This window comes from Cheilinus undulatus, linkage group 11 (genome assembly GCF_018320785.1).
Source record: "Cheilinus undulatus linkage group 11, ASM1832078v1, whole genome shotgun sequence".
NCBI lineage: Eukaryota > Metazoa > Chordata > Actinopteri > Labriformes > Labridae > Cheilinus > Cheilinus undulatus.
Window position 1 is genome coordinate 24,834,359 of NC_054875.1, and position 135,974 is coordinate 24,970,332.

Genomic DNA, 135,974 nt, shown 5'->3' on the forward strand with positions numbered 1-135,974 from the left:
TGTAGGATATTTCACACACCAGTGTTAGAAGAAATTACAATACTTTAATCAATTCACTAAATATTAATGAGGCAAAGAAAAAGAAATAAGTAGAATTAATTGACAGCAATTCAGAAAGTTTTAGAACATACTGTGGAGTTAAGTCAAAGAGTCTTCTGGTTTTTACCTGAGCAATAAATCATCCCACTTCAGAGACATGAAAGCCACAATGATGTACGAATAAACAGAGCAGATGAGAAAGAAGAAGCTCATAAAACAAGTAAAGAACACTCTTAACTCAAACCGACTCATCCATCTAGATCTCCCTACTTTTCCCTCTCTTCTTTTTTGAAGATCAAGCTATGGCAAAAAGTTGAATAATTCTGCCTCTTTGATCTGCACACACAAGTGAGAGTTCATTTCCATTTTTGATTTTTTTTTCTCCCTTCCTTTCTGTAAGAGTGCCAGCATCAAGATTTACCTTGGTGTGCAAATGTGCTGGAATAGGTTAAAAGGAAATCTCGCTGCTCTCTCAAAGCACAAGTGCAGATGTTGTGAAGTTAATTAAAAATTTAGCAATTCGTTTCTCCCGTCCCAATTTAGGCAGCATCAAATGAAAGAAAACAGACGGAAAAAAAATGACTTATGAGAGAAGTCCGCACAGGCTGTCTTTTTACATGTATGGCATCGTCAACAAGGAGGAAGACTTCTGTGATGTAAAATTCAGGATCATACACCTTTTGAAGGCTTATCATTGACATATATGTCTTCCTGTAAATATGTACTTCTATTTAAGCACACCTTACGAAACTTAAAATAAATATGCCGCCTTATTTGATTCCTTTATTTCTACTTTGCCAAATTTATAAGCTTAGCCTTTCATGTAAGCGTAAGATTAGATTAATCGATCTGAATATCATCTGTTTACAGTGCAGCCTGCCTCATTCTGTAGACAACAGTGATAAACAAAATTTAAATCCCCCCACCCCTTGCCCACCCCTGCCCCAATCCACCAATCTTCCCTACAAGTAACCTGACTTTATCCGTGTTTACTAAAATTGCATCAGTATGTTGACACAGGCCTCGCATCTTCTACCAACTCTTCGATCTCCTCCCAAATAATTGTGCCATCCACAGAAAGGATGTCAAGTCTCAAGGTGCTGCCCACCCCTCTCCACTCCCCCCTGTGTGGAAGATGCTCCAGGAGGGTAGTTGCGAGAGAGTAAGGGGGGGTTCTGTGCAGGTGTTGCAGCTGCATTCGCGTCTCTGTGCTGCCTCCCCCCGGTGGGACCCCCCTCCTCCACTGAGTGATATTACAAGCGGCAGCCGTGCGCCTCTGATCTACATGCGCTGGGCTCCCTCCTGGTCCTGGGTGAATAGCGCTTGACTTGTTCAATTTGTTTAGAAGGCGCGTTCGACGCTTTGAAGCCACACATTTTAGCATAAATCATAACCTGTCTCCTTGCTCACAACAGCTTTGAAATTCAACATCTGCTCTTGAATCCCCTGCTTTACAATTAGTTAGGCAACATCAATAGATTGACTCCCTATAATTTTTCTTGATAATGAACGGCTTTGTACACGTGCAGGGGCATTAGTGGAGAGCCATTTGATTTTTTTTTCCTCCAAGGCCAAGGTCCTGAGACGGATCAATCTCTGTCAGTCTCTGTGAACTTCCTGAAGTTCTCAACATGTTTGACTCCAATCAAACACACGTGCTAAATTGGGTTACCCTCCACTGTAACCTACTTAGGAAGTGTCATGGTTGTGGGGCATGTTACTGGGCCATGTTGTTTACTCTTTCATCACACTCTTCAGGTTGGTTTGTTTTGCAAAGCACAGCCTTCTGTCGAGCTGTGGGAAAAGTGCGGAATCAAAGTCCCGGAGAGCAGCCTGACGTTGACACTGATAAGCTGGGCCTGTCACTATCCGTTTGTCTGAATGACGTTGATGCTCAGGTTGGATCTCTAGAGGAACTCAGAGCCCAGGTGTGTATGCTGCTCTGTGCAGAAGACAGAAAAGTCTGCTCTATCAAGTTTTAAAGTTAATCCTCTGAAATAAAAGTCAAAAGCACAATATTATCAAGACTTTTCTAGTTTATTGAAGCAAAGTTTAAGCCCTCAGAATCTGATCCATCAGTGAGAAACCTCTCATCAGGTACATTAAGAATTCTTTTTGCAGGTTCAAGGGGGAAAATAACAATCCCAAAGATTTTTATTTTCAAAGGCAAGCATTTGATCAGTAGTCATCAATTAAACTTACTGAGGTGCAAATTACACCACAAGGATTAGATGAAAGAGCCTCTGTGTCATTTTTCCCCCCTCCCTCCTCCTCCTCCTCCTCCTCAAAGCTTGGCTCGGTTCGCGGTACACACAAACAGCGAGCTGATCCCTGGCATGGTGGTGACAGGGTGACACTTCCCCTCACATTACGCGGGCTGAGCTGACGGTGGAGCTTAACAGAGAGTGGCGTTGCAGGCGTACATTTACAAATAAATCTACTGCTCTGGCTGTGCGGCACTCCTCTGCACATGTAGCCCTTGTATCTCAGCTCCTGCTTTGCATTTCTGATTTCAGCTGGAGGCCTGCCATAAGATGTGGTTACCAAACAGATGCAGGTCCCTCTTACCAGATGGTATTTGGGCTTCCTGGGTGATATTTATGAATTAGGATCAATGACATTTTAGCATTTCTTAATGCTACTCTAGACAGTTTTCTGCAGAGAATTTCCTCTGTGTGCTTAAACAAGCCAAACATGATTATTATAGCTTCAGAAAATAAGTGTTTCCTGATGGATTCAGTCCCCTCTGAGTACAGCAGTTCACATCAGACCCCAATATCACCGTGACAGGTGCTCACATCTCCCACAGCCACTGAACACATCTATACATTGATGCCTGTAAATGAAATTGTCAAGTGTTACAGCTAATTATTTACCTTTGTTCGTCTTTGTCACACTGTGTTTGGAGATGCTTTATGATTGATAATCCCATTGTTTCTCTTTTTCCTTTTGTCTCTGCGTTGGCTTTTGTATTATTCATTCTATGTGCCATTGTACAGACAGGCAATTGTGGGGATTTCATCTTTTTAGGGAATTTACAAAGCAAATCCCTATGAATAAACAATACATTTTACCGGTATATTAGTCATCATTAATTTTAAATGTTGTTCAGGGGATATGGATTAACATGGATGTATTGTGCTCAGAAAGGATGCTACAGTGAGCAACAACAGGATATTGACAGAGGATGTGAGACGGCTGACAGACAATCTGTCATCATCTCTCAGTAAGAATTAACATAATCAACTTTATTGGGTGAGTACAGTGACACATAAATACAAGGATATGGCGACAAACATGGAGGTATGTGCAGGCATATTATACATAAACGGAGACTAGACAAACAGAAATAAACTGAAAAATAATTAATTGTAACGATAATGTTTAGAAGCAAATAAAAAGTTTCAAAAAATCTAGGTTCGTTTTGGTGGATGTAAGTGGTTAATTTTTTCGTTAAAAATGTTGATTGTCTTTGCATTTAATGTGAAGCTGTAGTTAGCTACAGGTCAGCTTAGCTTAAGACTGCCACCCATGTAAAGATTTTTAAAATCTCCAACTCTTTAGTGTTAGAGACCCCAAACACGCAGAGTCTCAGCCTGGTCTCGACTCTCAAAATGTCAAACCTCTAAAGTTGCGGTTAAACGCACCTTGAGAGTGAAAAGCAAATATGGCTAGCTTTTAGCTGCCTACCTGCTAAGTCCACATCAATTTCTCTCAAGTTCCCTCCCTTGTCAGTTCATCTGTGGTATATATAGTACACATTGTTAAACTCTTGTATTATTGCAACAAGTTAACAAGTTGCTAGTCCATTCCTCACTAGCGTAACCTAACTGCGAGGGCATATGCACCCATGCTCTTCCTTTTCTGGCATCCATCTAACTTCAGTGTTAATGTTTACTATCGTTGCCATGGCCGTGTTTTTGTTTTGCTGCTCGGCTGTCCTGGGGGGCGGGGGGGTGGGGGTCACTTTTAACACTGCGCACACCACGCGATAATCTGGCAAGATAATCTTAAAAAACATTCAATAATTGAATCAGGCTAACAATCACCACAATTAAGTGTGGCCTGTTTTAAACGAGGAGTACACTGTACAAATTTCATCCAATTCAAACATGACTTCTGAGTGTCCTAAACTCACTTGGAAGTTGTGCAGACTTGGTCGCTTGGTCATTTGTTGTGTGTTGTCCAGAAGGACACGACAGCCACCCAGGGACCCATCTATGGGCGACCAGCAGCTCCCGACTGATAGGATGGATTTCCAACATGTTTAATATTTTGATCATACATTTCCAGACACTTCCGACAATGACAGCAGAATCCTCAACTTTGGGGATATTTTTCCCCCTTATAAACAGTCAGATAACATCTTAAATTACCCTGTCAACAACAGGAATACCTTTCAAACTTGTTAAAACACTCATATTACTAAGAACAAATACATTCACTTTAATCACTATATGTTGCCCATGTATTATTTAGGTTCCAACTATGAAACATAAAAGATAAAAGCCAAATTTTGTACTTTCAGCCACAGAGATATTCAATTGAAAAGATGTGCTCTCAGTCTACCTCTCCAATTTGGCGCACTGTTGTGACTTACAAGCTTGAGCAAATAACCATACCAAACCAATAAGTATTTGAAGGACTGTCGGGATGGATGGACCCACTGGTTTCTTTTTTCTTTTTCAAGGAGTGTAAGAGCCACAGAATCATCTGTACTGCCTTTTTTTCTTTGCAAAATGAGAGCTTTTTGCCTCAAACTGTCAATTTTTGCAATAAAAAGAAAAAAATATTCATCAGATTCAATGTTCAAGGTCTGAGTGCATTACATTTTTAAAAAAAAACCAGATTACAGATCCAGAAAGATGTATCTGAAAATAATGGACATAGTGTGCAGAGACCTTAACTTAAACTAAATTGATTGGGTTTAAACAGGAAGCTCCGTGTCTTACATATTGATGTTGCTTCTCTGTTATTACTCCTTTACACTTTAATGATCTTGGATCAGATCTTACCACCAGCATCCTATCATGTACTGATCACATCCATCAGGGAAACCTGTCATCTAATCACAGCCCCCCCTACATGTATCAGATAAACCTACAGCATCAAAAGCACTGAAATGAGCTTGGTTCATGGATGATGTTGTTGGTTTCTGATGCACATATGTGGATAAACAGGCAAAAAGAAAAGCCTTTTCAGCTACACCAAGCACTAGAAAGCAAAGAAGACTTGTCATGTGTCAGTCAGAGGGGAATTAAAAAGACTTATGCACTTTACACTGCTAGGAATATTCAATAAGCCACAGAGGTGGCATGACCTTGCACAGTGTAGTGGCAGAGATATACATGAAGGCCATAGGAGAAAAGGAGACATGCAATATCAGTGCATATTTTGTGACAAAAGACTGCTCAAGGACAGTAAGAATTATAATTGAAAAAGTGAACTAGATGAGTTATGCCTCTCTTTTGATTTTTATTTTTATTTATTTATTTTAAGGCTTTAACCTATGATTTTTATGGAGGGGTAATGGAGTCCAGAGTGTGAAAGGTCAACAAAAGGTTGCAATGGTAACTAATAGTTATATTTTATGTTCTATATAATAACTTTATCCTAAAGAAACACAATGACAGAATATAAAACTTTGATCATGGTTTCATTCACATTCTGTAATACAAAGATCTTGAATTCTTGTCATAAGGGATCTATTGTATAACTTGTCAGTCTAGGGTCCTTTCTGGGAAGATTTATGTTTGTTAATAGGTATTTACCGAATAACACAAATTTTGTAAAACTACAGATCAAATAGGCTTTACATTTCTTGCTTATACACCACATCACAATATTCTGTCCCTTATTTGGTACGAAAAGTTTGGCAACCCTTATTTCTCATGACTGGCTTGTTAACTCTTGCTTATGTAGAGTTGAAGCAATATGTGTAAGAGAACAGAGGCAGAGAGCGTGCCCTAAGTTAGTATATGTTTGCGTGATAAGCTATAAAATTGCTTCAGACAGTCCAAACAAAGACATGGAGTTGTAACAAGAATTTTAACAAATTTAACAAAATACTGCCTCTAAAATAAATTCCCAAACCTGGCTCTAATTAACAGTGAAGGATTTAACTTAAGTCCCTGTTACAGTGGGAAGTAAACCATACATAAGGCTCTATTAGTAATGGTGTCACTATTATGCCTTCATTGACTACAGGTTTTTACATGCAACTTTGCCACAAGTCTCTTTTCTGATCAAACGCCGTACTTTACAGGCCGAGACCTTCAAAGTATGTCATATTCAGCGGAGATGATGAAATGATTATGAAGCACCATGAAAGTGACATTTGGCAGATGGACTGTCTTCATCTTTATCACTGCAGAGTTCCTGTACTACTTCCCTTTGATAAAACATGAAACACATCCTCTCCTCAGATTTCACTCTGTGACAAGGTTCTTAGCTTCACTACTGAAAGAGAAGGGAGGATATCAAGAAACCTGGGCTCATCAAACTTAAGGTTAGTGTCGATTTTATGCGTAGTTTTTCCTTTTTTAAAATAATCAATCAATCATGTTAAGTAGATGGCAAAAGACAGAAGCCTACAGCAGAACCAGACTCATTGGTGAACAGTCATCTTCTTTATGAGCTATAAAAGTGGGACAGACAGCAAGGCAGAAAGAAACACATCAATAGAGACTTAGCAGAAACATCTGCAATGAGAGATGTACAGGTGCAAAAAACTTTGGTTCCTCAAGTGTCCACTTGAGGGTGGCAACAAGAGATGCAGAAGTCTCATTAACACCCATGCTAGCATTCCCATATTAACAGCCGAAATTAAAAATGTCTACAGCCTGGTATAAAAGGAGTTTTAGTCCAACTGGCACCCAGAAAATCCAGCAAGATGGAACCTGAGATATGATATATAATAAACATGATAAAATGTAGACTAAACACATGCTGGAGCTGTTTACAGAGCATCAATCTCTTTGCAGATACTGCTGACTGCAGTGTTGTTCACACACTCCCTAGTAAACTGAGTTACATTACAGCAGATGATTATGTGAAGTTTTGCTGTGCACAACTGTCCTCTCACCCTCTCTTTGTCCCCAGCAGTATTACTGTGTGCTCAGAGTGGACCAGGCTGCACTGCCATTTTTAAGAGCTTTTCTCCTTCATGTCAAAAGCATGTATAGAGAAACCTATGACATGATTGTGAAGGGGCTGATTTTGTTTTGTTCGATTTTATTGCAGGTTTATTGTTTAATTGAGTTTTACCGTGTATTTTATCATTACATATTGATTGCTTTTGAGAGACTGTGCATGCAAAATCCAACTGCCCCTTAAGAACAGGTAATCAACAGTTACGACAACAGGTGCGGGCCACTGCAGGAAGGAAAGAAAAGGCAAGAGGAAATGCACAGAAGGAAGCACTGCAAAGAAGAGACAGAAGTCATCCCGCTACCAAGAGCACGATACAGCAACACACCGTGGGAAGACACAAGCTGAGAATACTCCAGCCATGGTGAAAGTTACGGGCCAGGAAAACCACAAGCATCCTTGTGTTTAAATACGGACAAGTGAGGGCAAGCTGTGGAGAAGTATGGAGGCTTGGTGGAGACTTTTAAAAATGTTGTGGTAACCCACCAGTTACTCAGCAGTTTAAAATGGTTAACTGACTTCATCAGCTATAACAATAAAGTGCTGGCTACACGTATGCATCAGTTTTTGCAAAGTGATACGAAATTTTACTTTTGTATGAGCTATTTTGCAATATTGGAAATCTAAAGTGTAAGGGAACCCCCAGCTCAAAGCTAACTCCGCCCACTTCAAGATTTAAAAAAATGCACAGAAAGTTAGCAGTTTTATACTTAGAGGAGGGAGGGGAAAAGGGAGTTTTTTTTTTTAAAGGACAGTGTTTTCAAGATGAAGGAGTGACAGTGACTCCCCTTGCAGAAAGTGACACAGAGTCCTGCAGCACTGCTGCCACAAAGCAATCTTTTGCCATAAGACATCTGAAATACATTTAAACAAGACTAGGTAAAAACCTAGTATATGGCTGACTGCAACTATCTGGGATGCCTGTTGATTTGCCTGACTGGCATAGTGATTTTGTCATTATTGTTATTTTTTTAGCCAAATTTATTGTGGCAACTGAAATGTATAGCTACATGCTGTCTTCTCTCTCTGTGTGTCTCTCCTCTTAATAAAGCTCTTCTCTGTGTACATATGAAACACTACAGAGACATGTCAGACTTCACTGACAGAGACAGACACTGAGTCACTGGAGATTAAATGTTTTTTATCAGATTTAAGTCTTTTATGCTAGCAATTTTATACTAACAATAAAACACTGTTAATGAACGGTTTATTTTAAAATTTAAAAAAAACTGCAGCAGGTTTCATGAACATTTCTAATTCTCCTCAGACATGTGTAAGGGTCTTTATATGTGTAAAATTAAGCTGAATTTCTACTTCAGTGTTCCTATTGTTTTTTTTATCTGTTAATTATCTATAAACAGCACATTTATCATATTCCATGCAAATGGAGACGTGCTAAACGTTTAAGTAGCATTCTCTTAACAATGCAAATTCAGAGATTTTAACATTTATATGTTCCCCATAAACATACAGTATTAAGGGAATATTTACCAAATATTTTTAACATAGCACACACTTCTGGCTCACGTGGGTGACACAGAAATACACAGCTGGAGCGCACACACACACAGCACTGGCGCGCTGGTCCTTCATGGTCAGAGAGGAGCTTTAAGATGAGAAAGTTCAGGTGTTTATCCTCCAGTATTCTGGAAATTTTGCCCTCAACAGATGGAAGCCTGAGGTCTACACTACCAACATGTTAGCGTGCATTTCAGTGTAGGTGTGTGCGTCAGCATCACGTTTGTGTGTGTCACTATTATGCAGCATGAAAGCAGAAGAGGATGAGAGGAGAGCAGCCAACGCTGCTGCATAAAAGATGCACAAACGGTCAAAGAGAAAGGGATGATAGGAGAAAGTATGCCAGGGACAGGAGCTCATAATGGAAAAATTAAAAACCTAAGACGAGTTTCAAATCATGAAATATATTCGCTGCACAAGACAAGCTGTCAGTGCAGCTCTGTGCTCTGGTTTTAAGAAGACCTGTGGTCCAGTTCGGAGTAAACTGCAGCAGTCTTACAGCGATGTCCAAGTGAACAGCTAATGGCGGACAATATGGGACAAGCCCACCACCATGATCAGAAAGTCATGGCGAAACAGACAGGGAGTAGAGTGAGAGTCAGTGTGAGTGCAATAATTCCGTGCTTTGGCGATGCCCACTTCGCGGCCCTGGCACTGAAGGACAAGGTGGGCCGAGGCATGTCATGGATGCAAATGAAGGAGCACAAAGGCGGGAATGTGACATAACATGAAGTAAAAACAAGCAGGCCCGCTTCAAAGCTTAGAGAGCACACCAGGCAGCACCTGCATGCAAGAGACAGCAGGATTTTTTTTCTAGAAAGATAGATCTAGTGTCATGGTTTGGGTTTAGTTGTGTTAATTTTTTAGTTACTTGGGTTTCTGGTGCTCCTTATGTTTGTTTTTCTACCTCCTGTGTTCCCTTGTCTTTAGTTTCAAGTTGTGTCAGTTTCCCTCCACGTGTTCCACATGCTCCTGTTCGGTGTTTCCTGTTTTATTTTGTAGTTTTCTTCTCCTCATGTGTGTCCTCTGGCTTTCTTCCTGCCCTTGTGTTTTTTTCTCCACCCTGATTGCCTTCACCTGTGTCTTGTTCTCCCTCACCTGTGTCATTGGCCTCACCTGTCTCCCAGTGTCTAATCACCCCCTGTCTATTTAGTTTCTGGGTCTCCCTGTGTCTGTGTCAGTTCGTCTGCATATCCTGCCTGTGACTCCCCTGCATGTAACCTCTTGTGATTTTCAACCAGTGTTCCCTCGTGTTCTTTTGGTGATCTTTAGGTTTAGTATTTAGGCCTTTTTGTGCATTTTGATTTTGTTAGCACCTTTGTTGTAGTTTTTGCATTTTTAGTTAATTAAAGAGTTTTTTTGTGCCTTTGCAATTGAGTCCTTCCCTTTTGAGTTTTTACCAATCCTGACATCTAGATATTTTGTCTCACTGTATTTCAACAAGTTACAAAGATTTTATCAGAGCTGAAGAATTTAACTTCACACAGCTCCACTACGACCTCGTTCTAATGGATTCCAGTACAGTCCATGTTTCTGTTCAGTTTCTTGCAAAGTCAGGCTTTAACCACTGTGAGAGGTTTTATTGGTTTGTGAAATAAAGCTTCTTCCCTTGACTGAGCCTCAAACAGCAGCTCACAGGGTAACAAACACCTTTCATCCTCCGTGTACAAAGGAGAGTGCCACATAAGCGGACAAGTGTGTGTCGGGGTTAATCACGTGGCTGATTTAACCTCTCTTTTATAAAATTATAATACCAAACTATCATCCACTGAATTTATTTACCTTTAATTCTATTTCGAGTCATCAAAAACTGAAACTGTGATCTTGATCGCTGACGTTTGAACGGAACATCATTTATTAATCCTGTGGCGTATTCACTTCCAGTTCTCATCAGATGGTTAAATTGCTCTCGTCACGGTTAAAAAAACCTTTAAACTGAACTTTTGATACTGCTCTGGACAGGCTGTCCTATGACATGAGAGCTTGTTTGGTGCAGCACTGACAGGCATCCACATATACACTGAGAGATGGCACAGTTCATGGCGCATAAAGGAATGCCAAGGGATTCAGATAGTTTACAAACATGCAGAGGAAAGACTGTAGGGGCTTGTACGAGTTACAAAGTCCAGGTTTCATTCAGCAGAAGTGCTTGGAACTCTGATCAAGATCCAGATTATATGAAGTGAGCAATAACTTTCCGCTATGAACCACTTCCTCTCTCTCGCTCCTCACAGGGCTTTGTATAGTTAACATAGCCTACTGATCCCAGGTCAGGTAAAATAACTCCGGTATCAGATCAGATATCGTATATATCTTTTGCTATTTTACAGCCTAAAAACAATACTTATGTATACTAAGTCATCAACACGTATAAATTCATCAACAGTGGATGCTTCGTGTGATGACGTCGGCAAGTGACGTATCTGTGCTCAGGCCTGGATGCGTTGAGCAGTGTGAGTACGGGCCAAAGCGGTGACAGAGGAGGGGGTCAAATGGGCTTCAGTACGGTTAGAATACGGCAAAGTACGGATGGCCTAGTGTGAGTTCACCCTTAGAGCAGGGGAGGCAGCCATTAGAGGACTTTCAGTCCCCCCAAACCCCGCCCAGCGCGCAACTCTGTATGTATGGCTCTAGCTAACTCAGTGGAGGCAGCCAATAGCGACAGCATTCAGTCCAAGCAAACACAACTCTGTTATGTTAGGGCTTTGGAAGTAGGGTCACTCGCTCAGTCAGTCAGTCAGTCAGTCAGTATATGGACAGAGCCATATGTAGGGCTGACCTCAGTGGTCAGCCAAAAATCCAAAAACTTTAAATGCATTGTTTTGTGTCTGCAACTTGCACAAGTGTATTCCTTGAATATTATATGATACACAATTACCTCACCCCACCACCACCACCCTTTCTTAAAGAGACGAGTTCTTTTACATTTGCTGTCATTACTCCTTTTTACTTTTACATTGAAGTGTGTACTGTTGGTGTCTTTGAGTGTGATTTTACATAGTCTTATGGTACTACATAACAACATGGGATGAAATGGTTGTTACATGTGAAAGAGTAGCATCACCGTTGAGAGTGACACAATGGGCAACAAAGAGTGCTTTCAAAACAATGATTATTGTTTAACTGCATGTTAAACTTTATCTCACTGCACAAACTACAACATTTCTCTGCAATTAAATTATCTTGAAAGAATAGTAGTAGATTGAAGGGGTTCCTTTTACCCAATAGCTGGTTGCACAAATAATATGACATCAGTCTTCACAACTGTGTCCCAACATCAGACCTGCTAGGGACGGACTACTAGGGAAATTGAAAGCTATACTAGTAATAGTACAAAAGACTTCCATCTGTAAGAACTATATTAATATTGATATATATGTTCAACAAATAACAATAGTCGTAGATGTTAGGGTCAAGCAAGGCCACCAAGAGCTGTGAGCACAAAGCAACAAAAAAAACAACATATTGTTTATGATTGAAATCTATTGTTTTATGAAACAGATTGACCAAACTTTGGTTAAGCTGTCAAGATTTAAGTAAAATGTCTTATAAGTGTAGAGGACATCTTGATTAATTATGTAATACATTGTAACAAAGAAGGAAGTGATTTCAATCCACTTCTTTTATATGTACTTCCCAAAATCCTCCATCAACCCGCTCTCTCTCACTCTCGCGCCCTCTCTCTCTCGCCCCTTTCGTCTTTCGTCTCTGGGAGTATGGGTGCATGTCAAGTGATTGTTGAATTGAAATATTGATGTGGAGTATCAAAGCGTGGCGTAGCACTCCTGTGTTTCCAGAACTAACCACGAAGCGCTTTGATCAGATACTCCTGTGATCTGACTTCTGAAGTTGTTAAGAGTGCTGGAAAACAAAATGCAAACAAACTTCAAGTGCTCTTGGTATTGATAAAAGTTTTCTTTGACATGTGGAGATGCTTGCTGTCTGCCTGCAGCTGCCCAGGAGTGGAGATTTTGGGCTTTTCGTACATGCTAATAGACAAGAGATGAGGGAATTATTATAGCTTAGCATTTCTCACACAGAGAGCGGTGGAAACACTGGTACAGGAGGAATGGGAATCTCCATGAAGTCTGTTGTCAGAGCAGCAGGAATGTAGACATCATTCTGGTAATATTGTGCATTGCTATTATTTGTGACTTTGTTAAGATGCATTTTTACAGATGTTTTATTCACAAAAATGAGTTTAAAAAAATGTGTACTTTTAAAAAACATTAAAAGCACTTTTTATTCTACAGTTAGTGCATAAGTACTTCAATGGTAAAAAAAAAAAAAAGATCTGATTTTTTTTAAATAAGTTTTTGCTTTAAGATTTACATTTCTATGTAGTGAATAGCAAGGCCAAAATGTTTATCACTTATTTCCTATCATAACATTCAGAAGCAACTTAAGTTTAACTGACCTGATAGATTCAGGGATTTTAAGAAAACATTCAAGGCATAAGCCCCTTAAGTCACCCCCCTTGCACCGCCTATGCTGAATACCGTTAATTTATTTGATGTATTTCACTAAGTTCAATTCATTCTCTGGGTTAATAGGCTGAAGAAGTCAAAAGAAAACACTATTTTCATCAGTTTTTCATTATCAAATAGAAGTTTAGCTAAATATTTTGTTGTTTAGAGAGATAGGAGTAGATATGATGGAGGAAAGTGGATAGAGTTGGAAACGGGAGAGAGAGTGAGGAGAGACATGCGGTAAAGGGCCACAGGCCGGATTCGTACTTGGGCGCCTTAGGCCGCTAGGCTATCTGTGCGCCCCACATCTTAATTTTTTATTCTACTGTTCTAAACTTTTTACGTGCTTACAGTTGGTAAATCTTAACACATTGAAAAGGAAATGCATTAATAGAAGACATTAATGCAAAAAATACATTTAAAAAACCCTGCTATAAAACAAAACCAGTGGTTCTGAACTGGTGGGGTAATGGAGCTGCTTCCTGTTGTTCATAAATGGACGGCAGCCCTACATGGACATACACTCATTTATCCAATTTTACTGTTTTGTTTTGCTGAGGTAAAACTTTTTTTCCAGTCCTCAACTTATCTTTCTGGTTTTTGGGATACCAAAACAGGTTTTATCATGAAAATGTACTCACTTCCTGTGATCCCAAAATTCAAACGATATCATGGGAAACAGAGTAAAATAAAATGCATGCATGCATGCATGCACTGTCTATCTAAGTTTTTTTTTAATCTATAATTTAGGGCTTTTTATGTGATAATTATAGAGGAGGACAGCAGATCAGAATCAGAAATGGGGGTAAGGATGTGGCGGATGATATCTAAGGAGCCACAGGTGGGACATGAACTCATGCTGCTAACACAATAAGGTGTGACCTTTCTTCTAGACCGTTTGCAGCCTGTATTGAGGCATTTTTTATACATCTTTGGTTTGACCTGTCTCTTTGTTCAATTATGTTTTGTTCGGGCCCAAATTACATGGATTTTTGGAGGCAGACACCGGTATTAGGCATGACAGAGATGTTGTTATTGGTGTGCATTACATTGCACAGATGTGTACAATGAAGTGGTCAGTGAGCGTATTCACAAATGATGAATTTTTTATTATCTAGGTAAAAGGTATGTGGATAAGTACAGTCATAAAAGTCACTGGTAAAACACGACGTGAAATGCACCTCTCTGATATCCTCTAAACGTGCCTTTACATTTTCTCTCCTCTCTTTTCTGAACAGTGAAGTCATTACGAAGAAACATCACCCCCTGCTGGTCATAACTCCAATTTGCTCTGATCTTATCTGGCAGCATGTGGCTGCCTGAGTGAGTGTCATGTTACTATGAGAAACTGCACCATTACATTCATTGTGTTGTTACCAACAAAGTCAAGGTTTATAGCTAGCTAATGTTAAGCTAGGTTATGCTAGCTTTAGCTAGCTAACATAAACAGATAATTGTTGTTGACAACGATTCACGTCATGTCTCATGGACATGCAGGTTGAATTGTAACAGGAAACTAATTGAGTTATTGTTTATTTCACAAACTCATTATAAACTCATTGCAGCAAACCGTTCTCTTCAACAAAGTTGATGCTCAGCTAGTTTGTGAGATTAAAGGAGTTGAAGCGCCCTCTGCAGGATAAATAATAGAACACAGACATGTCTAAGTAAAACCAAGTCGCATTCCCTGCACTTTATTAGTGAAAATACAACTATTAACATCAGTGTCTATGGGTCGACTTTTGGCTGTTTAAAGATGATACAGGCTATACTGATTGATTGGACCATTAAACCAGCCAGCCGATCAATCATTGGGCACTGTTTGTCTGAACAGCAATATTTTTCATTAAATACATTTGAATGGTTAAAAGTTTTTGGAAGGTGGATTGCATTCTTTTTCTAGATTTTTTTGGGGAGGTTTTTATTTTAGAAGGACAGGACAGTGTAGGAAATCAGGGCATGAATGTGGTGACTGACATGAAAGAGAGGTGCCACATCCTAGATGCAAACCTTTGCTGCCAACTAGCTTCTGTACAAGGACACAACCTCGCTGCTTGAAGGTGGTGGTGGTCCTGAGGTTAGACCAGCTGAGAACTACTGAACTAGACTACTCCAGTTAAATTCTAATGGGACATTTAACCTGCACAGACACAAACTCCTGAATGCTTTAACAGAAAAATCATCGAATGTAGTGGTACATTAATTGTCCACTTAAAAGGAGTTAGTCAACAAACTTAACATGGTGAAATAAGAAAACCTGTCTACTCTGCCTCTCTATTGATGTGTTTTCTGATTTCTCGAGCAGTTCAAACTCCATCAATCCATCTGATTGTAAACAGCGTCTCTTTCTTTACCACACAATTGCACACATTACTAGCTCCATAGGAGACAGGAAAGAGACTCCTGAACGAGCTCTCAGATTGTTGCACAGTAAAGTCCAGCTGTTACTGTTTCTCTGTGTGATAAAGAAGCCGAGTGTCATGGTAATTAGAGCCCATCTTGTCCTGGGTTATATCACTGAATGCTTACAGGCTGAAGCCCTACAGTTAGCAGCAGGCTTTTACATGCTGTCTGTCTCATCCATTAGGCCACATTTGTCACATGAGGGGCTGTTGAGTGAGCGGCACAGTGCTGTAAAATTGGCTTTTTGACATGGCCACCAGTACAAAGGCTGCTCTCCTCTGTAGCTGCCCCTTCTTTTTGAGTGCAGATGGTCAAGACAGCTGGGACAATTTAGTGATGTAAGGCTTTTAAACTGCCCCCCCAGGCATGATAAAAACAGCTTGAAAAGCCACTTGAATATTCTACGTCAGGAGCTTAGGAGTAAGGTTATGTTTGCAACCCAAACACCACCATTTGTCATAGATTCAAGGATGTTAGAGTCACAAAAAGCTCATTTTTTCAGTATTTTTGTTTAGAATTTGGTGTAAGAGAGTGATTTCATGGCCTTGATGGGTTTCTGTGTGTCAGTTTTGAAGTTGGGTTTTCTAGTAGCCACCCAGCCAGAGCAGCTTGCAGCGTATGACGGAGCGGGGCCTGATTACCAGCAATCTCACCAGCTGTTTAATGAACACAGGGACCTCTTTCTCTGGAAATGAGTTTTCCCTTGAAAACGGTGCGAGCCATATCCAGGTCTATTTAAATGAGGTAACATGGGGAAGGTAAGCACCACCACATGAGCATTGTTTTCACAGTTCAAAGTGAGGAGAGAGTACTTTGCACTTCAAAGCCACTCTTCTGGGAGGCAGTACAGTGGGGGAGGGGTGGCGTGGTGGTGATGGTGGTGGTTGTGGGGAGGGGGGCAGGAAATAAGAATCAGGGTAATTAACAACTTCTGCTCAGTAATAAACCACAGACATATATACCTCTGCCTCCCAGATACACTCCTGTTTTCATGTCCTCCTCATGCGCTCCTCTTTTTCCTCCACTACTGTTTGCTTTCATCCTAAATGTTCACTTTAATTTGGGATTAGACTCCTTTCCTCAATGCTGCTCGAGTTACATCATATTTATTCAGATTTGCATGCCTGATTTGTATCACATGTATCACGTTTAATCTGCAGTGTTATCCCACAGATCATTTTCCTTTCTTAAAGAAAACTGAGAAATATCAGCAAGCTGGAAAACTTTTAGCTTAATGAACTAGGAGGCAGTTTTCTAAACTTTGTTATAATGTTTAATTATACTACTAATCTGGTTTTGCATACCATAAATTCACTGCAAAAAAATCAAACCTTAGCAAGAGTATTTGTCAAAAAATTCTTATCACTCTTGTTCTAAGGCACAGTTACCAAAAAAGCTTTTTTCAAAATAAAAGCAAAAAATGAGACAACCTGGGGAAGCAAGAAAATTTCACTCACCGAGGGTCTAAAACAAGATTTCTGTTCTATTTCTTTTACAACAAACTGTACTGTTGCTTATAAAAACATGCAACGCTTTTGCTGGTTTGATTTAATTTTTAGTCACAATCAATCCCCAAATTTCTAGAGTTAATTGCATTTTGTTGTTCCACTATTTGTTTTGCATTTGCATTCATGTTGGATCTTTATACGGTCTTAACCCAAGGATAATTTGACTTCCTGTTTGGATGCAGACCTGCTTATATGAAAGACAATAAGGTACTTCAGATTGAAGATAATGGCACAAGTTTAAGAAAGAAAAATGATCTTGTTATGGATTGAAAAGGACATAAGGGAGCAGTAAAAGTTAGATAACACAAGGTGAAGATGACTTTTCTACTGAGGTGTTTGTGAGTTGAGTGGAATGAGACTTTAAGGAGAAGTGATGGACTTATTTTTATTGCTGTCATGGTTTTTGAATAATTTCAGCTAATTAATCACAGGAGTGGAAATTGGATTAAAAATGTATGCTGATTGATCATACTCTGATGCTTTGTAACTTTGATTTGCACACATGGAAAATTCTTGGTGCTCTTATTTTTTATATTTTATGAATAAAATCCATATTCTACAGATTAACACCATCCTAGATTGACGAGTAAGTGGACAATCTGTCCTTGGTCTCAACTTCTCCTGTTGAAAAGCTGGAAGAAAGTTTTGATGCCATTCAGGAGCAAGTCCTTTCTGATTTTGTTACTATTACATTTAAATCTACCAGTAATGCTATCTTTCTAAAATTATCAACATTTGCGATTAATTCATTACAAAGCCTATAAATCAAATCAAACTTAATTTATATAGCACATTTCAAACACAGGGCAAAAAAAATGTGTTTCACAATCAAAAACAAGTGATCATAACCAATTAGATCATTTTTTTTAAATCAACTGACAGCTTTTAACTTTACATAAATACACCACATTTTTAAGATGATTAATTTGGTTAAAAGCACAAATATACAAAAATAATTATGTAATATCAGCATAAATTCATCCACATTACAAAACCTGATCTTTTTATCTTCACTGATTTTTGATTTTATATTTCAAAATACAAAATACTACATTATATGAACGATCCTTGCCCCTGTGGTGCATTGTGGGTATTCCAAATAAGTGATACAGAGCTTTCAGAACAATCAAGAATCGCTGAACTGTTGGCTGATGACACAGCAGTGATGATGGATCAAATTGGTAGTTTTTAAATCTGGGAATATGTAGGCAGAATGTTCCCATTATGCTTTTGGACAGAGTGTTAAGATGTGTTTAAATGTGTTCAGGTGAGTTTAGATGTAACCTGTTGTACAAAAATCCCTGCTAAAATTTCCTTGCTCATGTTTTAATGGATTATTGTTGTTTTTGATGTGAGACACATGCAGTCTTTTACTAATATGGTATAAGAAACTTCTAATGAAACCAGTCAGTATGGGAAAATACAAAAATTACTTGTAACAAAATTTGTTTTTCTCAATAAGCACAATAAAAGGAAGTTGATTTTACATGTCGGGTTGACTTGAAGTTACATGTATTTCAAAGAAAAAAAATAAGTAATTTGAACAATAACTAGTTTTGGTCAATATACTTAGCAATGTAAATTGATGTTACTTGTCTTTTCTTTTCTTTTTTTGTTCTTGAAGAAAAACAATTGAGTTATTTATACGATTAACGTGGATAGTCTACATAAAATATTTTTGCAAAAAATTGGCTAGGGTTTTAAGTAGATCTGGCTGGATATTTTTTTCCAGTGAAGAGAAGATTGATCCCCAAAAGGAAAATTGCATTGCAACAACACGACAAAAAATACAGTGAATTTTGTAATAAGGGCCCAAAGCATAAATAAATGAAATAACTGAGGTATTTAGCACTGAGATGAATGACAGGCTAAAGGTGATCTGTGATCATGTAAAGTAACAGTAAACATCTGTGTGATAACATTTAAGAATGGATAGTCAAGAATAGATTAATATTATAGTATTAATTGTATCATTATGAAGTTGTCGCTGAAGTAGACTCCATCGTGGGTTTAAACTGAGGTGTCCCTGTCATGACATTATAAACTCTGTGTCCTTCACTGTTGCTTCAGTGACTTTAAAAAGGCCTCAGCCAAATGGTTTGGTAACTATCTTTACTTCCACAGATTTGTTTTTAAAATCTTTTTATTTGAATTCAGGAAACTTTACATCTCCGATCAAATTCTTACATGAAATAAACTTGTTACAATTAATTGATTCCTGGCTCCTCCTCTGCCGTGTTTATTTAAGGATCACAGTGTGTGTAACACAGAGGAGGCGAACCTAAGTGAGGAACTCTTTATTTACATGAGAAACAGGTTCCCAGCCTGGATTCAAACTCTTAACATTGTAATGGTGAGCAGACTTACAGAATGAGATTAAGCCTCAATCTGCATTTAATGGAGCAGATCAGAAGCGGCCTCTACTTGAACTCTGAAATGTGAGAATGTCACACAGGGCGTCCCATTTGACGTGTCGCCCACCGGTGAGAACTCGGAGGCTTTGATTGAGTTTTATCAATTAGCTTTGTGAGAGAAAACACTGCATGGGACTGTCCTCATGGTGTGTGTGAGAGCCTCATGCCTGCTGAACTGCCTAACAAAAAGTGTGAAGTGTGATCTGTGGAAAACTAATCATCAAAGTGTGGTTTAAATTATCCCACATGGAAATGTCACCAGATCAAATGTTTTGATGCTCGTTATTAACATAAAAGCAAATTTATATCATCAAAAGGAAAACATTGATTTTGCTAAACTGCATGCATTGACATTCTTATTCTATATTTACAGTAGTGAAAAATCACAGTAGGTTTAAAAAAATAAATATATATACAAGATTTAAATGATTATAAAATACTTCCTTAGATATTATTTTTTTAATTCCAGAAGTAATAAAAAACACAGCCAGTAGTTTTAACTCATGCCACCTTTACACTATTTATTTTGCCAGTTGTATGCAACCAGTGTCACGGTTTAACTGGAGTCAGATTAAGTGTTGACACTCCATGAAATAGCATCTTCAGAGTCACTGACAGACGTTGCTGGAACACAAAGAACATTAACAGAGATAAATATTAGAAAAAAGATGTAAGTGACTTTGCAAAGGCCTGATTAAAACAATATAAAAGGCACCTAATAGATTTTCAGGTGTCAGACTGGGCTGCAGCATGTTTAAGTTTGGGGAAGGCTGTTCTACAGTACAAGTTTCAGTATTTTTTTTAACTGGTAAAGATTTTTTAAAAGTCATGTAAACTGTGCTGCTTTTATGCTTTCTGATGAGGATGATTAATGGAGGTTTTTTTTTAAATGTGATGACTAGAGGCCGTAGTTTAAAAAAAAATGCTTCAACAGATGTTGCCAAAAATAAACATCCAAGTATTCACTTTCTTTCTTGAATTCCCACAGTGAAGTTGAAGAAGTATGCAAATACTCCCAGAGAGAGAGAGCTATTTTGATTAAGCTAGCTGTATTAATGTTAGATCTTTTCAGCAGACTAAGCATTTTTATTGTGCAAAAGATGCTCCTAAATGTGGATATTCAAAGCTGCTGAGACACTTGAACTATAATGCTTTTTTCCAGGGATGTTTTAAATTAAACTGGTGAGAGATTAAAAGAGATATCCAGATGAATTCCTACTCTCTGTGAAGAAGATATTGGAGGAGACTTCTTATCTTTTAAGACAATTGGAGGAGGAGTCAGCTCTTAGGGTCAGCATTTGGTTGAAATTCAGTAAAATTATGAGTAGCCCACCCCCTTCACCTAACAGCCCCCCTCCCTCCTTCCTCCCTCTCATCTCCTCTCTATTGACTGGCTCTCGTGAATCATAGTGGAGACCCCGTGGAGGGATCTTTTCTCTCTATAAAGAGAAGATGCAGCTCAGGCGCCTTTGAGATGATCGCGAGGATTTACAGCGCGCGCCTCTCTGCCTAACTTTAGCCGCTTCGACGCCTTGTTATCTGGACTGCTAGCTTACCTACAAACTCTCACCTCGTGGACCGAGTGGGCTTCTGAATGACGCTGGATTTCTCCAATTTACTTCGAAGTGTCTGAGTCATCCCAGGCGTGAATGTGAGCATCTTTTCCTCGTCCTCAGCTCTACTTCAGACTTTGTGCGTCGACGCTTTTCGACGCAGTTTGTGTTGCAGGTGCGTGACGAAGGAGCGCGAGCACAGATGGCTGCGCTGGCGATACAAAGGACTGACAATTTTTTGCACACCTTCTTACAGGTAGGCTCTTTTATTACTGTTAATGTTTTTTTGGCGCCATACATGGCGGTTTCTCAACAGCCTTTGTAATTAAAGGAATAAATATGCAGCACGTGCTCTAGCCTTTCAAAACTTTTTAAAGTGGTAAATTAATTTTCAAAGATCAAGATGACAGAAAAATAAAGTTTGAGAAACGTATTTGCTAATCTTATTGATCAAAGGAATGCCTTATGTCATTTTAATGTTTTGTTATGGTGTAACTTTAAAATTAAAATGAGTTTAGGCTAATTCTGCAACAATGCATCATATTTAATGAACATAAATACCATATTTGACATAATACTTTGCAGGTGACATTGTATAAAGGAATAAAAAAAATCACTGTTCATCATGACTGAAAAGTTTTATTATTTTTCTAAAGCCACCCGTTTAGTAACGTATACTTGGTTTTCCCACCCAGGACCGGACGCCCAGTTCCTCTCCAGAGGGAGCACCCAACGCCCTCTCCTTCCTGGCCACCACTTGTAGCCAGGCCTGGCAGGTTGGAGGCACGATGGGCTCCGATGGCTCACAGTTCCCATACGAAGGCACCGTCAGCTCCACATCGGGAATGTTCCAGCTGTGGAGCAACGACATGACGCCCAGCACAGCCCTCAGCACCCACCAGATGACCTTCACCGTGCCCAAGGTGCAGTTCCCCGGACACATGCAGTCCAGCCTGGGTCACCACCACCACCATCACCCTCATCATCACCACCACCACCACGAGCTGCCTCTCACCCCACCGGCTGAGCCTCCATCTTCATACTCCTTTGAACTCTCTCCGGTTAAAGTCCTGTCCTCACAGCCGCAGACAAACACCCCATATTACCCTCAGCACAACAGTGTGGGACAAAACTTCCCCAGCTTCCTGCAGAACTCCTCCACCAGGCATCACCACATGGAGGAGCCACAGCAATGGTGGAGCCTCCCCCAAACCAACACCACCCAGTCCAACCACCCTTTCTCTTTAGGCAGACAGCTGGTATTGGGGCACCAGCCCCAGATAGCTGCTCTCCTTCAGGGTACCTCCAAGGGCCTGCTGAGCTCCACCCGCCGCTGCCGCCGCTGTAAGTGTCCCAACTGTCAAGCCAATGGTGGGGGGTTAGAGTTTGGAAAAAAGAGACTGCACATCTGCCACATCCCTGAGTGTGGCAAAGTGTACAAGAAGACCTCGCACCTCAAGGCACATCTGCGGTGGCATGCTGGGGAGAGGCCCTTCATCTGTAACTGGCTCTTCTGCGGAAAGAGCTTCACACGCTCAGACGAGCTGCAGCGGCACCTTCGCACCCACACTGGGGAGAAGCGCTTCGGGTGCCAGCAGTGTGGAAAGAGGTTCATGAGGAGTGACCACCTCTCCAAACACGTCAAAACCCACCAGAGCAGGAAGAGTCGGTCGGGACTGCCATCTCAGAGCACGGACCCTCTGCTCGCCAACATTAAGAGAGAGTAGTCGCTCTGCGGTCCTTCATTCATAAATATAATCAATGACTTACTGCCATTGATTTACACTTACTGCCATAGGTTTGCACTATAGAGGGAAAGCATCTAGCTCCCTGAACTGATTCTGTTGTCAAAGCTCTACTTTCAACTTTACATGGAAACATTAAAAGATACTTGGAGACAATTTAACTCAAGTTTATGTGCTGTTTGAAGTCAGGCACCTCTAAAGGAAACTTGAAAACTTTTCAAACATTGTGAGACTTTTCCTGACTTGAGTGTACTATTCAACACGTGGAACAACAAACAGATTTAATCTTATACCAAACTGATTCTATCAAAAAAAAAGAAGATTTTTATTTTCAAATGCTGTTAAAATCTACTAAAATATATATCAGGGCTCATGTTGTAAATAATCAAACTGTGTGGAAAATGTTGCAAGCAAAAAGGTTTACCAGAAAATGTTAATATAATCCCTGTGCTAAAACATGAAAGTATGCCTTACTGCAGCTAAACGTTGCTCAAAGAAAATAATTTCTTCAGAAAGTCATTAGATTTTTGATTGCAAGACTATCTTGTATAATTAGGTAGAGATTGTTTTTTACATGAGTCTTTGATTGGCAGGTTTCTCTCATCTTCTCTGTAGCAGCAAAGTAAATCACCACTCCAGCTCCATATTATCCAGGTTATATCTTTAACTTCGTGTAAATTATGTATAAATATCATGAACAGTTTTATTGAGGTTATTGCTGCATGTCAATTTTAATAAACATTGTCCTTGCTGAAACAATTCTACTGTTTCTAATGATGTTATTTTCTGACATCTTGACTTGACTGTGAAGTAAATCTGCATGAGAGTCAATGCTTTCTACTGTCTTTGAATCAGAGTGTGAATGTGTGCTGCCCCCGGGGCACCTAAAAGATCTAACATTTTATTTAAATGATAATCTGACTGCATTCAGATTACAAAAGCTTCTCATTGTGCTGCGGCTGTGAAGGAAGAAGCCCCTAAAGAAGCCCTAACATGGTGGGCTGTTCAAAGATTTTCACACCTCAAAGTAAATACTCCATCCATTGACGGGGCTGTTTGTCTCGCCTGCTGCAATCAAGTTCACAGTCATGTGGCTTTAATGAGTGTTTTCTCTCTCTCAATGGAGAAGATTGAGTCAACAGATGCAACAGAGGGTACTGGAGAGGAATTCCCTGTGAATGGGACCCCTGTTGTCGAGACCCCCTTGTTGGTGACAGGAACTCCCTTTGATTTTGCACCCTTGTGAAAGTTAATACCCCTCCCTCCCGACCCCTCCATATATCACAGCCGTGTTACGATCGGCTCTGCTTTACAGCCCAGAATAGGGCTTTATTCAGAGGCCAGCCAACCAGATGTCTGCTCATCCAGGGGTTTCTTCTCTTTGTTTATAATCCTGTTTGAACTTTCTCCAAGGGGGGTGAAGGAGCTAGGGAAATGCTCAGATTTGGTCCTTACCAGAGGCTCCAAAACAGAGGCCTTCTTTGACAAATATAATATTAAAGTTGCAGTATCAGTGCAGTTATTCAGACTGCTCAATGAAGAGATCAAAAGCACAATAAGTACAGATAAATGTGCAGAAAAAAATCAAACGTAATATTTTAATCATGCAAATTGATATTTTTAGAGAAAAAACACTGCACTCAGCTTCAAAAAGACACTTTTTTATTTGATATGATACAACAGTTTCTACTCAGACAAACATGGCATTTATCAACCTTATCTTGGTTTGATTTTCCTTCCTTTGGTTCCCTGTAGTGGTTTGACTTTGACTGAATAAATGTAAGCCCCCCCCTTCAGAACTTCACATTAACTGCAGATCAAGTCTAAGAGATAGTTCAACATATCTAACATCTTTCTTATCGGCTAGGTTTGTATTTGTCAGATTGATTATTGAGCACTGCAAGCGCTGAGTGAAATATGAAGTCCATTGATCTTTGGTGAAGCTGTACAATTGAACTCAAGTGGAAGTGGAAGCTTTGTGGGGACCTCTACTGGCCGCAAAGAAGAACATCAGCTACTTCTCTTTTTGTCACTTGAATTAACGGTTGTAACTCTGAAATCTGTGATTGTTCCATAAGATTAGTGGCAAACTGAAGCATGAATCATATGAGTTTCATGTTGATGTTTTTGGCACCGTTGTCTGCAGAATAGCGAGCTTTAAAAAGTGTATCACATCATATTATCCTTCATTTAAATCAATGGTTACATTTCTTGGCATACCAGGATTAACCTTCATGTTACAAGAGGGAAATGTACACAACTGCCTTCATGTAATGCACTGTACAAAACTTAAAACTAACAGAGATAAAAGAATGGTGCACAGTCTTGACATGACAACAGTGGACTTAAAAAAACATTTTATATTAGTTCAAACCGATACATCCCGCTTCAGCCTGGTGAGAGCGATCAGTGTAAAGTAGCGTGATGATGAGGAGATGTTGCATGCAACAGTTTGGGTCAGCACAGCAGTCCCTCTGAATGCACCTCCTGCACCAGCAGCCCCGATGGAGTCACCCAAAGAGAAATAAAATGTATTCTGATATGACGTCATACCCACAGAGAACCTCCAGGGGGCTCCATCAGGCCTTTTTTGTCCAGATCAAAGAAGGGCCTGTCAAACAGAATAAGAGAGCACACAGGAGCTCTCAAAGAAAGTTCTCCACTCTCGGTCAGAGTGAGTCAAGTCCTTGTGGCATGTTCACATCAAGTGTTTGGGTTTTTTCCCATTCTCGTCCACATCCAAAGTAAACTCAGTCGTCAGCAGGGGAATGACAAAATGTGTAAATGTAGCTGTATGTCTTGTCTTCACAAAGGGGCGTCAGAAAAGAAAGTGATTACAACAGGAGCCACTCTTCCTACACTCTCATGCACTCATCCACACAAACATGCATTCACACGCAACTCCAGTGACCGCCCCGAATAGGAATGGATATTTCTTCATCGAACAGATCCCCAGAAGAGTGTGGTATACAAACTCTCACAAAGATAAAAGCAGAAATGATCATAACACTGAGTGTTTTTAAACTCTGAGCTCAGTTAACGTCCCACTGGGTGCTGTTCATGCACAATAAAGGTGGCCAAGGTCAGTCACCTTTCACTGAGCTGCTCTCTATAAACAGGAGTCATCTTAAAGATGCAGCCCAAAATTCCTTCCAATGATTCTTCAGTTTTCTCCATGACTGAACCAGGTGAAGGTCCAGCCAGGTATAAACAAACAGGAGGCCAGTCTTTCTGCCTCCATTGTGTGTGGGTTAGCTGCTGTCCTCCTGACCCAGGAGAAACTCAGTGTGTCAGAGCTCAAAGGTCGTCTTCGGCCAGTTGAGCCAGGTTGCTGGGGCGACGTCCGGCTGAGGGGCCTGACAGTGGGGGCTGGCTGCCAGAATCAGCAGATTGGCCTCTTCTGCAGCCCTCTGCTGCCCTCTGCTGGGGAAAAAGAGAACAACCACATGGATAATAGATTACAGCACAATCATAAATACAACTTTGGAAACTTTGTTCATAAATGTATTAGAAATGACAAAATATTTATTATATCAACACTTATTAGGTCTTATTGATATTAATAAACATATATGTAAGGTTCATTAGGCATGTATAACTTGTAAACAAGTTTCTAATAAGTCTCTATAGGATTGCCAGTAAGAAATAATATATGTGTTGGAGAAATAAATACGTTAAATATGCTCTTACAAACTCTTCATTAACACCTATGTTAATCAGCATCTTATAAGTATAAGAAGTGTCTTGTTAAGTCTTCATTATACCATGTAATGCACCATAATATACATTTTTCTTTCCAAACTTTAATTTCACTTTTATTATGGACTATTTTAAAATTAATGGCACTGTGAAAAAATCCATCAGTATATCCTCTTAAAGCACCATGAAAGGGTCTGAGAATTATTTTCTGCCTCTGATTCTGTTATCTGCTTCCTGTTTGTTTTTGTGTATACTCTATCCAGGCTGGGCAAACAGAGAGAGGAGGTGGGGAACAACAACTGCAGGCCTGTCTGCACGTCAGAACAAGAGAAGAAGTACACTGAGCACAGGGCAGTTCAAGGTAATGTAAAGCCTGACTACAGGATGCACTCTCCATTAGTTTACAGAGAGGAGATCAAGGCGCTGTCCGCTGCTGTCTGCAAAGATCTCAACATCAATCTCAAAAACAGGAAAACAGCAAGAAAGTCATTGTTGAGTTAAAATAAAGGCTGCATGCTGGTCCACACATCAGTTTAGAGATTTGAACAGATTGAAATAAGTTGCAATGTAGGAAAGTAAGGTCCCGAAAATGTCTTATTAATGGAGAGCGACTGCAAACTAGTTCAGAGTCAAACAGACAACATGCATCATAGTCAAACCACCTGACAAACGTCCTCCCAGCTTGGTGGTTTATTTAAGCAATTATCACCTTGCAGCTCCCATGGCCAATCACAGCCATTTCTCTCAACATGACAGTCCCCTTTGAAATAATCCCTGCTTACATTTATTGGACATCCTCCACCCCTGCCTCCTCCTCTATTGTATAAAGCGATGGCACTCTCATATTCATGCTACTATGGATTAACTGCCTCTGAACTATTTGTATTCCATTCAACATGCATTGTCATGGATGTAACTATCCATATGGGGGTTTCTAGTTATGTGCCCCCTTGAAACTCAAAGCATGCTGCTGGACTAACCCAGGGAGCATCTTTTGAGCAGAGCCATCTCTGCCAAGTTAAACTGCAAATCCATTATGCAAAAAAAAAATGGTTAAATGTATGACGAGAGTGTTCTTGACTGAAACAATTTTGTTTTAACGTTTATTACATCCACCTTATTCCTAGACCCCATGATACCTTATGTGGATTCTAGCAGTGACTTCCTGTGCCTTCTGCCAAACCAATGTTTTCCTCAGTAACCAGATTATAAGAGCAATTCAGAGGTAGAAATATGTAAGAGTAATCTGCTACACTTCAAACAAGATCATGTGATTATTTATCTTCTATCTAGGAATGAGAGGACAATTTGAAGAAATTGCCTCAGATAATGTTCATGAGTATATGTAGCTAATTCGTAGCTATGCATGTATATTTGCATTTAAGTAAGAATAATGGAGGTGGAATACAACCTTAAATACTTCAAAGCAGATGTAGAGTCCAGTCACAGCCTTAACCTTTCTTTAGTTTCTGAATGTTTTGAAATTCCTATTATCTAACAAACTTTTTTAATTTGTTATTTTTATAGGGCTGCCAGGATTAATTGCATTATTGTGATTACGTTCCACAGTTAGTGAACTTTTTTTACTGTGATTAATTGTATGATTTATTGTGCCTCTCAGCACACTTTTGTCAAGCCACTGCAATGTCTTCTTGCACCCACAGTTATCTAAGTCTACCACTGCTCCTTAATGTTTCATTTCAATTAAAAAAAAACAAAAAACTCAGCGATATCTCAATGGACTAGTCAAAAGTCATCTGAACCTTGTGTCAAACATTTTCCTTTACACAGTTATTTTCTTTTTCAATCCATAACAAGTTCCTTTGTCCCTGGTTAAGTTCATGGTTAAATCTTAAATCTACCTAAGCAGGTCTACATCCAAAGGGGAAGTCAGTTCCTCTTAGTTTGAGGCAGTAGATCATTTCAAAATGACACAAACACTTTTTAAATGCAAAACTGTAGAATTTTAAATGCAACAAAAAAGATGCTTAATCACAGTTAACTACAAAAATTCTGTGATTAATTGCTATTAAAAAATGGTATCTTTTGTCAGCCCTGTCTTTATTTATACCCGTAGTTTGTGGTCATCTCTTCTTGGTAAATCTGAAAATCCAAATTAATTCATGAAGAATCACATCACTGATGCATTCAGAAAGTGAACAGTATGAGTAAAACACCACAGCTGTTAAAAACACATATTTAACTTCATTATTAGTACAAACTTGAACAAAGCCACAAGAACTAGATGAAAAACATTTCAGAGGATATAACTCAGAGCTTATATTAGCTTTTAGCTGGTTGTTTGATTTAAAAGAAATGCTTATTTTTGGTGTATTCCTTTAAAAACAACCACTGTTGGTGTTCGGCCTCAACAGTTCGCCACTGGGAGACACTGATTTTTTTTACATTTGCTTTATCACTGGAAGTTCCACCCACAATCATATCTAGATCATATCATTTATCTACAGAAGAGCCTCCAGATATCAGGTGGATACTGTAATTAGTTTTACATCTTGTAGTATGTGTGAAAGTATACGAGTGCCACCCCACTGCTAAACTAAATGTCATATTGTATTTGACATTTGACAATGAAATACAAGTCCATCCATCCATCATCTCTAATACTGGCTGGCCAGATGATAAAACTCTGAAGTAAGGACAGAAAGGCCTAAAATGTTATTTTACATTTTTACGCTAACACTGAGATGTTGTAGAAAAATGTCTTCTTTTGTTTTAACTTGTTTAAACACATGCTGGCAGTATGTCCCTCAGAAAACTCTTGCATTTTTTTTAACCAATAGGGGGCGGAAAAGCTCTTCTAATGACCCAAGAAATCCCTTCACTGTATATCTGTCTAAATAAAGGTTTACCATTAATGGTAGTCTTTTATCTTTAATGAACATTAATGAGCACATTAGTATGACAGTCAGATGTCGTCCAATGATCCATTATTTCTCCTGTGGTTAGTTCACTGAAGCTTGTTTAACATCTCAGAATGCTGCTGTTAAATAATGACGGCTAAATGATCCAGAATATTGATACTGACTATGATTTTAACATACAGGCCTCTTTGTGAACATTTGTGTCTAAATGGATGCACACGCTCTACCTGTGCACTTTGTGTTGTGGGAGTGTAAAGCCCATTTGACACAGCTTGACAGTTTGGCCGATCGCTGAAGCCCAGTTGGACGTGCGACGGAGAAACAGTGTGAGAGTCAGCAGGGCATGGCTGGACCACAGTAGGCTGCAAATGAAAACAAAAGTTTGTCCTTCGCCAACAGCATTCAGTACCATTTGTGGTTATTATTATCATTAAAGAAGCAAAGACACCTACATCCTGCAGTGAGTATGTCTCACTAGGTCCTTGGCTCTGGCCTTGGCTGGGCAGGTAGAGTGTGGGTAAGGAGATGTTGTGAGAGTGAAGGGAGGGCAGCTTGTGGCGGTCAATAGAGGCGGAGGAGTGGGGCCGGAGGGCACTGGCGGCAGAGAGAGGGGGCCTCATGCTGCGGCCTAGGCTGTTGGATTTGCTCTCCCTCCGCTGGTACTCAATAGGAGACTGTAATGCTGAAACACACAGAGAATGAGAAGACAGTTTTTAAAAGAGCTCTATACCTGGCTCTGGATGTTTAATATGTTCAGAGAGACACTGACCCCAACCCCATATTTAGCTGCGAAAAGAACTAAACATATTCAGTACCATGCAGAACTTTAAGGCATGTTTGAGCCATAATTAAGGCTGAAGTATGGCGCAGATGTGGCAAGTAAACCCACCTGAGAGCAATAAAATCTTAAACAAAGGCCTTGGTATATAGAAGGCTCTCGTTATACCACTAAGACAACCTGCATTCAAGATTGCATTATAATTTTATTTATGAGTCAAAAATGCATACATATTTTGAAAATTAAAAAAACTTTTCTGATAATGCCTTTTAATTTTCAAAATAGCTATTTCATTTAAAATATGAGAGCTAATTAACAGAGTATTTTTCTGAAATTTAAACATCGAATGTGTTTTTTTTACTTTGATAATGTCAACAAAATGTGCAAATTAAAGATGAAAATTAACTGTTGGAAGTATAGTACAGCAAAGTTGGAAGTATAGCATTGTCAAAAAATGTCTTGGTATGCTGAAGCATTAAGTTTGCCCTTCACTGGAGATAAGGGGCATAGCCAAACCCTGAGAAACAGCCCCATATCATTATCCTTCCTCCACCAAACTTTACATTCGAAGAGCACAGTGGTTTAAGGCGCTATCCATGTACGCGGGCAGCCCAGGTTCAAATCCGGCCCTTTACTGCATGTCTCTCCGCTGGCATGAAAAGGCACAAAAATAAATCTTTAAAAAAAAAAAAAAGGAAAACCTTTACATTCGGCACAATGAGGTCAGGCAGGTAACATTCTCTGCCAAACCCAGACTCAATCATCAGACTGCCAAACAGAGAGGCATGATTTGTCACTCCACAAAACATGTTACCACTGCTCCATAGTCCAATGTTGGTTTGCTTTACACCACTATATCCAACGCTGAGCATGGACTTGGTGATGTGAGGCTTGCATGCAGCTGCTCAGCCATGGAAACCCCATTCCATGAAGCTCCTGCTGCACAGTATTAATTTTGGCAGCTATTTTTAATTTTAGTCTTAGTCTTCAGATCATGTCTTTTAGTATTAGTCACCTTTTAGTCATTTCTACCTTTTTTAGTTTTAGTCTAGTTTAAGTCGACAAAAGCTCAAAAACATTTTAGTCTAGTTTTAGACCATAAAAAATCCTCACATTTTAGTCTATACTTTTAGTCCAGGCATTTATTCATCTGGTACAAAGTCATGGTAGTGTGTTATGCATCTGCCAAACCTGGGGTCCCTGCTTTCTACAACTGAAAGGCAGAAGAGATACAGGTGCATTGTTTTGACAGATTTACCCACAGTGGAGAAATTTCACAGATTTTGAATGTCTGACGAAAACTGTATTACATTTTAGTCTAGTTTTAGTCATCTTGATGAAAACTAAATTAAATTTTTGTCAGTTTTAGTCATCACAGATCTATTTTTGTTAGTCTTAGACTAGGTTTTGTCATGGAGAAGAAGGCTGTTGCCAAACATTTAGATTTAGGCGATGAAATTGCACCATTTTTGTATTTACATGAATGCCAGCGGAACTTCCAAACTCTTCAGCTATGGAATCAGCAGAGCGTTGGAAACTTTTACCCACCATGCACCTTAGCAGTCATAGACCCTGCTCTGTGATTTTACATGGTCTTCTGCTTCATGGCTGAGTTGTTATTCCTAAAAGCTTCCACTATCTAATAATATCACTTACAGTTGACTGTGAAATATCCTAACCTTGCAAAGAAGATGGATACGCCGTTTCCTTGTTTCTCACTGGTGAATCCATCTTGGAAAGCTCCCATCTGAACCATTTGGGCCCGGTTAGAAAGTGACAGGACCAATCAACGACAAGGGGCAGTTGTTTTCTTTTCAAAAATGACAAAAGTCATGTACTGACATATCTATAGTCCCCATGGTTCGCGTTATGTAGTTCTATATGGAGTTTATTGCTCAGTAGCTGCGTACGCGCACTTCAGTAGCAGCGTTGACATCACATGTTTAGTTGCTCCGATTGGCCTCTAGAGATGTGACAGACAGAACGTTCATCCAATCACACTACTTTTTTTTTTAAAGCTCCTGCCCCTTCCTAAACGCTCTATATTGAAGGTTTCCCAGCTGGATGTGTGAAACACATCCATCTGGCTGTCAGGTTAGAAATATCCAGCATGGCTGAAATTCCACCAGCTGTCTTATTTCAAAGGTGGCATCCATTTACGCTTGAAGTCACTGAGCTCTTCAGAACAAACCATATTGTATCACAAATGTTTGTAAATGGAGACTGCATGGCTAGATGCTTGATCTTATAAACCTGGGGCAACAGGTCTGATGGAAACACCTGAATTCAATAGATGTGGATTCAACAGGTGTGACCAAATACTTTTGTCCATATCTTATCTGTGATGAGTTTGAATTTTATTCCCACCTTCTTTTTAATGGCCTCCAAAGAACTGATTGTACCATCAAACAAAAAACGTTTCCCCTCTTATGCTGATTCAGCTGCTTGTGAATGAGACTTGACAGCAAAGTCAATAAAAAATAAAACATGCCAGGCTAAGACATGATTCATTGATCCTCAGGATGCTGTGTTGTCCTCAGAGCTCAGCTGGGACTCACCATTGAGGAAGTTGCGCTGTGATTCCAAGATCTGAACGACATCATTGACCCAGGCTCGGCATATCTCAGGAGAGGAAGCCAGCAACTGGAAGCGCACCACACTTCCGTCTGGGTTGCGGGATGTCAGCACGAAGCGGGCATCATCGCCTTCAACGCTGGGCTCCACCCCCAGGCAGCTCACCTGGAATGGATCATATGAGATAAGCATGTGTGAGGAGTCACGGTTAAACTCTTTGCAAACACATGCAAGCCTTTAAAAAGTCCCCACTGTGAGGTTATGTAACATGTGATTTAGGAAGGACATAGTGTGGTTGTGTTGTTCTGAATCTGTTTTGTAACTCATAACCAGAGAGCTAAATGTACTCTGTCATTCCCAGCGGGCCCCACCTTGATGCTGTTCTTAAAGATGTATCCTGGGATTGAGAAACCTTTCTTTCGGTCAATTGGCTCGCTGAAGATGACCAGCTGCTCAAACAGGAAGACCCGCCTCTCCTTGGCTCTTGATAAGAAGCTGCTGTCCTGCTCAGTGACTGTGAACGTGTCTTGTTGGAGCAGTTTCCCCTGCGCCGTGATCTTTCCCTGGTACAGCAGCGAGGATAAACACAGCAGTAGAGGAAGTGGTTACGGTGCGGTTTTAATGGGCTGAATATTTGGCATGGGATTTGTTTTGAAGACTTTGAGGATGACCTAAATTCCTGAGACGTACCTCGAAGCCCTGTAGCCTGCCCACATTCATCATGTCATTACAACGCTTTGGCACAAAGCACATCACTTCAACTGCTTTCTGTATAAGAAAAACATGAACTGGTTACAAAAGAGCACTTGAACCATCATTTAATTCTTCTTTTTGCACCAGGACACCCACCTCCAGCTCCTCTGTGTCCATCCCAGCTTTGGTGTAATACTTGAGGAAGTCCTGCTCAAAAAAACACAGCATGGTCACCAGAGTATTTAAGGTTTACTGCTCAGAATAAGGTGAGGACATCTGGCAGGGTATTTAAGGGGGCAGAGCCCAGATTTATTTGAAAGCCAAAGAGGCAAAGATTTATATTTCGGCTAAATTTTATACCAGAGATGCCACTTTACGATCCTCTTCAAAGACTATTTACTACACATGATTGTTTAAATCCAAGCCTCATTATGTAATTTGTCTCTTCCTCTGGCTGAAAAGTATCCTTATAATACAACCAGTGTGTCATCTGTGTGTTTGTGTGGGAGCGTGATGTTTACAATCTCATGACTGGCCCTGCTGTGTCAGACAGCTGCAAAGTGAACACACAAATGTGTGTGTATGTGTGAAAGGTGTTATTGTGTGTCAACAGCTCCGCAGTGCTTTTCCTTTCACCTTGAGCAGCAGCTGGTACTTCATGATCCGCTGGACGGGTTTGATGAGCAGGTCGTTGAGCTGCAGCCTGTGGCCCAGCTGCTGCCGCAACTCCTAACACAACAACACGACAAGCGGTTAACATGACAGACGCAGCACAAACACAACAGCTACAGCCCAAAATAACCTCTGACAGGGATTGCTCCATTTACCTATTTGTGTTGTGTAAAATGTCAATGAAAAGAGCAATATGAATAATGTATGTCTGCTAAAAATACAGCAACATGGCCATGTATAATACATGCTGAGTATACGGACAGATAGACTCATGCATACTGAATGGCTTGTTAACAACAGGCCAAGAAATAATCAAAACCTTGATCTAAAAGGGAACAATCCTTGATTATGAATGCAAGGTGATATAGTCACAAAACAAGTAATTTACACAGGTGAAACAGAGCATTAGAAAAAAAGACAATAAAATACAAAACATATACATATATAAGCCCAAAAATCACCTTTTTACCACCTTTAAATTATTAAATTGAAAAAAACATCCTTATTTAGAAAGGCCACATTCTTATATAAAAGATGTATGAAACACTGTTCAATGTTTCCCACAGAAGCAAAGTTGGGCAGTGGGAGTGGATGAGGGGTTTCTTTTATAGGTTTTTTGTGTGTGTCTGTGCTCTTTTGACAGTTATCATCAGCAGTACTTTGTATTAAGATGCCAAAATAACATCACTCCCCTTAAGCTTCAAGCTTGGTAGCATACTGCTGCTTAAACAACTGTAAATCTTTATTTTACATCACTACTCAAATTAGGGGATGTGTGTGGTTAAAAGATTAAATTTGTGTATCAGATTTACAAGTCGGTTAAACTAATGACTTATTATGTTCTGTAAACAGACTTGAAATCCCAGTCTGTAATTCTCTTTTAAACTGCGACGAACCTCCTGCCACTAGAGGTCGCTGTAGCTTCAGTGATTTATAGCTGCCTGCCTGTCTGAGCTCTCCCCTGGCACTTCACTGGATGTAATTATGAGAAGCTTAGCAGTTAGCATGATGTAGGAACAGCACAGTATGACCGTTTATTAAGTAGTTAATGCAAATAAAGTGGTATGTAGGCTGTCGAGGGTTGAACTCACACATAGCAACTGAACAGAAGTGAAAAGGCCACATATCGAAGCACAATATTAATCCTCTTTGCAGTGGCCCTGTGATGAATTTGGCTCTTTTCTAAGTATTTTCTCTTCTTTAAACTAGTCAGTTATAGGACACTTAAATTAGTGCTTAGCCAAATGGGGAAATAGATACATAGGTACATCCTTAACTCAAATGGTGCATCTACTTTCCTGTTATATTTTCTGAGGCCTTGAACTCTGAACATGATTGCACTAACTCAATTCTTCAATGCCAAAAACTACAGAAGTTTTAAAAAGATCTTTTGAAAGGAAACAACATTAAAAATAATGGAAATTGTTTCAATTTCCATTATGAGCTCTATCTATCAATAGTTTTAATTTTTTTTTGTAGAGAATCAAGCAAATTGTTTGGCCAGCAGCCAAACTACAGCCATAATGGCTTCACAGTAATCCTTTGGGGCTAAACAGATGAGTGAGTAAGGTACCTTTAAAGGACAACTAACAGACTGAGGCTGTTTTTATGTGTTTGGCAACATGGCAGAAAGCATTCCTACAGTTACAATGACAATAAAACAGTATTCACCCCTTAGATGTGTAAACAGCCCTTTTCAAGTCCAGCCACAAATTCTCTATTGGATTGAGGTCTGGGCTTTGACTCGGTCACTCTAGTACAATCATCTTGTTGTCTTTAAACCTTTTCTGTGTAGCTTTTGGTGTATGCTTTGAGTCATTGTCTTGCTAGTTCTCTTGCAGACTAAAAAGATAGTCCTCAAGGATTTTCCTATATTTTGCTGCATTCATACTATCTTTATAAGCCTTCTGGGGTCAGCTGCCAAGAAGCATCCCCACAGCATGATGCTGCATCACCCTGCTTCACAGTGGGGATGTTGTGTTTGTGGTGATGTGCAGTGTTTGATGCCCACTAGACACGGCCAAAAAGCACCAGTTTGGCCTCATAAGACTAAATAACTTTCTTCAACTTGACCATGGAGTCTCCATCATGCCTTTTGTTGAACTGTAGTTGAGATTTAATACAAGTTAATACAAGTTTTCTACAGTGGCTTTCTCTGTGCCACTCTCCCATAAAGCTTTGACTGGTGAAGAACCGGGGAAACAGTTGTTGTATGCAGAGTCTCTCCAATCTCAGCTAATGAAGCTTGTAACTCCTTCAGAGTAGTCCTAGGTGTCTTGGTGGTCTTTCTCGCTAGTCTCCTTCTTGCATGGTCACCCAGTTTGTGAGGGCGGTCCGGTCTAGGCAGTTTTACACATATTCCTTCCATTTCTTGATGTTTGATTTAGCTGAACTCCAGGGGATGTTCAGTGCCTTAAATTTTTTTTGTATCCATCCCCTGATTTATACTTTTCAATAACTTTTCTCCTGAGTTGCTTGGAGTGTTCTTTTGTCTTTATGGTGTAATGGCAGCCAGGAATACTGATTAACCTGTGACTGGACCTTCCAGACACGGGTGTCTTTATACTACAATCGCTTGAGACACATTCCCTGCATTCAGGTGATCCCCATTTCACTAATTGTGAGACTACTGGAAGCAATTGGCTGGACCTCTGTTGAATTAGGTCAATCACTTTAAAGAGGATGAATATTTCTACAATTATTTATTTCACCTTGATTTCACCCATGATTTTTTATTTAATTGACATTACTTTGTAGAAATTGGTTTAATTTTGACATTAAAGAGAATTTTTGTACTCAGTTTTGGTCAGAAAAGTCAAATTACATTGACCATGATTGATTTATATAAATCTTTAAAAGGGTAAAACACCCAAGGGCAGTGCATTGTTTTTATAGGCACTGTATTTGCTTAATGAGCAGATGAACAAGTATACGTAATGAATGGTCAGTGAGTTTAAGCTAAGAAACAAAAGAAACAAGCTCAGCCTTAAAGGCTCTTCTTGCCACAACTATAAATTAAGATCAGGGAAGACAATTGTTATTTTTTTGATCCCTAGAGGGAAAATAAAGGAGTTGTAGGAACAAAAGTAGCAAGTAGGTAATACAAACACAGATTGAAATAAGATTAGAAAAGATGAATACAATTTAATGAGGGGCATAGGAGATGTGTATGTAAAGAAGATACTTATTTATCTTATTCTATGCAGAGTTAGGCATGGGTAAACACTTTTAGTAGCCCTAAATCCCTCATCAGTAAGAACTCCTCTGTCCAAAACACTAACAGTTAAATAATCATAGCCCTGTGCTAGTGGCTATCTGAATCAATCATCATATCTATCTCTTGTCTTCTAATATACTGCTTATCCTGTACAGCTGTCACTAGGTGGAGGCTGTGTGCATCCTGAACAGGTCACTAGTCAGTCACAGGGCTGAGATAAAGAGACAAACGACTAGTAACACTCATACTTACACCTGTGCTGCTAACTTTGAAATACGCATTAACCAAGCAGGCATTTCTTTGGACAGTTGGAGCAAACAGAGGTGCACAGAGAGCAGCTACATGAGGATGCCATGCAAACTCAAAAACCCTTGCCTGGATTCACACAAGATCCCTTCTAGCTGTGAGGCCACAGTGCTTACCACTGCACTGCTTAATTTTAGTTTGGTTTATTCAGTCATAACACAACACCAAACAATTTGCACAGTATAGACATTTCAAACAAAATCAATAGTCATGTGTTGAATAATGACTGAAAAGGCATAGGCAGAAGCAAACTGCTTATAAAAGCCTATCCTACATTTTCAACTTTTTAAGCTACCAACTTCCAGAAATGCAAAGAAACAGCAACAGATAATCAATCACATTTATACACTTCAAAGATGGCTTTGCAATCCATTTTTTTGAAAACCAAAAAAGAATTACATGTTTTTACATTTATATTGGCATCATTACAGAATTTAACTCCAACAATGGAAACACATCCCCTCTTCATACCTTTTTTAGCTTTTTGTACAATAAATTTACAAACACTTCTGAGATTATACGGACTCTCCTGAATTGAAAAGAACCTCTGTACTGAGTCAGGGAACGTTTTTGACTTTGCTTTGAACATCATTTGCATTGTTTTATAATAAAACAAATCATAAAATTTCATAACATGATAATTTAGAAAAAGTGGATCTGTGTGAGCATAGTAATCAGCCTTATTGATGGTACGTACGGCTCATTTTTGTAGTTTTATTATTGAATTTATGGTTGTTTTAAAGGTAGATCCCCACAGTTCCACACAATAAGGTATATAGGCCTTAGAATTACCACTGCACTGTCTTTGCAACACAATCTTCTGGAGCATTTCCCAAACTGTGTGCCTCAATCTGTCATTTACAAAACTAAACCTCTACAAAACAAAATGAACGCATAAAGGTGTACTCACCTCAAAGTAAGTCTCAATGTACTCTGAGACGATGTGCTCTGACTTGGGCTTGTTCTGACAGTACACCACATACATATGCAAACGCCTCTCCTGTAGTACAACCCACACAAACATCTCATTAAAAAACATTCAGTTAGAATAATGTGCTAATAATTAGCTGCAGAGTAAAAAAGACCTCACTGTGATAAACTGAAAGCTTACTTGCATAACAAACAAATGAAAAAGTATCTGAAAAGCAGCAACAATGAATGAGTGTGGGTGCAGTGGGTGAGTGCCCTTTAAAGCTTTCTGGTTAGCGCCTACTCTTCTGTGACTAATTAGCATTGAATGCAGACGTGTTAGCCCAAGCTCTAATGGAGTAACATGTAGATGAGCGTTAGGTGATGTATAATTTACCCAGGTTACCCTCTGTGTAACTAGAGCCTTTTAGAGCCTTCAGATATACGGCTGCACCTAGCAACAGGCTGCAGGCTTCTGTAACCTAGAGACCAGTGAGCAGCTCCGCCTGAATATGGACATCATGTCACCCTGCAGAAAGTGAAAGAGTGCACCATGCACGGAGTGTATACATGTGTTTATATGTTGCATGTGTGTAAGTGTGCACACATGTAACATATGTCGCTCTGGTTAAAAGCAGATTCTGCTTTTCATTAGGGCTGTGTTCCCGCTCTGCTTGTTTTCACAGTTTGACACCATGCTTAGATTTAGTTACAAGCTTCTTTATTCCCCCTGCACACTTTTAAGTTGATCGTCCTGTGGGCTGACCATTACTAAATTGTTAAAGAAGCTACAGAGAAAAAGAGGGAATATTACAGAGGGCGTATTTAAAAAACAAGGGAAGCAAAGTTAGTGCATGTGCCACTACTTAACCAATAAACATAAATCTAATTTTGCTCTCTTTATAAGCCATGTGACTCTTTACCTGCTCATGCTCTTTGCTTCATTCTTTCGCAAAGATAATGCTTGGTTGAAAGCATTCATATCAAAGAGCCAGAGCTGAGCGTTTGTTATTGCTCCTCTTATTCTTGTTGTCTTTTCTGCCTGTTTTTTCCCCCATGTTTCCTGACCAGTTCAGCCCAGACTGGAAATCTGCCAGTGTGTTGTTCCTTTGTGAGTGAGTGTGCTGTTGTAAAAACACAGACGTATCAGTAACAAGGAAGTGGAAGGAGAGACGCTGGCAGCAGAGAGAGGAGGAGAGAGGTACGGTGTAGGATAAACAGGAGCTCTGCGTGTTTTCTTAACTCTATTTACACTCACGCCAAACAGCACAAGGAAGCACACCCAGACACTTCCACTGATGTGTGCGAGAATAAGTGTGCGCCTGCAAAGATAGTCGTACTCACATGTTTAATGAAGAGCTGAGCCAGCCTCTCGGGCTCTGCCAAACACTTCTCCAGCTCTCCCAGGAAGTAGCTGCAGGGAGAAAACACACAGTCAAACACTGAAATGCTCAAAATGAAAAGTGGGATGTGTCCTGACCTTAAACTTTTGTTCACCTCTAAGCTTCAAACTCTGCAAATCTATGTTTGCCTGCAACAAATCATTTTTACTTGTGCATTCAAACAGTAACTTACTCTTTATGCCAGTCAAATATTTGGTGAATGTTCCCAAAAACAATCTTGTCTTTTCCCTTCATATCCTCAGGTATTCCTTTGGAGTTCATCGTAGCCATGTAGCCCTGCAAGGAAATGACAGAGCAGCTGTTAACATCACCAAAATTAATACCTATCATACCTCTGAGTAAAACCAGTTAAAATGTTGTTCTATGACCTTAACAGTCAAACACTTTTATTTACTTTTAAACAGTAAAAACATCTCCGAACCAGAAGTTATTCAAAGCACCAGAGGACAGATCCCCCTGCTACATAACACTCTTCAAACTAATAATTCACAAAATCTCCTTAAGAGTGGAGCATGTGATGGAGACAGACCAGAGGAAGAAGGAGGAGGAAAGTGATGAAGAGGATTTAAAGCTCTGTCAGACAAACTGTGTGGATGACTAAGTTCCTTCCTCTCAGTCAGAGCTGAGTGTGTGCTTTAGCTGGCAGACTATGTGATTTACCTCCACTATGAGCCCAAGGTCTACCACATAGTGCTTCTCCGTCTCTATAAGCTCCTTCAGAACGTACCTGTGAGAATACAAAGAGGGAGATTAGAGTTAGAGCACATTACTGTGCACAAATCTTTGGGAAACTTTGTTTTTCAGGTAAAACTTCCTAGTGATTTTTTCAAGAAAGGATATACTGCAAAATGAACCCTTTCAAGCCAATTGTATTTTCTTGAAGGCTTATGCATTTGTGAGTAGCTTTAGGGGAAATGAAACAGCATTGATCTATTACATTAGATACATAGTGTATTTTTATTTTTGTGTCATTAATTTTAAATCAGCAACTCTAATGTTAAGTCAAAACCTTAATTCAGTTTCTATGGGACTTTTTTTATCTGCATGTCATGGTCTTTATCATCAAATGGTTATGTTTTTTATTAATTTAAATAACTGAGTTTAATGTTAAAATAATAGAAACTGTGAATAACTCTGGCTGAGGCCCAGAGATCCTGAGTGGAGATAGGACAAAGTTCCAGAAGGACAACCATCACTGCAGCCCTCTGCTGATCTGGGCTTATGGTGAAATAGTTTGCTAGAAGCCTCTCCCTAGTGCAAAAATGACAGCCAGCTTGGCTTTTATGTGGAGTTTTTTGCAAACTTCAAGCTGGCTTTCATGTATTTTGCACTGGGGTCCATCTGGCCCAGGTTGGTAGAAGGCCACAGTGATGGTTGTCCTTCTTGAACTTTGTCCCATCTCCACACAGGATCTCTGGAGCTCAGTCAGAGTGGCCAGGGAGTTCTTGGTCACCTCTCTGACTAAGGCCCTTCGCCCCCGTTTGCTCAGTTTGGCTGGGTGGCCAGCTCTTGGAAGAGTCTTCTTCCATTTGTGAATTACAGAGGCCACTGTGCTTTTGGGATCTTTCAGTGAAACAGAACTTTTTTGTAGTCTTCCCCTGATCTGTGCCTTGCAATCCTGAGCCCTGCAGGCAGTTTCTTTGACCTCATGTCTTAGTTTTTGCTCTCATATGCATTGTCATCTGTGAGGCCTTCTATAGAGAGGTGTGAGCCTTTCCAAATCATGTCCAAATTTTAATTTACCACAGATGGACTCCAATCAAGGTATAGAAACATCGCAGCAAAGATCCAGAGAAATGGGAGAAAACTGAGCTAAATTTCAAGAGCCTGAACACTAAGGTCTTTTTTTTTAACTCTAAAATTCTGTTTTATCTTTGTCATGATGGGTAACTGAGTATAGATTGATGAGGGAAAAAAATATTTTTTTGTCTGTAGCATCAGGCTGCAAGGTGACAAAATTTTAAAAAGTGAAGGGGTCTGAAAACTCTCTGAATGCTCTGTAAGATAAAGTTAAGGTTTCAAGCATTAAAATGACTAATTAGAAACGATCTGATGATCTGCTTTGCTTCTGAAGTTCATTAATATTATTTTTCCTCTGCTTAATAACCCTTGAAAAGTCACTCATATAAGTTTTAATTTACAGTTATTTGACTTTTTCTCTTCCTCCAGAGAAACTTTACCCTCCATGACAGCTGCACTCCAAAGCTCTGCTCCAATATAATGTTGTTTGTGCTTGAACACATTTATTTACAGAATATGTAGAAGGATTGCATTGGCAGGAGTGAGGATCTTTGCACTGCTTCAACACATACATGCTTTTCTCTAAGGCACTCCTCCTCTCCTCCTCAGTGTCGGCGGCGGCAGACCATTGGCTGGAAGTGTCATCTATTAGGACCGAGCTGCTGTCATCTGGCAGACCGCTGCTGAACTGAGTGTCCTGTGGAGACACAGACAGACAGACAGAGAAAGTTTTTGTCAAAGGCCTGCTCCAGTCTTTGTGGATCATGTCAGGGACAAAAGTAAGCATGGAGAGATAAAGAGCAGAAGAGGGAGGATAATGATGCAGGTTGCCAAGGTGACCACGGAGCGCAGAGAAAGGCTTGAGGAACAGAGATTGAATGATAAGAGGATCAGATTCAGATAGTTGCTGTTAATGATCCGTGCTTCACATCAGCCACAGATAGACAGAGAGAAAGAGATGCAAAGATAAAGAGTTCAAAGGAGCAACAGGCTGGTTAGGACGACAAATAAAAGCGTGAAGATTCTTGATGGAGGAAGAGGAAGACGAATGCAATTACCCCACGCCCACTGGCAATGTCAGCACAGCTCTGATGTATCTGTGAATTAATAAATGTTATTTTCTTCTTCTGCCACCTGAGGATTCAAGTGCATGTGTAAATACATCACAGGAGAATCTTTATTTTTAACCTGGTAGAAGCACGTCAAATAGACACGCATGCAGGATAAAGCCAAGGTTGCTCTGCTCTAATCGATTGTGTTCATGCGTTACATACATGACCTCCTTTTCATGCTTTTTCCTGGAATTGATATCACTTCCTGTGGGGGTCCTGGTGCAAATATAGAGTCATTGTGCAAACAGCAACAAAGCGTGCAAAGGCTGAAATCCTCACAAGCTCACTGGATGCATGCTCCACATCTACAAACAACACAAATGTTTGTGTAACCTATTTTTCCTGCACAATAAGCACACTTATCACCTTTGAAATGACTCGCTTCATCTCTCTGTACAATTTTATCTCTTTACACACGACTTCCCTCTATTTTTAGCCATTTTTAAAGGCCTTTCACTCTCTCCGGGTTGTGCAAACATTTAAAAGCAGCCATCTGTCTTCACCTACATCTCTGTGTCCCTTTGTCCCAGCCGAGCAAAACCTCCCCACCCTAAACACACACCGTGACACCTTTAATCCCCCGGTCTCCCCTTGCAAGCAGCAAATGGAGAAATAAATAGATTGGAAAGACAGACACTAAAACAAATGGAAAAAAGGAGACAAAACGTTCTCCTTTTTTTCATCCAGGCTGGTTCAACTTGTTCACCTGCCATCTTTGTGATTAACTTTCTGGCGTCTACAAGCTGTTGGCTTTCTCTGCTGTCACACTGACGGGAAAAAAGTATGAAAGAGACAAAGCGAAAGCGTGTATGAAGAGACACAGAGGCTCCACATAGACCCTCGCTCCCCCTGCTCGTCTTGCCCCACTAGGAGAGCTTGAGCCTAGCTGACAGGTCTCGCTGGCTCCCTGATCACTTCCAGATGTGCTGTGGCAAAGCCCACAGGAAAAATTCCCCTGTCTACTTCTGTAGCAGCGTTGCTTTTCTACTCAGAGGCTCCTAGAAAAAGATGACAACTGTTTTTATACAGGATAAGTTTCTGCCTAAAAAAGCTCAGTGAACAAAGAAGCAAGATATATTTTGCTCTACATCTGAGATTTGTGAACAATCAAGCAGGATTTTTAGCCCTAAATGTTTGATAATAACATTTTAAAAATGTCCTGCACAGTGCTGAATTATTATTCCATTATTTCATAGTTAACACTAGTGATTTGGATTTATTTTATGCCTTTGGGGACTAACAAACCTCTCACTCTAGAGCACATAAAATGTAGCAAATCAGCAAAGTCAATGTGGCACAACTGGGGTTTTCATATAAATGAAAACAACACCTCTGGCTCAGAAAATGGATGTTTTTATCAAGCAAAACACCAAAAAAACATGCTAAAGCCTGAAACTGATTTGTATTTAAATTCCCAGTGGCTGCATCATCAATTTCTTATTTTTTAATGAGATAGAGCAAACAATTCCAAGAGCCCATGGATCCTGAGACATGTAATCATAAATCAAAGCTACAGTACAGTAGCAGACAGTGCTGGAAATGCAGTTTAACAGCAAGATCTCACAACAACAGCATGCTTATTTCTGTTCCTGTTTCAGTTCTTCGTTGTTTTATTCATCTGTTTGTGGATAAGACCGACTGTACACACTGTTCCTTAGGGAGGAGAATTCTAATAAAACTGAGATCTGTACTTCAGGCATCCTTTTAGCTTCACAACCTTAACATTTTTCTACTGATGGAGAAACAATAGAAATCAAAGTATTGCTCCTTTTTTTTAATTAGTTCTGACTGCATGAAGTAAAGGGTGAAAAAACAACAAAGCTCTGAGATAAGTGACCTACATAACTTAATCTCCTCTACCTCTACCTCTCTCTCCAAAGATTGGCTGTAAAAATACCACAGCACTGAGGTAACCCCTCTGATGTAATCATATTAATGGATTTTGATGTGTTTTTGACACTGAAATTAGGATTTAAGTGCTCTGGTGTCGATTTCACCTGCAGGACATCCTCCAAAGAGCCCACAGGCTCGGATATCAGTACCGATTTACTCAGTATTGATAAAGTTCAGGCAACGCTGATTCATGCAACAGCACTGCTGTTTAAGTGAAACCTGTTCTCTGCTTCCTAAAAGGGACTTAAAAACCCTCCTTTGCCACAAGCAACCGGCTGTGAGTGTTTGATGGAAAAATGAAAGCGTATGTGCGCACACAGCGTTCTTTGTCCGTTCACACAAACGGAGTCATCTTTCATCACATCTGCTGTTTTCATGCTATTTCCTATCTTTCTCCGGGCATGTTCTTTTGTGTAACATCTTGAATGTGAGTCATACATCACATAGGTCGCTGTCTGATGCTGCCCCCTGGTCCTCTGGTGCATCGATCTGCTCAGGGAGAGCCTTGTATTCATTAAGACCTCTTTACAAATGTGTGTTTTTGCATGTGTGTGTTTCAGGATATATTTTGTGCATGTGTGGCCAGGTGTGTATCTGTGCAGCAGCAGAAGAAAGTGCAGCTTTGATCTTAATACACTGCGCAAAATGAAACCTAAAAGGTGCATTTTTCTCATTTCCAGTAAAAATATCTTAAGACACTTATGGACTATCAGCCTTATTCACCTGCAAGTCCAGGTAAATGCCTCATTTAAAGATATTAAACACAAAGAATGAGGTTTGATTTTTTTTTAATAAGTAAAGACAATCTGCTATTAAGGCAAGCACATTTTACCTGATAGTTGTGGAATGAGATGTAACTTCACTGGGCCTCATTCACTCATATTTTTAAAGATTTTTCTTAAACTCAGGCTCCAGAAATGTCCCAAGAGAGTCTCTCTTTTGCCTGAAACATATGCATATTTGCACATTAAAAGAAAGTACATTCTCATGTTGTGCCAGCCATGTTTGCACACAGACATCTTAACTTTTCTCTATCATTATTCTTTTCAGACCACTTTTGATTTTTTACTCTTTTTCACAACAGTCCGAGACATTTCAATGTCTACCTTGCACTAAAACTTTGTCACACACTATTCTGTGCCCATGCAATCTGTGGGTTTCAACCAGGAACAAATAGATTAAGGCCAAAATGTATTACTATCATTGTAATCACAACAATGTAACAAGAAAGACCACTGACCAAAATGAAACGATGCGCTCCATCTCTCCATCTGGGCTCAGCACTGTGACACACAACCTTGTGCAAATAACCCACATAAAAGGGCTCTGTCGGGATGGATGGATCAAGTGTTTTCTTTCTCTTTAAAAAAAATCATCTTCTATTAAGGATTTAATAGGAAGCTGGGTCTATTATAAAACACTATCTCTGTGGAGTGTCTATCAGGCAGTGGTTTCCCTTCAGCTTTAATCGAAGGCACTTGCACCCCAGGCAAAGAAAACACCACTAGTCATTATATGTGCCAATAGTACAGGGGATCACTCCTACATTAAAATCTGACCTGAGATCAGTTTTGTGCATCTTTTGTCTTCACAGTACAAGACCATCTGACTCATTCTTTAAGGGGACATAATATGCAAAAAACACTTTTTCAGGCTTTTCTAACAAAAATATGTGCCCCTGGCCTGTCCACAACCCCCTCAAGTACCACATTTTTCCTAATTAGCATAGAGAAACGTCCTTTTAATGCCCATATAAAGGCATGAGAGCCTGAAAGGCCATGTGCACATAGGCACACAGAAAAACACAGAAGTGGAATGATAAGTATGAAAAGGATTAGACAGGCGTAGTAAAAAAATGCCAAATTGAAAGATTCAAACAATTATCTGCTGGACACAAAGTTAGAAATACTGTAGTTCATAACTGGATGTAGTGGTACTTGAAATGAAACCCAAACATACTAATCTATTCACATGATATTTAGAATCATCAGTAGTAGATATTAAATATACACAAGTAGATCTTATTGTATTAAATAATTGTTTTATTCAAGTACTCTCACTAAAGGGCTGAATTTATATCAGTAAGTGAACATTTAGTTTTCAGATCAAATACTAAAACAGAAATTAAAAACTGATAATGTTTAATTTATTTATGTTTACATGTAGTAAATTTAAAACACAGTAAAACATAATTTAAAATTGTGTTTTATGGGAAGAGGGAGTCTCTTGCATTTCAGCCGCTTCAAAGCTGGGGTCGGTGCTCTCAGGAAGGGCCAGTTACATACAAAGGATGTTTCAATGGATACTTCCTCACAAGTTAATTCAAAGAAGAAAACTGGAGCACATGAGTCACTTGTATTCATTTGAATCAGGTAGTTAGGTGTCCAAACGTTAGTCCTCTGCACCTGATTAAACTGCATAAAAGTGGCTTGTGTGCTCAACTTTCTTCTTTGAATCTGCTTCTGAGAAAGTATCCATAGAAACAGCCTTACTATTCTATTGTGTTATTCTTACTCTAGCATATTGGAGTGCTGATAACTATTATCATTTCATCCTGGTATATCAGCTCTCAAATCTGTGCAAGAGTGTTCTTGAGTGTTCTCAGATTTTGTTCTTAGCTTACAACAAATCGGAGAAAAGAAAAACCCTGGTGAATGCCAAAATCGTCCTTAAAAATATCTTTTCTTAGATTTTTGCAGTTGTAGCATGAGTCATTCACAGTAAGTACAGAAAGGTCATGTAGGCAAAAGAGTTTCAAGGTTTTCAACCTGTAAAAATTTGCTATTTTTAAGCTTGAAACACTGATTTTGCTTTTTGTGATTAATTTTTTTTTCTTGTACATCCTGCAGGCTGACCTGGGTGTTTGGCAGTGACGTGCAGCCAATCAGAGAGTCTGTTATGTAGTTAGGAGCCTGAAGTGTAGCAGGTGACAGGTCCTCGGGGCTCGCCAGGCCATCTTTCCACTCCTGTAATACACAAAAACACACACATAGTCACATTTGTCCATAGAGTCTGAACAACACAACATAAGCATAATAGGGAATCAAGGTAGCAATGCTCATGCAGGCATACATACAGACGTGCAGAGAGGCATGGGCAGTGACACAGAGAGCACATGAGTCACTGGTCCTGCAGGCTGAGCCAGCAGTGCTGCTCTTATATAACGACATTTCCACCTGCCATGATACTTCGTGCAACTCTACATCAAACCTGTGTCTCTGCTCATATTCAGGAGCTTCCCTTAAACAAACAGCACAGTCAGGATGTTGGCTTTGGTTTGAGTTTATGTAAGGCTGAGACTCTGAATGTTTACTTCTGAACCAGTTTATATGAGGTCTATGCGATAAGGCAGGGTGGGAATTATTCTTATGTTGATTTATGAGGTGGTTCATCTTGAAAATTCTGCATTGATTAGTCCACATGACCTTGAAAAAAATGCTATGTTACAGTTTTTTACTTACCAGTTCCCTGTGGGTGACAGGCAGGATGGTGAAGGTGTCGTCAGGCCTCGGGGGGCTGCCCAGGTCTAGGCTGTTGCTGTGGGATTGAAGAGGCGGAGGCTTTCCATCGAGTTTGCGGACCTGACGCTCCCCTTTGGCTGTGGCTCCGGCGCTTAGTTTGCGGACGGGGTTTGTGAGCCACTTCTTCAGGGTGCTCACTGAACGCCTGGAGCCCGGGGAACTTGGGGCCGAGCTGCCTGAGGCCTGGGGCGGCAAGGACGCCACTGAGGTGGAAATACTGCCCTCACTGCCAGCTGCCGAGTATGAATCTGGAGGAAGGACGCAGACAGAGAAGAAAGATCAGATGGTTATTGATTTAAAAATCAACTGTCTTAAGGATTAGCTCCGCAACAATCAACCACCAGTGCTCCGTCCCTCTTTTTTCCCACTATTTATCTGGTGCAATCATCATATTTTGATAGTATAACACAGATGCATTTTCCCACTAGCTTACTATATGGATGTTGTTCTGGTGCAAGTTACTTTCACTGCATAATTATACTTCATTTTATGTGCCATCTTCAGACAGTAACAGGCAGCATGCATTCTAAACAGGGACTCTATTCCATACTGGGGTAGACAACTGGTAAATAAGGATTTCATGGGTCAAAAGGCAAAGTACATCCTCACTTTCCTACTTAAGATTTCATGGTCAATAAATCCATTTATCTATGAACAAACAACAGTGCAAGCAATTTTTTAGTGAAAGGACTCCTCATTGACAGTAAGATAAGGGCACTGTTGGTCAGTAGGAGCTGATGTGGGAAGAAGACGTGTCAACACCAGGAAAAAGAAGCAACAAGAGAAATAAAACTAAGAGTGGATGTATAAATAGACATGTTCTCCAAACACAGCTGCCCCAAAACAAAGCTATGCGCTTTTAATAACAACCATACCCTGGTTTTTATATTTGAGTTCTGCAGACAATCACATTACAAGCTCATCCTCTGATGTAAGGAGGTCAGGGTGGTCGAGGTTTAATGCAACAGAAAATCAAAATAAAAAGCCAGACTAGCTGCAGGTTGCCTGCTGTAGGAATGTCAGGAGGACATGGGAAGTGGGCTACGAGGTGGGGGGTGAGCTGGGACCGGACATCCACTTTAATCCTTTGTAGAAAGGAAGATCCTTTGCTGGGGGACTGTTTGTTTTTTCTGTCTGGTCCTCTATTCCCATCCTGCCTCATCCACACAAGCATCACCACCCTTCCTCAGTCCTGAGATAGCTCTTCCTCTGAGCTGGATGTCTGGAGTGTTTTATCTGTTGTGTACCGTCCAGTCTGGCCTCCCATTTATCTTCTTGCCCCAGAGCTGACCTCTGACTTTTGATCGGCACTCTTCTACAAATGGACAAACACTCTCTCTTGCTTCGATTCCCCTCTGTGGTTTACCAAATCCAGCTACTATTTCACACCAATTACAGAGTGTTACGGCTAGCTCAAACGCCGCACATAATAATGGAAACTACACACAGGGATTAAATCATAATATAACTTTTATTGAAGTATTAAACAGTATATAACTAAACAAAACCTGAGCACACACAAATGAGGTGCTGCTGCTGCAAGGTGGGGAGAGAGTGAGCTGATTAGCAGATCCTGCCGAAATAGACTGGGTGATGAACCACAGGTGCAGACAACGAGGTGAAATCAGCCGTCAACAAAAGAGGCACCGAAATAAAACAGGAAGCAGTCATGTAACACAAAGTGAACATGAAAAACTGATAGATGACAAAACTTTAGTGTCAAAGAAAATTCACTTTCCAGAAAGTGAGCAGGGTTTTGTGAATCTGTTATGCATCTATTTACCAGAGGACAATGCTGACCTAATTTCAGAGCTTCTTATGTGAGCCTCAGAGGAAGATCTTATTACAGCACTCACTCAGTGGGGACCCAGACCCAGACTGCAGAAGCCACACTGACATGCTTGTATAATTATGTGAGTGTACTGTATTAAAGCACTAAGCCAGAATGTATTTTCAAATCACCCAGACTTAATTATTTCAATTACCCCGCTCTCCCACACACATGGTGACACTCAGAATGTTTACATGCAGTTAAAAAAGTTGAATGATTATCTTTGGGCAACTGAAGCTTGACTTTTAAAATCCATGTAAACACATTAGTCAGACTGAAATCGTACCAAAGTAAAAATTTCCGGAAGTCAGATTAATGCACCAAGATGATGTGGTTGCATTATCTCTTACATGTATACACCACAGTTGGACCAGGCTGGACTGGGAGCTATGAGCATGCTCCACAACATCTGTGCCAGGCTTTGGCCATGAAGTCACCAAAGCCCCACCCACCAAAGCGCTGCAGGTTTGCTCCAACTGAAGGCGAGCGACCTTGCCCACTGGAAGCGTGTCTAGAGTGCTGCGGTGCAGCGCGCAGCTTTGATCAGCGGGCAGAGACCACGGGAGAACTGCTAGTTCACGCAGGAGTAGTATGTCAACAGCAGATGATTTTACCTTTTCGGGTTAATTTATCATCCTTTCTGGTATGAGTCGATGATGTAATTGCTTCCGCCATTGGGTGAGTACATAAGAGAGTTAAAAGGTTAATGTTTGCTTAAAGGATCTGTGGTTTCATGTAAAACTCTTTGGCCATATGTCCTAAGAAGTTAACCTTTCCTCGTCAATGGCACTGTTGTAGCTCTGTGACCCACTGACCTCTCCGTGACCCTTTGTTCTTGCTGCAGGATGAGACGTACCGTATGTTCCAGACTATAAGTCGCACTTTTTTTTTATAGTTTGGCTGGTCCTGTGACTTATAGTCAGTTGCGACTTATATAAAATATATATAATTTAACATGTTTTTAAATGTTAATTCATACTGACTGACATGAACCAAGGAGTAAACATTACCGTCTATAGCCGCTAGAGGGCGCTCTAAGCTTGTGACAACTATACTAGTATGCTGCTCCTGTACCACTGAAAAAAATTAACTGAAACATTAACTTAAAGAAAACAGAAAGAAAGTTCGGAGTGAGTGAGAAACTTGTGAGGGACTGGCGAAAAGCAGAGGTTACTTTTACTGCAATGAAGAAAACAAAGAAAGCTAATAGCGGGCTGAAAGCAAGATGGCCAGAGCTGGAGGAACGAGTCCACATGGGTGCTTGAACAACGTGCTGCCAGGAGAGGCTTGTCAACTGTGCAGTTATGTCTCCACGCCCTGGTAGTTGCCAAGGAGAGGAATATAAATGACTTTGCAAGCGGGCCTTCTTGGTGTTACCGCTTCATGCAACGCAACCGCCTCTCTATCAGAGCACGGACAACGGTGTGTCAGAAACACACTAAATAAGTGCAACTTCTAGTCCAGTGCGACTTATATGTTTTTTTTCCTCTTCATGACACATTTTTTGACTGATGCGACTTATACTCCGGAGTGACTTATAGTCCGGAAAATACAGTAATTATGATATAGTGATGGTTTACGATCGGGAGTTTGTGCAATATGTTGCTTTTTGAAAGAACCGGATATTCTACGCTTATGACTTCCTGTCTGGAGCTTTCTGATGGACGGAAATTGACATAGTTTGGCAGCAGCCATAGCTGTGAGACATAGCTGTGCAAATGTGTCTCTTCTTCTCCAGCCAACAACCCACAGTGACAAACTTTGAGAATGAGCCACCACATCTCTTCCAGTGTGTATATCATTGGGTAAAATGCCTTTTCTGTGGATCTCATCAAAACCATTCTGACTTTGTTTTCACCACAAAACTGCATTTCCTCCTTTATCTTTCCACCGCATGTCTTAAACATTTATTTTCCACGCATCATGCTTGTTTGATCTTAAGGTGCCCAATTTCCTCATCCTTTCCTCCACCACTCCCACCCACCTCCACATGAAAGACTGGCGAGAGAAAGGAGATCTAGCAGAGACAAGAAAAGAGACTAGAGAGGCTCGGAAAGGGGTGGGGATAGACAGGAACTTTGAACAATCACTGCATGTGTCTGTGACAGTAAGACTGAATATAAAGAAATAGAAGTCCAAGCAATGTGAAATATCTTAACTGAACTGTAGAGGATTATGGGATACCAAAAACCATGACCTGTGCTGTATAAGTACTGATACAAAGACAGGGACGTGTCAAGACTTTTCTTGAGAGGGGTAGCCAAATTAGGGGGGTGCATGAATGAAAAAAGGCATTTTTACCTTTTCTGTCTCCAATAATCATATTTTCTTTATCTACTTATATTTTGGTAACATAAAGGTGCTAAAGGTGTTTATTTTGACTCTCATTACAGACTCAGCCTCAGGTGGTATTGTGGGACAAGACAGGAGCACTGTCAGTGTATGTGGAGCTACCGCTGTGTTTTTACATACTATACTCTCTTGTGCCTCTACAAAGCACTAAAATGAAAATATTTAGCTGTTGCAGAATCATTATGAGTGTAAAGGTTTATGCACTGAAAAAGGCAGCAGATATGGATATGGTAAAATGTGTGTTCTCTCCAAGGTTGATGTCTATAATAACAGCAACATGTATCGAGTGAGCTCATTTTGCACAGCGTCTCTGTCACCCTGTCTGGGACACACACTGATCTCATGACAGTTCATCTTGAACTCCCTCTGACTTTAATCTCAGAATTCTGACATTTTTCTCAGAGTTCTGACTTTTTTCTCACAAGTAAAAATCTCATTTTTTTTCAGTGGCCCTAATCATCTTCCGTCGTTCTGAGAGTCAGAGAGCCAAGGTAGTAAGACAAGTCATTTTTATCAGTGTGTTTCAATGAAAATACATTGAATTAGTGCTGAATGACACATTATAACCATTTCTTTCCTGCAGCGTATGCTTTTGTAGTCTAAATTAACTTTCTGTCACTGTTCAAACAAAATATTGAGTCAATCTTTTTTAGTTTAGGGTATTTAGGGTGGCACCAGGAGTGGCCAATCCACTGCGGGGGAGAGGGCATGCCACCCTTTGCTGTCTCTTTGGCCACGCTTCTGTGTAAAGCATACACAACCTCTACGGGAAGTCAAAACAGCACTGAGCACATGTGATAACCTCTACCCCCACTTCCCTGACCTCTAACCAGGTCCTCGCCTGGAGGTTCGTGTTTCCCAGAGTTCCCTGCTCAGGTTTAGTCAGACAGGCCAGGGGTTTAGAGGGTCACAGAACAGGACACGAGCAGTCACAGCGTTGCTAACCAGCTCCAGACATCAGTTGAGATAGCTTATCAGAGCTGGGGGAAGAGAGGATGACAGTGTGTGTGCCTGGAAGCAGTTAAGAGCAGCTTCATGATTAAGAACGGCGGGTCAGAGAGACACAGGACAGATTAGCCACAGCAGCGTGCAAGTTGAATTTACTGGTTTTACAATAAAGATTGTTACATCTGCATCAGTCACTATAGCAACTCTTCAGTTACCCTACAGATCCTTATGTGGCTCATTTTTTTATCGACCCTGGAGAGCTTAATCTGTTTTTTATGAAACCTATACAAGCCATTACAGGCACTTCTGTAGCAGATTTTTTCTTTCACATTAACAGCAGGGAAGCTGTAAAACACAAAGGGAGATGATGAGCTTCCCCTCAGAGCCACAAGCCTCCGCTCAAGATGAGAGGAGTTGATAACATTATACACCTACACAGAGGAAGTTGGGGAAATAAAACAATCCTCCGCACACTCACTCTGTCTTGCTACGTGCTAATAGCACCCGGTGACATTTATCTCTCTAACATTGCTGCACAGAAAAGATCACCCAGGCTGATTTTGTTAATACAGCTTAAGTATTGTTTATGTGCTGAGGATAATTAACAGCTGAAGGCATGGGGCAACAGGACTGCATTAAGCTGACCAAATCTGTGGTGATCACTTAATGCTGGGCTTTCACCAGTCGCCCACTCACCGTCTGAAAAGCTGAGCGGTGGCTGCAGGGTGGGAGGCTCGCCCAAAAAGTTGCTGTAATATGCAACGGTGGAGCCAAGTGGGTTTCTGCTGCAAAGTGGTTCCAGATTTCCTCTTGATGCTCCTAACTCACAACTGCTCAGTTTGATTCTATTTATTGCATAACAGAGCAATTTAATAGGGTCTAATTTAGGCAGTTTATATTCATTTATGCATAATGGGATATTTACACACGATGCGATTCATCATCTCGCAATCTCAGAGCCAAAAAGCTGCAGCTTGTTCTGCTTCTACGTCAAGGTTTTGACTCTCTGTCTGGTCCTCTGATCTGCAGCTTTATCAGTTAATCTGCTTTCAAACTCATAAAGGGAGATAAAAATTTACAACAGTATCAGTTGATGACTCGTTGCTGATATCCTTATGCAGGTAACATACAACTGCACCTGTGTTGCTTTAGGCTTCAGCAGTTCAACTCAGAGTTACATGCACCATGCTAGATGTGACCAGGAAAAGTGGTGTCTGGAAGTACTTGAACAAAAAGATATTGATAATTTGCAATGCAAGATATGTGGTGTTAAAACTGTGGTATCATAGAAATAATAGAGGGATGCTTAACCACATTCTCAAAGAGAAACCAAAAGAGACAGACAACAGGCCTGCTCATAACAAAAGGGTTGAATGGTGATGTATGTGTTCCCACTAAGATTCTGGAAGTGGGAGAATTACCTTTCTACAGGCTGATGGTGCTATCATAAGCAGTAGTGTGCTGTTTGCACAGGACAGGCCAAGTATAAGGGAGCATAAGCCAGTTCAGCACTTTGCCATGTCAACCTTTACCCCGAAGCCCTTAAAAATGCAGCTACCACTCCCATATCAGGCAGCTTACTCCACCCTTCCCACGTCAGCAGTAGACAAACAGTCTTGCCAATGATACCCATAAATGTGCACAAGAGAAGTTGCCACAAAGGGGGTCCAGCTGGCATCTCTGGCCATCAGTCAATGTCCAGACTGAAAGGGTCTAACTTTGAATGCACAGATACTGGGAGCGCCACACTGTCTTACTCAACAAACCTATCGTCCGATGCACGAGTCTGCGCTTGATCTCAGCCTTGAAGTCAAAGGATCGATGCATTACACAGGCAAGATAGGTGCTCTACGACCTCCACACTCTCACCATTCACAGACACAGACTCAATGGCAGCATCCAAGACATCCTCAAATGCCTGGAACTTTGTTTTGTCTGACATGTCTGACTGAGATGCAACCCCTGCTGGGGATTTAAATGTGGGTATACTGTATAAAGACTAAAATAAGTGTGTACTCTGCACTGCACGACTGGAGATGCCTCAATGAACAAGATTTTTTGGGTTTTTTTTGCATGTGTGGACAGGTGTATCTTTGAAAACAGCAATTTAAATCTCAAAAGATTACAATGAATGATATGATAAGGAAAATCAACATTCAAATTGGGGCAAATAATAATAACAATGCTGAAATAAAAGTACATTTATGTATAAATCCGATACATAAAAGGACAGAGCAGATCTGCATTGGTGAATGGGTGTGCTGTGTTTGTCCTGCTGAAGAAGTTTAGTCCATCTCCTCTTTATTGATCACTTTATAAGTGAGCACTGCTGAGCCAACAATCAGACTAAAAGCGTCGGCTGTAATGGAGCAAACTTGTTCACAGCTACTCTACTCTGGCGCTCACTCTCAATCCTGCAGCCTCATGGGATCATATAGGCAAGGCATCAGTAAACTCCACCAAAGCACACTGCCAGACAGACATGTAGGTGCCCACATGAATGGGACATACATGTTTATTTAAGGTCGGCTGTCCAGATGGGCTGCAGACTGTTTATTCCAGCTTCCAGTGTTATATCTATCTGAAAACAACAGGCAGCAGGTCTGAGGCAGATGACCCGCTGCTCACCACAGCGTCACACATGTCAAATGTCCAGCCAAGTTTAAGAGACTCTTAGAGCAAACAATCAATGCCAGCACCTCAAAGATCACAACCCGGGGGGGGCTGAGAGTGTGGCGGTCAACACGCACTCAGCTCCAACACACCATCTGCGTCATCTCTAAAAACTCTCAGCGCAACACTCATCTCTTCTCTCTCTCCTCATTGCCCTTCCACACTCTCCATGCTCTTTAGCCAAAGCTGAACTTGCATATTACATTTCACTCACTCAGAGGAAATGGACACTCTTCCCATCAGCTCGCAGGGCCTGAGGTGCACTCAGGCGCTCAGATTTGCAGACTGAGGGACCTGTGAGACAATGAGGCACTTAGTACCTGCAGCATTTGAGTGGAAACTCTCCAGATGTCCTCTGATGAACTTTAACAAACACATATTACAAGCTTCCTCTCTGCTGTATGCACGTGTTAGACATGATTCCTAAACAAAAAGTGAAATTTGGACCTTAAAAAACACACACAATTATACCTTTTAAGAGACTCTTAATCATTTTACCCTGAAATGCATGTTATAATATTGAGGGTTTTCAATTATCAAACTTGTGCATGATCAAACAGTATTGAAACCTGTTGCAATACCATGGCAACAAAATAAAACTGTATTAAATGTATTAAAACTTCTGCTCAATACATTTCTGCCATGATTCTCAACTGGTATAGCAAAAGTGTCTGATGCCCAAAGGCATTCTGGAGATTAAAGGAAAACTGCAGATTAAAGGATGATTGTAAAACAAAATGAGTAGAAATTACAGAAAAAGTACTTGGAGGGATGTTCACTTCTAACAAAAATGCACTCTATTTAGTCAGAAGAAGAGTGCTGAAATAGCTGGTTTGGATTTTTAAGGTTACACAACTGCATTTTTTTTACTTTAACTGTCCAGTCTTACAGAGGAAGACTTGAAAGTGCTCTTCCTCAGAGTTCACTACATCCTCCTTTTACTGTTTGAGTTGGTCCCCACAGGTTGGACCCCTCTAACTAAGTCAATAACTTCACTCAAAAAAAAGTGCAAACGTATCAAATGCCCAAAGGCATTCAGGGAAAACTCTGCAGATTAACTTGAGGTGTTAAAGTACTGTTTACCTAAAACAAAAAATAAAATGTTTTTTTTTTACATAGAAAAATAGAGCTGAAATGCTGGTTTGGACTTTTAAGTTTAAACATTTGTAACAACTTTTGTGCTGTAGGTTCTTACAGTCTCCACCCCTCTGGTTTTCTCTCATCGTACCAACATGAGCAAACACCAGTCTGACATCAGTCTCCGACATCCACCCATTCTCAGCTGGCTGCTACACCCAAAGTCTCCATTGCTTAAGTTTCCTCACAGTGTACCATCACCAGCTCACACTAGACACTCACCCATTTCATACAGCCATTTGACTGTAACTAAAGTCTAAAACTTACATCCTAAAATCACCCAGGTTTTCTCATATTGAACCACTATAGCTCACAACAGTCATCATCCTTCCTGTATCCATCTGTCCCTGATCACAAGTTTCCTTGGAATCTTTCTCTGTCCTTCATACATTCATCCCTTCATCTATCTCTCACTCTTACCCTTGTCCCTTCATCCCTTAGTCACATGACTGTTACAATCAGTCAGGCCTGTTCAGTGTTAGTGTAACTCTGTCATTAGCCCTTTAAACGGCTCTATCTGATATAGTCTGTGTGATGATTTGTATGGTACTGCTGGTTATTGAGCAAATTGTCCCTCAGGGATAATAAAGAATAAAATAATCCTCTCCCCATCCTTCTTTTATGCCCTAACCCTGACTTTCCTCTAACTGCACTGCAGTGCTTTCAGACATTGGCTAGTCCTGCTCTTGGATCACAACATGCAGCTCCCTCCTCTGTTGTAATGCCCAGCTCTGTCCCAAAGCTGCTGAGACCAGCAAAACCAAGACATGCACAACCAACCAGCAGAGAAGCACCGGGGGCAGAAGTACTTGGAGTATCCTTTCAGTTCTCTTCTCTAACTCTGATTGACTCAAGCATCGACCACAACCTGAGAAACCCCCTGAAATGAGCAAGATGGCTCATTTTTGCAGTGATTATGGATGTGCAGTTTATTAATAAGTGGAAAGAGACATGAAGTGTATATGACAAAAGTAAGTAATATTTATGATTTACAGCAAAAAAAAATAAAACCAACTCAAATCTAAGCAGGTGTATTTGTCTAATCTACTGTATCATAAAAAGAACAAATATCACTTTTGGTAAATCACGTTCACCTGGAAAGCTTTACGTAGACGTAGGTTACAACAGATTTTATTTTTCAATGCTTTACATCTTAAAACAAAACTCCGAAAATAAGCAAAAAATGGCAAAAATGGGTTTAAAGTGGCAAAAAAGTGGTAAAATGGGTAAAAATTGGTTTAATGGGACATGAAAAGCAAAAAGGGTCAGGAATAGCTGGGAAATGGTGAAAACTGTGAAAAAGTGCCAAAAAGTGGTTAAAGGTGCAAAAATAGGCAAAGAAAAGGGATAAAAGTGGAAAAAAAACATTGCAAAAATTGGTAAAAAGTTGTAGAATGGGTTATGAAAGGCAAACATGGTCTGGGAAATGGCAAAAACTGTTAAATCATGACAAAACATGGTTAAAGATGTTAAAAATGGGAAAAAAGTGTCAAAAAGGGTTAAAAATGGTAAAAAAAAAAAAAGTGGGAAAAATTGGTAAAAAGTGGGACAATTGTTTATGGAAGGCAAAAAGGGTCAAGAATGGCTTGGAAATGGTGAAAAACTGTCAAAAGAAGAGAAGAAAAGAAGAAAAAATGTACAAAACCAGCAAAATGTGTGGCTAATAGGGGTTAAAAAGTAGCAGAAATAGGTTCAAAGTGGCAAAGGCAAAAATTGGTTGAAAGAGGTAAAATTGGTTCAATTGTGGAAAAATGGACAGAAGTAGTGATGAAAATGGGATGAAAAGTTGCATGGAGAGGTAATGTGAACATTAGAATAAGAGCATTACCTTCTTTAAATCTCCAGAATGAGGTAACTAGCACCAATGCAACAGATCCAACACATATGCAATGACATCATCTATAAATCACAACAACAGAGGGTCCATTCCTTAGTTTTTTAAAGCTAATTGTACAGGTAGGCCTCGCTATCTGACACTGCTACTGTAAAGGACAATAAGAATACTGTGATGTAAATTCTAAGCCATATTGCCCAGCCTGCCTTTTTCACTTTGCTGATGTTGGCCTGTACATGTTTAAGTAGTGTTTTCAATAGAACGTCTCATTCTGGTTTATTTTAACCCTTAAAATGTCAACAAGTGTTTCATTAGCATGACACCAGCCCAACACAGCAGCATTTAAGAATTAAAAATAACAATCCAGAAATTAGGAATCTCTATCCAAATGCTCTTTTTTGCTTTAAAAGTCCCTGAAAAAGTGTAAATATTAATCTTAGTCTGTTTCATAACAACCTAAAAACTCCTCACAGGAGCTTTGAGGAGAAGAAGAGAGAAGGCGATTAAGACTGCTGCCTTCAAGTTTACTCGAGGGTACGCAGGAAGATTTCTAATTCCTAATCTAATGCATTTGTCACCATAAGCACATAGACATGTACGAAAAAGCACAAGCGCTGTCATCATTGTGTGAGTCTTGTCTCAGGGTATTTGCATGCATAACTTTTGGAGGGACACGGCCGTCAGACAGACAACTGAACAGAGATTTCCTGTCCTCCTGCTGACCTAGTTTACACAGACACACTGCACAGAAGGAAATACGTGGTAGGCAGAGTCAAGTAACACACAAACAAGCCACCAGAGTCTGTCTCCTTCCATCAGCTGCACACTGGGGCACATTTTTTCATCAGGATAAAGCATCAAAGTCACAGAAAATAACCCCACAGACCTGAATGGATGAAGCTGGCATTAATCCTATTGTTTGTGGAACAATGTGGACAAGTGATTCAGACACTTCTCCTGATGAGAGCTTATGAAACGTTCATAAAATGCCAGATAGATCTGAACCACCACTAGGGCTGTTGACTGTCAAAATAAGGTCAACACAAGCAGAGAAAGGCACTTCAAGAGGCAAAGTTTGTGCTTTTATCTTGAACACCATCTTGAACTGGATTTCACTTTGTCATTAAAGGCCTCCCTGGATGAGTAGATAGTGGTTCCTCACTGAGAGTACGATCTATTTTTTTCTTGGCAGAGTGAAAATGGATACGTGTTTATAGCGAGTGTGCCTGAAGAACTCCAGACGTTCCTCTAGAGAGAGACCTGCCAAGTTCCTGGCACCATCTGCCATTATTTCTTTTAATGTGGGCTACAGGGATCCACAGTCACAGCCAGGAGATGAGGCTCCAGTGTGGTCCTATTCACACTCACACACCAAAGCATCATGGAATTAGGAGTTGCTTGAAAAGGAAATTCCAGCTATGTAGTATCACTAAACTATCAAAACAAAAGACACAGTGAAAGAAATTTCCTGACCTTCAGTCTCTACAATGATCATAATCGAATTAAATTTGATCCTAAATTGTTCACAATGCATTCATTGTGTCTTTTATTAGAGCCTTTCTGATTTGTTCATGCACACAACTTCACGTTCTGAGTCTCTCATTCTCAGTCCCTTCTTGAAGGTTGTTTGCCAACAACCATAAAGGTCTAGTCCCATCTAGTCTGGCTTCAGGATCCACTACCACCTCCTTCAAGTCATGTTGCTTCAAATGCTAAACTAACTCCATCAATCTTCCTTCAGTCCGCACTTCTCCTCACACAGACTGAGTCTGTTTGGTACTTTTTATTTTGATCAATAAATCTCTGTTTTTCACTCCTTCCATTCAGCAGCTGGTAAAAGGGTTAAAACCATTTCAAAACAGACTCTGCCTTTCTTTTATAATCTGCCCCATTAGGATTTTTTCGTACTGTCTGTTGTAAAGGTCAGAACTGAAACAGGGAAAATGTGTTTATTCTTACTGTTCCTTTTACTTTGAAACCCTCAAAGAGGGATAAAGGAAATATCTTATCTTAAATATCTTATCTTATCTTAATAATCTGATCTCATTTGCTTGTTTAAATATTTCATGCTTTCAGTGTAATATTCAACAAAGGTTACTTCAATTGACAAATTCACAGCTTTTATCAGAAAAAAACCATGTGCATCCACTGGTTAAATGTTCCCTAGTTTCTATTTTGAAATTTCAAATTCTCCAGATTGATGCAACATTTAAGTTTGAGATGATCCTGTAGCCCAGATGAAGATGATGGAGCAAATTTCCTCTACTAAAGACAGATTGATTTAGAGGAATTTCATACATGACATATCATTAAGAGAAAAAAAAAAAGCTACACCACCAGTTTTATGAAGTCAGTAAAGAGCATCAATAATCAGGCGGTTCATGTAAATTGGCTATTGTTTCCACACAGTCTATTAATATGAGTAATAAATTGAATCAGACCTGATATCGACCTGAACATCTGCATACTTTATCAGTAGTGTAGCACAAGTCTATCAGCTTATCTTCACATCTTTAGCCTCAGCTTTTTGACTCTCTAAAAGATCGTTGCAGGTCTTGGCTTGGCAGTTCAACATTTCTAGTTAACAGTTAAATTCAGTGTGGCCACCAACAACATTAATATTACAAAGAAAAAGGGCAAATACCAGTTTTTAGAAGAAGAGGTTTAGACTTTGAAACAGGCAAAAAAATAAATAAATTAAATCCAGGAAAGACCATTTCTTTGCTGACCTCCATGGGCCTTTCTATGTCGCTGGGCCCAAGAAACCCCCTAAGGTGGGCAGCCTTGCATGACTGTGGTTTGTCTATGAGAAAACTGTGCAGCTGCTTGTCTTGGCCAGAAAACTTGTAGAGAAGATAGTTTTGATCTCCACAAGGTTTTCCTGGTTGGAAAAACGTTAAGAAAAATAAAAACAAATGTGTGTGTTTCATTCTCTGTCGTTTTCCCATGATAAAAATCTTATCATGGGATTCACCTCGTAAACACTGGAAAACTAGCTGTCATCCCAAGATACAATGTTAAATACGTTGAAACCTATAAAAACACTAAAATTTACTTGCTATCATGAGTAAACATAGGAAAATAAAATGTCTACATATCCATCTGTCCACCTGGGGTTCCATACATCATTTTTTTTATTTCCAACTGCATGAAAAACAGCTCCAACACCCTCCCCTGAGTCTCAACCAACCAACTGAGAATCACTGGTCTACTTGTTAATTGTAACTAAATACCTTTACCTTAAATATATATAACCATGTAAATAATGCTTCTGAAATTTGCCTACTGAGTCTAGTTTCACTGCACTTCTACCAAATTAAAAGATACTAAACTAATGTGGTGTTAGATTTCAACAGTTCTTGTTGTTCCTTCTTTATTTTCTGTACAGCTTTATTCAAAGATTTTGGGTCGTCCTTATGGCGAGCACACTGATCATATCATAAATGAAGTGTCAAGCCCCTTTAATCGTCCTCTCTCACACAGGGCCATCTCTCTGTTTTGACCGATTGGCATCATTAAACAAAACCTTAATTATTCCCATGCTCTGCTTTGTGTTAATGTTATTGATCCCTATTGACCCTGAGGGGCAGAAAATCAGTCTTTGTCAGAGTGGAAAAGCGAGAGCGGCTGGTTCTGAGAGGGCATTGCTTACCATGAACTCCATTAAACAGCTTTTACTCACAATGTTGTTTATACAAACTTAAACTGCTTTGAAACAAAAAAAATTAGGATCTGCATTGAATTCAATCATGCGCTATCTTCTTAACCTTTCAGTGTTTTCATAGTCAATGATCAGCTGATTAAAAGGTCAATGAAAGCACTGATTTATTTCTGCCTAGAGTTATTGATGAGAAAATGGCTCACACTTGATTTCTCTTAAATACATTTTTCTTGCCCTCAGAAACAGCTGATACTTGGATTGAGGCCTCTATCAGCAAGCCTGGCAAAGACTGTTGACTTTAACGGTGATGTGGAAGACAGACAGATTAATTATTATTTTATTTATTTAGATTATTTCATAAGGACAGACGTTCTGTCAAGTAGGCTGTATACTAGATGGCAGACACTGTTTGTTCTTGTAGGTCACAATCAGGGCTTGACATTTACACCTGTCAACTCGCCAAATGCAGGTTGATTTCAGCTGTGGCAGGTACCAGATTGACTTCAACTAGCCACTTTGGCCAGTGGAATTTATCATTGCCACAGCCTCAGCATTCTCTGGTGTTTATTTGTCTGAGTGAGAATTAGATATGTTTATGAAACCAGGTGCATTTCTGATTTTTCAAATAAAGTTAATTAAAAGTCAGTGTTTTAATATTAGAATAAATGTAATGCCCATTTAAGAGGGAAATAGAGCATGTGTTTCATCTCATACCAGATATACCCAATTTGGCATGTAACCAACAATACAATTGTGGCAAATGGAAATGATCAGTGGCTAGTTACTTTTCAAAAACAAGTAGCCACAGTGGCCAGTGAGCAAAAAAGTTTATGTGGAGGCCTGGTCACAATGATGGTCAGTGGTATTTCATCAACAGTTAAAAACTCTTCTCTGGAGCTTTAATTTTGAGATTTTTTTTTGATCTTGTGAATTTACCCTTTATGGATGAAAACGGTCTACTTGATTCACAACATGATTGCTTAATAGATTTGTTTATAATATTTTTGTCAAGAGGTCCAGTAAAGTTCAGTAAAGTTCAGTTTGGTACTTTGTTTCAATTGTTAAAGCTGAAAAAGATATCAAAATAATTGGTCCACTGTTTTGGCGCCCTTCTATTAGGATATTAAGAGTATTTATTCGACCCTAAAGGGTAGAGCCTGACATTTTGTGCCACCGACTGGTTAAAAAAAGAGTCTCTTCCCATGCAACAGCAGAAATAAAATGCTATATATTTTATACTGGTCTATATATTTAGATGTGTTTTTTATGACTGAAATTTGGCCTAGTGGTTTATATGACAGTGGCCGGTCATACAACAAACCTAAAAAGTTTTTTTAATCACTTTACAGGGACTTCAAAGTGCATTTCAAGGACTGCAATTTGTACATTTTTTATCCTAAATGTTTAAATTATGTACTTAAAGGACTGAACTACATTTGAACATCAGTATTTATATCGCTGAAGGCTTCATTTAATTTGTAAATACTAGCACATTGGGTATTGACAACAAATCCAATTTCATGCATTCCTAACTAATTCTGAATATTTTTAATCAGTTCAGGCCAACAATCCCCGGCATATGTTCTGTCTGAACTGTTAAGTAGTCACTCACTGACTGTCATGCTGCCACAATGACCTTTAACCCAAATGTAAACACCAGTAAGCTGATAGCACTGTTAGCATCTCACAGTAGCTATGAGATGAGTCAAATGATCCAAATCTCTAAATGGCGCCTGAGTCCCAGTAGACTGAGTGGAACGGAAACACAAACAAGACCAGGGTTTACTGTGCTAAACCATGCCAAACTGTATGAACTGAAGTGGACAGCTCTTGGGAATGTCCAGCTAGATCATTTCTGACAGTGTGTGACCAGATGTGTGTGATCAGATAATCATAGTAATGATCAACACTATACTTTCACCTTTTTTGACAGCAGGGAGCAAACATGCACTCTCAGACTCAGTGGGTACAGCTGATCACCACTATGATTATGTGGGTTTTCATATTGCCACAGTAAAAAAGAGAGAACGTAGGGCAAATTAAAGGTGATTGTGATTCCATATGGCAGCTGTGACAGTGCCACAGTCAGGAGTCCTGTGAGGAAAGCTGGAAACAGGGCTGCAGGTCCTGCTGGGCCTTGGTGGATGTGGAGCCTCTCCTTCTGGCGCTGCTCTGCCTCACAGCTCTGGTAATCTCAGCTTTGGTCAATGTCAAAACACAAAAAAGATCACATATCTAAACAGTGACCAGCCAGAGCTACTGTCTGAATGTGGTAAGATTAGGTGAATTTAAACTGTATGAACTGTTTCTAAACTTCCATTTAACACTGTCAGCATTGATCTACAACTTCAAACATTCAGACATCTCTCGTGCTGATCCAGAACACTTTAGATGTTCCAGTACAGATGCTATCCGTCAGACATGATGGGCTTTCCAGATACATTTTCTCCTTCCTTTTATATCGCTCCCCTGTTTTACCCCCTCTCTTATCACCATAGCAACTAAGCCCTAAAGGAGAGTAATGGACAGCCGCACAAATGCTTAGTGTTTGGTAAGACATGACATCAACCTACACATGTGGGCACATGCACAAACTCATTATAGACTCACACATGTGTGTCTGCAGCTGGTGAACATAGGCACAGAGCGATATTTAACACAGATTTGCATCCATATTTAAATAATTACATCACTTAATGCTTTCATGCCTTTTAGTTATTCTGAAAACAACTATGTGTCCACAAAGGATGCCTTTGAAAGTCTAATTTAACATTCAAAAAAGGCATCTGCACCTGTCAGCAATTCTCTACTTCAGACCAAATGTTTTTGGAGAGAAACAGCAATCTATCAAATCAAAATCAGTTTGAGGGTACGATGCTATCAGCATGATATCAGTATTGGCAGATTTAAGAATTTTCCAGCCAATACATCTGCTGTGAATATTGGCCATATGTAAGAATTGAGTGTATAGTGTTAGTTCAGACAGACCTTGGAGTCCAGCACTGCCATATATTTGAGATCACCTAATCTCACACAAGCTCTCATCAGCTGATGGCCAGCCGATTCCCCTCCAAAGCATGCTATTGGCCAGTCACACTCACGCTGCCATATTTAACCTGCTCTAGCTGGGCTAAGCTTTGCTGCTCCCTCTGAAAGATGCGTTTTGCAACCCTCCTCCATCCCAGCTACTCCTTTATTCTGCTTCTGCCTAGTTTCTCCTCTCTGACCGGATAATATTCTATCCTCCGTCTGCACTACCCGCACTGGGATTCTTGACTCTATCACCCCCTTTCGGCAAAAATCTGCCAAAACAAGAACAGATCCCTGGTTAAATGACAACACATGTGCCATTAGGTAGCGCTAATGGCACCTTTTATTCAGTGAAATACTAGGAGACTGTCTAGCTGACAACCAGAAGGCTGTGAAAGAGGCAAAGTCGCAGTATCTATCTGATATTATTTCCAGCAACAGTCATTGTCCTAGAGTGTTATTTAACATGAAAAATTCTGTTGTAAACCCTCTCACTTCTACTGTGATTGATGTGTCATCTACTACTGTTGAAAATTTTCTTAACTTTTTTGTTGACAAAGTGGACTCTGTCAGGCGAAGTACTAGCAGAAATTCTCATGAGGACTTGTCTGTTGCCCCTGGTCATTCTGCGGTGTTTGAGCCGGTCTCACTTTCCTCTCTCGCTTACAGTGAAATCCTTGAAGCCTACAACCTGCCCTCTTGTTGTTGTCCCTGCCAAAGTGTTAAAAGTATTTTTTTAACATTGTAGGTCCTGGCCTTCTGGCTTTTATCAATACCTGCCTTAGTTTAGGATCCATCCCAGCAGCCTCTAAACATGCTGTGGTTAGGCCTCTTCTATAAAAGCCTCATCTTGACCCCTCAGTTTAACTTTAGACCTGTTTCCCATTTGCCCTTTCTCTCAAAGGTTTTCAAAAAAGTTGTTTTTATACAATTTCAGTCCTTTCTAGAAAACAACTCTGTTCTTAGGAAAGTCAAATCTGGGTTTAGGTTTCGTCATAGCACTGAGTCTGCTTTGTTAAAGGTTCACAATGATATTGTTTTGTCTGTTGGTGCAAAATGCCCTGTTGTCTTGGTGTTGCTGGATCTCACAGCGGCCTTTGACACGGTGTACCATACAGTCCTCCTGTCATGCTTGAACCACCATGTTGGCATCCATGGCAATACACTCAAGTGGGCCACATCTGATTTGTCAAGCAAGATTTTCTGTAATGATTGGTGACCTGTTCTCATCTAGTGCTTCTCCCTTCTTGTGGAGTCCCACAGGGGTCTATTCTTGGCCCCATTTTAATCCCACTATATATGTTGCCACTTTGGTCAATTACAGCCAAGCACAATTTATCCTTTCATTGTTATGCGGACGATTTGCAAATCTATTTGCCAATGAAGCCACAAGAAAATGGAGCACAAAATTCTTTGCTCAATTGTATTTCTGATATCAAGCAGTGGTTAGCCCCAAATTTCCTTCATTTAAATGAAAAAAAAAAAACAGAATATATTATGTTTGGAGATGCTGAGACGGCTGGCTTTGGTGCTTTGTCTTCCAGGTTCAGTCAGTCTGTCAGAAATCTTGGAGTGATTTTTGACAGTCATCTGAGATTTGATGAACAGATTGACAATGTAGTGAAGACAAGCTTTTATCAATTACATCTTCTTGCCAAATGCATACCTTTTTTGAGCCGTCATGATCTTGAGATAGCTATCCATGCCTTCATAAGGTGCATTGCAGTAGTCCATGCTGAACTACTGCAATGCACTTTATGTTGGAATCTCCCAATCCTCAGTCAGACGCCTTCAACTTGTCGAAATGCAGCTGCAAGATTTTTAACAAACACAACCAGACGAGAGCACATTACTCCCATTCTCTTTTCCCTGCATTGGCTTCCAGTCCATTTTAGAATTGATTTAAAACTTTTAATGTTCGTTTTTAAAGCTCTGAATGGCCTTGCTCTGTCCTATTTATCTGAGATTTAACTGTTTGGGAACACAGCAGGGCTTTGAGGTGATCCAACCAACTTTTGTTGGAAGATCTCAGGTCTCAATATAAACACTGGAGTGACCGACCTTTTTTAGTTGTTGCACCCAGGCTCTGGAATAATCTCCCCCCTGAGATGCGTGTTATCTCTGACTTGAGCCTCTTCAAATCAAGACTTAAGACTTATTTATTCAGGATGGCTTTTAATGCCTAGTCATGCGGTGAGTGTTTTATTCTGTTAGTCTGTATTTATAAATGGTTTTATTTTTTATCTTTATGGATTTGTCTTGTGCTGTTGTTTTTTGGGGTCATGTAGAGCTGGAGCTGTCATTGGACAGGAAGTGGTGTACACCTTGGACTGGTCACCAGCTAATTGCAGGGTTGACACAGAGTCAAACAAGCAGGCACACTCACACCTACAGCCAATTAAGAGTCACCAGTTAACCTAACCTAATCAAGACAATGTGCAAAAATTTGCTTGCAATTTTTTGGGACTGAAAAAAATTAAGGTCCCACTTCTGGGTGCCAAGGACTACTATCTTTGCTGCTTTGTTATGGAAACAGGAATCAAAATGGGGGGGTTCCACTAATATTTGATGCGAGTTTGTAAATCTTGTACTGTTCACCATAAAGACTGTAACTATGCAGTAATATTTACAACAAGCACACTGCAAGCATGCAATGCATTAAGAGCTGCAATCAATAGTACCTGCTGACAAGAGACAATCAATGTGTGCTGTGACAAAGTGGAGGAAAACAACTCAATTTTACTAACAGTGTTATTTAGCTGCCATGAAAAGAAATGTAAAATGACTGGAGACAGCAAGGGACAGTTTCTTTTATATTTTGCTTTCTTTCCCATCAATTTTCCCAAATAAAAATGTCACATCCTCTCATGAGAAGCAGATTTTCTGCTGGAATGACTGGAGATAAAAAGCTAGGTCAGCCATGTTTATGTGTTCACTCATGAGCTAGTTGTACTAACATGCTCAATAATTAGACACTTTCAAGCAACCAATGAATCATGAACTTGCATCCTAAGGTCAAAAAGAGGAAAAGAGGGAGGATTAGGGTCAGAACAACAGCAGTTCTCAAAAGCCTCCTTTTGACACTGGCCTCATAACTGCACAGTTTGGATTGTAAATTTGGTTTAGAACACGGTAACCTTTTCATAAACACAACGCACAGTTGTTCTCAGAGTCGGTAAACACAACTTAGCTAAGCAAATCCAAACTGCAGTCAAGCCCACTTCTTCAACACAGCTTCTCGAAGCTTTCAATATTGTCACTGACCATTGTTTGCTTTGCTTTGGGGACTGTTTTGGAAAGTTTTTCTGAGAGGCCTCCATCAAGTTTTCTCTGGAGGAAACTGCAGCAGAGAGCAGCAGGAGTCCAAGCACTGTCAAAGCTCTTTCTATGACTGAAAGTGTGCTTTCTGTTAAAGCTCCTGTGAGGAGGATTTTGCAGAGAATTAAACAGAGTAAATCCAATACCGATATTTCTTTATGAGCCTCAGAAGTAAACCAGACCATCAGCTACAAGACGGATCATTTCTTTAAAGTTATTTTACATTCTTGTCACCCCAGCTGTGAGGTAGGCGTCAGGTGATACAGCAATAAACTTCAAAACAGCCTAGTTCAATTCTTTTCAAGTCAGAGATTTGGTGAGGCACCGCAGGTGTTGAATATTAAAGCCAGTGCAAAAGTTCAAAATGGCAATTCCTCAAGCGTCTACATTAAGTCGGCTATAAAATCTCCAGAAGTCTCTTACAATCCCATATTAATCATTCATTTTACAGTAAAAACTACCCAGCTTGCAGCACTGTTCATAAAGGGATCTTTTTTACATTATTAAGGCCAAGAGATTAAGAGTTGAATCGTCCAATGACTAGAAAAACGCTATACAAGCTCAAATCTATTTAACATTTCATCTTACTGACAGGCATGTTGCTGCCATTTGCTGCTGTAACCTTCTGATTGTTACTATGTTGACCCAAAGTCAGGTAGAGTGAAGCTCAAGGCTGATTCTAGTTATTCTGGCACCCTAGGAAGATTATGATGTAGCACCTTTTTTACCTCAGCACTGCATCATCACTTCACAGAAAAGATAAGACGCTATATTCACAAATCAGTTTTTCTGCTATAAAGTATTCTTTTCATGGTTAGTAAAATGCATAACAGGAATTCAATATCTGGCTATGTGATCTGAGATTAATCTACAATGTGAGAGGATATATAAGGACCTTAATAACCCTTATAGGGCAGCTCGAACATCAGCACAGAGGTCTCTTCAGATCAGGGTTTTAAATAAAGAGTTCTTATTTGTAGCTGTTTATAACTACTGGGTATTTTTTAAAGGGGTTACGCAGGCAAAAGTGGCCAAAAAACTTTGAAAAATAGGTAATGTAGTAAAAAGGCATTAAAAAGCAGCAAAACAGCAGTTAAAACAGGCAAAAATGGCTCCAGAGTGGAAAGAATATGCAAAGAAGGGCGTAAACAGTGATGAATAGGGGTCAAAAAGTGATAAAAATGGTTGGCTTAAGTAGTGAACAGGTGTGAAATGCAGCAAAAATAGATTTAAAGTAGCAAAAATGGGCAAAGGGGTGAGAAATGGTTACAAAGTGGCAAAATGGCTAAAATGTTTCAAAAATTGGTTCTAAGAAGAAAAAATTGGATAAAAGAGGGGAAAATGGTTAAATAAAGGCAAAAGAGAGTCTTAAATTGACCAAAAAATAATAATTGTGAAAAGTGATAAAGAATGGCAATTTATGTTTCAAAAAGTGACAAAAATGGGTCAGCTAATGTAGTGAAAAGGCATTTAAAAGCAGCAAAAATTGGTTAAAAGAGACAAAAATGGGTCCAATATTGAAAGATTTTGGAAAGAACAGGGGAACAGTAATGAAAAGGAGTTAAAAGTGGCACAAATAAGAAAACTGAACATCAGAACAGAGAAATAGCTTGACATATATTTTAGGTCCAAAATAACATAACTGTTAGCCAGGATGCTAACACCAATGCTACTGATCCAACATGCATGCCTTAATATCATCAATAAATCAAAACTGGGAAGGACTCATTTTCAGGGGCCCAGTCAAGTCTGTGGCCAGGCCTGCCCCATCAGCACTTTACCCTGTCAAAAATCGACACAATTCCAAACTTCTAATCAGGAGATTTACATAAAACATGTAGAAAGTAGTGGTTTTGCACCTCAGTCTCAACTCTTTCTACAAGTTAACCATGTTAAATTTCATAATCTGTAAGGTGGAGTAATATAATAAAAAGGGTAGTAAGCAAGAGTCAGCATGGTGAGAATAGATCCCAGAAAACAGCAGACATAAAAAGACCCATATGGGCTGAACGAGGGGGTAGAATCACAGGGGAAATGGCTCCTCTCCCCCTCTGCGCTGTAGGAGAATTCTTTCTAAACAAGGTATGGAATGCACTCCTGTGTTTCATAATTTGTTCCCTCATTCTTCTCCTCTGAACATTTACAAACAGAGCCCCAATGAAGAGGGGAAAAGAGAGGGAAAAGAGAGCAAGAGATGGAGAAGGAGACGTGCTCTGAGAAAGGGATCTCTGGAAATGTGTCAGTGGAGGTCAAAGAAAGAGGAGAATGAACTGTGAACAAGAGTGTGAAAAGTGAAAACAGAAGAAGACAACTGAGGGAGGGAGAGAGAGGAAAGGGAAGACAGGGGAGAGGAAATGAGAATGCCCCAGGAATGATCTTAATGCTCCACTTGATGTTCATATTCCAGAGCTGGCAAATCATGCAACATTCAAATCTAAATTCAGATTTCTTCATCCGGCTAGTAGACTGGGAGCACTGGGGTCGCTACATGTCTCCGCTTCCTTTCTCTCGCTCCATTTCTCTTGAGTTTTTTCTCCCTCTGTTGCATGTGAGAGAGAGAAACAATATGGTGGAGATCAGTTGCACAGCACAGAGAAGACGGGGAGATGACGAGGTGGAGGGTGGGCTGGGGTGCAAAGTTTAAAAATATCTCAGACAGCCGAACAGGGAGGCCGAGCCACAGCAGGCCAGCAGCAGCATACCTTCAATTTCAGCTATTTTTGTTGATTTTTCCATAATGTCTCAAAGTCTGCCTTATAAGCTGATGACAAAGAAAGCTCTCCAGGCTGAAATATAAAAGATACACAAATTCTGTCACGGTTATTTTCCTTAGTGTTTGCCAGAAGGGCTGCTCTCTGTCAAAAGCACGGCTGACGAATCATCAAAATTCTTCATTTAGCCAAGATCATTGATGGGAAACCTGTGCTTCAACCACACTGCTGAGGTGCCCTTTAGCAAGACACTGAACCATATACTACCTCAGAGCCTGGAGCACATTTCTAGCTCTGATGAGTCTGAGAAGGAGGGCAAGTGGACAAAAATAAATTTCCTACTGTTATTATGAATTTCAACTTTAATTAGCCGGAAACTGAAGCAAATGAGCCATGTGTTACAGCCAAATAGCTGAGGAGTATAAGGGGTGTACAAAATAAAATAATAGGAATGCATTAAAAAGCAAAGAAAACTAATACTGTACTGACATTATTAATAATTTTATAATATTTTTATGCTTGATTTATTCACTTCCCTTGGGAGAATCTTCTACTTATTGAAGCCTTATGTGATGAATTTTAAATATAGTTCCTATAAAAAGTTTTCACCCCCTTGGATGTTTTACCCCTGTAGTGATTTTATAAATCAGTCATGGTCAATTTAATTTGATTTTCTGACCCCAAAAAAACAATTTAATTTAAAAGTGAAAAAATATCTCTACAAGTTAAAGTCAATTAAATAAAAATATGCAATCTAAAATAAATTAAAAAAACATTCAGCCCCCTTTAAGGTGACTGACCTAGTTCAACAGAGGTCCAGCCAACTGGTGTTAGTAGTCTCACAGTTAGTGAAATGGGGATCACCTGAGTCCAATGAGTGTTTCTGAAGAGTTGTAGTATCAAGACACCTGTGTCTGGAAGGTCCAGTCACTGGTTGATCAGTATTCCTGGCTACCATTACATCATGAAGACAAAATAACACTACAAGCAACTTGGAACAAAGGTTATTGAGAAATATAGGTCAGTTGATGGTTACAAAAAAGTTTCCAAGGCACTAAACATCGCCTGGAGTTCAGTTAAACCCATCATCAAGAAATGGAAGAAACATGGCACATGTATATCTGCCTAGATCAGGCCAGTCTCACAAACTGAATGACCGTGAAAAAAGGAAACAAGTGAGAGAGGCCACCAAGACACCTATGACTACTCTGAAGGAGATACAAGCTTCAGCAGCTAAGATTGGTGAGACTGCATACAACAACTGTTGCCCGGGTTCTTCACCAGTCAGAGTTTTACGGGAGAGTGGCAGCATCATGCTGCGGGGATGCTTCTTGGCAGCAAGCCTTGGAAGGCTTGCAAAGTTAGGGTAAAATGAATTTGGCAAATACAGGAAAATCCTGGAGGACAATCTTATTCAGAGAGCTACGGCTGCATAGATTTATTTCCCAGCAAGACAATGACACAAAGTATACAGCAAGAGCTACACGGAAATGGTTAAGACAACAAGGTGAATGTTCAATCATAACAGGAAGGAACCTGAAACATAGCCAGACTGAAATGGTAACCTCCATCTGTTTGTAGAAAGTTATGATTAGCATTTTTATGATTTTGCTGTACTTAACTTTAGAAAAAGAAAAACTAAAAAAAGGAAAATAAAGTAAAAAAATACATATTTTACTTTGAGCTTTACAGACATATTGTAGCTAATTCTCTTATTAATACCTTGACCTTTATAATTTTGCTTGCATTTATCATTAATTTTGCCAGAAATGCAGATTAAATGTGCGTATTGCACGTGTGATCTCAATACATGGTCATACTTAGACAAGCAATGATGTGTCAGGTAGCACTGGCTCCATTTAGTGTACTTTAAATTAAAATGGTATCTTTGTATGCTTCCTATGCATGTTCCCATCTCTGTTCTCTTTCTGTCTCCCCTATTCAACCATTTAAATATATTTGTATGCGGGGGCTGTGCATGCGTTGCTGGGGGGGATCCTTGTCCTAACCCATTGCACGCATGAGTCAACTCTCCCAGATAAACACACTCACAAATGCACAGAGAACATATACAGATGCATGCAAAGGCAGCATGCAGTTATTTTACTGGTGAACAGAAAAATGACAAAGAGAGAAAGAGATAATAGAGCAGACAGAAAGTCATGGAGGGGGAAGGTATTTCAGTCTGCAAGGGGAAAGTCATTTTAATCGCTATGCAAGTCTTACGGCTCAATCCAAGTCATCTGTAAAGTAAACTCTCAAACATTTCTAGAGCTGCTTACTGCCTCAATGATGTAGGATCAGAGCAGGAACTGTTGAGAAACATCAGTGCGAAAAATCAAGAAATAGAGAAAAAGATATGGCATACATGAATCATGATAACTATAACTAGTGAGTGTGACAGCTGTATTTAAACTATTTAAAAAAAAATACAGATCATGACTGCATCTAAAATAAAAACTCAGTAACTCCTTGATGTCTCAGCATGCAACTAGCCCTATTGCAGGCTATGAAAAAGCCAGTTTGAAACAGGTCAGAAGGGTTTTGTGTCATTTATTGGCCTGTTTTAGCAGCTATAAATGGTTACATGTTTTAAAACCACAATTCAGATGAAGAAATATTTTGCATTTATTAATGTGGATTTTCTGATGCATTCTGACAAGCCAGTTCAACTAAAGTATGATGCAAATTTGGTTAAATGCACTGTGTGTAAATTCTGTCTATTGCCCGCAATCTGATCCAGGAAGGCCACTTTTTACAGCTTGTCTCCCTCATTATGTGAAATTCAACCATGAAACAAAAACAGTGGTTTGCTGTTTGGTAAATACACCTTATGGAGAGCAGTTTTGCATTAAACAAAGTCCAAAACAAGAGGTAAGAAACAGAAGTGGGCAGAGCAGAGCAGTATGTCTCCACTTGGTCTGGAAATGTCTAGTGTGGCCACAACCAGGGATGGGTATGAGTATTCAAGTAATCTATGGCTTAATGTACGCTGCAATCAAACTGACTCATACCTGCTTTTTTTCTGACAATGTAAGCAGCACAAGGCACATTGAATCTAACATTTTCAAATCAGATCAGGTCACTTTTATATGTGGTACTAAATCAGTTACATATCTGATCTTGCAGTGTAAACAGCCAAACCAAAAAATCAGATGCAGTCCAAACATATAGCCTATGTGGCTGTGATTATTTGAGTAACATTTCGTCACTCCTAGACTGTGCCCACTCTGTGTTAGGCTACAACATGCTAAAAGCTAAAGACCCAGCTCTTTAGGAAACACTTTATGCACTTAGCTAGACTATTCTCCGCTGTTTTCCCCAGCAGTAGAACGAGTCTCCCAACTACAGTTGGCTTGCACTGTCTACTCTATGGGATTTTTGTGCCCAGCTCTTTGCAATTGACCCAGCACTTCGTACTTCGGTCTTTTTGTTAGGTCTTTGTTGTGAAGATGATTCAATGGATGGCAATGGTGATATTAGGTTGTTTCATTGTTGATGTTCATATACTTGAAAAAAAAAAAAATCTTTTTAATACACCATGCAGGGGCAGTACCTGCATCCAAATGGACTTGAAGCACTTTGTGGCACTTACGAACGTTGTTTCTTTTTACATTAAGATGTAGATAAAGTGGATGAACAGGTGGATACACACCTGTGGATAGATCTCTCCATGGACTCACATTACTGTTAGCTCATGGTCTCAGAGTAGCAGGTTTTGGTATGTAGAGCCATGACCAGATAAAGTTTGGGCCATTTTGCTCATACTTCAATTCTCCATATTTGTGTTCTTTATAATGATTCAACTAATAAACCTCAGTTACATTATCAACTCTTTTTATTTCATTCAGGACAGGTAACCCAAGGTAACTCAAGTAACCATGAGCAGCACACTACAGAAACACAGTGGGCCCAAAGCAGGACATATTTGTGTCCTCAAGTAATTAAAGAACTCTAAAATCCCATCACTAGCCACAGTGTAAGAGGTTTGGTACATGGGGGGATGGAGTTTCACATTAAAGGGTAGATTCTTGGGCAACAGAATGCACAGCCAAGGGCAGACAACAACCACGGTCCATCACGAGTAAGCAACAAAAACATTAATGAGATGTAGAAAGTTCCAGTCAGAGTCCATGCTTCTTTACATTTCAGTCTCTGATTCAACATCCAGCAGTTTCACAGCCATGAAAAATCTCTGTAACCTGACATGCCAGATAGACTGCTTATATCAGCTGCACTGGATGTATTTCACATTTATCTGGGATACCTCAAGCAATTGTGAAGGGCAGGACATTTAAAAAAAAAATCTCCACGGGTGATTGGACGTTCTGTCTGTCACATTCATTACAGTGAAATCAGATCAACAAGGCAGAGTGAGGTAAAAGGCATGCTCACCAGAGCTTGACAGGCAGGCGCTGCCATACTCTATGAACTGTGAAGCTTGTTGGTGGATAAAACTCATGCCGAGGCCAGTCAGGACAAGTGCAATAACATCTGCTCTGCCGAGAGAACAACTTCATTTTTATGAAAAGATTTCAGTGCTGTTCTTTGCTCTTTATTTAATAAAGAAATGTGATCCATATCTGATAAAACTGAAGCTATACTATAGCTACATCCAAGCTAATCACTCCACTGGTACAACTAAACCCTGCAGCTACTGCCTCGTTCTCCTCAAATGATGCTGCTTAGTCAGGAAGGTTTACAATCATTTACAATAGGAGCTTTGCAAGGTGGATTTGCCTGATGACAGACATGGAATCTGCTTTGCAAGGTTAAACATTTTGTGTCTATAATTTGGCTTTGTCAGGACAAAAAACAGACTGTTACAATGATAAAAATTAAGAGTTTTTCTGCCTTTAAAGACTGTTGGAAATATCTTATGGTAACATTAGTACTCAAACATAAAGATATATAACATAGGAGTAGTCATTTTTTAAATTAATGTAGACATTTCACTGCAAAAATCCTACAAGAAATCCTACTATTATTAAAAATTGTTCCAGAATATGCTCATTTCTATTTTGCTACCAAATTTGGTTTGTTCCTACCACCATCCTTCCCTAATCTTTTGTTTGCATCCTCTGTCTCTCTGACAGCTTGCATTTATGAGTGTCAGATACACCTCAGGGTGCATCCCAAATACCATTATGGAGTGGGAGGCTGTGCTGCAGAAGAGAGCTAATGTAAAATGATTGTGCTGGCTTAGACTGCAAAGGAATATATCATGTTTAACATTACCTTTTATGTCTAACATTGTCAGTGTCATCACAGGGAGTTTGAACAGGCTTTCTATATGAATTATTTTCTTTTTATGTTCCTTGAAAAAGAAAAAATATTCAGGCACTGATTTGAAGTACATTAAGATCCTCCTACGAGGCTTGATTTGATACATCCACAGGCTTTGGCCCCATCTGGCCTATGGAGGCAATTTTCTGGGGAAAATCTCAATGGTTCACCATGTTTATTTTAATGGTTTGTCAACAGTATTTGCTGGGAAGTGGCCCTCACTAATGGCCCTGCAGCCAATCTGGTAATGTGCCGAGAGGAGCAGTGCTGACATCAGAGCTACATGTTTCATTACATCCTTCTCTCCACCTGTCCATCTTTCTGGGCTCCATGATCATATAGAGCAGATCAATAATCCCACCCCTCCCTTCCTGCTTTCTGCAGTTATGTGTTTCCTCTATATTTCATGCCTCGTTGTCTCGTCAGTTCAGTGATTAACCTGCAACAACTAAGCCGTTTTTTTTTTTTTTCACATTTACACATTATTATTCTTAGCCAAGGTTTCTCATAATGGTGTTTACAATTTATCACACATTGATAATGAATCCAAAAAAGTCTATAAAAGGCAAATATAACCATTGATTGGCTTGTTTTCTTTGACGCACAGAGGTGGGTCATTACATCCGGGTGACAACAGCTGAGATGACTTTAAGTTTACTGCTTTCGTCTCTAATTACTTCCTGTGAGTGTTCAAGTGTGTGTTTGTGCGAACGAAGGCATACAGCAACTACACATATGGTGTGACATAATGGCACACTGCACTGTGTTATCATCTGCACAAGCGTAAAAGTAAGTGTTAAGTGGGGAATGATTCATGCAGCACGCTATCATTTCCTCTTGTACTGTCGTAAGGACTGTTTTAGAATCAATGACGCTGTAGATACATCATTCACTGTTTGTTTTATCGGGGGGGTTTTGTTTTTCAGGAAATTGAAGCACACAAAGTGTCGCTGAGGTACTATTGATTACAAAGAGCACTGTTTGCTGTGGATATCAGAGTCCACACCAGAAAATAATCTGTCATTCTTTGCAATCATCCCAGATCGGACCTGCTCTGCAGGCCTTCCTTATTCTGCAGAACTTTATTACTTTGCAAAGATAGATGAGGTTGATAAGAGCCTGTATGCAAGAATTCGTAAAAGTACATATTTATGTATACATACGCCAATAGCATATACAAATGCATACTGTGTATCTTCATACTCTAATGTATGGGCTATTGTAAAATCACATGGTAGTGAAGGGGAGTCTGACCTGCATTGTTCATGGTTTTTCCTGTAAACAGCGCAACAGAAACAGCAGGATCCTGAGTATCGGTTCAGGTCAGTCTACTGTTGTAACAAGTTCTCATAACAGAAAAATGAGTAAATAAAAGACAAAGAAATAATCAGATCAAATCTCACACGTAAAAGATATGACCAAGAATAATAAGGAAAAGGAGTACAGCTACAAAAGTCCACACAGCTGGTTGCTTAGCCCTCTGACATCGTGTTAATTATAGAAACAGCTTTACATTAGATGACGGAAAGGGGCTGTATATGAGCTCCTAAACATTTCCCTGGGAAAATACCTACACAATGTTAGAAACATTTAATACTGCAAAAAATGATATGAAATAATCCAAAATTAAAGAATTATGATCCTCATGTTTTACACAATACCTGAATTGTCCCCTAAATCCAAATTAGATCTAAAAACCTGTTTATTTTTTCCACATGCCCTTTACACTGAGGCATTTCTCCGATGAAAATGTATGCATAATCAATGCATACTGAGTGAGGAATCTAAAATGATTTTTTTTTTTATAATTTTCTGCAGAATATTTTGACCTTTCTAATATTTACTGCAAATGCCCATATGACGATAACAATGAAACTGTAGTTGACTGTAAAATCCATCACAACAGTGTATAAGACTGTCTTTTTCGTGGGGTAACAGAAGTGGTAAAGGCAGACGATTTCCTTGTCATTTGTCAATGGTATGTTTTTTTTTTTTTTTTTGTCTGGATGCAGGCCTGCTTTTATTTTGAAAGAAAATAAAGAACTTTGGGTGGATCAGCAATTATCAAGTGTGCCACAATGTATCCTCAGTGAACACCATATTGGTGATGTAGCTAACATTAGCATTCACTAGTTAGCTTATTTGCAATGGCAGCCATTTTAATCAAGAAAAGGTATTTAAGAAAAAAAATTAAGCAAATAATGAAATAAAATGCAAGTAACATGAATCTAATAGATAAGGATAAGATTAGATTAAGATCAACTTAGCTGTTCACAGACAACGGTCCAAAGTGTCACAAGATAAAGGATAAAAGATGAAAAAGCGAGTTGCAGGTAAAAGTTTATGTTGCACCTGCCCTGTAATATTGTACTGTCCTTGCTGCAATACACAGATTGAAAAATTGCACAAACACATTGTGCAAAAATGCACTAGAGTGAAAACAGATGTGAAATTTTGATCATAATTGTCTAATGTCTGATAACTTTTTGTCTAGAAAGAAGGACAAGAAGACAACAGTGGCGGTTAAACTGTCATCACTTCCTGTCAGTGTAAAACACCAGTGTGTGATTTCAGACAATACTAACTTGCTGATTAAGGGCTCTGACCTGCATGTAAGTGTACCCTATTACAGTATACTAACAGAACTATGCAAATGGAGACACACTGTATGGCATAAACTAAACAACAGATAAAGGAATTTGTTTTGGATTGATGGAAAAGAAGGGCACTGGAAACAAGATTCAGAAGAGTTTGACTTGTGCACTGGAGTTTTTTAAAGCGATATGAGACATTCAGCATCAGTGGTGGGATTATTTTACATCACTGTGACTGCAGGGAGATGTTGCAGTGGCTTAAGCAAAGTGTGCTGAAAGGAACAATAAAGTATGCAACAGACTGAATAAAAATGCACTAATTATGGACCTTAATTGCATGGCAATAAATTCATTAATGCTGACAGCCCTGGTTTATAGTTATAAAGCACAAACCCACTACCTGTTATGCAGTTTAGGAATCTTTTCAATAAAACTAACATTTAAAGTACACCATATTTATTGTTCAGTAAACCACTCTTTTTTAAATATATGATTATGACATAATGAGAAAAAGTCTTGAAAGCATCTCCAACAGCCTTGCATGGTGGAGCAGCTACTTGCAACACATGGGAATGGGGCAGATTTTCCAGTTTCCAGGTGATGGCTGCAACCGGACTTGTAGTCATAACAGGCATGTCTAAGTGTTTAATACTGAAACACCGAGTATAAAAGAAGCAGACAACTTTTTCAGCTGATATATAGAGGTATTAAAAGTGAGCCTTACGCACCAATTCTCCCAGTGATCCTGCAGGCTGAACTGGGACCAAAGCAGAAGCAGCAACATAGAAACGTACTTTACATGCACAGTGAGGGGGTCTTAAGGAGATCGCTGTTTTATAATAATTGCAAAGTTACTCTAAGAGACCTCTAGTTTATGATGAGGCATCCCTAGAGGGAGTTAGGCCATTTAATATGTATGTATATCCTGCTCAGATAGTTCAGTGGGTTGTTTTCTGCTTCATAATCTTGAATATAAAGCTTCTTATCCAGTCACATAAGAGAATCCTGTGTTCAATTTTCCACTTTGATTCAATGAATGTCTTTTTGTATGTTTAATGAGATTTCTTTTAGTAGGCTCAAATGTTTTATTCCTCCTATCCGCCTGCATGTTTTATGATCTAAGTGTGTGCTGTGATAACATGCTAGAGGTGAAGAAGGGTGCTGCAGGAGATGGAAAAGGAGAATATCCATTACATAAGAGATTAAACTGAAGGAATCCGAGGTATGCATCCAACATCCCTGGCCTTATAATATGAGAGCCAGCTTCATGTGTACCCCCCTTCCTATGTACCGAGCCTCAATGGTCGGTACACTGTATTTATCCCTTTGATGTTGGCTTGTAAAAGGGGAACAAACACACAGCGTGGCACCACTGTGTAAACTCATAAAGCGCTATTAGATGCCGTTGTTGTGTCAACTTTGTTTCTAAGCCACAGGGGCAGAGGTCACGTTAGAAACTAAGGAACAGAAATAGATCTAAAAATGTCAAAGTAAGCACAGAGTTTGGTTCAGGCTCTCAAAAAGTGGCCTGACCTGTGGGTGACTGTGCAGCTTTTTTGTTATTACAGCTTATGCCACCCGCTGCTTTTACTAAACCGCACAATATTCTAATGGAGCGCTGCTATTCTTGCAGCACTTCATTACTACAAACAGGAGAGTATGGGGGAGGAGGGAGGGGGAGATTACTGCTGTTTTTGTTCAGCTCTCTCACTGTTTGGGCTACAGGAATGTTTCAGAGACCCCCCCCCCCCAACAGCACCACAGTCCATCCACGTGCTGCACATACCCAACTGACACAATCACACTCTACTCTATTTTTAATGGAAGAATGTGTGATGCATGTCCTCCGCTTCCCTGTCCCCCTCACCGTGCACTCATCTTCTTTTTTCCTGATGTGTATTTGACACACATCTGTTGCTGTAGCTGGAGGCGGAGAGAGCAGAGCAGACGAGGAGAGCAGAGGATTGAGGCTTACACTTTAAACCATTAGCATATGCTCAGAGGAATGGAAGGGGAGATAAGGGAGAGGTGGGTGGACATGTAAGAAGAAAATGTAGAGGAGAGGATGAGCAAGGGAATGCAGAGGTATTAAATCCAGGAAGAGGAGAGGAGTGATTGCTCTTGTTTGGTATAATCAACAGAAACCCATTCAGTTTGAAAGTGAATTCAAACCTCATAAAGAAACTTCTACTTACATAAAAACATTTCTATATGTTGGATGTGTGACACTGACCTCTGACACGGGCATAGCAGCAGCCACACTTCACCAGGACTTTGCGGAACAAGTGTTGGCAGCCACAGCCTCGGTGGTGGTGGCGGTGGTGATGGTGGCCCCCTTTCATGCTGTTCAACCATGAGCCAAAGTGGGCATGGCCCGCCACTCTCTCTCTCTCTCTCTCTCTCTCCTCTTTCTCCTTCTTTCCCACCCTCAAACAAGTAAACTCCTCAAAGTGTAAACCCCCCCCCCAAGAAAGGTGTCCTCCTCCTCCTCCTCTTCCTCCTTCTCAGCTGACAGCAGACAGACTTTTAAAGCCACATCCAAATGGAGAAGAAGGGAAAGAGTCCACAAAAGCTGCTGCCAAGAGGAAATCCACTCTCACCAGGTTTCTCCAGAAAAGCAATAAAAAAAGATCCCTGATCGTTTTTATTCTGTCTCTCTTTTTCTCCTCTGTTTCCCTTTCAGTGCTGAGATCTCGCCTCTGTGAACCGCCTGGTCAAATGACAGACTGGGAGACTGCTTCGGAAAGAGAGAGAGAGATAGCTGTGAGAGAGAGAGAGAGAAAAAGAGAGAGAGAGAGAGTAAGGGGAGGGCAGAAAAGGGTGGAGTCTGCAGCTCTAGTTGCTGGCTATTCCAGGATAAGGTTCCCACTCCCCTAATTTTCTCTCTTCCTGTCCTCTGTGTTTCTCTCCTCTCAGCTGTTTTTTCTCTGCACCCTCCTGTTTCCTCTCTCTGACCGTCTAACGCACAGAGCAGATGAAATGGCACGCTCAGAACTGACCCTGGAAATAGTAACAGCCAGGTTTGTAATGATACACATTGCTATTTACAGAGAGGGCACGTTGGACTGAAGGTGTCATGTGTTTTTCTTCATGGTTCTCCCTGGCTCAATACTGGTGTCTGTTTTCATTTATGAGCATGAATTGGCCTTGTGTTTTGACTTTTTTATTCTAGTGATTCCATGGAGCGAGTAGGCGGTTTCAGATTTCACAATGTTGGTATGATGGCATTCTTGATATGTAACCCAAGTCTTAAGCTGGACGATTCACTGTAGCACAGACAGAAGCTGTGTAACCAAAAGAATCCATTAACTGTGGAAAAGGCCTTTGGAAATGTGATGTAAAAATGTAAAAAAAACAGAAAAGAAATCAGCAAAGAATTCACCATAATTAGAACATAAATAATCACCCAGCTCATTTAGATTGGAGCATTTCACAAGCAAATTTAGGTGACATATTCTAAATGGTGAACAGGCTGCACTTACAGTACAAGGCACTTTTAACTCTTCTGAACAGTCAAAGCAGCAGGTCACACTACATTCACCCTAGGGTTCAATATGTTTACTTGCACAGTTAAGTTAAGATACAGTTATAGCTCAATTACATGGCTTGATAGATACTGTCCTTTTCCCAACAGACAAGCATGGGAGAAGAATTGAAAAAAGAGCATGTTTGATTATACTACGGTGGCTGACGATGGCCCCCCTTCAGCTATTGGATCTTCTTCCGCTTGATCTATTTTGACACATACAATTAATCAACAGGTGGTCAATAGGTTGAAATCCTTGAGTTGACGTGACATAAGCAGCTTCTTCTTGTCTGCCATGAAATGTGCAGATCTTACTCTAGCACTCAGTGTCTTTCTTGTTTTCTTCCTGCTTTTCTTGGAAAAAAAATGTATGACTACAAACTCAAAGCATTAACAAAGCATTAATAAAGTATTAATAACAGCTTAACTCATCAACTATGAAGTATTAACATTTTTATAAAGAGATTTATAATGCATCTATATTTATTTATAATGCAGAAACAAAGCCTATGTCATCATCTATAAAGCATTACTGATTGCTTTATATATGTCATCTATAAACACAGTCAAGTACCATCACACAGTCACAGACTTACTCTGATGAACACCCAATAATCACAAAATTACTCTCATCACCACTCAACAGTCACAGAGTTACTCTCATCACCACTCAACAGTCACAGAGTTACTCTCATCACCACTCAACAGTCACAGAGTTACTCTCATCACCACTCAACAGTCACAGAGTTACTCTCATCACCACTCAACAGTCACAGAGTTACTCTCATCACCACTCAACAGTCACAGAGTTACTCTCATGACCACTCAACAGTCACAGAGTTACTCTCATCACCACTCAACAGTCACAGAGTTACTCTCATGACTATTCAACAGTCACAGACTTACTGTGATGAACATTCAACAATCACAGAGTTACTCTGATGAACATTCAACAGTCACAGACTTACTGTGATGAACATTCAACAATCACAGATTTACTCTGATGAACATTCAACAGTCACAGACTTACTCTGATGAACATTCAACAATCACAGATTTACTCTGATGAACATTCAACAGTCACAGACTTACTCTGATGAACATTCAACAATCACAGATTTACTCTGATGAACATTCAACAGTCACAGACTTACTCTGATGAACATTCAACAATCACAGATTTACTCTGATGAACATTCAACAGTCACAGACTTACTCTCATGATATTCAACAGTCACAGAGTTACTCTCATGACTATTCAACAGTCACAGACTTACTCTGATGAACATTCAACAGTCACAGTTACTCTGATGAACATTCAACAGTCACAGACTTACTCTCATGACCATTCAACAGTCACAGAGTTACTCTGATGAACATTCAACAGTCACAAAGTTACTCTCATCACCACTCAACAGTCACAGACTTACTCTGATGAACACTTAACAGTCATAGACTTTCTCTCATCACCACTTAACAGTCACAGAGGTACTCTCATGACCATTCAACAGTCACAGAGGTACTCTCATGACTATTCAACAGTCACAGTTACTCTAATTACCATTCAACTGCCACAGAGTTTCTCTGATCCAATGTTGTCCCATAATTCATCCCACAATACACATGTAACAAGCCATTTTTCAGTCATCTGGGTTAGAGTTGAAAAATGGCGCAAAAGCCATGTCTTCTGAAAATAACAGAATTAAATGGTGACTTTCTAGATGGCTGAATATCTGTATCATTATTCTTGGAGGTAGCATGTACATGCAACGTTTGCTGAGATGTTATAACTCTATAGATATGGTCTGCAAATTCCCCCAACGTTGACAAATCACCTGGATGGCCTCTGCAGATTTGTGCATAATTGATACAAGTAGTAATGAGCGCTCATTGCCATATAAAAAGATGTCCAGGGTCAAATGTTACACAAACAAATAACCACACCAACAAGCACACCCATTTTACACAAGTCCTCCAAACACTTCATTCACACAGTCATGGTCTGATTATTTTCTTGATTAACCCGAAAGCTGCAGAGGTTTTGTAACTGCCACAAGAGCAACACACACATACAGCCTACCACAGCATGATGTGTACTTTACATCAGAGAAGATTAAACCCAATCAACACTTAATTATGACTCATCAGCTTTTTAAAGAAGAAATCAAAGCTGATATTTCAGTAAATATCAAGTTTTCCAAGGAAACTTCTCAGGAGGTGACAGACTCAGGAAGGGGAAAAGGCTGAAAGCTGTAAATACTGATGAAACACAGTGAGAAGCAGCACATTAATTTCTGACCAACAAATGGGACTCCTTCGGCCTAAAGCTTCTGAACTCATGACTCACTTTGTGATCTCACTTTTTCCCAGCACTCATCATGTCATGCTCCTTTTTAACACAACACGACTGTGTGGAGATCACCTTATGATTGCTGCAACAAACACAAGCACCCACTCAGGTCCTCTCTTAGGGGACTTCAACGGAAACGAGAGAGAGCTGAATAGTGCCTGGCACTGAGCCAGCTCAGACACATCAGGTGCTTCCACGTTTGGTGGTGCTGTTTCACCAGCATCGTTTTGTTCAGGGTGGTGGCAGACTGCTATCAGGATGTTTTTCTGAAACTGACAGAAGATAGTCAGAGCAAATAGGAGAAGCCTCACCTAGTAGCCACACATGTTGAATACACAAAGAAACACACATACACACACAGCTGCATGAGGTGTTTCTTTTTCCACAATTACAAACTTGCAGGGCAAACTAAGCAGCTTTAACATAAAGGAGAAGAGATGTATAAGAGCACTCCAGTTTGATACAAAACAGATAATTTCTCTCCCTCCCTCCTTCTCTCTTTTCTTACAATGGATGCTTTAAGTAACCGTGATTGAAGGGGGCAATCCACTAGAGGAATATCGAGCAGCGCCACTGAGCACCTTCTTTTGTCTGATAGTCGCAGATACAGCTGCCATATGCTGTCGAAGCACAGGAGCGCATTTCAAAATCATGCTGGGGAACAAAGGGTTTGATGGCAGAACAGATTTTAAAAGGGTTTTAAAAGATAAAATGAAGACAAAGAGAAAAGAATCCGAAGGCAAAGCTGTACAAATTGAGCAAAAGCTTTACACAGAATTTAGACTTCAGAGCAGGGAGATAATGAAGAGTACAGTGCTCTTGAGATGCATTCAAAATTCATGAAGTGAAAGCAGGGAATCTTTTCATATGCTCTGAAGTTAGAGGATTTCAGAGTGTTATTCTGCAGGAAGCCCAGTAGGGGGCATTTGTACTTGTTGCATAAGTTTGATTGCTTGGGGCACATGCTTAGAGGTGCAGCTTTACTTACAGTTTCAAATGTACAAGAAAAACAGATGCAAATGCTGAGAACCTAAAATAGAGCTGGCATGCAGCTTTGTATTAAATGTTGTTTTTTTTTGTGACTAAAAATCCTCCAGCACCTGCAGTATCCCTTTTTCAATGTGGAATAAAAACTTAGAACTCTGAAATTGGCCCAGAAGATGCGTACAAAGCTCTGAATGTTAATAGAAATATGGAAAATATGTTCTTCCTCCTCCGCTTGAAGTGGGAGGGGGGATGTGAGGTGAAGCATGCATTAATACCCATTCATCCCTCACTCTTTTATCTCACTCCTTCGCTCCCTCACCCGCTCGTTCTCCGTCTATCTCCCACATGAGACACACACACGCTAATGATGATTCATCTGCACATGTATGCTGTGAAGAAAAAGACCCTGGAATGCAGCAGGATGAATTAAAACCTGGATATATGGCCTGGGTTTAAAGGCTTGTCTAAAGATTAGCACGCTAGGAGACAGATGTGCGTGTGTTTTTGTCTGATAAACAAGGAGAAAGTATCAGGTTTGCACTGATATTCAGTCATGTGTGGAAGGCATGTTCAGGGAGGAATTTATATGATTTATGAATGTAAAGCAGATGATGTTTATGCATATGTTTTCTGCAGAGATGTTCTTCAAACATGGATGTTGCAAATACTCCCAGCTGGAGGAAATTTATTCATAATGCAAAGTTTAAAGACTTTAAAAAACAGGCGAATGCAAAGATTTCATATGAGATAATCATGCATGCTAATCGCTCACTTCTGCAGTTGCTTGTTTGCATTGTGTTCCCCAGCTCCCCCACTGATATTAGCCTCTCCTCAGCTCATCAGCCAGCTGAAATCCAGCTGGCTTCCTCTCTTGTTCTCCTGTAGTTCCCTTCTCTTCTTTCTCTTCCTTCCTGCCTGCATCACCAATTATGGCAAACTGGCTTTCTGGAGGGGGGAGAAGGTTTTTTTTTTGGCTGAAGTCCCATCACGGACCTTGCAGAGGTCACTGTCTAGTTCTTGTCTTTTCTGTTTTTATGCAAATAGGTTGAACTACACAGCCCCGATACACAGGGGAGATTGGCAGGTGAGTGCTCACTTTACCACGATAAACTGCTCAGCACCTCCCACTGTTTTACACCAGCATGATGTGCAGCTGTCAGGCAGAGGGAGCTCCACGTTACACGCACAGAGACTTGTTACTGCACACATCTTCAGCATGTCCAATTACATCACACATAAAAACACCCCTACTAACTCCTATTCCTTACCAACCATACCTCATCACCTGTATTCTTCCACACCTGACCCACTGCCTCTCTTCAGCTGCTCTGTGAACCTTGCTCTAGAAACAGCATTAGCACTGAGACACTGGGACTGCTGCTGGCTGTGTTGGAGGTTTTAATCCTGAGCTGAAACGCCACCCAAAGGAGAAAATGTTAATTAAACATGCTCAAAACCTGGGAACCACACATGGAGAGATACTGCTGTTTAATCTCTGAGTAATAATGGTTTACCATCAAGAGAAAATGAGATTTTCAGCTGGAAAAACAGATTAAGAGATGGTGTTCTGCAACACTGAGATGTACGATTCATGCTGAAAATCTTAATAAAACTAATATCAAAATTCAATCACAGTCCTGTATTCTGATGTGTGTACCTGGCATATTGGGAAGAGTTAAGTTCATTTACATAAAGCTGTGTTTATGTGTCTCCATCTGTGCTTGAAATGCCAGCTGTGCTGTAGAGCAGTGACCTGTAAGGTGTCTGAGGGACCTGCATGACCCACGTCTGCCTTCCAGCCCGGCATGACCCACTTTGTTGGAATTCAGCAGCAGGGTGTATTAAAACAACACATCTTTAATATCTGACTGACAGAAGAGAACCTGATTCACATGTTTAAATATTCTGAGCACAGTTGCCACAACAGGAACCGGAACTCTGATAGTTCTTCTTAGGATCCAGGGTTTTTTAAAGCAGCTCATGTTCTTACAATTAGCTGATAGAGCAGGGAAAATGTGTCAAAAAAAGACAGCTTGTAATCGTCTGCAGCACTGACACTCATTTATTTCATTATTTATCCATCCAGACCACAGCTTTAGTGTTTTGTTTCACTTTCTGTATTTGTAATGTTGTTTACAACCACAGACAACAGCTCTTTTTCTGTGGAAAAGCTCTTAAACCCCACAGCAGACAGCCACACTTCAGTTGTTAAACCTGATTTAGAAGTTTCACAAATAAAAAGAAAGTCAACTCCACAAAGAGAAAGAGAAAGACCAAACACCAAAACTCAAAAAACAATGAATATTGTATTTATATCTGCCACATGGACAGAAACACAGTTCCAAATAAAAATGCTCATGTGTCTGTAACTGTTGGATGCTATGCCAACCCAGGGCCCAATGACGCTATAATCGAAGTTCCCACAGACTGAGCTACTACCACCCAAAATGGTATTATCTGGCTGGTTCATATTCCAAATGGATTTTGGGATATCTTGGGCCATGAGGGATTGAAGGATGCATCAGCCAGGTCTTTCATTCCCCAAGAAAAGGAGCCGTCAAATGTGGCAGCCTTTGGCATACTGCTATGACTTATCTGCCTTCCTTTGCACTTTCTTAAGGATGACCTCTAAATTACTACGCCAATAATTTTCTCGTTTTCAGTAAATTGTTTCAGTGCAGCATGTACATAAAAACACAGAAAAAAGAACACAGTGAGACAGCAATTATTATGTGAATCACAGCTACAATAGAAGAGTTCTGTGTGATGTGAGTGGTCTTGGGGTTGGAAAAGAAGAAAACAACAAAGAAGAAATAATTGTGGACTCAACCCAATGAAACAAGAAGAGGGCAATATTCACTATCCTTGAAATCAAACTGGAGCTACAAATATGGTGAAATTTCAAGAAAATCATCCCAATTAGCTAACTATGGTAGCATCACTTTATGTAAAATCCCCAAACAGGACAAAAGACTTTGTAGGGACTTGTGTAATTTCACTCTGGTAAATGGCAATGCAAAGATAGAGAGCCAATGCTATGACATTGTTTGGCAACAGGATGAACTTTGTTGATGTAAGGTCAGGGTCTCAAACTAGATGGACAACAAGAAACACATTCTGATGTGCAGCACTGAAGGGCCCTCGCACCCTGGTGCATGTCAGGGGTGTGATGCAACCATGGGTGTGTAGTAATAGTTACGGTGTTAGAGACCAAGTAGATGCTTCCAGGACTGTCGTTAAATTAAAAATAAAGAGCGTATTGCACTTTGTATATGATGTAGCACTGCCCGTCAACTGTAGGTGGCAGTATGTCTTACCAGGGTAGTGATATGTAGAAGTGTTCAGGCCAGGATTGATATGTTTTAATGTAAAATTCAAAAAGGTAGGACATTTTATGTTTGACGTGATTCTGGTTTCTTACAGCAAAACCATAAAATTAACCCTTCAATTTGCAGAGGGAAGACTTTAATCAAACATGAGACTTGAAGCAAATCCGATGCTTAATAAGAGAGTTGCACCAACCCTCTCTGAAACTGGCAAGATATCAAAATGCTGCCATCAGTAGTGAGGTGTCCTTCATGCCAGTGTTGTGGAAACATATCGAAGACTTCAGTTCAAAATCTGAGCTTTATAGTTTCCACACATTAAGAAGAAGGAATAAATGGCCCATTTGTGTCATTTCCTGTTGCTAGTAAGGGGCACTATGATGAGATGTTTGCATGTAGACATGTTTACTGTCATACTGTGTCTTGCCAGAAAAAATTAAAAAATCGATCCAAAAGTTATTATAGACTAAAGTCATTAAGCACCATAAAAAGGCATTATTTTGAAATTAGGGAGAAGCTGGTGGACTTCCTGTTTGGATTTTGTTATGGGCCCAGAGGCTTTTATGTAGGGCTCATGATGATCCTTATGTAGACCAAAAATCATCTGTCTGTGTATAAAGGTGTGCAGGGGCTGATTGTTTTAAGTGATTCCAACTTTGGGGCCAGACTGTGGTCCCATCCTGTGGCAGAAACTCAAGCTTTTAATAACTTTATATCCCTGACTTGTCTAGAATCAGCAAAAAAATCTGGGGTCAATCAGATGAAATCCTTTGGATAAGTTAGTTTAAATTTGCAACCTGTAAATGTCCAAATTAGGGCAGAATTTGTCATATGTCCTTTATAAATTTAAAAGACAGAATGTTATTTTTTTGTTCATCTTGACATAAATCGTATGTGCACCAATTTTCATAAGTGTAGCTAAAAGTATGTTGATGGGCACTGAAAAAAAGGAGGGCCATTTTGTGCTAGATAATTTATTATTATTATTATTATTATTATTATTATTAATATTATTATTATTATTATTACTATTATTTTACTGGGGTTATAGCATTTGTGCAATTTGTTGAGTTTTGGGACATGTTAAGGCCTCCAAATTAGCAATTTGTCTGCTGCAATAACAATAAAAGGAGAAAAATCCTTCCCTAATCCCTAATTATGTCCCACTACAAGAGCATTTATTCCCAACGTTCATATTAAGGCTGATATTTGAAGATGACTTAATTCATGTGATCTGACCCAACTTTAAGAAATCCACATAAAGCTAAAACTTAGGACCATGATTTTTTAAAAGGGATGTACAGAAAGCGTCTTATCTGCAGGCCATGTGTCAAAATCACTGTCCAGACTGCTCTTTGTCCAGTAGAGGAAAATAATATCAGATCATCTTCATCCTTTCATCCCTAAATCTCCCTGATTTGCTCATTCCTTTAAGAAACATGAAGTGGCCCCAGTCTGATGTGAGATGATAATGTTGTCTAAAGAGGCAGGATATCACATTCAAAAGGCATGCCAAAAGGCACAAAAAAGCAACAGAATGCAACACAATAATGACAGCTTTCTTGGCTATTTGTAATTTGACATATTCACAATATCAGCAAATGAGTTTTATAGACCATTCAGACTTCCAATCTGAAAACAATAAGAAGCATTACCACACACCAGTCGCAGCAGAAATCCACTCACCCCTGACATCAAAAATCAAATTTTACAAGAGGGCTGCAGGGACAGTCCAATGTAAAATTAGCCCATTTTTCAAACATGTAGCCCATCCTAACATCACAGGGGGGAGTTTGAGTGGTCCTGAGCATGAGTAAATCTCATATGATGCAACTTTAGGCTGATCTCTGCCCATTTAAGGTCACACACTTCCACACAAATACACACAATTTAGTTTAAGAGTCCTCTGGGAGTAAGGCTTCTGAATGACACATGCACTCAACCTCACATAAAACCCAGTATGGATAAGGCCCTGCATTTCCTCATCTTTACCTCTTTACTTGTGAATATATCAAAGAAGTCATTTCAATTATAAAAATGAGTTCCTGAGAACCAGACTTATTCATTAGACCATCCAGTCATGAGTGGGTTTTTTTGTAAAAAAAAGGACATAAAAAGGGCTTTACACGTTTTTCCAGGGTCTTCCCCTGTTTTTTAAAGAAACCTTTCCATTTTAAAATTCATTTTCTTGTGCAGTAACTATGATGAATAAGTGGTACACAGTATCATGTTTCATTAGTAATCCCTCACCATAAGCTCATAATGTGCATGAGTTTCAAGTTTCAAACAGTAACATTCAAAGCTAAATATTGACATGTGTATGTCGGTACAAATGAGTTATATGTGCATGCAGCTGTTTGTCATATACAACTCTGTTATTTTTACTGGTTCAGTGCAGTTTCCTGTTGCAGTGGCCTCATGCATCTTACCTCAAAAAAGACACACACAGAGAGTGGACACACATGGCCATCCATCACCGGTCAGAGTTACGAAAGAGACACTGTAGACACGGATTGTCAGGGGAGGGTGAGAGTGTGAGTTATGTGGCTGGGAGTCCAGGGAGCCAAGAAGGGGAAAAAAAAAAAGATCCGATTTGAGAGAAATATGAGCAGCAGCTCTGTGTACTCGGAGGGACAACAAGGTTTGAAATACCAATACTGCAGATGCTGCTTTAAGGACCAGATACAAACGGATCGAGGGGGGGAAAGGAGGAGGAAATGGAGAAAAAGAGAAGATGATCAGAGGATAAAGGAAGTCTAATGATGAAAACCTTTCACTGAGTTAAGAAACTGCAAGAATTGAGGATAAAGAATTTGGATTTGTGAAGGTCGGGACTGTCCTGGGAAGCTACAAGCAGGATTCTTACTCCTAACATGTAACAGATGTCCCCCATGAACCACAACTTTAAAGAAAGCAGGGGCCTCCTCTCATTCCCCATCTGACACACCAAGAGATGGAAACATCACTTTGACCCCTGCCAGTTTAACCATGGCTAAATGAGATCACATGTCTCCCGTTCAATATGTCTGATGGTTAACTTCAACCACTACTTTAATAATAAACCCATTTATTTGATATATTCAAGTGTGTTTCCTCCAGGCAAAATCCAGACTGTAAGTTTATAATAAAGATATACTCATAAAAAAGTGAATTTTAAGTTTCTGTGATCAGGTTCTTCACCAGCCAAAGCTTTAGGGGAGAATGGCACTGTTGAAGTGTTGTTTAATCTTAAAGAAAGTTTGCCAAAAGGCATGTGAGAGACTCAGTGGTCAAGTAGAAGACGGTTTTTTGGTCTGATGAGATCTGGTGATGGTACATTTTAGCCATCAGACAAGATGCTCTGTTTGGCGAGTACCAAACACTGCACATAACCACAAACACATCATCCCCACTATGAAGCACAGTGGCGGCAGTATTATGCTGTGGAGGTGCTTCTCAACAGCTGGCCCTGTATAGCTTGTAAAGGTAGAGGGTAAAATCAGATTTATTTCCCAGCATAACAATGACCCAAAGCATACAGCGAAAGCTACTCAGAAATGGCTCAGAGACAACAAGGTAAATGTTCTGGAGGGGCCAAATCAAAACCCAGACCTCAACCAAATAGAGAATTTGTGGCTGGACTTGAAAAGGGCTGTTCACATATGATCCCTGAGAAACCTTGCAGAGCTTGAGCACTACCTACTTTAAATGGCTGTGATTTCCACAAGTTCTTGTAATTTTTTATGACTAAGTCAAGTCTTCTTTCTAATGCAGATTTTGAGCCTTAACAGACCATACGCCCATGGCGGCCATGATTTTGTAACATCAAACTGAGGGTGGTAGACTCAAATGTTATCATGTCGCTCTGATATATTCCATAAATGTGTAGATTCTGACATATACTATTAGTATGATATCATCACTCAGCAATGGAATAGATTGATTGATTCTTCATAAAGACAACAGATACTAAAAATCCTGAGAGAGATCAGACTTCACGTCAGTTTAATTTATCTAACCTTTATATATCCTGGTTAGTAATTGAAATCTTTTTTTCAATGTTGACCTGATCAAGAATTAAACAAATCATCCATTAGCTACCATCAGCTAACATAAACAGTCAGACATGTCCTGGTTATTGTTAACTTTTGATAATAATGGAAAGGCTAGCACTCATAAAAGATATTGACCTTCTTTTTGAATGTATTTATGGAGGCAGGTTTTTTGGATGCATTTTCACTTACAATGCAACATCAATCATGCAGGTCAGTATGGTCATGTATGTCTGTGATCTCCTTCTTTCAGTCATTACCCAGGGTTCATGGTGAGGGTTGGGAAGGGAATCGACCAGTAGATCGACCAGTATATAAAAAAGCTTTGCTTTCTGGCTTAGCTCCCTTTTCACCACAATGGTCCAGCAAAACACCTGCAGTACTGGTGATGCTGCACCAATCTGCACTCCCTTTTACTCTCACTCATGAACAGGACCCCAAGATACTTGAACTCCTTCACCTGAGGCAGAGACTCCCCCCCCCCGAAGGGACCAATCCACTGTTTTCTGGCTGAGAACCATGCCATGGCCTCGGACTTGGAGGTGCTGACTCTCATCCCAACCACAGACTCAGCTGCAGACCGTCCCAGTGCCTACTGGAGGTCCCCAGCTGAGGAAGCCAACAGAACCACATCTTCTGCAAAAAACAGAGATGGAATTCTGAGGTCCCCGAACTGGTGAATCTCAGCTACACCTGGCGCCTTGGCACAAGGTTGCTGTTTGACTACCTCAATGACCTCTGCCAAGCAAACTGATGGTTCTTCCCTTAGATTATCAGACTCTGCCTACTTTAAGGCTTTTTAAAAACTCTTTTAACCTTTATTTTAATCAACTTTAAGGCTTCCTGGTTGATAAAATAAAGGTTGAGTTAAATAATAACTTTCCCCCACTAAATCCAGCCTTAAAATCATTTCCTTATAGATCATGTGATTATGATTCTCCAAAAGTATTTTTTTTTTCAGTCAGACAGTGAAGCCATAAAACTTCATATTCTATACTCTTTGTCCAGACCCTTTCCCTGCCTCAACAGAGCCTGTATCTTGTTGTTGTGGCTCAGATGTTTTTCTGCTTTGTGTTTCATTGATTTTTCCATCCAATTTCCCATCCGGAGGAAATTAGGCTATGCAAAAACAATTAAGCAAAGGAGCTTGTCTGGAACAAGAATAAACAATCTCCCATTTGGTCATCATCCTTCCACATGGTCCCCAATAATACATTTCTGTACATTTTTGCTTTTTCCAAGCTCTTATCTGTCGGCTAAAATAATATTTGGCAGCATTAACCTCCGCAGCACACTCCATCCAAGTACAAGCATTACAGATAAGCATCTCTGACAGCTTCCTATGGTCTCACTCACACAACTTATGTACGCCGTGTACTGTTCAGCACAACAGTAAGCAGTCCAACCACATGGTACACACCACCAAAACCCCCTTATGTACACACACACTTTAGCTTACCCAAACCGGGTCCCAGCTACAAAGCTCCTTTTGTTCCTTTTCACTCAAGGAAAATGGCAATGCACGCAAGCCTTCAGTGCAAAATCAGAAAGAGCGCAACCAATAGCTGCAGGGGCAGGAGGAACAGGGGGCAGCTGAACATGTTTTCTTGCCCCATCTGGAAAGTGTTTCATGTGTGTATGAATTCACACAAGACGCTTATTCTGTCTCACGTACTTGTCATGCTACATTACAGCAAAGCAATCAGCTGGGTGGAGGTAAATGGAAGTAAACTGCTTTCACTCAGGTGACTCCAATCTGGATGGTCTGATGTGTGACCGCAGCACTTAACAGTCTTGAATATTCACTGTAAGACAGCTTTGCTGCTTTATCCTTTAACCGTCACATCAATACCTGTTGGGTTTCTTCTATTGCATTTACAGTGCTTAACAAATTTATTAGACCACCCTAACCGCTATGCCGCTGTGCACTGATTACTGGTAGGTGGTTTGTACTTGTATAGTTAAACTGTTGCCTCTAGATTTGTATTTGTCTTAATCTGTATTTGTATTTGTGCACTTTGTCTAGTGTGTATGTTTGGCTATGCTGCATCCGAATTGCCCGTCGGGGACAATAAAGACTTACAAACAAACAAACAAACAAACCCTAACTAAAGTAAGATTTATGCCACAGCTGCCTTCAATTAACAGCATTGGTAATTACCAAAATCATTTATTATGTTTCTGCAATGGTTAATACACCAATATGTAGAAGCTCTTCAACCCAAATGATATTTTTAATGCTAAAATATAATTATTGTTATCCACGAATTTTCAAATGTACTGATTTTTTTTTTGATTATTATGTCAAATTATAGTTATTTACTTGCATTCCTGAACAGAAAAATGAGTTTAGTGGTTGAATGTTATGCTTGATTAATTTCTGACTTCTCAGGGAAGCCCAGCGAGCCGGCTCAAATTTGGTGAATTCAGTTTGAAATCCCTCATTCCTGTTCAAAATGGTAAAACGTGGAGAGCTCACTGAAAATGAAAGAGTCCGCATTAAAGCACTTCACAATGCTGGATGGTCTCTGAGACAAATATGACAGGTGGTCTAATAAATTTGTTAAGCACTGTATATAGTGTAAGACCACAAGAAGCTGCCTCTTAATCCTGTGCATCCTAACCACGCACGTCCCCCTCACTTATACAAAAAGTATTTCCAATAGTGAGACCACACCTGACATCCCTCACTATGTGGATATCATGTGTAACAGGGGCTTAAGTTGAGTTTTTTATGAGGTCTACTAGTTTGTGTCAATTTTGGCACTCTCTGTGGACAAAGCTATAAACAAATCCACAGCTGATTTTTGGGCTCTGCTTATTTGGGTGTCTGCCATAGCTGCAGTGGAAACTGTGGTATCCCTGCCGTCTGACAGAAGCAGAGATAGATGGATTAGAAATGCTGTACAGCTGCCGATAGAAGGACCTTAATCAAATCATCCCTAATTTAGATTAATAATTTGACAGCATCTGATCATCACAGACTAGTAGCCTTGGTAAATCCATTTTCGATATTTCGTTTGACTCCACCTGTGAGTTTTTATTTTTTATGCAGCTGGCCTGTAATAATTTTAAGCATCACAAATTCCATTATGCTTGCCAGTTAGTGGAACATAATGTGATTATTTCATAATTCATCTGAAGATAAACTATAAAATGTCACCATTGAAGAAAGGCTAAGATAATTACTCTTCTTCTGATCCACTTCTAAAGAAAATATCAGTCATCTGTGCAGTAAGTGATCTGTGAAAGGTGCCTGCTCTACTACAGGAGAACTCTGAACACGTAACGGACTCACTTTAATTTAGTAGGCGAAAATAAAGAAAATACAGAGAAATCATCAGGCAACTTAGGCTGGCCACACGCTAAATGATATTTACATCTTAAACCATTTTAAAAACGTGAGAGACTACTGACACAAGGACAACTTCAAACAATTGTTTATTTTATTATCCTCTGAGTGCCAACATTAGAAGACTCAGCCAGACTGTGAGTTCACTCAGACCACACACCTGCCAACCTTTTAGCGACCTCGCGTGATCAGGTGACTTCAGATGAAATACAAACATGGATGTCTATCGAGACCCTCGGCTTACTTGAAGGAAGGTACAGTTGTGTTTATGTTTGTGTGTGAAAGAAAGTCTACGTAACACCCGACTGGCAACGCAACCCGGTCTGCTTGCTCTTATTGCAGACAGCAGCAGCGGCAGCTCCTCAACTTCTGTTTTCTCCTTGGATCCATCTATCCTGTACCTCTAATCTTTTTGCTAATTATGCCCTGTATGTTATAAGTTCTTTTTTGCAAAATATTTCTCCCTACTTCATTACAACAGTCAAACGTTTTACTCATGCCATGAATTTTTTTTAAAAAGTCCTCAGCAGGACACATAACCTTCAGCAGTGATTTCAGAAAGCAAAGCTGTATGGACGCAGTCAAGATGCTTACTGTCTCTTTAGCTTTGTAACTCATAGAGGTATCCATATTAATTTTGTTCTGTTTTAAAGCCAGTTTCGGGCTCCCTTCAGGAGCTTTAAAGTGGTTAAGTGGTAAAGCAGGCTGTTTTGGATGTCACAGCACGGAAACCTGAGATGACTTACACAAAGAATCAAAGCAGACTCTGGAAGTTTGTTTTTTGGTCAGTCGCTAGGCTCTGACTGGTTTGGTGAGACCAGTGTTTGGACTAGCATTGTGAGGCGTTTGGGGTCACAAATTGCACAGTCACGCTGTGAGTGTGCAGCCCTTTCAGGTCTTACCTGTCCTCTCTCTCCGCTCTGGGTTCTCCACCGTCGCACTCGCTTGGTGCTCCCACTCTGGCCCCTCTGGCTCCCAGAGGCAACGCATGGGCCCCTTCTCCTCCTCGCTCGATGGGAGGTCCCCCTCGCCTCCGTCTGAGAGCTACAACACAGAGATGCCTTTGTCAGCGCTGGAGCCTTACTCTGATGAGGAAGTGATGGTAAGATTGTACAGAGTGCTTACGGTCAGAACCACAAAAACATCATACCAGTGGAGGTTTTTTCCACCATTCCCTGATGCTTTTTCATCCTGTTCTCCATTACACACAGAGGAAGAATGCAGAAGGAATCATCCAGGCCAACTTTTTGCCACAGAGCTAGGATAAGACGTGCCTCACTGTCAGCACTTTTCATCTATATTTAAAACCCAGCAGCACTGGAGTGGAGGTTAACGGAGGAAAGTAGTGTTATCAGCCGTTTGCAGGGATGCTGGGAGATTATGATCATTGTTATTTCGCCCGGGAGGAAATGATTTATCAAGATAAACCTATTTAGAAAGATAAAAGAAACCTGCTTGGCCATTTTAGAAACTGCTGACATCTACATGTTTGAATTTCCAGGTGCTGTGCTTACTAAATACTATTTTAACTTGTTACAATCTGATTTTGTAGACATAACTTCTGTATTGATATCCATATTGCCACAGATTCCATCCATACAAGCTGAAAATGCAACACTTTTACATATCATGTTATTTGACTTGCTCCAGAGTTCTTCCTGCAGACACTTGTGCATGCTAATATAAAAAAGAAAAAAGTAGAGAAGTACAGAGGATGAAGGAAAGGAAGGAAGTCAATGAATTGTCCCACTTGAAGTGGGGTATTGGACCAGCCTGCATGGGTTTGTTTATGGTCAGATGGTTTAATCACTGCCACTCTGCTTCCTGTTCCTCGGAAACATCCAAGATTCCTCACAAGCACTGAACAGAGACTTCAAATTCTTCCATTCCTCTCTCTCTTTTCTGTGCTCGTCTGGCTTGACCATTTTAGGTCCATGAGAGGGAGAAATATACTGGAGGTCATGCTCTCAAGGTGCTGAAAAATACCTCTGTTACTTCCTTTTTCTCTTATTCAATTTGATTTTTTTCCCCGCAGATAGCAGACAAACAGATCAACAACTCACCCATTGTTGATTAGGCATGGCCACAGAAGTCAGCATGTCAGCCATGGCTCCCAACATCTGGTCAGTGCGCCCCTGGTTCTTCTGTAGAGCCTTCATTCTCCCCAAAACCTTCTCCTCAGATTATCCTCCTCTGTTTTTGCAGCCTTTGTTTACCCAACTCTCATGCAATCTCTCTGTCCCCCGTGTCCTCTCCTTCCCTCTCCGTTGTTTGCCTGTTTTTCTGCTCCCTCAGCTCCTGTCTCGCAGCACACTGTGCCACAAATGGGAGCTGAGCCACCACAGCCCGCCTCGTCCTGCCCTGAGACACAGGAAACCTCATTCATATGAATAATTTGTCCTGGAAGAGGGAGAGGGCATGTTTCCGACCGGGCCAAGAACCCCAGAACCCTTCCTGTCTTGTCCAATTCTCACAAGTCTCAAAATTCAGAGAAAGACAAAGGATGCAGGTGTTTTTTAAGGCAAGGAAAAAAATTCCACCTGTTGCTTTCAGTCGAAGCTTCCTTGAAAAACAATTATCTTGGGCCTTCTTTTTCAGATTTAGTTCTTTGAGTAGTTCCTCTTTGACATCCCTCCAAATGAAGTATCCTAGACAGTATAGCAGTGCATCTCTAAGACGTTCTTCTCTCCTCCCATCTGAGTGTTCTAGACAGTCCACATCACCCTCCCTGAAATCCTCCTTTCTTCTCCTTCATTGGCTCTGGAGGATCACCACCCCCCTCCCCATCACATCTCCTTCCATCATCTTCTCTCTTCTGTCATTTCTTCCTCCACATGCACTTCTTTCCATCTCAACATTTCTACATCTCTCTATTTTTCTCTCTCTGGTCCGTCTTTGAACCGTCCTGGCACCCCGCGCTCTCTCTTTATCTCTACCCAAGTCTCAGGCAGTGACACATGGAGTGTGTGAACTGTTGAGCAGCGGGGCAGCCCCAAATAAGGTCTGAACACACAGCCCATGAAGCTCAACTATTTAAGAGACTGTCATCAATTGCAGACACATCTTACACAACCTCTTTAAAAGCTGAGACAGTGATTACTTAAACCTGTGCTGTTTAGTAGATAGACGTTAGCTTGCAACGTTGTTTACAGATGGATGCTACTCACCACTTAGAGTCATGGAAATAACGCGTGTCTGTGTGAGTGTTGCAAAAACTTTTCCATTATGGTTTGGAGCCAAACAGAACACTAAACCAACAAGATTGTTGGATCATCACCGTTACTATAGGAATTAATCTGTCTGGCTATAAACAGGTCACATTAAAATCACTTTAATGACTGCAGACTTTAAACCCCTAATGACCATATTATCCCACTGACAAATGCAACAACCGTTAAAGCTATTCATAAGCTAACATGCTGCATTAGGTACATTTTGTCTGCAAGGGAAACATACAAATCACACCTCCTGCAATGTTAGATCAGTCTTTTAAGGATTTTCCACACACGTGGACAAGCCAGGAACTGAGGAAACATAGCCATCTGGGGGGGGTGAAAGCCTGCGACCTGGTTCATTAAACATAGAGAGGCACAAGTAATAAGACGCACAGGAAAATTTGAGCGCTGTCTATACGTTATGTATGTTTTGTTTTCTATCCTTGAGGGATTTTCCTGAGAATTGGACACTTTGTCTGTATTTTTTCATGTATGTGTACTTGTCATGTTCTGTTATATGAAACAAAATGTTTAAAATAAATCTTTGATCTTGCTAAAGCAGGTCTGTTATCAAACAGGAAGTCAATTACCCTCAGGTAAATGGTGTATGGACTTGAGCTTGTATAGAGGGTATGCATGTGACGTCACAGGCAGGTAGCGAACGGTAAACCGAGTTATTCCAGCTGAAAAGTGCCGTCTTTTTAATAATTACACCTTGATGATGTTCACTGTGTCCAGTACAGTTCCTCGGCTGAATATATTTATAGAAATGTTTTGAGCCGTGGCAGTATGTTACTAAAAACACAAGATATATCAGTAGGTACAACAAGCTCTCAGACAGGGATGAATATTAGCTTAAGCTCACTCTGTTCTCCTTCCCCCTACTTTAAAGAAAAACTAAGACCTTAAATTTCAGCAACTACCATACAGATAAATAATATCTAAGATGCAAAGAAAACATAAATATTTTACAAGTCTTTCAAAAACGTGCTTTAAACTAAAAATGTTATTATCATTTATTTGGCAAACTGAAGCAACTAAATAATTTTTTCCACACATAATAACCCCAAAACTTAATATTTTGTATGGCCTCCTTTGGCCTTGATAACAGCTTGCATTCTTGCTGCGTTTTTGTTATGTGCTTTTCGACAGTCTCCTGTTATTGAGTTTTAAATAGTTTCTAGCAGTTGCTTTATGTGTGATCAATCTGTGAATCTACTAAATCCCAAATGTGTTCAACAGAATTCAAATCTGGCCTGTGACTTGGCCAGTCCAACAGTTCTGGTACTCCAGATTCCCTTTTTTTTGGTCAAATAGTGTCTGTACAGCTTTGAAGTATCCTTGGGGTCACTGATTTTTTGAATGAACTCACAATCAACCAGATTCAGTCCAGAGGGATTTCCATGACGCACTAAAATTGTATAGTAGACGTTTTTGTTCTGGCAATAACCAATGCTGTTAACTTACGGCAGCTGTGGCATAAACCTTACATTGAGTGGTGGTCTGATAAATTTGTTAAGCACAATTTGAAGAGTTTAAGTCTGGAATATTTCAGACTCAACTTTGAAATCAAACATGTTACAAACAAACTCCTCTGTATCAGCAGATTCAAAGCTCTTTCATTTAAGAAGTGCATCACAGATGTTTTGTAAACCACAAAGGTTTCATGGCAAGCCACCAGAGTTCAGGGCTGGCTTTCTGCGAGCCAGGGATGAAGGCGCAGCTTCTCCAGAGTTGGACACTGGTTAGTGTCTTTTGCTAAACAATGACTCAGCATGTCCTGGCAGTCTGGAGACAAATCTGCTCTCACAGATATTTTGCCATCAATAAATTGTGCCGTTTTAAATTGTTCCATGCCCCAGTGCATCAGTTAATCTGTGATAACCATATTTCATTTTTATTCTGAATAATAATCACTCCTATCAGAGTGACAAAATTAATATCATTCATAATGTTGTAGCACAATACAGTCTTTTTCAAGATCTAAACCCCTTTTATTAAAACGGAATTAACTTTTTTAAGGTAATAACAACAATGTGGGTGGACATATTAGACTAAACCATTTGGAAAGTAATATCAGAACACCAGAAAATAAAGTAGAAGAAATGTTTAAAAAAGAAACTGACAGCTGTAGAGGAAAAATAAACAAACAGTTGTGAAATTATGCAAAAAAGTGGCAATAACTGGCAACAGCGGATTAAAAGTGTTTTAAAAATTGGCAAAACTTAGTTTAAAGTGGCAAAAATTTGTGAAATTGGTTAAAACTTGCACAAAGCAGCAAAAGGGGTTAAAAGTGTCAGAAAATGGCAGGAATGGGTTAAAACTAGCCAAAAAAAAAAGGGGGAAAATGGGTTAAGACGAAAGCAGTGATGAAAATTGATTCAAAGTTAGATGCTGATTTGATTCCATTTGCAAACAGGAAAAAAAGAGGTGTGAAAGTAGTATTTCATTTAGCCTATTTCTGTTGGAGCTTAAATCATGTGGTTCCCAAGTATCAAAGGACTATCTAAAATCAGAGGGCAGATTTCCCAAAAAACACAACCTTCCCATTTTGGGTTTAACTGTTTGTTTTTGTTTTTTGGGGGGTTTGTTTTAGAATTGTATTTAGTCATTATCTTTATTTTCCTTTTGAGTTAAAACTACCATCACTCACATTAGTAAATGACAAAGTATATTTGAAGTCTCTGTTGCAGAGTCATAAGTGTGCGATAATACTGGCATTGCTGATTCAACACTAGATAGACATGCTGCATTTAAATGAAATTTATAGTAACAAAGTACAGGACCTTTTTATACTTTAGCACCACATGAAACTTGTAAATCAGGTCAGTTTTAAACAAACATGACTGATTTAAACTTGAATTTCAGGATCAGTTTGGACAGACAATTTCTCAGAGTTTTAACCTCCTGCACCCTGAGATTCTCATACTGCATTGTTTTGGTCACAGTTCATAACACAGTCCAGGCCATGGGTGTGTTTCTCCCAGCTATGGGGGAAGATGCTGACTATGCACTGCAATGTACCAGATTGGAATCTGACCAGGGATTGGAGCTGCATGTCTCCTTCCCCCATTCCCTATCATCTTTTCTAACACCACTGACTAATCTAGGAGTCTAGGAATATATAAGCAACTGATGTCTAAAAATGATGTGTAAAATACAAAAAAAGGTTAGATTTGATTTAAAAAAAAAAAAAAAATCGGAATCTATGTAAAAATAACTGACACAGTCTCAACAAGTTAAGAATTTCCTGATCTCTAGTGAAGGATCACCCAAAAGTTATTGTTGAATATGCCATCAAGGGGATCTTTTTATTGCAAAAATATAATAAAATAGGTACATTATATGCAATAATTAAGGACATTGTACACATAGTTTAGAAATGTGTTGAGAAAGCTGTTATTGATGTTAGCATTTTCACAAAATCTTCTTCATATTTCCCTAACCCAGGCTATTCCATGCAGGCCTCATTTTAAACCTCATAAGATGAAGGTCTGAATACTTCTGCTCTCATATATCATTCCTTAAATGTGCAGTATAACCTTTGCCTTATTTACCCACCCTTCAACTCTACAAAAATTTCCTCTCTCCATTGTAAGAAATTCTCCCAAAATCTCCTCCTTTCCTGGTATTAACATGTTTTTTTCCTTGCCGTTACCCAATCTCCAGGGCCTTTCTAGATGCTTGAAAACTCTAAGTGAAGGCAGGGAGAGGGAGGGGGCCTGTCTGATAGCCACAGAGAAGGAAATATTATGACAGATGCTCACAGAGTCAGAGCAAAGTGCCGGTAAGACTGGACCTGCAGAGACTGCCAGCAGTCTAATATTAGCCAAGCACACGGCTGCCTTTAGAAGCAGTCACTAAGCTGGCTAAACTTAGCTCATTGCTTCCCAAGCCTCTTTCCAAGTTTTTCTACTCTACCACTGACCTCTGCTGGGTACTCTGGTGTCTGGGGAGAAGCTAGGCTCCTTTTTGCACTGATGAGTGCATGTCTCTGTTAGGAATTTGTAGAAAAGGAGGAAAATAACCCTGACCCTAAAAGAAAAGTGTAAGAGGGGCGAGCCGGGACAAAATGTTCTGACATCAGATTAGTAATCATTTGTAAAAGTGCACGGATTCTCTTTGAGGAGCCTCAGGAAAAGACCCGGTAACACAAACCTTGTGTTAAAGCGTGCTGTGTTGTGCTGCCCCCATCTGGTAAAGTGGATCATTCTTGCATATCTAACAGGACAAAGCAGAAACCACACACAACACTACCCCACCCTGTTGTGCCAAACATACTTCCCTTTCCTCTAGATATCTTCCTGTCTGCTTTATTTCTGTTTGGGCCTTTTCTCAAGCGATAAATCTTTGCTACCAAACATTTCCTTTTTCTCCTTTTCCTGTGTTTATCAGTAAGAAGTCCCACCTCAGGCTGTTGTATCTAAACAGAGCACCTTTTCACTATTGGGCCAGGTTTATAAGAATGACGCTACAGGCCTGATCTGATGCTTCATAGCGTTGGTAAGTAATTGGCGGAGGGATTTGATGGGATATAGAGGGCTCTTGTTACTGGAGGTTTGGCCTGACAGTGTGAAATACATCGTTTTGATGGTTGAATCTTTAAGGGGGCTAATTAAAACATCAAGTTGCTTTCAAAGGGGGTCCAATTTTTAAAAGTAGCTTTGCTCAGTAAGTATGGACTCTATAGAAATGGAAAATTGATACCTAAGTCATTAAAACAGCAGCTGCATGGTGATGCAGTGGTTAGCATTGTCGCCACACACCTCGGTTCACATTCCAGTCAAGTGGATCCCAGTCCCAGTCTTTCTGTGTGGAGTTTGCATGTTCTTCTTGTGCATGTGTGGGTTCTCTGTGGGTACTCTGACAAGCTCATTAGGTTAAGTGGTTGCTCTAAATTGCTTGTAGGTGTCAGCCTAAGCGTGACAGGTTGTTTGAGATTGACAGGCGACCTGTCCAGGGTGTACCCCTCCTCTCTCCAAATGGCAGCTGGGATCAGCCCCAGCCCGCGCAACCCTAAACTGGATAAGCCCTGTAGATACTATACGGACTAATCCTTTAAACATGCTTGTGTTGAGTATTTGGTTATTTGCGCAGAGTGGAGAAGTTTCAGCACGGATGACCAAACATTATGTACCTCATAAAGAGGTTTACCCCTTTGCATTAAGTATTTTGGTAACACTTTATCTAAGTGGTTCCTAATTACCTAGTAATTAAATAGCAGTAAGTGCTGATTATGTGGTAATTTCTCAAGAACAAGGTGGTAACTACCTTTTAATAAGCTGGCATTTTACCCAGCCATAACTTAGAAATATGGTAATATCAAAAGGAAGTACTTAACCAGAAAAAATGTATTAAATATCAAGTAATTCCTTGTAATATTTTGTCAACACTCTGGTAGAGGAGAGAGTATTTCACCCTTACTCTAACCCTAAAATTCCTTGATTATTCATAAAGGACTCACTTTAATTTAGAGGGCATAAATACAAAAATACACAATATTATAAGGGTTAGGGTTAGAGCAGGGTTAGGGTAAAATACCACCTCATTACTAGAAAGCTGCAACAATAGTATGAGGGTTAGGGTGAGGGCTGGGGTTAGGGTCAAAGGGTTAGGGTAAAATACTACCTAATTACTAGAGAACTCCCACAATAATTCTCACAAGGAATTACTTGATAATTGATCATTATTACTAGGTAAATTCTTCCATAATATCACTGACTTATTACTTGGTAAAACTCTCTGGTTCTCTGTTAATTATGTGTTATTTTACCAAGTAATTTATTAGAAATAAGCCAATTGTTTTCCATATCAGTTGCTTGATAATTCCCAGATAATGTCATTATTTTGACCCACAAGACTAATGGAGTGCTTTCTGAATAAATGTCACTTAATAATTAGGTTTAGGGCAAAATATAACCTAATTACCAGAGAACTGCTCAAAATTAAAAGGAATTACTTGATAATAAAGTGTTATATAATAAAAACTCTCATTGCTGTCTTTTGACGGTCAGACATACCACACTCTGTATTGGATGGGTGCTTTGAGTCAAATTGTCTGACTCCTATCCAGCAACAGCATAAGCAGGAATCAGAGAAAATAATGTAGAAATAACCACTCTTGTCACTGATGCTCTCTTTTGCTTTGAAAGGTCAGTATCAGTGTTATTTAAGGTCTGTTCCATAACCAGGCACCCAATTTAGAGTGGATTTCTTTGGAAGCACTTTTCATTAAATTGATAATAGCTGTTTTAAATTCTAGTGTAAGTTTTTAACCTGTTTCATATGGATATGTGTTCAACTGTGAATTAGTATTGCTGATATTTGTTGTTTCTATCTACTGAAACTCCTGTCTGCATAACAAATGTACCTTTCTAGGTTCTAATACAACTACCTTGAGTTTTAAGGTGTTGCTAACATATGTCAATGAAATAGCTCAATAAGAAATGCTAATTTTAATCATAAACTCTCTGAACATTCTATTAATAGTCTCTTCTGAGCATTGCATCACCCAGTTTGATCACATGGGGGCAGTCTGCCTCACTTTAACACAAAGAAACTGTTGCATAACACATGGTACCTCCACATGCACGAAGTCAGATTGGCCTAACTCCAGCTGAATATCAGGGTTAATCTGTTTACATGCACCTTTGATACCACGTGAATGGGTCTGGGGTGCTATTAATAAACATGTTAACAAAATACTCCTGCACACATATGGGAGCCTTCAAGACATAAAGCTTGTAGTTACGAAATAGGGTTTACAATGAAATTAAAGTACTAAAAGTTTTATTCAAGCATCTTAAACTGGTTTCTAAATAATGTAGCAAAGTTTATTGTGGAAAAAAAATCCTGCTGAATATGTTCTGCAGATTTTTTTGAGAAAAGCAGGAAAACTTTGAGCATTGTCTTGTGGGCTTTTGATTTGATCGTGCAGATTTTGCAGATTAGTGGCTTCCTTGAACATCTAACGCAGAAGCTTTGTAGTGAGTTATGTTTAGCATTTGTGCCCAAACATCACAAATCACCCATGTGTTTCCATGCATGTCTGTGTGTGTCATCCCCGTCACGAGAATAATTATATCCACAGCCCCCTGGCTCGGAGTAACAGCAGGGTTAGTTTGTTGTCCTAGCAAATGGATTTCCATGGGAAAACAGACCCCAAGTCGCTGTCTCCCATCACAGACACACTGAAATTATTTCAGGCAGGGGGTCCTCGGCACTGCTCCACATTTAGGAGCCACAGCCTGTGTGATTCACTTAGTTGGAGAGGTTTTTTTTCTGACACAACAGACGGGCAGCAGAGAGCTGTGGATGGCCGGATTCTCAGAGAGAGAGAGATGAGAAAGAGAGAGCAGACTAACTCAACCGACTGTAAGAGGAGCAAGGTTGGCTGCTGTCTGTTTCTTTCTCTTAATCCTTAAATCTTCTATAATCAGGATGAGAGGAGCGAGAGCATGTTGCCTGACTTAGGACATCATAGTCTATGTTGGGACCTGGATGGATTGCTGCAACCTAACTGGCCAGATGGAGAGATGGAGGGAGGGGGGAAGGAATTCAGCTGGTGTCACTTTGGGAAACTTAAAGTTACTAGTTTCCAACAAGAGCCAACAGGAAGAGTGGAAGTCCAATATGAGGATGGTTTAACCCCAAGACCAAAAGAGGAGGACTAACTCTTGACTGGACTGTTTAAGGGTGAGGCTCTGGCTTTTACTATATCATTTAAGATTATTTTGGACCCTGCTTTTGCACAAATGCAAACTTTTTACATCTCCCTAACATAAAACAGAACTCTCATATTTGAGATTCAGAGGAAGAAGTTTAAACAGAATGCAAGCTGTTACTCAAGAAGGCCACAATGGCAAAGCAGCTTCCTTTGTCTTTGCAAAACAAAATAAAAAAGAGGAAGAGAGAGAAAAGTTTGTGCTATAATAATCTTCATTCTTCTGCATGACACAACACTGAAAAGGGAACATATATTTGCAGGATTAATGGAGTTGAGTAGCTCTATGTGTAGCTCTATGGCTCTATTGAGTAGCTAATTTAACAGAAGCTTACCCAAAAGATGCTTTAATCTAATTACTTTACATTAATATGCCTTTGTCAGCACATGTAAAGCTACTTTGTGCACAGATTTATCAATGAGAATTTGCTCAGAGGGGATGTGATGTGATGTGATGTATGCACAGTGAAGACTGTAACTTTTAAGTCTTTACTAGAAAGCAATCAAGCACCTTCTAACACACATTTAAGATCCTAGGAAATCAAAGCTGTCTCATCACAAAGTGCCATTTTCTTGTTTACATACATAACCGTCGTATAAATTGCCTGTGCGTGGTTTTATGGATTTAAAGCAGAAAATGTCTGGATTTTCCCATGTACTGAGGAGAAGTGTGACAGAGTTCAGACAACATAACAGATGCTGGCTTCCCCTTGCTTCCGGCACCATATGGCCTTTCTCAACCCAGTACACTCCTCCTACAACGCTTTCATTCATACAACTCTCACAGACTTAGCTCCTAGGGCTGCAGAGTAGTTTCACTCACTGAAACTATCATTTATTAGCAAACATATTTAAAGGTCTGGTTTGATTTTGCTGCATTTTTAACTAATAAAATGCTTTAATATGCTAAAAATATACATGTTTATTCTCTTCTTGACTCTAAAAATGGCTGAGCTTGTACATAAACATGGTTGGAAACATGTTATACAGTTAGCCTGCCTATTTTTTGAATCACAGACTTGCAGATCAGCTGCTCTGACAGGAGCGCTGAGGTGAGGTGAAGCTTCTTATCCTCTTCAGACACCTTCCTTATAGACAAGGACCTATCAGGACTCCAGCTCTATTTAACATGCCATCTTCAAAAGCTGTTCTGCTGGTAGTCTTGCAGATATACTTGAACCGGTCTAAGATGCTTATTTTTGGGAAAAATCAAGCATAATCCAAACAAGTTGACACTAATATTACACTAATTTGACACAAATATTTTCTCAGACTTACACCTTTCATATTAGGATAAGTAAACATTTTCTATGCCTCCCATGAAATTCTTGTTCTAAGAATTTTGGATGCTGCCAAAAGCACTAATGTGTAAGTCATTAGGGCTAGTCTTTACTTACTACAGGAAATGTAACAAGCACGATTTAATATAAATTAACAAATAGCTCAGATGACCAATAAGGCAGAGTATAAAGATTTGTGCATTGGATCTGTACATTTTTGCCCATAGATAAGGAAATTGAATGTTTTCTTACTCCAGATGTGGGTGTGATCCCAGGCAGAAGGGGGTCCAATGGCCACTGCAAATTACGACCCCCACCTGGGTGAAGGCCCGTCCGAGGACTCAGAGATCCTCCTGGATGATTCTGACTCAGGGAGCGTCCTTTCTGATGACTCAGTGCTTCCTGAATATGAAACCGATGAAAAGCATACAGAGCCGCCGAAAACACTCTACGAGGCTTGTGCAAGGAACGCCAGCGTATCCCTACAAAGGATCCTTGAGAGAGGAGTCACCAAGGAAGAGGCAACAGAGCTGGACATCAACGGCAGGGTGAGATGGAGTGCATTATCCTTCTTATGACACAGGGACACAACCTCAGAAATATCTAAAATAAAAAGAGAAGGACAAAAAAAGTTTCGATCAACCATAAGCTCATCAACATGTTTCTTTTTGTTTCTTCATCAGAATGGTCTGATGCTGGCTGTAGCTAAGGGCTTTGTAGACATTGTCACACAGCTGCACGTGTGTCCATACATTGACATCAACCACCAAGACAATGATGGCAACACTGCCCTTATGATTGCTGCCCAGGCAGGTATGGCTGATACCTTCTCATCTCTTTGACCTTTTAAAGCCCCATATTCTCCCACAGACACTCCGATCCACTCATCAGTCGATTCTGATGGTCCAGAAGTCTAAGCTGAAGCTCAGAAGCGACTGAGCCTTTCCAGCAGTAGCGCCAAAGCTCTGGAATTCTCTGCCTCCACATGTTCGTCTGTCTCCCATGCAGCCTGTTTTTAAATAAAACCTTACTGCACACTTATATTCCCTGTTTTAATGCTCTGTTTGAACAGTCCTAATGTTTGAACTTTTTATTGTCCAGTGTTTTTTTAATCTTTATTGTACACTTTGGTCCTCTTTTTATTGTTTTTAAATGAGCTTTCTAAATATATTTGGAGTGGATACACACAGAGTGAAACACTGAAATCTGTTCTAGAGACAATATTAATACACTAATACTAAAAAATTAATCTTCCTCAATCCAGGCTTCATCACCATTCTGAACTTCATCCTTAACTATTTTGCTGGTGTGGACACTGAGGTCAGGGATCCACGTGGCTTCACAGCTCTCATCAAGGCAGGCCTACAGGGCAGAGAAGAGTGTGTGGCGGCCCTGCTAATGCATGGTAATCAACATTTAAACACAATGCACATTTTTCAATCAATCAGTCTTGATTTGTATAGAGTTGCTGTGTTCATAAATGGCAGGTGAAAAAGTTATTTTATGCTCACAATAACCATGGTATCTCAAAACACTTTACAGAGAGGGCAGGTCTAGACCATAATATTACATTATTTTATTTATAAAGACCCTAAATTAATCCTCCATGAGTTTAGAGCTAAGTAACATTTAGCAAAATTATAGGGGCAAGGAGAAATTCCCCATCAATGGACAAAAAAACCTCAGAGGAGATTGAACAGTCAGCTGCCAAAACTGTTTGGATTGGAGGAAAATATCAAAGGGGGAAAGAGAGACAAGAGAAAAGAGAAAAGACCAAAAAAAGGGAGGGAAGACAAGATGGTCCAGCAGCGGACCGTTCATCACTGACAGCCACTTTCACAGACTGTTCATCTGTGACACTGTACATCTCAGAACAAAAATACACGCTGAAACTTTCAAATCAAAATTGGATTCAACTTCAGTTTAGGGTCAGGATAAGGGTTAAGGTAATGGTTAGGATAATGAAGGTTAAAGTTTAAAATTCTGACCTGCAAAACCTAATCACAAAACAACTAATAAAGCCAACTAAACAGTCTGCTTACACGAAAACAGCTTGAAAAAAAATGCAGTGCAGCAAACGTAGCTTATGTAGCTCCGTTGGCTGTGTAAGCTGTGTAGATAACAGTGCTACGTAGCTAAAGCTAAGCTCACAAAGCAGCCACGCAAGTTGCGTACATTATCCTATATCCAATATCTAAGTTAGCTTTGGCTACATTTGCTATGGCTCACATTGCTAAAGCTAAAATAGCTATAGATAATGGAGCTACATAGCTAAAGTTTAGCTCATAAAGAAGCTATGTAAGCTACATTAATACGTTATCTGTATAGCTACATTAGCTTTAGCTATGTTTGCAAAAGCTCAACTACATTGGCTTATATAGTAATGTTAATTGCGTAGCTAGCATAGCTATGTTAGCTTTAGCTAAAGCTTATGAAGCTAAAGCAGGCCATTGTTCGTTTAACTACTTCTAGGCAGGTCCATACACTACTTTTGCTCTCTCTTTTTATGAAATGTTTTTTAGTCTGTAATGTTTGCAATGTCATTACTTCATGAATGTAACTGGCAGACTTTGTTCATGAATAAAGTTGAATTTGTTTTTAAAAATCTAAAACCGTAAATATGTTGCACCGGCAAATTACACCACTTCCTTTCTGAGATGTCTCAGATAAACAGTCTATAAGAGTGGCCGTCAGAGATGAACGGTCTCTAGCCAGACCCTTGCAGATGATGCAGAAAGCGAGAAGAAAGAGATGCAGACAAAGAAAAGGGAGAAATAGAAGGCTGGAAAGCAAGCACGGCAACAACAATAAATAAGAGACAGATTTATGGCTTTTCTGGCCATATCCAACGTTAACTTATTTTCTTAATTTGTGAAGAAGCGGCAGTAACACGGATGTTTACTATAACTGGAACATTCTAATATTAGCATTTTGAACTAAGATGATTATGAAAAGGAGACGACAGAAACCCTTGATTTTAACATTTTTTAAGTCACATACATTTAATGCTGTAAGATAAAGGGGATCACTGGTATCTAAAACCCTTGCCTGACTTGGTTTATTTGTTTACCTATTTATTTATTTTACCAAACTGCAACCTTTATCCTTTTCCACCACACAGTAAAATGGCCAGGATTACTTCTGCTATGATATCGCCTACTCAACTGATTGTGCTCTTGACATAACTGTGATGCATGGTGGGAGAATTATTGAGCTGATTTCCTCTATTCTGTGGAATCCAGTACTAAACTAACGTGTGCATTCAATGCAGTCTAAAGTTTTTTACGACTTTTTTTTAACATATGATAACATGTTATCAAGATATTATTGCTTATGAAATGTCACTGTAATTGACTTCTCTGAATTCTGCTTTTTCCAACACTCCATGTAGGTGCTGATGTGAATGCAATGGACCTTGTTCAAGGCAGAGGTCTGAAGGATTGGGTCTTAAGGACAGGAAGGTTTGAGACTTTTGTGCGACTGCGGCGCCTTCAGGCTCACCCAGTCGCTGAGCAGTTCTGTGAGCAATATTTTCCAGAGTGGCCTGAGCTGAAGCAACTGGTAGCAAAGGCTACAGCTACCAAATCTGCCAGTCAGAAGCTGAGACAGCGCATTAAAGACAGCCTTACTTTTAATTTCCCTCATGACCCCGAGGACAACGGGGTGTTTGACCACATGGTACGGATGACCACCAGCATCCACAGCCCCCTAGTGTCCACTGGTTGCCGTCCCCTCTGTCCCGCCAGTCCCCCAGAGATTGGCAAGCGCCGGTATGCCATCCCTGAACTGGTTGAAAAGTACAGCATCAAGGATTTAGAGGAGGGTACAGTGTCCCACAGTAAAGGCTCAATCACCTCTGCTTCTCCTACTGCTGTTTCAGCCGCCTCTGTGTCTCTGACCTCCTGCTGCCAGGACTCAGAGCGCAGGGAGAGTGTGCCAGCAGGCGGCATGAGAAGCTACATTCCCCGCAACATGGCGCACAGGAACAGCATCTTCCCCTCCGGCTGTATTCCTAAGATTGAAGTGACAAAATCTGGAGAGCCTACTCCAAAGAAAGAGAAGAAGAAAAAGAGGCAGAGGGGCTACCTGGAGCCTCCTGTGTGGAAGTACAAGGAGGCCAAGGAGGAGAAAAAGAGGGAGAAGAAGCAGCAGCAGGAAAAGGAAAAAGAGGAGAAAAAATCTAAGGGGTCTAAAAGCTCAAAATGAGGCGTTATCTTCTCTCTCCTCAGGGAATTTCACTGTGATAATGTCATGCATGGGAGATGTGTTTATGATTGCAGACACTGTGGTTCCAGTTCTCACAGAAGTAAAAAGGAGCAGGGCAAAGCTTCTGAGATGAGCAAATCTAAACCTACTGATGGATTTGAACTTTGGCTTGGGCTGAACATGAGAACATGGGAGAAGTGTAGCGACTTCAAGGCTGAAACGATGTAAACCAAATGCTCTCTGTCTCTGAGCTGCACAATGACAATTTACATAGACATTACATTGACCTGATGTCTGATCTACACTAATATTTCAGTTTGAAAAAAAAAAAAACTGAACATTAATGAGACTTACTCTTCTGTGAATGATTCCAAGTAGGGTGACATCTTGTTATTCAACTTCAAGATAGCCAAAGCAATAGCAAATACTGTGTATTTTAGTTACCAAAAGAATGCATGTGTCATATTGAATGGAGGAAAACTGTCTAAACTATCAACTTTGTGTTTGTTTGTTTATAAGAAATGCTTTAGGAGACACTGGAGACTAACCAACCTCATAAGACTCTTGAACTCTTTAAAACGGGAGCAGCTGCAGAGTTGATATTGTTTTCTGACTGATCGACTAAAACCACTGAGCTAAACATCCAAGCTGCTATTTTATTTCAGTTATTATTTACTCTCAAAACCTACAGTCCTCCAAACACTAAGAGCCCAGCAAAGCTGAAGCTACTTTTAAGTTTACATCTCTTACCAGAGTCTAAAAAAAAAAATCGTTTGGTCAATTTTATAATATTTCAAGGCGAGTTTTATGTAGCACTTTTCATTCTTCTTTAAAGGTTATCCAGTCACTGTTAAATAATCTTTAGCATCCTTGGAGGCATGTCTCTTCAGATAAAATTGTTTCGCCATGACACGTGAATGTTTGCATTGAAGACATAGAAAAGGGGCCTGATTCATACCCTGAAACATTTTTTCTGATGGTGATAAAGACTCCCCACAAGTCGTTCGTCTATGGGTGCTATGTCCAATGCATGATGGGCTGCTACTACAGCATGTCAACTGCTGTTTTCATTCCTTACAAAACTACAGCAGATCTCTGTAGAGCTATGCACAGACAGGTAATACTTGTCTACCATGTTACTCAGGGAGTCTTCTCTCAATAATGTTGGGTGTTATGCCCTAAAAACAGAACACTACTCTAATTAGAAAAATATGCATTACCGTCTTCTATGTATCTAGATACTATGTATTCAATGACCTGGAGGACCATTTCTGTGGTTGTATATTTAAAGTGAAAGTAAGGTGATCGAGATGCTCAAATCTCCTATAACTCAACTGTGACAAAATGTGTGTTTATATAAAGCCTTTGTGAGTTTGAGAGTGAGTTTCCTTTGTTTCACTGATCTGCACTTTTTCCTCATTTTATGTGATCTAACAGTACAAAGGTACAGTTTGTTTATTTTGTGTAGCAGAGGACACTTAATTAGTCATTTAGTCAAAAACCTGCTGCAAATAAATTAAAATGATTTAACAGCTGAAACGAACAAACAGAATACAACCTGTGAAAAGAACAAACAGGGCAATGTCAAAAAGATGAAATGCCAGACAACATATGTGGCAGAAAAAAAATCTGCAATCAAAGTTATCATGACAGATGGCTTGATGCCTGTGAGGACGCTGTTCAGATGAAAATTATTTCAGTGAAAGAAAGAGAGAAAACTCATGCTATGATTTTATCAGATTCAGATTTTTTTTGACAAACTACTGTATATAATTCTGTGCTCTCAGAGAACATAAATCTGTCCTTTCAAAGCTGTTCAAGTTTTACTAAAACCCAGATCCAAAACTACACCCCCTACAGGCCTGGGGTTCTTCTATTGTGAAATCCATGCTGAGGTTTTCTGTTGCATTGAGAGTGGGCCGGCTGCAGACCATCATGGCTGCATGGCCAACAGATAGTTCATCTGAGACGCCGTGTATCTCAAAAACCAAGTGCTATGATCTGCTGGTACAATGTATTTCCAGTTTGAAATTTTTCTTTTAAATTTAACTTTATTCATAGACAAAGTCTGGCAGTTACATTCATGAAATAACCACATTACAGGGAAACATTTCATTAATAAAACAGAGAAAATGGTAAGAGGTCTTATCCAACATTAAATTATGTAAAGACCCATTTTAGAAGTAGTTACATGAACGCCAGCTTGCTTCAGGCTTCATAAGCTTTAGGTATTGTTAACATAGCCATGCTAGCCAATTAATATTAAGCCAATGTAGCCAAGTCAGCTTTGGCAATTCAAGCCATACCAAACATGGCTAAATAGAAAACATTTCTGCAATAAATAGCTGCTTTGTGAGTTTAACTTTAGCTGTTAGCTACATTAGCTACATAGCTACATTATCTATAACTAAGATATCTTAAGCAATGTGAGCTTTAGAAAACATAGCTAAAGCTAACGGAGCTACATGGATACCATTTATATATTGCTTACCTAGCTCGTTAATCTTGGCTCTTAGTTATGCTGGCTACATAGCTACATTAGTGCCAACTTAGCTTTCCGACGTGAGCTTAGAAAACTTAGCAAAAGCTAACATAGTTACATAGATAATGTATCTGCATAGCTTACATAGCAGTTTTGTGAGCTTAGCTTTAGCTATGTTTGCTATTAAACAACACATTGCTAATTAAGCTTTAGAATTCAGAGAGTTAGCAACATGAGCATTAGCAAATGAAGCCAAAGCTATCTAAGTCTAAATGTAACCGGTGGCAATATCTCTGCGTTGTGTTTATGGTGGATGGGAAGAGACTGCGACACTGGATCTCTGACTTCGACCACTTTTATTGGCTGGCAAACGATATAAAAAGACAGAAACTCCCATGAGCCACAGCCCGCTCCATATCCTCTCCCACTGGGAGTCATTTCAGAGGGCGTCATGGATAAAATATATTTACAAAACGAACAATGCGTACCTGGCAAACGATATAAAAAGACAGAAACTCCCATGAGCCACAGCCCGCTCCATATCCTACACATAACAGAAATACAGTACATGACAAAGTTTGACATAAGTGAACACAAGCTAACTGTGTACGCTGCGCACGTGAGCTAGCTTACCATGCGCAGCAAACAAACAAACATCAATAAAACTAAGGAGAGAAGAAACTTAAAGCAAATAAACGTGTTAACAAGTGGAAAAATAACTAAAGACATTATAAGAACTAAAACATGTACAAGATATAACGTTTAACATAAAGATGGAAACAGATAGAAACTTAAACAAAACAATGGACACCCACCTCTCCCACTGGGAGTCATTTCAGAGGGGAGAGGGAAGGGGGCGAAAATAATATATACAAACAACCAACGAAGAAGAAAACAAAGGAAGGAGGGGCTACAAACAACATAGTGCATCATGGATTTCAGAGTTTCTCTCAGGCTTGTGGATAACTACCAGGTAATTTTGTGTAATTATAACAAAAAAAAAAAACAGGGAACTACAGATGTGCATTTTGCTTCTGTTACATAAATACTGTTGATATGTAGCTTAAACAGCTGCTGTGAGCTTAATTTTAGCTATGGTAGCTACGTAGCTATGTTGGGTACATAGCTCTGTTGGGTACATAGCTTTGTTATCTATGTAGCTTACTCAGCTAAAAGAGCTACGTAAGCTATGCTTGCTGCATTACCATGTTTTCATGGAGGATGAGCTTTTTTCTCTAAGCAGTTTACTCCACTGTATTTTATGTTTTGTAATCAGGTTTTGTGGGTCAGATTTTTAACTTTTAACTTTTTGTATCCTAACCCTTACCTTAACCAGTTTAATCTGATTCTGTTTTGAAAATTTTAGCATGTATTTCCACTCAGCGTCAGCGCCTCAGATGATAAGTCTGTTTAGAGTGACCATCAGAGATGAACCGTCTGCGGCCAGACTGTCTTAATGCTGCATTTGTTTTCTGGGTTTTTGTATCTGTTTGTTGTGTTTGCTGTTAATGTGTCTGTTTCAGCAGCATGTTTTTGCTTTCACGTCTCTATGTTTTCGCTGCTCTGTCCCTGCATGTCCCTGAATCTGAAGCCCCATATAATCTGTTTAGCTTTTACAGTTTGTTTGTCCTTGTCAGCCTCCTTAGGTGTGCATGTGACTGATGCACCTCTTGTCTGGCACATAACCTTGATTACTATTTCACATAAACTTACTTTGAGCTTCTTAATGAAGCCTATAATGCGCTCTGGAGAGTGGCATTGGTCGGCTTTTGAATCCTGCTGTGTAATCCTTTAATCCAATGTGCAGTAACATTTAGCTTTTATTTGTTGTAAGGTAAAAGGCACATGTTTTTTCAGGAATATAAATGATTATTTTATGCTTGTATTCAAAATCAGTCAAGAGAAATGTAGTACAACAACAAACAGAAACTAATCTGTTCTAGATTGGGACATTACATTGTCCCTATTTTGGCACACTTCCTTTTGCTGGAGGGAACTTGAGGACTTAAGGTCAGCTCTAAAATAAATGCAGCTCTACAGTTCAGTAAAGGAGCAGCATGAACTGAGCATGTCTATGGAGACTCCACAGGCATATCTGCATATAGCTGTTACACAGACTGGTACTGAATATAAAGATATGGGGTTCTGGAAATGAGGTATTACGCTCTTAAAATGCAATTAAAGTCAACATTACATTTAGACTCTGCGCTGTCTTATCACAGCTAAAATAATCACGCTCTGAATGGATTTAAGTGGGAGGAGAGCCAGTCGTGTATTTATCAGGAAATTGCTTTCCAAAATAAGTACATATGAAGCAATATCCCATTTCCACACAAGATAATGTTAAAAAAAAAAACTCCATACAGAGAGCCTTTTGGGGAAAAGCACCCTGAGGCTCTTAGAACAACAGACTAGCAAAGATGAAAAATAAGCACTGATAAATAAAAGAAAACAATTTGCTGTCTTCTCTACATGACAGATGATGTGAGAGCTTCCAGCTGTTTCTTCAGCCTTGAGCCAAAAGTGAGAGATTACAGAGCCTGAGAACAAGGGGTGGAATTTATATTACTAACATGAAAACATCTCAGACTCTGCTGAATGAAGCCTTTTCACACAGCAGAGTCTGTCTGGCATCCAAGAGACAACTGCATTTACCATTAAGATACACTTTGACTGGAACAACTGCTAGAGCACAAAAGGCACTTAAGCCCCATTGTGTCAACATTAATTTGAAGGGGAATGTGAGCTTTTCAACACTCACCTCATACAATAGACACAAAAATGAGAAGGATTAAGCGCGTTCTCAAGGGGGTAATTATTGTCAAATTTCCATTGCAGTGAAAATGTCTTTTATATCTTAATAACTTGATATGTTTTGAGCTGAGGTGCAGATTTTCTCCATACACATTTCTACTAAAGTTAGAGTACTTTTGTTTACCTTAAACACACAGTATATAAATCCTGCCACCAGGGGGCTCTCAGTCAGATATTAACAAAAGATAATGTCAAGATTAACATTGATTCCCTGCTGCTACTCCACCCCCTACTAAAAACAGACCCCAAATCGCCCACAGTCAAGACAAACGGGCAAACAGACCATATGTTATGTGTGTGAATGTATATGTATATATTGGTCTAATTGTGTTCTTTTATTTTATCCCAAAATGTGCATAATCTATAACCTTTAACAGTGAGAGCTGCCCCTATTATCTATACTACAGCCAGCCACAAGGGGGCAGTTGAGATGTCTTGGCTACATATTTCTGGGGCTGCTCTGTTGTTCATCTTTTTGTCCATCAACCATCATTATGCCCTTATTCTCCACAGACAGGGTAAGGCACATGCAATATGTCAGGCACGAAGGAAGGGGACTGTTTTATCTCCACTGATGCTCAGCTTAGCTACAACCAGCGCAGTGAGTGGTGATACTCCTGGCTGAAAATTCCTCATTAATGGCTGACAGGTGGATTTCTGTAAAATTAACCAGACATCAAAAGTAAGCATGATAAAACTGTCCATCCAATTGTTTCGGGATTACTTTTATAGCTGTAGGTCTTTATAAAATATTTACAACATATTTTCCTTTCTCATAATTTCTGTATTTGGATGGGAAGCTGTGGGTGGGAGTGATGTTGCCCTCGGGCTGTCAGTGGATGATCAGTGCCATAGGTTAAGGCAGAACTTCTTAAGGACCAGTGAAGGACAGCAAAAATATCAGTTATTGCAGCTTTAACTTTTGTACTAGACCAGTATTCTACTCATATTTTGGTTAAGAATATTAATTTTGCAATACTATTTCTTACAAATATCATATGATAACCATTTTATTTCAAGCAAATCCATACATTTGCCATGAGATGCCAGATAAAGTTGGTCTATGCAGTACACTGCCCTCTAAACTTAAAACCCAGTTATAATCAAAAGGGCCTTACTGATGAAATGTGGGGTGAAAAGTGGACTAGGTCTTTTTTTTCCCAGTAAAACTGTTACTGTGTCAAAGTCGGGTCTTTGAAGCACATTCCTGTCAGTGCAGTGCAGACGGCAGTCCGCAGGGGAAAGAGGAAAATAAGAGGTTTGGCGAGCAACAGGAAAACCGCTATGAGAACACATTCCAAGCAGTGCAGCTCTCTCTGTAAGGGACAATGAGGGGTGGGACAAAACGGTATACTATTAAAAAAAATATGTAAACTTGCCTTGAGATCGGGACTAAAGACAACAACAAAAACGCGTTCTTACTTAATGGAGGAGGACCTGCTGGGAGGCTTTACTTGGGACGCGGAAGAAGTCTGGTCTGGGTCCAAACGGACGACGATGGTTCGAGTTGAAGGTTTATCAGCGCAGATTTGGACCGAGATGAGATAGGCTACAGCCCCGCTGTTTGTCGACCTCCTGCTGAAAGTCTGCTGTGACTACTAACATTAGATATACATTTTTACTTCTTATCACACTTTGGGACCACTTTATATCAAACGAGACAGCAGTTTCGAGTTTTTTGAGTGAGGAGGAAAACTACGGGGGAACTTTTTCCTTAAAACGGTGGTTTGTTGGTCGTAACCGAAGCAGGAAAAGATGTGAGCCCTCTGTGGATGAAAACATCTGCTGCTGAGCTGTTTAGACGACAAGCAAGACGATTTAGCCCATTCCTGAAATGAAGCCAGCAGTGTTTTAACTTCATTTTTTTCTACCTTTACTCGAAATACTTCGGCATTGGAGGGAAGCTTCTAGCTAACTTTGATATGGGAGACGTGCGGCGTTTGCGTTGGTCACGGTAAAAGGCGAGCAGAAAACAGGTAACCGTTTAAAACTCCACTTTCTCTCCCAGTAGCGGTTTTATGTTAATATTGCCTCTCAATAATGGGTTAAGTAGCCCATGCTGAGCGTTTAGACACATTTGATGGAGCACTACATCACTCCACGTGTTTCCAAATGTGGACAAACAGGTGTCAAGATGTTACCTGCCAAAGCCGACTGAACTGACAGTGAACTCATCATGTCACACTACTTATCACCTAACTTATGTGTAATGTTCATTTCCTCTTTACATCTACAGTGTCTTTTTCTCAGTGTAAACACAACTTTTTCAGCTCTGTATTGCACAACATGACTGCCAGTACCAGTACAACTCACTTTCTCTCACTTGCATTTCTCTAATTTAAGATAATCCGTGAGCTTCCACCATATCTCAAGTTTTTTTCCGCATTGTACATCAAGTTTCACTGATAGATTTACCAGACCCTAACAGTTCCCAATGTTCTATTTGCACCTTTTTTTTCTATGTGAAGATATATCTATGTAGGCTAAATAAATGCTTAAAGCGCCATCTTTTGTGTTAATCAGGAGTGTTTCAAATATTATTGGGCTATTAGTCTTATTAGTCCAACGCAAAGCAGTGATAGCTGCTTAGTGTAACTATAAATAGTTCCAATAAATGCATATGTGGTTCATAATTCATTGAATGAAAAATGCATATTTTAATTTATTGTGAAAAACTGTCCATAAAAAATGTATTGGCTTTTTTAAATTGTCTAAGTACTGATATTGGTATTAACATCAAGGATATATGCCTAGCTGAGCCTACATTTATTTAAATTACTGTGATTGAGTAGTTTTCAAGTACATGCACTTTTTTTGAGTCCCTTTTAAAATCAGTACTTTTACTCCTGCTTAAGTGAGTGACTATACTTTTACTTGAGTGCAGTACTCTTGTACTTTTCCACCTCTGTTGGCCACTTAGTAGCACATAGCAAGAGTATAATTTCACAGCACATTCCAAAATAGCTGCTGTACACGGCAAAAATTAGTGTTGATATCTCAGGGTCAACCATTTCTGTGCCGATTTTTACTCCCAAAATGTAATCTTAACTCAACTCTAAATGTGATGATCTTTAGTGATGGTAATTTGACAGTGTTGATCCTTCAGTTTTTGTTCATCCCTGTAAAGAGTCAAATAATCTAAATTCTGCACACTTCAATATCAAAGCTGGGTTGGCAGAGTTCTCCTGCATGCCCTTGGGCAGAATGTTTGGATATATTTAGATTAATGCATATGTGTTTAGTTGTGTTTGGATGTTGTTGATGTTCAGTGAACCTGATCCATGTGGAGTTCTTTTGGTCAAGTATCTGGTGGATTGTTGTGTTTTTTATATGAAGCACATTTGCACCATGGGTGAGGTTATCCACTGAGTTAGAGATTAACTTTAGGTTACAAAAAAATGCATAGTATTCCTCTTTAATATGCATTGCTTTGCTTTGCTATGAGGTTTACTCTCTGCTTTGTTCTTGGCAGAGGCACATTTGCGCTATGAGCGAAGCTATCCACAGAGTTGGAGTTTGACTTTAGATTTTTGCACAATATTCCTCATCAGTATGTATTTCCTTGCTATGAGGTTGAATCTCTGCTTTGTTCTTGCCAGAGGAGACCCACCTTGCCACAGTTACTGCAGCTCTGTCATGTAGTAAAATATGTGAGACTTTCAAACTTTTTGTTTAGCTTTATGTAGTGTGGACCAATATAGTCACTTTTAAAGTGCTAAATTTAACTCTGTATGAGTTTAATTAACACTGTCAATTTTGCTGTGTATTATAGAGATGTTGCTTTGCCTAAACAACCTGATTGGGGCTCTATTCTCTTGTTCTTGCCAATATATATCTCAGTCATACTTTACTGTACAGCTCTTCAGCTACTCAGTACTTAAAATAAACTTTAAATCAAATACTTTTTACTTTTACTTAAATAGATCTCTAGACATTTACTTTTACTTTTACTTAAGTAAGTTTTAACCAGACCAACTGTGCTTTTACTTTAGTACGATAGTTGTGTACTTTTTCCACCTCTGGCTGTTAGCAGCCAACAAGTTTCTTTTACAGTTTGACACCCTACACACAAAACAAAGCAGTGTTTGCCTAAAGCAGCAACATGTGTCTGTTTTAGCTGCCAACTTTGTACTGAAAGTGGTGCAGTCTGATGCTGTAAATATCTTGATCTTGGCAGTTTGTGCGTTTGTTCTTGAAAGACAGTTAAAATGCTTTTTATTCTTTTAGTTTTTTGTAGAATGCATAGACATGAGGTACTGTGGCCATGGTGGGTTGATGATTTAGTCGCCCCTGTACAAGTTTAACCCAGACTAATAGATTGGGCTGCTCTGCACTGGTTATCTTTATTGCCTTGTACTGAAATGTTATCACAGGAATACAAAAAATACAGATAAAACTCTGTAGCAAGACTTTAACTCTGAGCTGTTGATACATTTAATATGCATACATGGTGTTTTCTTGATACTGCAAATTAATTCATCAGGTTGACAGGATGTTTATGCTGTTGTTTGATTTGGCAGTTCATATTGAGGCATTTGTGTCCAATACTTTCATAAGAAGGTCAGAACTCCATGAGGCTTAAAGCAGTGCCAGTTATTAAAGTATAAGTGTTTATAACCATGATCTGAATTCCTTATTCTGCACTGAAAATGCTGAAGTGAAAAGTTACTTTCACCTATACTTTACCTACCCCACACACATACACGCGAGAGATTTTTGCCATTTTACATGTAGGTCATAAGGTCACATAAGTCCTTTCAAGGTGTAGGTGGATGCCAGATTTCATACACAAACCTCCCTGATATTCTTCTTCTTTGGTTTGTCTGAAGAATATCCATCTCTTTCTCCCTCTGACATGCATTCACGTAGGTATTCATGTGAGAGCATGTAGACGCCGACTGAGCCATAAAGCCAGCCAAGCCCGGCTTTGTCTGGGAAACGAAGATACAATCAGTGTGTCGCTGTAACTAGCAGACGGCCCCAATCTCTGGATTATGGATTTATTTTACTGGGTAAAAACACGCAAATAGAACAAAAGCATGTCAAATAAGAGCCTATGTTATTGAAAAGGAACTGAATGTGCTGCTGTTTAGTCATTTCAACCACATGCTAGAAGCTTTACAGTAACTCTGCTTGAAGTTATTTTCCAGAAACGCAGTAATAGGCTTTATTTGATGTGAAGAGGCCCGGCGGAGGGGCTGTTAGAGGCTGCTGTGCTATGCCATGTCCCCCTCCATCCACTCTAACCACAGAGTCATCCAGATGGAATGAGAGATCTGCCTCCCTAAGTAAAAGCTCTGCAGATGAGAGGAAGAGATGACAATGGATCTTTTCCCTTTGGGTCAGGCGTTCGTGGCGTTAGACAGAACAGAGACAAACAGGAGAGAGCTCAGAGAGGAAGTGTGCTGGAGACTCAAGTCAGGCGATGGAGGATGTGATTAGTGCTCTTTCCTATGTCGCAGCCCTTAGGTTGATAAAACTGATCACTGGAGAAATAAGAAATATTTATGCTGCTCCACTGAGAACATGTTGATTCTGTGGGTGGAGTGAGTTTGGACTATTCCCTCACTGGACCCACACATTAACCACAGTTTACATGTAGACTGCATGATACAGGAAGTGCTCATTTCTGTTTGGTGAAATGTGGTTCGTGGTCACCGTGACTTTGTGCAAAAGGTCCTCGTGTTAAACTTGAGCCTTGCAGCAAAGCATGATGGGAAGAGTACAGATAGTTCCATAGACGTATTTAGTCTTCTGTGAAATGAAAAAGAAAGAAACTACCACAGCAGAGGTTTGACATTTGATATACTGTGGAAACTCCCTTCAGAACATAGTCCATGTCGTATCAGTCATACTCAGGGTTTCCACTCTCCCTCCTCTGTTCTTTTCTCTCATAAATGACATTTGACCTACTCAATCAAATGACAGGGTTATGGTGTGAAGGCTTCCTGTACTGTTACATAAATATATCAAGCTAGATGAATCAAAGGAGGATATCCGTAGTCTGTGCTGACACATGTGAGTTCCTCTGCCAGATGTGTGCAGTTGGTGCAAGGTCAATATACAGCGAAACGTGAGGTATGATCACCTTTTTTCTGAAAAATTATGCATTTTATTGTAAGTTTAACATTATTGTTATTGACAAGGATTGATCTGATCCTGAGTTCAACTTTCCTGTTAATTTCATTCATCATCCTACCTTCAAAACTTGTAAATTGGGGGAACAGATTATTGGACCTTTTTAAAGTTTTAGTTTTTTACTATTTGGTTTCATTTTAGCATACTGTAACTTATTTACATTTCATTGATTCAAATTAATTCCCAGCACTGGCTTGGTCTATCTCGATGAGATCTGTAACTGTTGTTTTATTCCTGTAGCTGCTGACCAACAGGTGCAACTTAAAATTGGAGTATAATGAGATAGACTGACAGTATTCTTTTGTTGCAAATCTGGAAACTATAATCATATTCTAAAGGGTAAAAAAAATGAAATAGGAAAGTGTAAATTCCTCAGCATATGATCAGCATATATCGCTGTAAGTATGCTGTGTAAATATACACAATAGCTAAATCTGGTTTAAGTAGTTTCAATTTACAATTACAGGACATGGCTGCGTGGTTGGGCTGTGGTTAGCGCTGTTGCCTCACAACAAGAAGGTACTGGTTGAATCCCCGTCAGATGTGGTCTTTCTGTGTGGAGTTTGCATGTTCTCACAAAGCATGCCTGGGTTCTCTATGGGTACTCTGGCTTCCTGCAACAGTCTGAAGACATGCTTGTTAGGTTCATCAGTGACTCTAAATTGTCAAAGTTGTGGATGTGAGAATGAATTCTTATTTTTATAGAGGTAGCCCTCTTGCCCAATGACAGATGGGATGACATCAGCACCCCTGTGACCCCAAATGGGATTAGCCACCCTATGAAAATTTCAGTTTTAAAAAGTACTCCCTAAGTGCTTTTAAACATCCAGCCATCCATTTTCTATACTGCTTATCGCAGGGGGGGCCGGAGCCTATCCCAGCCATCATTGGGCGGGAGGTGGGGTACACCCTGGACTAGATGCCAGTCAATCACAGCGCTGACATATGGACATAAACAACCAGGCACGCTCACACCTACAGCCAATTTAGAGTCACCAATTAACCTAACAAGCATGTTCTTGTTGGTAGGAGGAGGCCAGAGTACCCGGAGACAACCCACACATGCACGGGGAGAACACAACCTGAGAGGCTGCCTTTTGAGTACCAAATGCATTTCATCTGCTAGGTTTGAATCCTGATCCTGGCACTGTTTGGATGCTCCCCTTATGTCCAGTCTGAGCAGTTAGCTCAGATACCTGTCTTCTTTGTACAATGAAAAAGGGAGAATCACAGAGGTGTTGGTTGTAGGTAACACAACCATGAACTACTTGAATCCTTGAGGTTACTCTTGTTTCCAGACTAAGTGATACTTTTGTGAGTTATTCTGTCTGCTCACATTTGAGATTAACTTAAGTGTGAACCACCTCAGAGGTTATAGGACGGACCTGTGATGTCACCTGTCACAGGTCAAGTCATAGAGGTCTTGTATGTATCTTTAAATAAAAAATCTGAACATTAGCCCATTGTTGTAGGTTTTTAAGGGATTTTTGTTTTGCATTTGATAGGACAACTTTAGAGAGATAAGAAATGTTGGTTGGGAGAGTGAGGGGATGACATGCACCAGACAGTGCCAGGATCAAGAGTCAAACCTGTGTGACAAGGGCCTCTAGATAGATAGACAGTTGTTTATTGTCATTGCATTGTAAAAATGCAACAAATTTACATTTGGCAGTCTCCTCTGTAGCAGCAAACACAGTGGTCCAAGCGGTGGTTAGAAATCCTCAGCCTCACATCATCCATCCTGTTGGCGAGGGAGCGGGCATCCAGGAGAAAGATGCTCAGTATGGCAGGTTTGTTTGGGGTCACTCTTAGCCTAGCCTGCAGCCCGGCTTGTTTGCCCTGCTTCTGCCTTCTCGCACAATGCCATCACTGCCTCCTCCCCATTGGCTGTAGATGTTGTTTTGCTCCACGTCCTCTTCCTGTCAGTCTCCGAGCGCCCCATTCTCCAGATAATCTCCATCGGGAAACATACAAACTCCGTGGGCACCCTGTCAGTTCTAGTGTAAGTGTAGGGCTTTGTTTTGCTGCTAGTGATAGAGTGCTGAGCCGCTGCGTTCATATGCGCAGCCCCATGTTACCTCAGTAGGTAGCATTCAGCAGTCTCCTGTTGATCAGGCAGTGTTCCGTTGCAGTTACTGGCAGTTGTTATAGTAGTTGTAACTCTATTGCCTCTATTCATGTCAGCCTGCTCCACCAGCTGATCTGAAATAGCACTATATTGTCTAATGCTTACAGAAACATTGGTCTGATCTTATTTTTCACTAGTACTGTCAAACAGTATTTTGTATCTTAAACTGATATCCTAATTTATTGTTAAATGATATTGCCCTGGTATTGACTGGTATGGCTTCAGCAGTGAGAAAGAATGAGTTCTGTATGAAGGCCCTCCTGCTTGCGTGACCCTCAGCAGTGGAGTCCTAAACAATGAGCAGACCTGAGTCTCGCCGGCCAGGCAGGGTGGGGCCACTCAATGGCAGGAAGCATAGCCATCAATATTTACTCTGCGAGCAGGGCAGTCGAGGAGTCGACAGGCCTGGAGCCTGGATAGCACAGCTCCACACACAGTCTCCATACACATACACAAACTCTGAAGTGCTGTTAGACTCCTTCCCCTAAGCCCCTTTTTCCCACCCAATGCAATTACAGCACAGGCAGACTGGCTGGGCCCTGGGACTGTTGTTTTGGACCTCAAAGCTTCCTGCATCAACATTTGCAGCATCGGATAGCCTGGTGGTTGCATTGTGCGCCCCATAAAGAGAGGCTATACTGTACGGCTCAAAAGTGCCCACTTACTTTTTCAGCAGCTCTAGTTTATTGGAGTAAAACTTGACATTCATATCCCCCACTGGCATTCAGCAAATGCTTACATTAAAGGATGACTCAAGCACAACAGCTACCTGAATACTCATTATTATAAGCAAATAATAGATACACGAGTTAGTACTGCAAAACATTGCTGTATTGTTATTTTGTCCCAACCCTAATATTAACTGTTGTTCATTTTGCCTCTATTTTACAGAGATGGGAAACTCTACCCTGTGCTCACTGGTGATTGTTGGGGTGCTTTTGTGGATCTCTGCTGTCCATGCAGGTGAGAGCTGTAGTTCTAGCCAGCTCCCCCTGTGTAAAACAATGAGAATCTGTTCCAGCAAACAAGCTCCGACAGGCAGAGTGAACAATGCAGTACCTACATGGCATAAACAGCAGAATCAAAGTGTGTTAGTGGTTGGGGAACTACTCGAATATCATCTTAGGTGTTAGCGCACAAAACCGCAGATTATAGGTTTAGGAGATCAGATAGATCACTGGATAAAAGAGACAGAAGTTCATTGTGATGCTTAGTGTCACGAGAAATGCAGCTTTGGCTATTTTCAACCCGGAGTCCCATCAGCATTTTAAATTGACATTTTTATTCATTTTCAGTCCTCTGTAAATTAGTTTTTCTTTATTTATGAGAAAACATTTGCTACTTGTCTGTATGAACTTGCATTCACACATTATGTGTAGACAGTGAAACTGAATTAGAAGTTCTGGCTTTACCTACAACCAAACCCACACTGTGCATCAGATCAACTCCATTTTAAAGCTAAAGAAGGACAGAGGTAAGCAGTAAGTTCTGGTTATGAGAAGTACTACCAAGTAGCCTCTCTTTCACTGAGTCATTAGGGTTCTTTATTTTCCTTTGTTCTATTTTCTAAGAATTCTACTTCAGGCACACTGTATACTGTTTGATACTAACAATTACAGAAGGTGTCCCTGTGAACTAAACCACCTCTCTCACCTTTTTGATGTCTTGTAATTTGAAAAAAACATTAACTCATTTTATCGCTGGGATTTCCCCCTTAGTAAAGAACATTTTACTAGAATATACAGTGCATTCAGAAAGTATTCAGACCCCCTTCCCTTTATGTTACAGTTAACCTGTTTTCAATTTAATCTGTTTGCATGACTTTCATATAACGAGAAAAGGAGAAAAGCTGTTGAAAGTGGCCTTCCTGGCTAGTGCTGATCCCAAAAGCAGCTAAAAGTAGCTCGCAGTGTTACCCGGAGGGCCACTTTCTCTTTTTTTATTTGTTGAGCTTTTTGTGATCATTATGATGAGACAGCTGAAGACATACAGGAAATACAGGGAGACAACAGGGAGAAGATATGCTTCAAACAGCTCTGGGGGTGGGAATCAACACTTCATTCTGTTCATCAAGCACTGTGGCCACTGTATATGTGTGCCTACCAGTTGTGCTCAACCAGGCCCAAGGGAGGCCACTTTTGACAGCTTTTCTCCCTTTTTATGCAAAATTCCTCCAAAAAACCAACACCATGGTTTACTGTTTCATAAAAAAACACTTAATGATGTGCAGTTTTTTAATTGAACGGTCCTCAGTTCAAAATGAGATCAAAGAAATTGAGGTGGGTGAAGCTCCTCTGCTTACCATCTTTTGTTATTATTTTGATTGAGAGCCTTGCATACTGTGCATTTAACTGTTAGATGATGTCTGAAATTGTCTGTACATCTTTGTACTTCAGAGTCTGAAGATGATGAGAAGCTGCTGTGTACATGTGAGAATGAAAAGGGCACATGCAAGAATGGAACTTGCAAAGGGGACTTCTGCTTCTACTCCTGGGTGCAAGGCTATGAGGAGAGGGGCTGCTTCTCCAGAAAAAACAGCAATGAGAACTGCAAAACTGCCTTTAGGGGCTTCTTTATCAAGTGCTGCCAGAAGAATTACTGCAATGCTCTCACGACAGCACCTTCAGACGTCAGTCAGTATCCAAAACCTTTACTTTACAACATTTTTTCACCATATTTATATACATTGAAAAGCACTGCTATATTGATCCAGGTGGTATAGTAATGTTTATTCTTCTTAAAGTCACCCCATAGTTCATTACTTTGTTCTTAGTGGATTCAGAGCTTTTCTCTACATAGTAAGTGGTTCCCCCTTGTGGTCTTTTAGAGCAAATATGCTGCTCTGTTGCTGACACTGGTTTCACTAAGAACTGTCTGTGTTTGTGTTTATTCTTGTGTCTGAATGCTAATGTGTATCCAGATGGAGAAACAACAACACCGCCTCCAGATGTCAGTCGTCCCGAGCTGTGGATCACTGTGTCTCTGCTGCTTTTAATCACGGCTGCCAGTGTGTGTGGCTTGCTGCTTTTCCTGCGCTTCAGACACACACACTGCAGACTGAAAAATGCTGAAGACCATGATGCCACCATGCTTAAGGTCCCCAATGGAGAAGACCCCACATACGGTGTAAGATATTTGGAAAAATAATAATGATATCCAAAAATGTTGGAAATTTTTGATCTTCACATATGTTGTTTTTTCTTTCCCTGTCTTATTCTCCAGGAAATCTTTGATGAGTTTTGCACATCAGGGAGTGGGACAGGGCTGCCATATCTGGTCCAGAGGACTATGGCCAGGCAAATCTCACTCGTTGAGTGTGTTGGTTAGTCTCCTTGCTGAAATTTGCTGCTCTTTTTTACCCTGTTTTGTTTATTTGTAGTTGTTTAACTGTGTCACTCTGTTTCCAGGTAAAGGCAGGTATGGAGAAGTATGGAGGGGAACTTGGATGGGGGAGAGTGTGGCTGTCAAGATCTTCTCCTCACGGGACGAGCAGTCTTGGTTCAGAGAGACAGAGATATACAACACTGTACAGCTAAGGCATGACAACATACTGGGTAAGCACAAAAAGTAGTATAGAAATTGTTTTTCTGTTGCATTTTGAGTGTAAACAGCAGCAAATAAGGTAGTTATTTATTGTTTAATGCAAATTAATCACGTGAAATAAAATAATGACAGCACAAAGTATTAAAAACTAAAAAATAACCATTTTTCATTACAGATTAACCTCCTAAAGAAGATTTATACAATTTAGAAACTGTGTCATACTTTACATTACAATCATTGCTTTACAATCAGTGCTGTGCACTCTGGCACAGTGTGTTTTTTGTGTTTTTCAACTGAATATTGAAAGAACAAATAATACACTGATTTATTTCACATGCAAATTCTCATGGAGCCTCATCCACCACAATTAGCCCCTAAAAAACAATAATGTGACCAAGCAGAGGAAAGAAGCAGGTCATTACAGACCAAAGAATGTTGTATAAATCATTCTTTCATCATGAAGCCTGATTCTCCACTACAGCTCTGTTATTTATGAATGAAATTCAACTGCACTGCAGATTTCTTTTTTAAAGATTGTTTTTATTGATTTTATTTTTTTTATCAAGGAGCTGAGTCAACACTAGTATACAACTTAAGTCCACAAAGATGTATGAACAGCCCCCTAACCCCTCCTCCAAGCCTTTAAAACTTTAGCAGTGCCTAGTAAATGCTAGTACCAGTGCCTGGTGAAGTCAGTTCTGCAGTCTTGAGTCTCTTTTGATGTCACTTGAGATGACATTGGGTCCAAATGAGAAGTCCTTTTTGCTTAAGAAAGTTCCTAACTGAGTGAAACAACTGTAAAATACTTGAGTGCCGGCAATGATAGGGCTGTTGGAATTATCCAAATGATAAGGAAAGGAGCTTTGTTGCTTGCTATATTACCTTCTTTAACATACAGTATGATACTCTAGACCATCCTTTACCTAAGGAGAGAAGAAAAGACAACCCACAATTCATGTTTCATTCACTGCACTAAACAACACAGAGTGCAAGCTGAGTAATAGATGCACATTTTGTAGTCCATCAACTTGAAATTGTGGTTTTTACACAATTTACCCATGTCATGTCCATAACTTTCACCTATGGACAGTCTGCTTCCTTTATCACTGTGGTTCTCCTTTCCTATTCTCTTACTCCAACCTTTCCTTGACCCTGTGATGTTTTTCATTTAGGTTAAGGAAAAGTGGATAGGAAAGGACATAGGGAGTAATTTTTTTTTTTGATAGACCCTGGGAATATGTCATTTTGACTGTGTGTCAGGAGTGGCTCTAGATGGATGTCCAGGATGGCCTGGGCCCCACTTGAAATGTGATTTGCCAGATTTCCTAACCAGAAATTCTCAACCAGCAATTTAGGATGTTTCACAACAGACTACTTAGTGCCATTTCAGTGTAATAGATCTTGAGCATTTAAATATTTTTAGAAGTAAATAAAAGTATTTAAAAATCGTAATTAATCATGTTGAACTAAGCCTCTATTGTGACTTATTGGGGTTCATTTTTTAACTGATTGAAAGCACTAAGTTTGTTTGGTCAGCCAGAATAAAGTAATTTTGATAGCTAATCTTCTGTCTTTAGGTTTTATTGCCTCTGACATGACATCCAAGAATTCCAGCACCCAGCTGTGGCTCGTCACCCACTTCCATGAGCTGGGCTCGCTCTACGACTTCCTGCAGTACAGCAGCCTGGAGCCCGAGAGCTGCCTGAGGATGTGTCTGTCTGTGGCCTGTGGCTTAGTTCATCTCCACACCGAGATTGTCAGCTCCCAGGAAAAGCCCGCTATAGCCCACAGAGACCTGAAAAGCAGAAACATCCTGGTGAAGCGCAACGGGCAGTGCTGCATCGCAGACCTAGGTAAGGGTTGTGTGACACAGAAGTCAAAATAGTCCTTCATTTGTTTAATTATTTAAAACAAATATCTGCACCAAAATTAAGTGCCTTTTGTGTATTAACTAAGATTTGTCCTGAGGTCCTGATTTAGAAAAAAACAACAAACACTCACCCATCCTATCTACCTGCATCTAGATATTCCTCACCTGGAGCAAAATTACTACTTCTAGCAAGATAAAAGGAAAAACGATTAACATTGGCAATAGCACACATATCCCAAAGCATTTTTCTTATTAAAAAAAGAGTAGATAAATGACTGAATAAACCTGAATGCAGTTATAAAATCATGCAAAACAATGTGCACAGCTCTATCAGACTGGTTACATTTATTCTGTAAATCACCATAGATTTACAAAATTTGTGCTCTTTCCTACCCTCCCCTTAGGTTTAGCCGTTATACACTCCCAGTCCCATGACTACCTTGATGTGGGCAACAACCCTCGGGTGGGAACCAAGCGCTACATGGCCCCTGAGGTGCTGGACGAGACCATACGTATGGATGTCTTTGAGTCCTACAAGCAAACTGACATCTGGGCTCTGGGCCTGGTCTTTTGGGAAATAACCCGTCGGACCATTGTTAATGGTAAGAAATCAATCATTTAAGACTATGTTACCTTTATCTCCATGCTCAAATATGTAAGTGTTTTTGAATTTTGATGTAGAAAATGCTATGTAATGTTTGTATATCTGAGTTGTCTGCTTTTTGGTTGATGTACTCTTTATCTACTCCAGCCACATTATGTTACAATAGTGTTTTCTTTGTCATGTCTGTCTGGCTCTGGATGAGTGTACATAAGAGGCAGTTAGTCCCATGTCTCTCAGCACTCCAGTGTTTTCCTAGTCTGTGTCTGTCTCTACTATCCTCTCTCACGATTAGCACCGCAGTAATTATAAACAGTCTTATCTGGTGTCAGCACTCTCTTGTACATAGTCCAGATGCCAGCACACACAATTTAGAAATCCATGCACAAACTACCACATAAACATACTTGAACAGGATGAAAAGACATGTATAATTGTGAGTGTGTCCGTGCTCTCACACAATCTACTACACACACTCAGCAAGCCTTGCAGATCTCCATCCCAGTCGCCCGGGAATTGATATCTTTTGCTGCTCACTTGTTTAGTCAAACATACTTTACAAAACTCCCACTGCAGACTATCTCCATTTCTAAATGTGCTATTTCAGACCTTGTATGAAGATAAATGTGACTTTGAAATGTATGAGGAGATAAATCAGTGGTTTTAGAGCTATTGCTTCATGAGGATGATAAATGGTTTTCATGGCCTCCTTTTTCCTCACCTGTCTTCCCTCTAAATCTGACAAACCTACAGGCAAGACTTGCATTGTGATATTTAGTAATTTCTTAACTTAAGATAAAACATAAACTGAACCTTTTTCTTTTTCTTCTTATTGTTGTTCTAGGGATTGTGGAAGAATACCGTCCTCCATTCTTTGACCTGGTGCCCTTAGACCCCAGCTTTGAGGAGATGAAGAAGGTGTTGTGTGTGGACCAGCAGAGGCCCTGTCTGCACAACCGGCTCCATTCCCACCCTGTAAGCCGACTGATTATTTACACACACAAAAACACACAAATCAACATTTAAGTGTCGTTATATTCCTTAACTCCTATTCGTGCAGGATTAGTATTACCTGACCCCTGATCATTTGTAATAACTTTTGTAAACATCTGTGTAATTAATCCTGTATGAATCGACAGACATGGTCGATTCATACATGCCTACCATTTTTGAGCACACAGACATATCCATAGGTGATGCTTATTTCTGCAAATCACCATCTCTGTAATTAGGGGTGTTCATTTTGTATATTGTGCGGTCTGTGTGACTTTTTCTGCCCCATTTTGCAGTTGAAAAGGCCATTACAGTATGAATTTGAAGACAAAGGAGTAGACACACTGTTGGGTCTTTGTAGTGTCACATACAGTGGCTCTTTGGAAACATGGGTCTGCTTCACTCAGTTCATCTTGTAAAAGGATGTTTTCATGAGTTAAATAAAGGTTATAATCAAAGAAATTCAACTGTCGTTCGAAAAAGCAATCCAAGGCCCACCGTCGGTTGTGTATAAAACTAAAATTCCATTATTTTACATGGTAAGATACTTTTTAAAATAGCTGACAATTTGCGACCTACTCAGGCCTTCTTCTTTCAATTGTCCTCCCTTTCTTTACTTATGCAACCACCCCTTCAAAAGTGAACTGAGGCTATTTACAGTACTCTTCATTCCAGCTAATATTCACAAACAACTTTAATTTGCTTGATTTACTTCTTTTAAACTCTGCTACCCAAACACACGTGCATCCACCTCGCCCCTTTCAATACACACAGCACTTCTGCTCTGCCTACTACAGCTTCTTTTTTCATGTGCCAGATCTTATATCGTTATTACTAAGCCACACATTTCATGCAAAACACAGGTTGTGTTTTGAAATGTGTCCCTTCGTATTCGGTCATTAGGCTACAACAGCTGATCTGCATGATTAGGGTTGCTGTTGGTACATATCCTTGTGATGTAAAATTGACATGCTGCAGAATAACACTGACTGCATCAGCTGCAGGAAACTTTTTAAAACACTGACTGAGAAAGTTCATGTTTAATTTAAGATCTCTTGTGCATCTCTGCTACACAATAAGAGAAAAAAAACTGAATATTTTTTGTGAGTCTAATTACCCAGTAATTTTATAGTACTTAGTGGTAATTATTTTTTGATAATTTCTCAAGAATAAGGTGGTAATTACTTTATAATAAATTGGCATTTTATCAAGAAATACCTTGAAAATATGGTGTTATTAAGGAAGGATTAACCTAATGATAATATATTATTATATAGTAATTCCTTGTAATATTGTAGTAATTCTCTGGCATTAATGCAGCATTTTACTCTAACTCTAAAAATAACTTTAAAATATTCAGGAAGGTGTAACTTTAATTGAGTGGTCCAAAATTAAGACAATACCTGGGGATTATCAAGCAACATACAGAAAATTATCGTCCTATTTCAAATAAATAACTTGGTAAAATACCACCTAATTACAGATAATTGCCACACTATTACGAGGGTTAGCAGGGCCGGTTCTGGGCAGATGCAATATAGGCACTCCTGTGCTTCTCTCTTACTGTGTCACTCAGCAACTGCCCTCTCTCTCTCTGTCTCTCGCCCCTGCACCTCTTTCTCTCTACACACCTGTCCTGGGACGTAAGCAGCAGAGCAGGCATATGGAGAGATCATATGTCCAGATAGAAAAATTAACTTGTCTTCTGATTGTTCCAAGACAGTGGGTAACTTAGAGAACATTCATCAATGTGCATGTTTTTGTCATAATTTCTGTTGATTGGTGCTGATAGGCCATTAATAAGTTAAGCAGAACTTGCAAGCTCAAATGATGCTTT

At 39.9% G+C, this 135,974-nt stretch overlaps 4 protein-coding genes and 1 long non-coding RNA gene across 9 annotated transcripts in view; 3 read left to right on the top strand and 2 right to left on the bottom strand.

Moving 5' to 3' along the window:
• Positions 1–19,986: 19,986 nt before the first annotated feature.
• Positions 19,987–21,146, bottom strand: LOC121517742. 2 transcript variants are annotated; one of them, XR_005992574.1, is made up of 2 exons: positions 21,071–21,146; positions 19,987–20,124 (listed from the first exon to the last, which is right to left on the bottom strand). It is a non-coding gene; the product is annotated as an uncharacterized LOC121517742 (long non-coding RNA). The 2 variants fall into 2 exon arrangements; XR_005992573.1 differs by having other exon boundaries at positions 21,057–21,144.
• A 58-nt stretch (positions 21,147–21,204) lies between these two features.
• On the top strand, positions 21,205–23,507 carry sp5l (Sp5 transcription factor-like). The gene is made up of 2 exons (XM_041799744.1): positions 21,205–21,309; positions 21,749–23,507. Exons 1-2 carry the CDS (start codon positions 21,256–21,258, stop codon positions 22,778–22,780), a joined length of 1,086 nt encoding a protein of 361 aa, XP_041655678.1. The 5' UTR covers positions 21,205–21,255; the 3' UTR covers positions 22,781–23,507.
• A 954-nt stretch (positions 23,508–24,461) lies between these two features.
• On the bottom strand, positions 24,462–100,036 carry arhgef25a (Rho guanine nucleotide exchange factor (GEF) 25a). Of its 4 annotated transcripts, none has more exons than XM_041798864.1 (18): positions 99,208–100,036; positions 98,047–98,188; positions 48,138–48,445; positions 47,532–47,642; positions 42,730–42,768; positions 42,244–42,368; positions 40,592–40,658; positions 40,104–40,207; positions 39,873–39,942; positions 38,530–38,619; positions 34,061–34,153; positions 33,581–33,631; positions 33,422–33,499; positions 33,103–33,294; positions 32,716–32,896; positions 29,832–30,061; positions 29,607–29,741; positions 24,462–26,218 (listed from the first exon to the last, which is right to left on the bottom strand). In XM_041798864.1, the coding sequence occupies exons 1-18, from the start codon at positions 99,301–99,303 to the stop codon at positions 26,096–26,098; spliced, it is 2,235 nt and encodes a 744-aa protein (XP_041654798.1). In that variant the 5' UTR covers positions 99,304–100,036; the 3' UTR covers positions 24,462–26,095. The 4 variants fall into 4 exon arrangements, with proteins under 4 accessions (XP_041654798.1, XP_041654797.1, XP_041654799.1 ...); XM_041798863.1 differs by having other exon boundaries at positions 24,462–26,221; XM_041798865.1 differs by lacking the exon at positions 42,730–42,768 and having other exon boundaries at positions 24,462–26,221; positions 99,208–100,035.
• A 6,607-nt stretch (positions 100,037–106,643) lies between these two features.
• ankrd33aa (ankyrin repeat domain 33Aa) lies at positions 106,644–114,828 on the top strand. Its single transcript, XM_041799896.1, has 5 exons — positions 106,644–108,054; positions 109,620–109,910; positions 110,046–110,175; positions 110,627–110,767; positions 112,754–114,828. The coding sequence occupies exons 2-5, from the start codon at positions 109,653–109,655 to the stop codon at positions 113,566–113,568; spliced, it is 1,344 nt and encodes a 447-aa protein (XP_041655830.1). The 5' UTR covers positions 106,644–108,054; positions 109,620–109,652; the 3' UTR covers positions 113,569–114,828.
• A 5,314-nt stretch (positions 114,829–120,142) lies between these two features.
• The window catches only part of acvrl1 (activin A receptor like type 1), an 18,806-nt gene continuing 2,974 nt past the window's right edge, over positions 120,143–135,974 (top strand). Inside the window, exons 1-9 of the mRNA XM_041798867.1 lie at positions 120,143–120,840; positions 128,022–128,093; positions 129,527–129,763; positions 130,051–130,256; positions 130,353–130,452; positions 130,538–130,684; positions 132,251–132,526; positions 132,948–133,145; positions 133,989–134,119. Coding sequence (XP_041654801.1) covers positions 128,024–128,093; positions 129,527–129,763; positions 130,051–130,256; positions 130,353–130,452; positions 130,538–130,684; positions 132,251–132,526; positions 132,948–133,145; positions 133,989–134,119 — 1,365 coding nt within the window. The 5' untranslated portion in view covers positions 120,143–120,840; positions 128,022–128,023. The remainder of the gene's footprint in view (positions 120,841–128,021; positions 128,094–129,526; positions 129,764–130,050; positions 130,257–130,352; positions 130,453–130,537; positions 130,685–132,250; positions 132,527–132,947; positions 133,146–133,988; positions 134,120–135,974) is intronic.

What these genes read in the sequence shown, in the direction of transcription:
- arhgef25a (XM_041798863.1), bottom strand. Translation starts at nt 99,303, where the DNA reads ATGAAGGCTCTACAGAAGAACCAGGGGCGCACTGACCAGATGTTGGGA. An exon ending in CTGTCACCCACAGGGAACTG is followed by an intron (nt 47,643 to 48,137) that starts GTAAGTAAAAAA and finishes TGTGTATTACAG; the next exon opens with GAGTGGAAAGATGGCCTGGC. An exon ending in CCACAACACAAAGTGCACAG is followed by an intron (nt 26,222 to 29,606) that starts GTAGAGCGTGTG and finishes CTTTTTCCCCAG; the next exon opens with CAGAGGGCAGCAGAGGGCTG.
- ankrd33aa (XM_041799896.1), top strand. Translation starts at nt 109,653, where the DNA reads ATGGCCACTGCAAATTACGACCCCCACCTGGGTGAAGGCCCGTCCGAG. An exon ending in AGCTGGACATCAACGGCAGG is followed by an intron (nt 109,911 to 110,045) that starts GTGAGATGGAGT and finishes TTTCTTCATCAG; the next exon opens with AATGGTCTGATGCTGGCTGT. An exon ending in GGCGGCCCTGCTAATGCATG is followed by an intron (nt 110,768 to 112,753) that starts GTAATCAACATT and finishes CACTCCATGTAG; the next exon opens with GTGCTGATGTGAATGCAATG.
- sp5l (XM_041799744.1), top strand. Translation starts at nt 21,256, where the DNA reads ATGGCTGCGCTGGCGATACAAAGGACTGACAATTTTTTGCACACCTTC. An exon ending in TTTTGCACACCTTCTTACAG is followed by an intron (nt 21,310 to 21,748) that starts GTAGGCTCTTTT and finishes TTTCCCACCCAG; the next exon opens with GACCGGACGCCCAGTTCCTC.